The following is a 135,505-nucleotide window of genomic DNA, read 5'->3' on the forward strand; positions in this document are numbered from 1 at the left end:
ACCGCCGTCCCTCCGCGAAATGGATATCGCCCCTATCTCCCTGCAAACCGCGAGCATGTACGCCCGCCGCCGATCCTGCCGACTGTACGCCGTAACCTTGAAACAGATTGATGAGGTCCTAGCCGCCGACCCCCAAAATAGGAACGGGCCGACCCTGCCCGAAACAATCTGGGAATTCGCGGACGTATTTTCCCCGCAAGAAGCCGAGAAGCTGCCCCCACACCGACCGTCCGACCACCATATCCCGCTTATAGAAGGAAAAACGCCGCCGTTCGGCCCCCTGTACGCCATGTCCCGCGAAGAGCTGATAGCCCTTAAGGAATGGCTGACCGCAGAGTTGAAAAAAGGGTTTATCAGACCCAGTTCGTCATCCGTCGCCTCGCCCGTTTTGTTCGTGAAGAAGCAGGGAGGAGGGTTGAGGTTTTGCGTGGATTACCGCGCGCTGAATAACATTACCGTAAAAGACCGTTACCCGCTGCCGCTAGTCCGAGAGACCCTGAACAACCTGGCCGGCATGAAATTCTTCTCGAAAATCGATATCGTTTCCGCTTTTAACAATATTCGGATTAAAAAGGGGGAAGAATACCTGACGGCATTCCGCACGAGATTCGGCTTATACGAGAGCCTAGTCATGCCTTTCGGGCTAACGGGAGCCCCCGCGACGTTCCAGAGATATATAAACGACTCCCTGCGCGAATACTTAGACGTATTTTGTACAGCCTACCTGGACGACATTTTGATTTATAGCCGCACCCGAACAGAACACGAAGAACATTTGAAACTCGTACTGGAAGCCCTGAGGAAAGCCGGGCTATACGCCAACGCCGCGAAGTGCGAATTCTTCGTGACGGAAACCAAGTTCCTGGGCCTGCTGGTCGGCGTCGAAGGCGTAAAAATGGACCCTGAAAAAATCACCGCTGTCCTGGACTGGCAAACACCCAAAAAGCTTACTGACGTACAAGCATTTTTGGGGTTTGGCAACTTTTACCGGCGCTTTATCCGAGATTTCTCAAAGATCGTAGCCCCTTTGACGAGATTGACCAAGAAAGACGTCGCATTCGAATGGAATAGCGCCTGCGAAACCGCCTTCCGACTGCTGAAGAGAAAGTTTACCGAAGCCCCCGTACTGGCGCACTTCGATTGGGAAAAGGATGTGATCCTGGAGACCGACGCTTCCGATTATGTTTCTGCGGGAATATTGTCACAATACGGCGACGACGGAATACTCCGCCCCGTCGCGTTCTTTTCGAAAAAACACACAGCTACCGAATGCAATTACGAGATTTACGACAAAGAATTGCTAGCCATTATCCGCTGTTTTGAAGAATGGCGCCCGGAACTCGAAGGGACGTCGTCCCCGGTCCAAGTAATTACGGACCACCGCAACCTGGAATATTTCACGACGACGAAAATGCTCAACCGCCGACAAGCCCGATGGGCCGAATTCCTGTCAAGATTTAATTTCCGTATCACCTACCGACCCGGGAAACAAGGAGCGAAGCCCGACGCACTAACCAGGAGGTCAGAGGATATGCCTGAGGAGGGGGATGAACGACTTAAGCACCAAACACAAGTCGTACTGAAAGAACACAATTTACCTGCCCGCCCCACCCGGTTACAACCCATAATCCGCCAAAACAAACCCCTATTGCCAAGACACCTGATAGAGCTACTAGACGCCGGATACGAATCCGACCCGATAACGCAATCTGCCCTAGAAGCGTTGAGGACAGGCGCCGACCGCCACCCCAAGCTGCAATTGGCCGAATGCGAAGAACGATCCGGCTATTTGTATTACCGCAATAGACTGTACGTACCCGATTCGAATAATCTGAAAGCCGAGATCCTGCGCCGCTGCCACGACTCCCCCGTCGCCGGTCACCCCGGCAAAGCAAAAACCTACGACCTGCTGTCCCGAGAATATTACTGGCCCGGAATGCTACATTACGTATCATTATGGGTAAAGAAATGCCAGACCTGCCGCCGAATCAACCCGTCCCGCGAAGGCCACCAGGGCCTCCTGCGACCCCTGCCCACTCCTGAACGCTCATGGCAACACCTGTCGATGGATTTTATCACACATTTGCCGCAAAGCAACGGCCACGACGCCATTCTAGTGGTCGTAGACCGCCTGACTAAGATGAGACACTTCGTCCCTTGTAAAGGGACCTGCAATGCCGAGGACACCGCCAACCTGTACCTACACCACGTATGGAAACTACACGGGTTGCCCCTGACGATAGTTTCGGATAGAGGCACCCAATTCGTGTCGAAGTTTTGGAAACACCTGACAACCCGTTTGAAAATCGACAGCCTGCTATCCACTGCTCACCACCCCGAGACTGACGGACAGACCGAGCGTTTTAACGCGTCCCTGGAACAATATTTGAGAGCTTATGTGGCCTACCTGCAAGATGATTGGGAAAGTTGGCTTCCCCTCGCCGAATTCACAGCCAACTCCCACAAGTCCGAGACCACCGGAACCTCCCCGTTTTACGCGACTTACGGATTCCATCCCCGCATGGGATTCGAGCCGGTACCCCTGAACCAGCCTTTGCCCGCCCAGCGGGATGCCGAAAAGCTAGCCGCCCGAATGGAAGCCATTCTGGAACAAGCCCGCGCCGAAATGACCGCCGCCCAAGCCCGTTACGAAGAACAGGCGAACCGACACCGTACCCCGGCCCGCCGGCTTACCGTCGGCCAATATGTATGGTTAGACGCACGGAACATCCAGACCGCCCGCCCGCAGAAGAAACTGGATTGGAAGAACTTGGGACCCTTCCGAATTTCTGAAGTGATTAGCCCGTACGCCTACCGTTTGGACCTGCCGTCGTCTATGAGAGTACACCCTGTTTTCAATATAAACCGACTAAAACCTGCTGACGTTGAGCCCCTGCCGGGCCAACAACCTGCACCGCCACCCCATTTGGAAGTGGAAGGTGAGAGAGAATACGAAGTCGAAGAGATCCTCGACTCCTTTTGGGAAACCCGCGGCCGAGGAGGCCGCCGGCTGAAATATATCGTCCGTTGGGCTGGATATAGCGAACCCACGACTGAACCTGCCGATTACCTGGAAAACGCTGCTCAATTGGTAAAGAATTTCCACCGTCGATACCCCCATAAGCCCGGGCCCCGGCCGTGACGGAGCTCGGCCTGGAAGGGGGGAATACTGTCACAGACCTGAAGGACAGCCACTGGGCTGTCGTTTAGTCATGACCCCTGTCACGTGAAGGCGCGAGGGCCGAGCGCCTCGCGCGCGTATATCTACGCGAAATCTCTGCAGTCTCCGATATGTAGCTCCTCGAGCTACGTCTTCGTCAACAACCACCTGCTACCCTGTACCTGGAAGACTAGATAGCCAATATACTCTGTCCTGTTACCTGATCGCCCGCACCTACCTGTCCGCCCTGCCTGCCCGTGACAGGATTCTAAGATTTGGATCATTTCGGCTGCTAATAAAAAGGGGCGTGTAACTAAAACGTAACAAATAATTATTATTTTTTCGGCTTTATCCTCGAGCAAATTTATTAGGTAACGTATCCGACTTTTTTCAGTCCTAAAAATGGCGACATCCTTTTTAAATTTGTCGGCCATTTTTATTAACCAACTATTAAATTGCGTCTTGTTTCCTGCGAATTTTGGGGGTAAATCGGCTCTGGCTTTTGTTTTATTATTGTAAACAGGGTTTATGCCGCCTGTTCCTTGGAATTCGGTAAAAGCTGGCCAAGCGGCCATCCCTTTTGCTTTGAAACTCGTTCCGCCGAATGCATTTTCCACTAATGGCTTTCGGTGCTTTAATTTTCGGTAGGGCCTGGGACTGGGTATATCGTTTCTCAACGCGTTTTTTAACCTAAGTATTTCCGCTTTTAGCCTAGCGATTTCGCCGGTTGGGTCGTTTGCGTCGCCCATCATTTTGGGGTTATTTTTTTGTACGTTTACGTTAAACTCCGGGGACCGCGAAAAAAGTGCAATTTCGATTTCGTCTTCGATATTGGACTTGGTGCCTGGGCGTAAATTTGTTTTGTTTTCTGATCGGGTCGGGTCGTCGATGGGGCGGTTTATTTGCTCCGTCTGGTTCGTAATCAATTTTTGTAATTTCCTGCTCGCAGGTGGATGGTCCTTCAGCCTGGGTATAGGTCGGATCGGTCGTGGTCGGGGACTGGAATTGACGTTCCTGTCGAACTCCGGTCGGGTCGGGTTTGTCGGGTGCGGATTTATTTTCGTCGTTCGCCAGCGGCGTAAAAATAGGTTGTTGCGCCTTATTTGTTAATCGTTAGGCCAGCGATTCTTTAAAAAGTAGAATTGTATCACGGCCAGGGTAAATATAGTACGGAAACTAGTCTATTGGCATCTATCGACGAAAATTTTATTTTGAGCAAAAAAAAGGAAACAAATAAAATTCTGAATTTGACGCGACGTAAATAAAAGTATCACCCTGGTGGGTCGTTGGTCAGGGGTCAGGGTTAGGGTCTGGTAATCTTATGGTCCAAATGTCACAAGTGTATTAGGCGCTATCGACGAAAATTCTAAACTGAAGAGAAGAGAGAAATTACAATCGACGACGCGCTTAAGAGACGCGTTTAAATCCGGAGGTAGTGGATCCTTGTCCGATCCCTGGCTCGGTGTGGAGCCGAGTCGTGATTCTGAGGGTAGGTCTAGGGGCCTAATCCTTACACTAAGTAAGTATTATTTATAAATTAAGTAAGTACTATTTATAAACCAGGTGAATATTATTTATAAATTAAGTAAGTGCTATTTATAAACTAACTAAGTATTATTTATAAATTAAGTAAGCACTATTTGTAATTGTCGATTAGTTTGTGTTTATTTATGTGTAAATTGAAACTATCCTGTTAGTAAATATTAAATAAACTTTCAAGCTGGTAATACAAATAACTATTTAACGGCTTTGTTCAGCCCACAATTGGCACCGAGTCTTTTTATTAAACTGTTAAATTATTAAAACCATTCGACAATTTATTTATTTTTGAAACACTTTACCTTGTTCCACGCTTTTACCTTCCATTTATTTTTTATATACGATTATATATTTTAAAACTTTTTTTGTTTTCGCCACCACTGCTGCCAATTTCCCCAACGCCCTCGCTGCCCTTAATTGCGCCTTACATATATGGGAACGGCAGCCTGAAGGGCACGAAAAATGCGTATATCGCGTTGATTATTACGGATTTGGGGCCCAAAATTATTATTCTTTTGCAGGTCACCAGGCAGCTTTTGGCAACCGTGCCAATGAATGGGAAAGTTGCACAGTTTACCCATCTCGAGATTGTACAACACTTGTTTGGACCGGCGATAACCCAGGGAGACCTTGCCCACCATTAGGTTATTCGGTTGAAGGGATAGTAGGAGACCCTAGATTCCCACAATGATAATTCAGCGTTAGGGTTCTAATTCGCGTTTTTTGTTTATTCTCGGCTATTTTGCTAGTTTTGTCGTTTAAGGGGAATAAAATAGAAATATAATCGGGAAAATCGTAAAAAAAAGAAAAGAAACAGAAAAAAAAATGTTTTTAATGGGGATTGTTAGTAAAAATGGGAATAAATAAAAACAAAAATCAAAACAAAAGTAATAATTACTAAACTTTGTCAGAGAATCGCTTGCACATCGGATTCTATGGCCTTATTGTTAAGATTGAAAGCAAAGCCGGCGCATAGACTCGCCATCTTCCATCTGAACAAGCGAGTGAGTCGCTCGCATTTAGGCCCACCATTCTTGGTCCGGATTCTATGTCGTTTTACTGGCGCTTTCAAACAGCCTGCTCAAGCTAGTCCAATCACATTATAGAGATAGAGCCACTCCCGGCCACGTGACGGTACAGTCGGCGAAGGTATGTCCTGCATAATCCTAATAAAAAGCTTTGCCATGGCTTTTGTATCTGCAGTTCCGTCGAACGACAGCGCCATCGGTACCCAAACAAGCATCCTCCACCATTCATGGGTCAGACCCACCTTTGTTAGCGATTCACACCCAAACACACCAATAAGTTTAACAGCTGAAGAATTTTCGCCCTCCGGGCGCCGGTCGTTATAGCCTCACCAGAGGTTTCAAACCGCTGCGCGCGCCCGCAAAGCACGCCGCAGGTTTTGCCGCAGGGCCAGGCCGAGTCGGGATACGTATTTCTCGACACGCGCACCGCTAACGCGCCTTAGCCGGCTGGCCGCGGAAGGTATTCCAGCCTCCCGGCCCTGGCTATTAAAATATTGCAACAGGAATTGGAAAACGTGGAAACAATCGGCAATTGGTTCGAAAAGGTTTTTGCAACCAAGTTCGAAAATTTACAGGCCCCGGAAAACGCCGCGTTTAGGAAAATTATTTTTAAATTTAACGACGTAATTAACGGCTGGTTCCTTAATCGCACCCTCCGTGAAAAAAAGCGTTCGCGCTCCCCGTCGCGTTCGCCGACCAGTTCCAGCGAAAGGCGCAGCATTTTAATTACGAGGACGGGCACGGCGTCGTCGGCCTCTAAAGGCAGAGGCACGCCCATTAACAAATCGGTCATATGGGCCGAACGAGCCGCCACGCCACCAGCGGCGGCCCCAACGCAAATTTTAACCCCGGCCACGCGTTCGTACCCGATACGTACGACGTCCGGCAATGTACCTAACAGCTCCGCAACTCCCTCCCAATCGGGCCGGGACCGCTCCCAAACCCCGAAACGTTTGACAAAACAGCCGTCCAACCGCATCCTAATCCGCGTAAATAATAAATTGCGGATGGTAACGAGGAAATTATACGCGGTAACGACCAAATTGGCCGAATTGGTTTCGGTATTACATAGTGAAATCCTAAACGCCAAACGTACCCCCACGGGCTGGGGTGTTACGGTGGCCTTTGAGGAAATACGGTAAAAATTCCTTAACCCCAGCGCGGTTAAGGCCATTATGGACGCATTGGACGCGCGGGAAGTTACTGTCCCGACAACCTGGTATATATACGCCGTCTCTGGAGTGCCCCGAACGTTTAATTGCCTGGACGGAAGAAAGGACGTATATAAGGTAATCCAGGAGGAAATTACCGTGGCAGCAGGCCAATAGCCAGTTAACTGGTATATTTCCAAATATGGTTACAACTTATATACGGCTAAGGGCACGTGGATAATATCTTTCTTTTAACCCGTAAAACCCTTTTAGTTTTTTGGAATATCGAAACGTGCGCGGAAAATTGAAAAATTACGCAAAATTATATATTATTACGACGGTTGCCAGGGATATTGCGAAATACGTCGCTGCGTACGGTAAACGCGTTGCGGTATATATGGTGAAACAAAATATACGACAAAGGAAAAGCCGTGCAAGGCAGCCCCCAAATACGTTAATTACCACGGCTATTTCCCATCCGGATATAAGAATTGCCCTGCCCGACTTTTAATGGTAAATAGGAAGTTTGAACGATTTTTACAACGTAAATTAAAAGGGATCCGCAAAATCGGACGTACTAACCGTACCGCGATTATTAACGACCGGGCTAAAGCGGCCCGCCGAGAGCCAGCATCTGCAATCCCGGTCCTAAACACCTTATCGCAGCATTCGCAAACCTCGAATTCCCGATCGAGCATTTTAAATAAAAAAACGCGACTATGCGAGGCGGCAGGGGCGGACATCCGCAATTTCCTGCAGGCTAAATAGGAACGTATGCACGACGAAATCGTTTGGGCAGCCGAAATGGAGGAAGACGCAGCGGTTGCCGAAATCTGCCCCGCTAATATAATAAACTTGGAAACAACCCATCGATTAATATAACGAAATATTCGTTCGGTAATATATAACGGAAATACCTCGACGTAATTTGGGCCAACGTAAGTAAAAGGATGGGTATGCATTTAAACTTATTGGAGTTGTACCATTAGAAAAAAATGGACCTGGTTAACGTTTAAAAGCCATAATGCGGGCTAAATATAATTATATAAACGCACCCGGGCTATAATATTTTTCCGCCAGTGGACAAATGGTACGCGAATATTTACGAAATTATAATTGGGTTCCGGCCCCGGGTGCTCACCTATATTAAAAAGGGGGCAGCCCTAGGGGCCGCATAACGACGGTTACCGCAGGGCCAAAATACGCGGGACGTATTTTGGTTTAAAATTAACGGAATATTATTTATTAACGTATATAGGGCTCCGGGTATTAAAGCCGCGCTGGAAATGGTATGCAATATCGTGCCAAATGGACCCACGGTAATAGGCGGCGATTTTAACGTAACGGTTGCTATATACCAGCCAGGCCGCACAGACGTACGCGGAGGGGATTAACTGACGGCATGGGCGCAAATCCAGGGCATACATTTTACAGGAAATATCGACGTGCCCACCCACCGCGACGGGGATTTACTGGATATGGTTTTTTCCAACCTCCCCAGCACGGTAATTGTAATTGACAGCAATTTTTACACAGGTTCCAACCACGAATCTTTTTATATTACGCTGCGGACGCGCGGCGTCCCCCGTCCGGAAGCGGTCAACGTTTCGGTTAGGGACGACCGATTACCAAAGTTCGCGGAGCTATTTGTTTTTAATATGCAAAATATACCGGACCCGGGATCCGCGGCCGATAACTACGCATTGGACGCGTGGGTAGCTGAATTCACAATTTTATGGGAGCAAGTGACGTGGGTCGTGGGTACGCCGGCGGAAAAAAGGGGCAGCTCGGCTTGTTATTATTTTTGGGTGACCAAGGGTAAAGGTGGCCATAACGTGGGTCCAATGCTATTTCCGAAACTAATTAATCGCGGCCGTATTAGCGGAGCAGTAGCCCTGTCTTGTTATACCGGCTACGCTTACATATAATTTGGCCGTCTCATCGCTACAAACGTCGACTTCGGCTCTAATCAACTATCTTTTGAAGTGCCTCAAAGTAGCTGCTGCCAATGCTCCGCTTTTCTGCTCAAGCGCTACAGTACGAGCAGGTCAGCAACCTGTGTCTTGCTTATTACTGTATCATGTTCCTTCAGACGTAGTCTTGCTTGCAGCTTTGAACGAAACCATTGACGTGACCGTTCCCACGCCAAGTCCTGTACGGATATCTTGGTGCTCTGTGTCCACCACCTCGGCCCCGATGATGAGGAGCATACTATGCACTGTATATACTATAAACTATATATCCTTTTCACACGTCTTCCTCCACATTGTTTATTATACTTCACTTATTTATAAATCATTTAATGCGCTTTTACACTTATTCATGTAATAATAATGCGCAACAATTTTAGTTCATATTTTTATTCTATATTACAAAGCGAAATGGTATTGTTCGCGTTAATATGTTATTAATATAACAATACTAATAATTAACGTTTGGTATTTCAATATATCCTAGTTTATTTGTATATAAACTGATATTATTAATGCGTTGGACCCAGTCTACACTCAAATATTAATTAATATTCTTGTTATTAAATATCAAATAAAATCTTCTATTGCTATAATTAGCACCGGGTACCTTTAAATTAATTAACAAGTACAGCAGGCAAATATAAATATCTAACTTAATCGCCATCCTAATTTTGATTTCTTAACCACCAAATAATTATTTCTCACAACTTTCCCCCCATACTTTTTCTACCGTTGTTTCTCTCATTACAATCCATTTTACTTTATTATTCGAAATTACCGCAACCGTCAATATGCAGTTTAACACAATTGCTGTTTCACTTGGCTTGTTTGCCCTACACGCTAGCGCTACACCTTATTGTAAGGTCGAACTACTGGCCAAACATCAACTTTATTTAAACTCATGGTTTTCACTACAACCGGCGGCCTATGTTCTGCCTGGCCGGCCCGGCCGTTTCAAGACCGCAGCCTATGAGCTTCATTTTGAAACAAGCGCCGACTGCAGGTTTATTGAAAGTCAAACGCTTGCAGGGACAATTGAAAACGAAGAGTGGAAACTTCAGATTTCTAGGGTAAATGCATAAACTTTCATTTGAAAACCCCACGGAGTAACTGGTTGGTTAGGGTGGTTTTTGGGTATTAAATTCAAATACAATATAGCATGCCAAGGCCTTAGAAACTTTTAGACTTTGATTATTTTAATGCAATACTCTTTTTAACGTTAGGCACATCACATAATAACATTCTCCACCATTCTTGGGTAAGACCTACTTTTGCTGGCTGTCACGAAAGCGATCACAAGGAGACAAGGCTGCGATATAGGGGCCATTCTATCCGAGGATCTAAAGCTAAGTGTAAAGGAAGAAGGCACGCAGTGCCAATCGCGTACACGCGCCTTGTGAGGATCAGGCCCCTAGACCTACCCTCAGAATCACGACTCGGCTCCACACCGAGCCAGGGATCGGACAAGGATCCACTACCTCCGGATTTAAGCGCGTCTCTTGAGCGCGTCGTCGATTGTAATTTCTCTCTTCTCTTCAGTTTAGAATTTTCGTCGATAGCGCCTAATACACTGAGGTTCTCCAATGTATGCCTGGCCGTGACAACAAACAGGTTATCGTTTCCCGATTTCGATTTGGGCATTAATTTAAAATTTACGACGATGGTGCTCCATTGTCGATCCGGCACGGGTAATAATTGTAAAAGCCCAGGGGTCTTATCCCTCGGAATTTTGGCTGATCGACAGAAACAGTTGGCGACATAGCGGTCCACTATTCCGTTTATGCCTGGCCACCAAAACTGCTGTGCCACCAAACGGCGGGTTTTATTGCGGCCAGGATGGGCCGTAACAATAGTCCTATAAATTTTACGAATTATTTTGGCGGGCCATTCCCCGTCGCCTGGGATTACCAATCTCCCTCGGTATAATACGTGTCTGTCGTGCAATAACGTCCAATATTTTTTTTCGGGGTTACGGGCTTTAATTCGGTACTGTTTTAGCAATGGTAAATGCTCGTTGGTTTTGAGCATTTTTTCAGCGAATAACAATTGTCCAATTGCGCCAATTGGTTCGATCGCTGCCAACAGCATTCCGAAACCGTCATCGGCAACAGTTTACCAATATAAAAAGGGGTTAACCATATAAAAATCGTCGCCAATATTGTCGACAGAACGGAAAATAACCATATAACGTTCTGTTTCCTAACGTTTTTTTTGATTTTATACATCTTTTGCCTTGCGGGTCAAAATATCTGCCAGCACGTTCTCGTTGCCAGGACGGTAAATAATCTCAAAATTATATTGGGAAAAAAAGTCGGCCCAGGCCGTTTGCCGAAAGTTGAACAACCGTTTCGTAGAAAAATATTCCAAAGCTTTATAATTAGTAATCGCCACAAATTTCTTTTTGGTGCCCATTAGTTTTGGTCTCCAGGTTTTTAACGCCCTAACAATTGCTAGCAATTCCTTATCGTGGATAGGGTAGTTGAATTCCGCCTATTGCATAATTTCGGAAAAGAATGCGATCGGATACCATTTTTGGATATTTGGGTTCTGTTGCAGCATCGCTCCGGCCACCACTCCTCCGGACGCATTATTCTTTACCCTTGTTTCGTAATCCGTTTGGTAATGGGCAAGGACGGGTGCGGAAGTTAACGCCTTCTTCAGGGTATCGAAAGCGACGCGGCAATATTCGTCCCATTAAAAAGGCACCGTTTTTTTCGTCAAATTCGTTAGCGGTTTGGCTACCCGGCTGTACTCTGGGACAAATTTTCTGTAAAAATTGCAAAACCCTAAAAAGGATTGCATTTTTTTTACGGTAATGGGTGGTGCCCACTGTTTCACGGCGGCTACCTTATTTGGGTCGACAGCGACGCCTTTAATACCTATAATAAAGCCCAGGAATCGTGTTTCTGTGACGTGGAACTCGCATTTTTTAATATCAGCCTGGAATCCAGTTTTTTTAAGCTTTTCCAGGATTTGCCGGACGTGAATCTGGTGTTCCTTTTTGTTAATAACAATGGTGCTAACAGGGGATATAGGGGTAAACCCTAGGTGCGGCGTGGTAAATAACCAGTGCTAAAAGCGCTAAATAATAGGTAGAAATGCACTATAATTTTGGTACTGATAAATAATTGGTTGGGGGAGATTTTGCTTTATTTCCCTTACATACTCTCCGACATCGAAATGGGGGTCCGCACGCCAGAAAAGGTTCCGGTGCCGCGAATGAATTTCCGAAAAACTAATTTGTATGGGTTTTTGAAAAAACACCCTCATTTGCATACAAACCATCTCTGGGTTTGCATTTAAACGTTAACTTGGTGAAATTTTCAACCCGGTACAGGGTAGCTGACTCGCAGGTGCAGGGTGGGTATTAAACCCGGTACAGGGTAGCTAACCCCACTCGCTGACCTTTAAATTGCATTCCTGCATTAACAAAGTAACGGAATTCCACCATTCCCCACTCCACTTCGGCACTAAATAAAATTGGCTATATACAAATAAAAGTGGGCTTATTACATGCAAAATAATGCATATAATTAACAAAAGCCACCTCTGTTAGGCGTACAAATAAAGGGGCACTCCCTACACCCCCTAATATCCTCGATTCCATAGAGGGTGATACAGTAACCCTTAAACCTAACCCTCACAATAAAAAACCCGTATTTTTGTTATTAGTGGATCGAAAATCACGTTTTCGGTGGTCGATCTCACTACGGAATAAAGCCGGACCTACGGTTTTAGTGGCTATTAAAGGCTTTTTTAAGGTTTTAAAAGCTACGTACGGGCGCTACCCCACTAAATTTCATTTTGATGGGGGGCACGAGGTAAATACAGAGCTTCAAGATTGGTTTGCAAGTAAAGGTGTTAATTTTAGCACCTCCAACCCCTACAACCATGGCCAAAACGGGCTAACGGAACGGTCCGTTAGGGTTATTTTGGATAGGCTAAGGTCTACCATTTTAGCGGCAGGTCTACCACTATATTTATGGTGTTATTTACTGTCAGCCGTGGTTGATTTAGTTAACCGTACAGCGGTAACTAACAGGGAGTTAACACCCTACGAGGAATTTTATTCCGAATTTCAACCTGGATTACCACACAGGCCTAATTTAGGCCATTATCGGGTTATTGGTACCGTATGCCAGGCTATTATACCGCTGGAAAAACGCCAAAAATCCAACAAATTGGCTCCCCGAACGGAAACAGTAAGGCTTTTAGCCCATTTATCCAATTCTACAGCGTTGGTTTACGCCCCCGCCAGACGGGCCGTATATAAAACCTCTACCGTAAAAATTTTAGAGGGTATACCCGCTGAAAATTTGGCTATTCCAGGGGAAACGCTACAGATTTCAGAGGGGGAAAATCCAGATTTAGAGGGGGATTCTAATTCTGAACCTGAAGACGAAATCTACAGCGCCAAAACTTTGGATCCAGTGGATAATAATCCCCTACCTCCCGCAATTACAGTTCCTCCCTGGCCTGTACAGTCTACTGTTCGCCCCCCAGAGCTTATAACGGTAGCGGTGCCTAATTCAGCACCTAAAATAACGGAAGTTCCGGTGTTTTCGGCACCTAAAATACAGAATATGGAGTTAAATTCGCAGTTCGAAAACCCAGATCCTATGGATATCGATTACGTGCATTATCTTTGTTATCAAACCCAAAAGAAAACAAAGAAAAAGCCCACTAAAGACGGCGAACCAAATAGCTACCAACAGGCCCTAAAAAGCCCTGAAAGTGCTAAATGGTTAGCAGCTTTAGCGTCTGAATTCGACCAGATCGTTACTGCAAAAACCTTCCGTTTTATCCCTAAAATTAAAATGCATACAGGCCGTAGACTAATCTCTACCCGGCCGGTGTTTAAATTAAAAAAGGATGAAAATAATAAGCCTATAAAGTATAAAGCCAGGCTTGTTGTTAGGGGGTTTTTACAGGTCGAAGGCCTAGATTATATCGAGACTTTTGCTAGCACTAGTATACCGCCCACCTGGCGTATATTATTGGCTATAGCTAATGCACAAAATTGGGAAATAGAACAAATCGATTTTATCGGTGCGTTTTTAAATAGTGACCTTACCGACGTAGATATTTATTTGCAAATTCCAGAGGGTTTTAGCGATTGGGCTAGATCTTGCAGCCCTACTACCGCTAAAATTTTAGTGCAAATGGGCTATAATCCAAAGGAAATGCAAGTTGTACTGTTGGAAAAGGCGCTATACGGTCTGAAACAGGGCCCAAGAGAATGGCAAACAAAGCTAAAAAGCCTACTTTTTACAGAAGGTTTTAAGCCGCTAATCTCTGATCCAGCTGTCTTTTATAATGCTAAATCCAAGCATTTCATTGTTACTTTTGTTGACGATTGCCTGCTAATAGGTCCTAAATTGCAATATATTCAGGATTTAAAAGCCCGTTTTAACAAAATATACGCATTGGAAGACAGGGGCCCTGCAGCCTATTTTCTAGGCGTTCAGATTATAAGGGACAGGCCTAACCGCCTGCTTTGGCTCCATCAAAGTCAGTATATAGAGGAAGCATTAGCAACGTTCGGATTAGCTGATTGCAAACCTATTTCTGTTCCCTTACAGCCGGGTGTGCTAAAATATAGTGGGGGCAAACCCGTAAATGCGCTAGAAATCAAATTGTTACAGCGTATTATCGGCACCCTAATGTATTTAATGCTATTAACGCGCCCGGACATCGGTTTTGCGGTTCAATGGTTATCTCGTTTTTTAACGAAAGCCACTACAATCCACTTAACGGCAGCTAAAAACCTACTTCGCTACTTAGCAGGTACTAAATCCCTAGCAATCTGCTACGGAAATAGGGTAATTAAAGCTAATTTACCACCTAACTCTTTGATTGGGGGTTTTAAAGGCCTAAAATTACTTGGTTTTAGTGACAGCGATTTTGCCGGGGCTAGGGAAGATTCAAAATCCACTTACGGATATTTGTATACCCTATCTGGGGGCCCTATAACGTGGAAGTGCAAAAAGGCTAGTACTATAGCTTTAAGCACCCCAGAAGCCGAAACCGACGCCTTAGCGGAAGCCCTGCGTGAAGCACAGTGGCTTAAAAGCCTATTTACAGAGATTGGACTACCTGTAAAAGGCCCTATTGCAATATTTGGAGATAATACAGGCTCTATAGCTAACGCACACAACCCTACGCACCACCAACGTACTAAACATACGTTATTAAAATTTCACTACGTAAGGGAGTTAGTTACAGAAGGATTAGTGACCCTAAAATACCTGGAATCCAAACAAATGCCCGCTGACGGCCTTACAAAGCCCCTAACGCTTCCAATTCACAAGGTTTTTTTAGAGCTTATAGGGTTAAAACCCCTGTAAACTTAGTTTTTACCTATTGAATTGTAGGGCACCTAGTTAGTTCGTTAGCTAACTACCACCATTTTTCTCCTTTGTTTGCAATTATTGGATTTTTGTTAGCCCGACACCAACCGATCTACCCAAACCTACCCTGCTCAGGTTGATTATTAAGCAACTTATACCGACCTTATACCCGAAGTCGAATCCGAATTTAATTAGCTCGCGTTTTGGGCGACCTAGCGATTTTTAATCTACCCTATATATTAAACTTTTCTGGGATCCACAACAACGAACAGCCAGATTAGCTACCTGGCTTAGTAGTAAGTTCCGTTGGTTATAATCTGTAGGTCGTGGGTTCGAATCCGGGGGTTGTTACAATTCTGGGGGTCTTTTTCAATTCGGGGGTTCAGTCAATCGGGGGTTTGGTACAAAGGGCTTATTCATCCAGGGGGTTCGCACCGGGGGTTCGAGTTGGGTTGGGACACAAGGGGGAATTTCTTTTGTTTTTTTGTTTTGGGGGTTTTATTTTACGTACTTTTCTTTTCCGACTTTATTTTTGGATTAAGTAGCAAAAGAGAGGGGGTGTTAATTATATGCATTATTTTGCATGTAATAAGCCCACTTTTATTTGTATATAGCCAATTTTATTTAGTGCCGAAGTGGAGTGGGGAATGGTGGAATTCCGTTACTTTGTTAATGCAGGAATGCAATTTAAAGGTCAGCGAGTGGGGTTAGCTACCCTGTACCGGGTTTAATACCCACCCTGCACCTGCGAGTCAGCTACCCTGTACCGGGTTGAAAATTTCACCAAGTTAACGTTTAAATGCAAACCCAGAGATGGTTTGTATGCAAATGAGGGTGTTTTTTCAAAAACCCATACAAATTAGTTTTTCGGAAATTCATTCGCGGCACCGGAACCTTTTCTGGCGTGCGGACCCCCATTTCGATGTCGGAGAGTATGTAAGGGAAATAAAGCAAAATCTCCCCCAACCAATTATTTATCAGTACCAAAATTATAGTGCATTTCTACCTATTATTCAGCGCTTTTAGCACTGGTTATTTACCACGCCGCACCTAGGGTTTACCCCTATATCCCCTGTTAGCACCATTATTATTAACAGTACCAACCCACCGCGTCTTTTTTCAGTATGTATTTTCCTTTGGCATCCTTTTGTATGCGAGAGGAACCTTCGGCCTTTTTGGTCTCTTTTCTTTGGGTATGATTCAGGTTTGTCATTTTAACCTTTGGCCTCGGCAGTTCGTAAAATTCCCGTTGCATTTCCTGTAAATTCGGATCGGCGTAAATTTCCCGGGGCGTGGGGATTTCCCAGGCCTGTCCCGACCTGGCCAGCAGTTTTGCTTTCCGAGGTATCGACGGAGGGCGTTTTGTTATTTTTTCCAAGGTTTGGATTCGTCGCTGTATTATTCGTTGTCGGGAGGCCGATTGATCTTTTTTTTCCAAGGCAGCATCTCGACGATCCGCGTCCGACTAATGTATAGGGTTTACAGACCCCGGATCTGGTGATTGGGTCATGTCGATATTTCGATAATATACCGCCAATGAGGGTAGGCTTTCCGGGAATTGGAGCCGTCGGTGACGATAGTCAGTAAATATTCCGTGCTCCGCCAGGAAGAGTCGACCCACGATCATTTTTTGTGGTATATCCAATACCAGCATCGGCGTTTCGCGGAACCTCCGGCCCTATATTACAAAAATGGCCAATGCAACAATATCGATTTGTTGCGAGGTTTTTCCGTTATAGCCTCCAACCTTTTGGGGGTGGAAGCCGACAATCTTAGGGGCTTTTAACGTTATATACAGTCGCCGAGCAAGTTGTTTGTTAATAAAAACGTACCCATTTGCTCCGGTGTTAATTAAGGCACGAATGTTATAATTAAGTCTATTTAGGGAAATGCTGGCCGTTATAAGTATGGGGTCGCCGCCTAGATATTTACGTAAAAAATCGTAGGGTATTGGTTTTTCCAGCAGCCTTTGCTTTGCAGCGATTTTTTCTTTCAATTCGCACATTTCGGTGGTTGGCCATATTTTCCCTGGGAGGGAGTCCAATTTCCCCAGGGCAATCAGTTTTCCGACATGACGACGTCTTTTCCAAATATATCGGTACCTTTTCCATGGTAGTTTGCAATAATTTGGTTAATTCGGTCCTCGGAAATGGTGGGGCGACCGGTGTTACCGTTGGGGCAATTCCTGCTAATATGGCCCGGTTTACGGCATTGGAAACATTTGCCTGCCCGGATAAGTCCACGCATCTCCTCCACATTTAGTTTGCCTTTTTGTCCCTCGTTAACAGCGTTTCCGGTGGTCCGGGCTGGTCCTCCAACACGTGGAATAACAAACCCTTTTATGGTTTTTTTAATCGAGGTGGTTTTGGTTTTATTTTTATTTTCGGTCCGCGAGGCGTAAGTTTTGGTGAGGTTATAGGAGATGCCATCGGCCGTACGGACGTAGGCGTTAAACGAGACGTTGGTATCCTGGTGGTATATAACCATTGCGATTCGCAAATTGGTAGGCAGGCGGCGGTGCAATTCCCGCTTCCAGCTTCGCTTCGGAAAGCCGCTCTGACCTGCCAATTTGACGAATTTGTTTTTGAAAATCATAAATTTGTCTTTCGTCGACATAATCAGCTTGTCCAATTTGTCCCGCGCTGTATCCTCGAATTTGGTATCTTTATATTCCTCGCGCAAATGGCCCATTATACCGTCGTACGTGGTAATTTGATCGGGGTGGGTATCGTTGAGGTAAAGGAGCAAGGTGTCGGCGGCGTCACCTCCGAAACGGGACTCGACGTAGGCGCGTTTATCTGCATCGGTGGGATAATGCGTTCCGTCGAGCAACAACTTGTTCTCGATCCGGCGGTGCCAAACCTCGAAAATAACCTCGTTTTTGTCGGGGTTATTTGAGAATGTCGGAGGATCCTTTACGCGGGATTTGTGGTGCGAACCACCGGAACCGGTACCAATAATAATCGCGGTAGTTTTTCGTCGGGAACGGGTTTCGCGGAGCAGGCGCGAAATGGTGGCCTCGTTTTTTTGCTTGGTGTTGTTTAGTAAATCGATTTGGTCCTGCATATGGGCAATGCGATCTTCCAATTCGTTTATTATTATTTGGTGTTCTTCCTCGGAAAAAAAAGCTTCGTTGGTTTTGCGTATCGGCCCATTAATATTTATTAATGGTAAAACTCGCTGGTCCCAATTATTTAACCGAACGGGTTCGTCGGTATTTTCTCGGGAATCGGTGGTTTCGTCCTCCCCCCTAACCGTCACAATATTTCCCACGCGTTCCCGGGTCGACGGGCGACGCTGGGCCCGTGTTCGTACCGTAGGCTGCTGACGCTGGCGTTTTGCGCGGGGGGGGACCTGTTTCGGGGCGACCGTGGTCAAATTCGACCTTTTGCCTTCCCAACTGGGCGGTCGGCTGCCGTTCGGCGTCGTTTTTGGTCATTTCGGTATCGTGCCTTATAGGCGTTCGTGTTTCTTTTTCGGTATCGTGCCTTATAGGCGTTCGTGTTTTTTCCTCGGTATCGTGAATATTATTATACCGTTCCCGGTAGCTGATTGGTTGAGCTTTAGATAATGTCACGAAAGCGATCCCAAAGAGACAAGGCTGCAATATAGGGGCGATTCTATTCGAAGATCTAAAGCTAAATGTAAAGGAAGAAGAAAGGCACGCAGTGCCAATCGCGTACACGCGCCTAAGCGAACAAATAACAAACTCACCCTGGCGCCTTGTCACGTGAGGTGGAGCTAGTCACGGTTGGCAGTCGCCCAGGCACGCCACTCCGTAACATCCGCCCTTCGGAAATCGATTTAAAAATAAAACTATCAACGCACAAAAATACAATCGTTTTCAGGCTTTTCCTGCTTATTAACCTCTTCTTCACCAGCTAAAGCTTCCAAATTTTCTATATTATTTTTCTGCAATCCAATAGTGTTCTGTTTATTAACCAAAAGCTCGTTTGGATCCGGAATCACCATTTTCCTTTTAGCCGGCCGTATTGCCTCCAATTGTGCTTCCAATAAACTGATTTTTGCTGGTAGGTAGCTAAAAAGGTATCTTTGGCTTCGAAGCTTTTTTGAACTTTAGCAAATAAAAGACGTGAAGTAGCGTTGGTTTTGTTGGATCGGGAAAATTTTTGCAGTTGAAGTCGGATATCTCGGGTCGTTTTAGGGGGTTTCCAAATAAGTAAAGACGGATCGTTAATTTTTTGGGTTGGGTTTTCCGGTGTTTTATCCCTTTGTAAACCGTTGTTTTTATTTTTTATAACGTTGGCGTTTGTTACGGAGTGGCGTGCCTAGGCGACTGCCAACCGTGACTCCACCCCACGTGACAAGGTGCTAGGGTTCGTTGTTGTGTATTCGCTTAGGCGCGTGCACGCGATTGGCACTGCGTGCCTTTCTTCTTTCTTTCGACTTAGCTTTAGATCTTCGAATAGAATCGCCCCTATATTGCAGCCTTGTCTCTTTGGGATCGCTTTCGTGACAGATCCATTGCATCTGAAGTCGCGTCCCGTGTCCCTAGCTAGACACAGCTCTGAAAACAGCAGACCCACAAAGAAGTCTCGAACAGATGGACAGTTCAAGATATGTCTTGTAGCTGACGATGCTGATCGAACCATCTTAAAGGAAATAGAAGGGAATGGCGATGAGAGGCATGTCCAACATGTCGCAGCAGCCATACGCATTCTGATGAGCGATCGACATCCGTACGACGAATCTAGCGGGTCAGGTTTGTCGATTGACGACTGTTTCCAGTCCGCCATAAACAACAGTGGCAAGATATTGATGCGTAGGGTTGGTTGACATGATACATATTATCGGCGTATACTGTAGCCGCGTTCTATCTGCGGCGGCGAAATTGGCTTTCCGGGGCGCCCTGGGTTGAGCTGGACGAAGATGAATCTTGACGACTTTCCGAGACATCTTGCACAGCCAAAGGAGCGCAATGGTGATAGAAGCTATGGCTGCATCTGGGCTCAGAGTCATGCAAAAGAGGAACAAACATTTCCGTGAGCTTCGATACTTATTGCGCAGAGGAAGCTGCTGAGATTTGGAGGTCGTTAAACTAATACAAATCTGGATATATCTTCTGTGGCAATGGCTGAACAGAAATTGGAAAAGGAGGCAGCCAAGGCAACCTACGAGGCAGACAAAGAACAGCACTGCAGGCCAAATAAGCAGCCAAAACATTTCCCATCTATAAGAGATCCTTTCATTACGCGCCAGTATCTAGACCAGCCTCACTTTCGTAAGCTTCCATAACTCGATTCACATGTGCAAGCTCGATCTGCGCTCCGCGATCGAGTGTACACGAATGAGGTTGAGATTAAAATCATGTATGTACCTTTCAATATGATGCCTCAACAGCGCTTGCATCCAGAATTACAGGGGCATTTCTTCCATTGCAATGGAGAAGAATACGACCGCCATTCAATTACAATATACTACAATATCACCCCGGGCAATCCGATTGTTACGTACTGACTGCCCATTTGGTGCTCGAGATTGTACGACTGGACAGCTCCCCGGACTTTCATGCGTTGAGCGACAGCTGAGGTCCTGTTTTGCCGACTTCTTCCATTCGAATTGGTACCGAAACCTGAATGTCCGTCTCGGCGTGGCCCATGCGGTCTCTCGGCTTCAGCAGCTGGCTGGGCGAACAACAGAAGAGCCAAGACTAAACCCCCCACTCCGGCGCATGTGGTTCGACTCAATTTGTATCAACCAAGACCGCGTTGAGGAGCGACCTTCCCAGGTCCGACTAATGGGCGAAGTTTACTCAAGATCCGTCAAGACTCTGTTTGGCTCGGGCCACAAATATCGTTATCGGCGTGGGACTCTGCGTGGCGGCTTTTGTACCAGATTTATTCCATTTTTGAAGCTCAGAATCCCCACGCCACCGACCGGACCGAAACTTCTGGGTAGATTTACACATATACGTTTCATGCAAACTCTTGCCTTCCAGCAACTATATAATTTTCTAGAATGTTTTAATCTTTGAAACCATTCTTGTACTTGTAGTCGGCATTTTCAATAACGTTACTTCATAGTCAAATATTGTTGATCGTCAACAGAAAAACCCCTGCCACCTGAAAAAGTGTTAGTCGCCTTCTAATTTCATTCATCCGTCGATCTGCGGCCGAGTCCACCACCTTTGTCAACCGTGCTAGTTATTTCAAATCTAGTGCAGCAACGAATATTCTTTGTTGCTTTCGCCCAAGAAAAACGCGGAGATCCCGAAATTCTTTACACCAATGAGGAGCTAAGTTCTTGATCAAGTACGCCAACCGGAATAGCCGTACACATTTTTGTGTGCCGACCACCAACGTAGGACGGCAAAGGCTTACAGCATGTTCTGAAATACACCCTTTCCTGTACATAAGTAAGGGACAGCTGCCCCGGGTCATCAGAAGAGCTACAGCCACAACTTTCCACATATATCTAACGACCATATACCCGGCACAAAAGTTCAAGATTATCCAGATCCACCTACTTGTCATCTCATAAACTGCTCATAGAAATGAAATTCGCACGCAATCCAGAAACACAGGCTGGTCATCAGGTTACGTTCAGCCGGCAAACGTTTGATGCAAATATGCAGAGTCATTCAGAAAGGCAGTCACCATCGTCACAGGACATAAGACAACACGGCTTCTCGAGCAAGTCGAAAATCGCTTTAGACGATTGTACTCAGGCCGGAGATCTAGGAGAGAGGAGGCGCATTGAGAATAGCGTTTTGCAGCGGAATTATCGTACGCATACATCCGTTTCAACCGAAGAACGGCGTTTTGAGTATTTGGCTGACCATTATAATAGGGCGCAAGATCACATAGAGGAACGACCTGGATTTGCATAATCTTAAGTACGCCAGGAACGATCAGCAAAGCCCTGAGGCGTGTGAGGTAGATTCATCGCGAGCTCCGCACTCGGTGATCCAAAGCAGCACCGCTAGTTTCCCGGCTGGACCCCGCAGGAGCTTCACAACACAGGATAGTCACATCACCCACCCCAAGGCCGCGACGGACGCATTTCAAGTTGCCATAACAGGCTCGCAAATCGAAGCAGAGACATTGCCGTGCCCGCAGTCAACATCCCTAGTGGCGCAACAGGTACCCCGGGTGGACTTTACGCAACCGGCTTGCATGCAGCTCGGATATCAAGCACAAAACGGGGCTGAAAAAGTATGCGACATCGATCCCGACCTTAGTTACTCGCCAGGAAGTGACCGTGATCCAAACCTTATCTCCACCTTTAGGCTGGATAAGACAGCGCCTTTGCAAAAAATAGATAAAAAACACAAGCTATCTTACCGCCGAATCTCTGTTGCTTGTGGTAAGTCGTTGTGTCGGCCAGCCAGCAACGAATTTTTTAGAATGCCGAGGAGACTTGCATATGTTTCAAAACTGACTAAAAGTCCTTATTTCCCCGCCCGAAAAGCAGTGCAGGAAGCGAAAAATCAGGTGCATTGTTTCTCTTGAGGACTCTAAAGATTGCAGCAACTGTATCCGGTTAAATAATGTCTGCACCTTCACAGCAAAAGCCCGACCTGTGCCCGAACATAAGGGGAAGCCAACTTTTCCGAATACTCAAAACATTGCAAGTTGGATAGGAGCAAACGTCAGTCAAACGACCATTGAATTATGCAATCTGGACGCTCCTAATGCATACGCCGACGCTACCACCTGGCTGCCCGGCGACATGATATGCGGACAACCTTCCGTGCCTATTGCAGATGCCCCATCACCTGCTTTTTTCCCGGTTCAAAACATAGACCAAATCCAACCATCGTTACTTATCGAACCACAGAAGCCTTTTATTGCAATACCTTGCAACCTTACAACCTACCCATATATTTTATCTGATCCCCAAAGTCACACGACTTTATGGGCTTTCCAAGGGATGTATTTGCAAGAATATCGGTTCGCATACGGGAAGAAGACTTTAGGATTACATTCAAATTATAAGTGAGCTAGTTCCTTTTTGCGTGATAATCTCTTACAAGGCTACAGGATAACACTACCGCAGTTATAACAACCTCCAACCACAGGGCCAGTTGTATCAGAAACAGGTACCCGAAATTATCAATGCCAACACGATATCAACTGCAGATCCCGAATTGTCGGTAACTCAGCATATATAACAGCAAGACACAGCACCCAACGTCCAAATGGTGAGCCGGCCCAAACTGCAGTGTTGGGAGCATGGATGCAACGGTCGCAGCTTTTCAAAGTTCAGCAACCTTTTAAGGCACCAACGAGAGAAGTCGGGTCAAGCCACGAAGGCAACCTGCCCAGACTGCGGAACTGAGTTCACACGAGCGGCGGCAAGGAACCTTCATCAAAAAAACGGCAAGTGTAAACCGCAGCCCAGCACATAGTCTCCGTGGTTTGAAAAGCTCTGTTGTTCGACAATCCAGCGAGTGAACTTTATACCCAAAACTCTGCACTCCTTTAGTCATCCACCTCTACGCGTAAATATATTTTCCATCTTTCAGTGCTTAAAGTGTGCAATAGGAGAGAAAAACTGTATTATCTTACTAGGTCTTTGATGTTTCCTTTTAAGTTATGTTTCTACGTTTAAATTTGGGATATTACAATACGGCATGCTCTTATGGGCATCGTGCCTTGAACTGTGACTGTCGCCTTACCGGCACAATCTGAGCCCAGTCTCCTAGGGTTCAGGAAAGCTTCAATGCTCGATGGGGAGCTGGAGACACGATTGAGTAAACTCAGCACTTGTTTCAACAAATGCCTAACGTATAAAGGGTAGTAACGAGGAAATTCCGAAGATGTAACTGTTGACCGAGATGCAGAGCGGGTAAAAAGAAAATCCAGCCGACGACGAGGAACACCAGGACGGAAATATTGATGTACATGGCCCAGCGCCAGGTTGTCGAGTGATTCTCAGCAAAGGCGCCACCGATGACGGGGCCAAGCAGTAGACCGATAGCAAAGCCGACGCCGATTAGGGCCTGGCCATGGGGGGCTTCGATGGGTGTGGAGAAAGTGTAGTTGTAGAACATGATGCTAGAGTTCGGGATTGAGGTTAGCAATATTGTTTTTTGCTGTAGATAAAATAGCCTGTAGAGAACAGAAATACCCTTGGTTTAACCCGGCACCCCCCCCCCCCCCCCCCAATTCCAATAATCGCCCTCCCGAGCACGACGAGATCCATACTTGTCGCAGCTCCCGCGACGGCAGCACCCGCCATCCAGATGCAAGCGTAGATGTGAACATGCCACCTCGCATCCATCCGGCGCAAGTTCTTTTTCATACTTTTCACCATCCCTTCGTTAACAAGGGTGGTGTGCAATCATTTCCGATACTGTAGCATTAAGGTAGAAAATGGTCCAGCCCGGTGTGATGTATGATAACGGCCCTTTAACGACAAATCGAACTACTCATCTTAAACCCATAGTCACCCTTCGTCGGTCCATCCCACATCCTTTTCAGATGTGCCATCTCGTGAGACAATCACTCGTCGAGTGCAAAGGACTCGACAATAGGCTCGAGCAAAATATACAGAAATAGCAAAGCCAGCTATATGCCCATTTTCCCACCTTTTTGCACACCAACAACGATTATAAAAAGACGACTACCTACAATGCCTGCTGAAGAAGTTTTGGCAGGGTCGCTCAGCATCTGCTCCCGAGTTATTTCTCTCGCTTGGTTTTTGAAATCGTAGCCTGGGCCCGGAAGGCGTCTACAATAGAGATGTTCTTCGCTAGTAGGTACGATATGTAACCTTGCTACCATTTCTACTTGACCTTAGACTCCCAATTGAGACTCCCCTCTGCCACGAAGTGAGCACAGCAGTTCTGTACTAGACCCTCAAAACCCCCAAAACAAGTCTTGCAGTACGTTAATCCAAGATACAAAGCGAGATCTCATTACGCTAAGATCCGGAATCGTACCCCTTTTTTCTACACATCGCACTTCTCAATTGTATAAATTTCATATGTCTCCCACATGTCGGGACTCTCTGTCCCAAATTCTCGTCCTCAACCTCTGCCCTCCCATTCTATCCTCTACCTTCGCTCAACACCTGCCAAAAGAAACGGTAAGGTTCAACCTGGACCTCCCCTTAAGATTCAAGGACAGAGCCTAACTTTTTTATTAGTCACACCCCAGCATAAACGTGCTATTTTGCCAATATGATCATGCAAACCATCCAACCGAATTTGATGCGCGACGCATACGACACGACCGGTGTGCCCAAACCGCCGCCACCGAAGCCCCGTCAAAACACTGTTCTCGTTCGTGATAAGGTCTTTCATATTTTGTAATGCTATTGGTACGGGATATAAAGGAACGAAAATGGGAAATAAACTACCAAGCCCAATTACATATCATTCAAATAAATTGGGAGGGTATACCCGAAGCATGGACGGAGGGCAGATAAACTCTGTTGGTATTTTAACCTTTGTTTTCATACCGCTGATACGTTTTTGGTCAAATTTAGCTGTGGGCTTTAATTTTTGTATAGGCATTGTTAATATGGAATATGTTCTTTTCTTGCCGCTTTTCGAGAAACCAGATATTACGCCCTCAAGATGCGATCGATCTTCGTGTAACCAAGGCCCCCTAACTTGTTTTGGCGCACATTACCAAGAAAGGAGCCCGAGGAACTGCGTTTGCCAAGACCCCTATTAGGCCATTATTTGGCCATGAGGACCGGCCACGGCGATTTCAAAGCCTACCATAACCGTTTCAATTATCAGGATGCAAACACCTCGTGTGCCTGGTGCTGGAAGCGGACCTCCCCTAAACACCCGGTGCACTGCCGCCATTCGCGGGCGGTGTGGAGAAACTGGCCGTAGCCTGATAACGACCGGCCGGTCGGGCCGCCAGACCGCGCCCAACGCCGCAAATTCTTCCAGACAAGCCTCGGGCAACCGAAAAGTTTTAAGGCGTTTTCGATAGCCACCAATTATTTCAACGCCCGCCCCAGAGCGGCCCGCCAGCGCCCCGCGCGCCACGAACGCATTTTACGCCTAAGGACACCGATTGTAAACGATTCAAATTCGGACGAGGAATAAATTTATTGCCTTTTCGCCTATATTTTACGGCACCAGTTGTCAGACGAACCCTCCGTGCACCTTAGGCACGGGGTCGCGTAAGTGAACTAACCCCCTAAGCAGGACCGGGCACGAACCCGGTCAGGCACGATCCGCCTCTGCCCTCCTTGTTTTCCCCCTGTGTAAATAAAGAAGATAGAACGCGCGCCGAGATACCCCTCGGGAGGCTGCTAACGGCCGGCTAACAAGCCGGGCCGAGCCCGGCGTTAAATAATATTACTACTACTACTACTAGATTGTTGCCAGGAGGTGTCCAGGCCATCCGCCACGTCGCATAATAACAATAGAGCTTTTGGGGGCCGGGCAAATAATAACGCCAGTGAGTGTAGCGATTAGACGTGATAAAATAGGAGCGCAGCAATAATATTGGACATATGGAAACTGAACAAAATAGCTCGGGAAAAAAACTGGAAATGGAAGGAATGGAGAACGGGGACTCCGAGTCGATTGGTTGCGGCTACCAGTTCTCCACAAGTAGTAGAGTTGCGATGGTAGCTTCACAGAACATTGATAGGTTTCCGTCGACTCGAAGCAACTGTGTCGCCGACAGTCGCTGCTTATACGTCGTCTTTTTGTCTGGCGGGTGCGGAAGCAAAATGATCTCCGCCATCTTGGAACCGAAGCTCAAGCGATTACCAAAAAGCTCGAAAGCTACGTGGAGGCGGCACGCACCCACCTCCAAATGGCGCAACAACGAATGTGCGACCAAACCAACAAACACCGCCGGGAACCCGATTTCGGAATAGGAAACGCCGTCTACATTATTAAAAAACATTGGGTGACGGACCGTCCTAGCGATAAATTAGATTACCCGTTGACCAAATGTAATTATATAATTAAGGAAAAGCGGGGGCATTTTTACCGTTTGGAATTGCCAAATTTTTGGAAAAAAAACCGCGTATTTTATACCGACCGTCTTCGGCTAAACCTACGTAATCCATTGGACGGACAAACCGCAAAAAGGCCCGAAGGCGAGGTAATCGACGCGTTAGAAGATACCAACGAAAAAAAGTGGGAAATCGAACGGGTAATTTTTTCGCGGGTATTACAAAGTGTGTTTTAATACCAAGTCCAGTGGAAAGGCTGGGACCCCGACCCGGAATTTTACGACGCGGAAAGATTTAAAAACGCGGTTGTGCAATTGCGATAATATTATAACGTTTACCCCGACAAGGCCGGCCCTCCCATACGCTTAAAGGCCTGGGAAAAGGCAGCCTTCGAAAATCGGTTCGACCCGCCCGACAAATACGACAACGCCCCGGCTACGGGAAACAGCACAATTCGCAGATTGCGACGTCGCCGGTGAAGATAGAATAAAATACGGTAAAAATCCTAACCGTTCGCGGGGCGGACGGGGGGGTAATATTACGGAATGGCGTACCTGGGCGACTGCCAACCGTAACTAATTCCACCTCACGTGATAAAGCGCCAGGGTGAATTTGTTATTTGTTCGCTTAAGCGCGTGTACGCGATTGGTACTGCGTGCCTTTCTTTTTTTTTTATATTTAACTCTAGATTTTCGAATAGAATCGCCCCTATATTGCAGCCTTGTCTCTTTGGGATCGCTTTCGTAACATTACAAATTAAACAAATTAAAAAAAATTATATTAAAAATATTAATTATATAAAATATATTTAGTAACGTGGTTCATCAGGACCCCGGACATATCAGGACCCCGGACACTTTTCCTGCACAATACTACTTCCAATTTCAATTGCAACGCCAGCGTTGTTCAATTTACCTCAATGCAATCGGATATATGTACATCAGACATTTCTGCATCCTCCTGACAGGTGCGTGCATTATGTCCAGGTTTACCGCAGTTGCCGCAACGTCGTTTAGTCGCCGGCTGCGCACTACTCCCCTCCCCATTTTCATCTTTCTTTTCGTATATTAGACCATCGGCACCATTTGATTGAAGCAAATTCTGACCCTCTTGTATGGTAAATGACCCTCCTTCGCGGATACGTGTTTTTTGAGCCCTGCGCCGCTTGCTAAGCGCTTCGTTGGCCTTCCGAAGGCTGTGGTTCTCCGCTTCCAAAAGTGTGGTTCGATGAGCAATCGACTCCAACCCTTTTGCTAGCTGCTTTACAGCATTAAAAATAGGCGTTGGCGAGCTTCCCTGATGACAGTTGATTCGACTTTTAACAAGGGTAGATTGATTAACGGCTTCTGTCGGGTTGTGCGGTGTTTGAGAGACCCAGGTTTCGGTGCTGGAAAAATCAAGCTCTTTAGGTGACGGCGTCCGTAGCCTAACATCCAGCTTAGATATGACCATTTCCGGGCTATGGGGGATAATTCCCGCCCCTCGAAAACCCCCGGCCATATTTTCTTTTGTCATTGACTTTTTGTAAGCCGCTGCAAAAGCCAAAAAGAAGTCGACTTTGCTGATGTTAGTGATGTGGGCCCGGATAAAGTCGTTAATTTTTTGACCGTACGCCCGCTTAAGGACGTTAAACACTCCGACATCAAGTGGCTGGGTTAAATGAGATGAATGAGCAGGCAGGTAAAGTGGAATAATATTGTAATCTTTGCAATAGCCCTCGAATTCAGGGGATCGATGACTGCCGTGCCCATCGAGCACTAACATCCGATATACGCCTTTTGTCCGCGATTTTGTATGGTTGTCGAAATGCTGAACCCAGTCGAGGCCAGTCTCGTTGTCGGTCCATCCATTAACGGTGGGTTTGAGGCGCCACGTGTCCGGAAGACCGCCTTCTGTATACCAATTGGACAAATGGTAAAAGCCTTTGACGATGATATACGGGGGTATATCGTAACCGTCGCCACTGATGCAACAAATTGCAGTCGCCCATTCTCGATTGCCAGGCTGTACTTTTTTCCTTCTTCCGCGTCTTTCGGACCCAGTTACGACCATTCCAGCGCAAATCTGGCCCATCATAAAGCCGGTTTCGTCGAAGTTGTACATGTCGCAGTCTTGGATGCCATATTTGGCCCTCATATTGGCCACCAATTGAAACCACGCGTTTAACGCGTCAGGATCTTCGCAAAGAGCTCTTTGGAAATCGTAAGCGCGAGAAAAACGCGTTTTTAATTCTGTGCGTCGTTGTACGAAGCGATAAGCCCATTGCTTGCCGACCGGTCGCGCGTCCCGCGCAGCGAGAAGATGATCGGCCATTGCGGCCACATCAGCGATCTGGGCTGGAAACCCTCGGGAATCCAGGTCCAGTATATACTGGACAATTACTTCCTCTTCCCTTTCCGTTAGCTTTTGGTTGCCTGGCCGACGATTGGCCAAAGAAGCGATGCCGTTTATTCTGTCGTGTAGTGTCGATTTTGGGACATTATATATTAATGCAACCTTTCGTATGCTTTTCTTTTTGCTTGATCGGAGCTCATTTAGAGCAAGAATGATTCGCGCTTCGCAATTTGATGATTCCATTACTGTTGGGGGAAAGAACACGTGTGGAAAATAAAGGATGAAACTGGGTTGAAAAATGTCCGGGGTCCTGATATGTCCGGGGTCCTGATGAACCACGTTACCAAATATATAAATTCGATTTTAGAATTGTCTAGCAACAATTAAATTTGAATTAATATTAATATTTATTTAAAAACAATTATAATTTTACCCCCAATTATTGAAAACCCCAATTACCCAACTAGACGTTAATTGTTTTAACCCATTGTATTTTATTATAAGAACAGGTTACCCGATACTTTAATCGTAATACCCTACCATTATAATAGTCGCTTACAATTCAATTATAATATATTTGCAACTGGACCCAAATAATTGCGGTTGAAGTCCAAATGAAGATACGGTTTCAAAAGAAGGACGAGGAATATAGGCGCGCTCTTTATATTATTCGGGGTGATGGAAAATCGGGGTGTGTATTAAACAAGTAATTACACCAAAAGTTAACAGCTTCGTGTGCCGCTGTTCAAATTAAACAATATTTGGTTGTTTATTACTTGCGGCCGCAAAATCCATCTCCAAATATCCTATTAATTATGCAGGGGGCGAAGCGCCTGGTCTAGGCGACCAAGCTAGATTTGCGCCGCTCCCGGATTCTTCATACCCCCAACCTTGCAATATTCTTTTTGCTTGGGTATAATCACACGCCTGCCTTTGACAATGCACTGCTCCCCAATATTCGCCCCCGTTTTGGTACCGGGTATATCCAGTTGCTACCCAATTAGCTTGATTCATCGCGTTAATAAAAGAAGTTTTCCATTGGGTTGCTTCTGTTTCGTCTTGCTGAATAAGGATTGGGCGAGCCGAGAACTTCATTTTGAAACTTTGAGGCGCAGCGGTGGCGGTAGCAGCCAGAAGCCCCAAGGCCAAATAGGTCCAAGTAAAAGAAACCATTTTAAAAGGATGAAAAGTAAAGTATAAAGTGAAACTAATTTGTTAGAAAGCGAAGTGTTTTCAACTGAGGCAATGAAAAGATGAACCTTTAGTCTGCAGATAGTATGGTTTATAGTTTTTGGCCTTATAATATTCAGAGGATGAATAAAGTATATATATTAATTCTGGCTTCAGGTTACCAAGAGTCTTTTTTTTCTTATAATCGTGCATTATTTGGAATCTTATAATAAGTAACAAGGGTTTATGGCATGAAATATTACATAATATATAGGATATTGCATAATTTGAAATGCATTTACTATTTATATAATAAGGTTTAAACAGAGTTTTTATAAATTAATTAATCAAAAAACGTACTATGGTAGCGGGCAAAAAAAACCACCCCTTGTAACCGTATATATATATGCGTGGGCCTTTATTAATTTAACTGTTCGCGGGAACCATTAAATACCTAAATAATTTTTTTGTCCAAAACTATTACCAAAGTCGGCAAAACCCACAGAGCCCACACCAGTGGACACTGTACAGGGGGATTAATCTTTACCTTTACCACCATAGTAATTACGGATAAAAGTGGTATTTTTATATATATTATAAAATTATTTACATTCGCGTTTGTAATAAGTTTAGGGCTTGTTTTAATTTATAATTAAAATTAAAGCCCCCATCGCAGAATAACCCAAACGCGTAACATATTTTACTAACCATATAGTTTTTCCATCAGTTATATTACTGAAAAATATTAGGCCTTCTCTTAGTTGAAAGGCACTTTGCTAACTTGGTAGTCTTAGGATTTACACCTAAAGCCCATAGTTCCGCAATCAAACCTAGAATTTAACTGTGTCACGGCCAGGCGTACATTGGAGAACCTCAGTGTATTAGGCGCTATCGACGAAAATTCTAAACTGAGGAGAAGAAAGAAATCACAATTGACGGAGCGCTGGAGAGACGCGCTTAAATCCGGAGTTAGTGGACCCTTTACGCGCCCTGGGCTTAGCGTGGCTGGTGAGTGGAGTGGCGATTCTGAGGTTAGGTCTGGGGGGCCTGATCCTCACAAATCGTGGGGTAATAGGAATTGACAACAGTTTTGCACGCTCCGTTCCCGTTGAACAAGATAAAATAACATGTGGCCGGGAAATTTCAATTTATTGCGTTATAACATTTATATTTTATATCATCTGTCACGGCCAGGCATACATTGGAGAACCTCAGTGTATTAGGCGCTATCGACGAAAATTCTAAACTGAAGAGAAGAGAGAAATTACAATCGTCGACGCGCTCAAGAGACGCGCTTAAATCCGGAGGTAGTGGATCCTTGTCCGATCCCTGGCTCGGTGTGGAGCCGAGTCGTGATTCTGAGGGTAGGTCTAGGGGCCTGATCCTCACAAGGCGCGTGTACGCGATTGGCACTGCGTGCCTTCTTCCTTTACACTTAGCTTTAGATCCTCGGATAGAATGGCCCCTATATCGCAGCCTTGTCTCCTTGTGATCGCTTTCGTGACAGCCAGCAAAAGTAGGTCTTACCCAAGAATGGTGGAGAATGTTATTATGTGATGTGCCTAACGTTAAAAAGAGTATTGCATTAAAATAATCAAAGTCTAAAAGTTTCTAAGGCCTTGGCATGCTATATTGTATTTGAATTTAATACCCAAAAACCACCCTAACCAACCAGTTACTCCGTGGGGTTTTCAAATGAAAGTTTATGCATTTACCCTAGAAATCTGAAGTTTCCACTCTTCGTTTTCAATTGTCCCTGCAAGCGTTTGACTTTCAATAAACCTGCAGTCGGCGCTTGTTTCAAAATGAAGCTCATAGGCTGCGGTCTTGAAACGGCCGGGCCGGCCAGGCAGAACATAGGCCGCCGGTTGTAGTGAAAACCATGAGTTTAAATAAAGTTGATGTTTGGCCAGTAGTTCGACCTTACAATAAGGTGTAGCGCTAGCGTGTAGGGCAAACAAGCCAAGTGAAACAGCAATTGTGTTAAACTGCATATTGACGGTTGCGGTAATTTCGAATAATAAAGTAAAATGGATTGTAATGAGAGAAACAACGGTAGAAAAAGTATGGGGGGAAAGTTGTGAGAAATAATTATTTGGTGGTTAAGAAATCAAAATTAGGATGGCGATTAAGTTAGATATTTATATTTGCCTGCTGTACTTGTTAATTAATTTAAAGGTACCCGGTGCTAATTATAGCAATAGAAGATTTTATTTGATATTTAATAACAAGAATATTAATTAATATTTGAGTGTAGACTGGGTCCAACGCATTAATAATATCAGTTTATATACAAATAAACTAGGATATATTGAAATACCAAACGTTAATTATTAGTATTGTTATATTAATAACATATTAACGCGAACAATACCATTTCGCTTTGTAATATAGAATAAAAATATGAACTAAAATTGTTGCGCATTATTATTACATGAATAAGTGTAAAAGCGCATTAAATGATTTATAAATAAGTGAAGTATAATAAACAATGTGGAGGAAGACGTGTGAAAAGGATATATAGTTTATAGTATATACAGTGCATAGTATGCTCCTCATCATCGGGGCCGAGGTGGTGGACACAGAGCACCAAGATATCCGTACAGGACTTGGCGTGGGAACGGTCACGTCAATGGTTTCGTTCAAAGCTGCAAGCAAGACTACGTCTGAAGGAACATGATACAGTAATAAGCAAGACACAGGTTGCTGACCTGCTCGTACTGTAGCGCTTGAGCAGAAAAGCGGAGCATTGGCAGCAGCTACTTTGAGGCACTTCAAAAGATAGTTGATTAGAGCCGAAGTCGACGTTTGTAGCGATGAGACGGCCAAATTATATGTAAGCGTAGCCGGTATAACAAGACAGGGCTACTGCTCCGCTAATACGGCCGCGATTAATTAGTTTCGGAAATAGCATTGGACCCACGTTATGGCCACCTTTACCCTTGGTCACCCAAAAATAATAACAAGCCGAGCTGCCCCTTTTTTCCGCCGGCGTACCCACGACCCACGTCACTTGCTCCCATAAAATTGTGAATTCAGCTACCCACGCGTCCAATGCGTAGTTATCGGCCGCGGATCCCGGGTCCGGTATATTTTGCATATTAAAAACAAATAGCTCCGCGAACTTTGGTAATCGGTCGTCCCTAACCGAAACGTTGACCGCTTCCGGACGGGGGACGCCGCGCGTCCGCAGCGTAATATAAAAAGATTCGTGGTTGGAACCTGTGTAAAAATTGCTGTCAATTACAATTACCGTGCTGGGGAGGTTGGAAAAAACCATATCCAGTAAATCCCCGTCGCGGTGGGTGGGCACGTCGATATTTCCTGTAAAATGTGTCACGGCCAGGCATACATTGGAGAACCTCAGTGTATTAGGCGCTATCGACGAAAATTCTAAACTGAAGAGAAGAGAGAAATTACAATCGACGACGCGCTCAAGAGACGCGCTTAAATCCGGAGGTAGTGGATCCTTGTCCGATCCCTGGCTCGGTGTGGAGCCGAGTCGTGATTCTGAGGGTAGGTCTAGGGGCCTGATCCTCACATTACCCCCCTCTAAGGCCTGATCGACGTAGGCGGTCAGAGTCTTGAGTTTGTCACGTGTGTCTCCTCGGGGCCTTCCTCCGCTCTCGTGTCTTTTTCGCATCGTGCTCGGCAACATTGTCCTCGGGTCCGTCCTCCGCAAAAACATCCTCTGCTGCGCTCCTGATCCACTGTTGCAAATTTACCGGAGGTCCTGCTGCGTCCGGGTACTCCCTGTGAAAGGTATCCAGCAGTACTGGTGAATTTTTCAAGTCGCGGGCCTCATACCATGTCTCATCAGGGTCGAGTCCGACCCACGATACCTGATATTGCAACGTCTTCTTTCGTCCGAATAGACGTGAGGCCAACACTTGCTCCACCTCCCACTCCGGTTCTCCGTTAATTTCGACCGGTGGTTCCGGCTTTTGATACTGCTGAGGTAATGGATCCGTTGCTGCCTTGCGCAGTCGGCTGGCGTGGAACAGCTTACTACCTTTATACCAGGCAGGGGTGTCGAGAATGAAGCTGTGGCCCTTTTCCTCGAGAATCGTCCATGGTCCTGCATTTTGCGAGTCCAACTTGGTCGTAGGAGCTTCGGTGGAAAAACCCTTTTTGCTAACGTAAACCGCATCTCCCACCGTAAAGTCGACCGGTCGCCGCTTCTTATTAGCCTGCCTCTGTTGCTCTATCTGCGCTCCGAGTCCGTTGTTGCGGGCCAGTTCCTGAGCTTGCCGGGCTTGGCGGACCATTTCCAGCGCCTTTTGTTGCTGACCGGTCTCCAGGTCTTCTTCGGGTAAAGGTAAAGAGAGCGGGTCTCTAGGGCGAGCTCCGGTTTCTGCTTCGATCGGTGCCATGCCAATAGAGGCGTGGACGGACGAGTTGTGGCCGAAGTCGAAAGCGGGGATATGCCGTCGCCAATTCGTTTGGTATTTGTCTACATAAAAGCGCATTTTCTGATCCAATTCAGCGTTGGTAATTTCGACGCTGCCCTGACTTTGAGGGTGGCGGGCGCTTCCATGTTTATGCTTTGTTCCTGTCAACTCGTTTAGAGTATTTAAGAACTCGGATATAAACGGTCCGGCGTTATCGGAAAGCCATAAATCGGGGACGCCTTTCCAACGGTACACGGTCTGATAATACCGCATGGCCAAGGTCTCCGCGGTGTCCGTCTTTTTTCCCGGTAGGGTGGCCAAAAGTTTGGTCAATCGGCAGATGAAGACCCAGACGTAATTATAGCCTTCTTTATCCTTGGGCATATCTTTGCCGTCTACCATTACGTGCTGCCAACACCGTCTAGGGATCTCCAGTGGGTGCAACAGCCCAGGCGTCTTATCATGTCGTACCTTGTTGCGTTGACATTCGCGACAATTCTTAATGTAGCGTTTGACGTCTCGATTTCGGTCGGGCCACCAATAGTCCTTTTTCAGGCGGCTGAGGGTTTTATTCTGGCCTCCATGGCCGAAGATCTTGGGCTCATGAGCTTCGCGGATGAGAGCCGTTCTTAAGAAGATTTTGCCATCCTGGGTAGTCTCGGGTACCGTTAACAAATTGTCGTGGTGACCTAGGTTCTGTTTCAGGTTTTCTTCCAGGATAAGGGCCACCAGGTCAGCTCCCTGCGGTGCGGAGGGTTCCAAGTTGCTAATGGTTGGAAGAGGTTCGCCGGGTCGGGAGTCGATCTTTTCTGGAGGGATTAGTGCAATGGTGCGGTCTAACACAGCTCGGGCCTTAACCGTAGGGTTGTCGATAGTTTTGCGCGAAAGGGCATCGGCTGCCACATTATCCTTGCCGGGACGGTATTTAAAGGTGATGTCGAAGTTGGCCAGGTAGTCAGCCCATCGTATCTGGCGAGCGGACAAAAGTTTCTTGGTCGACCAATAAATTAGGGCCTGGTGATCGGTGAAAACACAGAACTTGGTACCCAACAGGGCTGGTTCGAAGTCCTTTAGCGTATTAATCACAGCTAATAGCTCCTGGTCCTGAATCGGATAGTTTTGTTCAGCAGGGGACATGGTTTTGGACGAATAGCCGATTGGCTTCCAGCTGCCATCGTCCTGTTGCTGCCACACGACACCGGCGGTGGCCCTGCCACTGGCGTCGGTGTCCATCCTGACAGGCATACCGGGTTTGAAGAAACTCATCACGGGGGCGGTGATCACCAGCTGTTTCAGCGCTTCAAAGGCAGATTTCTGCTCGGGGCCTCTTTCGAACGGGACTCCCTTTTTTAATAATCGGGTCAGAGGTTCTGCTTGTTCGCTGGCGTGATGGCAGAACGTCCGAACAAAATTGCATAAGCCTAGGAAGGATCGTACTGCCGAAACGGAGGTGACGTCGTCCCATTGCCAGCTGGTGATGGCTTCGACCTTTTTGGGGTCGATGCGGATACCTTTACCGATCTCTAGAAGTAAACCCAGGTACTCGATTTCGAAAACGCCGAAACTTGACTTTTTGATATCGCCTTGGAGTCCGGCTTTGTGCAGCCTGTAAATAACCTCCTCGGTTTGCTCAAAATGGACTTGCTCCGATTTATCCTCGGTGTAAATTAACACGTCGTCTGCGTAGGCGCTCGCGAAAGCGTCCAGCAGTTCATTAAGCTGAGCGTTGATAAAAGCTTGGAACCAGGCGGGTCCGACCTTCAGTCCAAAGGGTAGGACCTTCCACCGAAATGTGCCTTGTCGCGTTTTGAACGCCGTTAAATACCGTGACTTCGGATCCATTAGCAATCTGTTAAAAGCTCGAATAATGTCGATCTTGGTCATCCTCCGGGCTTTTCCACACTTGCTCAACGTCCCGGCCACGTCGGGGGCAAGTACTTGTCGTCCTTTGATGAATTTGTTTACCCATCGGTAATCCACACAAAAACGTTGCTCCTTCGATTGCGGTTTAGGAACGAACAGAGTCGAAGCTGCGGTCTCCTCCATTGTCCGTTCAATGAAATCGATCCTCAGAAGTTCGTCGATGGTTTCCTTTTCCAACTCCATCATCGCGAAAGGGGTCGAATAGCGGGCTGGCCTCCCCTCCAAAGGTTTCTCGAGTTCCAAAACCACGTCGAAGCCGGGTCGGCTAGGCGGGAGAATCGTCGACGCCTTTTTGGAAAAGAAACCCTCAAGGTGGGCAAGTGCTTTGGGTAACTTGGCTCGTACTTGCGCGATGTGCTCCGGGTCTTCGTCTGCAGGGAATGGAATGGGACGTCCATCGTGAGTCTTGTTCCACTGCAGGGCTGATACCGCATTGAGGCTGGTCGTAGGCGTATCGTTTACTGGTACCAGCGGTATAGGCTCCGTGGGTAACGGGGATCGCTTCCATCGATCTTGACGTGGGTCGTTAAGGAGGGCACAAATACTAGCTGGCAGGCCTTTGTTGGAAACGGTCTTTGGGATAGTCGGGAAGGCGTTAATTTCTGCGATCTGAGCCTGGTTTTCGTGTTGGCGTTTAGGGCTTCGAAGTATCTTGCGGACCTGGATGCGACGGTCTTCTTGTTCCATCTTGCGGTCCCGGCGGACTGCGTCAGCTTGGGCCTCAAGGTCCAGAGGCGGATTCGAACGTTGTACAACGATTGCGGGTGAGTATTGGGCCATGGCGGGCAGGTCGTTGGGCCAAACGAAGCTGCGGGTAGCTGGGAATAAGCCTACTCGATGTTTCGTCCACCATTCTTGTCCGATAAACACATCGTGGGCCGTTTCAAGGAGGATGAATTTCTGCCGTGGGAATTGTCGTCCGTCGATTTGCAAAGTGAGCCGAAGGTATTCGGTGGCTCTTGCGGTGACCTTCCTGTTAAAATCTCCAAAGTCCAAAGGTTTGGGGAGCTTTTTGATAGGTAGCTCTAAACGTTGGGCGACCTTTTTCGCGAGGCTCGGTCGGATGGATAAGTACACATCTGCTCCGGTGTCACAGAGAGCTTGGGCGTTGAGACCACGACCTTTGTCTTGCAATTGAATGGGAGCAAGAAAGGTGTTTAATTTAGGTGATCTATCGATTTTAGCTATCTGAGGCATGCAGACTGCCGAGGAGACTTCCGGCAGCCTTAGCAGTTTTCCGAATCAGACGAAGAAGTCGACGACGAGTTGCGAGTCGAATTGTCAGGCTGCGAATACGAATCCCCATGGTCCAGAGCCTGTAACATATTGGCGATAATTTTGCGATCGGGGCAGTGACGGGATTGGTGGCCGGCCTTCTTACATAGAAAACAAAGACCTGCGTCCAAAAGAGCGCTCCTTTCCTTGTCGGAAAGAGTGACTACTTCCTTAACGGGTGTGGGAGTCGCTGTTTTAACCTCTCTCCTGTGTTCGTAATCGCGGGAACGGCGACGACGAGGCTCGGGCGATTGGCGCCCCTTTTTAGCCTGTTTCCGTTTAAGGTTTTCCTCGTAGGCGCGCTGATTAGCCAGTGCAGCGTTGGCGACTTTGTTCACGAAAGACTCGTACGATATATCCGGATTTTTAGCGTCGTCGAAAAGCTGGGTGTTCAATTTTGCCGGAATATGTTCGTATAGTAGGGTTTTACGCTCTGATTTGAGAATGTTGGCGCGGTCCGCCAAAGTGTTAACTTTGCCAACAAAAACATGGATGTCCATAGTTTTGTCTGCTGGGTCAAACATCATTTCAGCCAGTTCTCGGCGTGCTTTAGTGCCTTGGTTATCGTCGTGGTACACCGCAGCTAAAGTTGCGACCATCTCGGCAACACCGCTAAAAGGGTTTTCTTTCGAGGCGTAACGGCTACGCAATAGGTCGTTAGGCGGTCCTTTTGTTAACGAAAAAAGGGCTGCCATACGGCTACGTTCGGTCTTGTAAGTGCTTTCATCTTCTTCCATCATATCGGCGACTTGGATGATCCACGTGTCGAAGGTGTCGTCCTTACCCTCGAAAGATCCGGGGTCAACGCCGGTCTTGCGGGCTTTTCTATCATACCCGGGGTTAACGCTAATTTGGCCATTTCCGTAGGGCCTAAAGGCATCATGGGCGGCAAATCCAACAGGTTTAAAATCGGTCCCACCGAAGGCGCTGTTAAAGGGTGTAACCCCACGGGCTCCATTACTGGTGGAGTTGTTTTGGGTGGCCAACTGGTCCTTCAGTTGGGCAATAGTAGCCAAGAGGTCTTGCAATTGCGATTGAGTGATGGTGGCCTGGCCGGTTGTGTTTTCGCTTTCGTTTGCCATTTCGCTTCTCATTTGGGCGGCAGGCGAGGGCGCTCTGCTTGGAAATTTCGGAATTTCGTTCCTGCCGTCTGACGTCTTGGCAGAAGGTTGGTGGGGAGGGCTTCGCGCCTCTCCTGGGTGCTCAGAAACTGACTCGTACTCGTACGATCCGTCAACTTCGATGCTGTCGACTGGCTGATCTTGCTCTGTGTCGTATTGGGGCTCAACGGGCTCTTCAGGCTCTGTGTTGGCGCTGGTAGGAGCGGGCTCTACTGGCTCTGGGCTCACTGGGGCAACTGTAATCTCTCCGTTTTGATCCGAACCTTCGGTGTTGGGAGTAGCAGTGCCTGAAGCCAAATTATCTGGCTTTGCTGAGTTTGCGTTTGTCACGCGTTGGGATTGGCGAATCGGTGGGCCGTAATTTTTACGCGGCGACATTAATTTCGCGAATGGTGTCTTCTGTGGCCTAGTTTACCGTCGTGCACAGCCGACGTGGTGAACGATTAAATAAAGGGATTGAACGATATATTTTAATTGCTTCACCAGCAAATTATAGCGAGTTTAGAATTATGTCACGGCCAGGCATACATTGGAGAACCTCAGTGTATTAGGCGCTATCGACGAAAATTCTAAACTGAAGAGAAGAGAGAAATTACAATCGACGACGCGCTCAAGAGACGCGCTTAAATCCGGAGGTAGTGGATCCTTGTCCGATCCCTGGCTCGGTGTGGAGCCGAGTCGTGATTCTGAGGGTAGGTCTAGGGGCCTGATCCTCACGTGATTCTGAGGGTAGGTCTAGGGGCCTGATCCTCACGTGATTCTGAGGGTAGGTCTAGGGGCCTGATCCTCACAGGGTCCACAAATTAAAATTATAATTGGTAACGATTTGCTTTTTTCGATGAAAAATGGTATTGTCGGCTGCCGTTACAAAAATCCTCCACAAATATAGGACCGTTAAATCCCGTTTTACCGATCGTTCGGAATGGTTTTCCGATTTAATCGACAAAGTTTGTCGCTCGGAATTTTGGATATAATTTTCGAGGAATTATTTGCAATAATTTATCGCTTTAAATTTTTTGGGGCCTTTGCCACAAAAATTAAGCCAAATTTGGTTAGGATTAACGTTACGGACAATATTGCTAAAATATTTGTTTGTTCAAATTATCCCAAAATTGCCGAATTAGCAAATAAATTGTTTAGGGGTATATCGCATATAAAAACGCCATACCAGAAATAAAAAAAGAAAAATAATGGTTTTAACCTTTTTTATTATTGCATTGCCCGTTTTTGTGCGAGGCGGTAATTGTCGTTATCCCCACGTGGCCTATCCGGTAACGGGTCGTTTAAAAACGTGACACCTTTCGTTTCCAACAACGCGCGTTTTGCCTCGAATTTTAAATCCCTAAAGGCCTGCATTGGCCGTATCGTTACGGCAAAAATTACCGCGCGTGGAACCTCCATTGCAAAAATTGTCGACGCCGTTAAAAAGGTCCGTATTGTTACGATCAAGGTATCGGGGTAACCTGTTCTTAGGGTAAAGTACAGTGGGTTGAAGCAACTGAGCGTCTGACTGGGTAACTGGGGTTCTCAATGACTGGGGGTGAAGTTATGATCGTTCTCAAGTAAGTATTGAGGTTAACTAGAGTTTGATTGCTGCTAAGCAATCCTAGAATCGAATCTATCTACATGGTAATGAGCGTGCCTTATATAGACTATGTCCCTCGACGTGATATGCTTGATATGTTCCATAGCCGACATATCACTTGTTCTGCTATGATTGATATGCGACATATCAATCATATCCCTCTCTTGGCAATCACGTGATGTCACGTGTCTTTTCCCCTTATGTAATCCTTTCCCGCCGGTCGGTGATTCCTTTTGGCGAATGTCGTCAGGAGGGGTGTGACCCCACCTGGCCTCCTTGGTGCTGGCCCAACTTGTTTGGTCGTAACACGTATTAAGTTACAGGTAAAAAAGAAGGCAGAAAGGTGGCGGGCCCTTTTTTTAAAAAGAGAGCGGCGGACCGCAGGCACCCTTCCTCTGGGGGTATCGAAAATTTTATAGCCATGGCCGTCGATATGGCCTGCATTCCAAAAACGGGAAACGGTTTTTGGCGACGGCGCAAAACCGGTGGCGGCGAGGTGAAAGATACAAATTGAGGGCGGGGCGGCGCAAAACCGAAGGCAGCCATTGGCCGGCGCATATGGGTCACCATGGCACCAAATGCTCCCCGTACTACTTTTGCCCTCACTGGTTTGATTAGGGGAGAGCGGACGGGATCCCGTATATTCCAGTGGGTATGGTCGTATGTGATGGAAGGGTGTTGTCGGGTAAGGTATAAATGAAACATGAAATATTTGTCGGGAGGATAATTGAGCGTTTGCTTTTTTACAATCCGCTACGACGATGGGCATGTATAAGTTCGGTAGCCCGCTTTTCTCGTCTGATATATGATCTCTTGGATCACAACCTGCTTGCGAGGTCAAGGATCAACTATCCACGTGTACCTGGACTTTAGGAGAGCGCCCGTGGTGGACCGATACTTTTTGGGGCGCTCAGCTTCCCGCCAGGGAAACCATGGCCCGCCCTTGCCGTATTTCAACTGACGGGAAATATGGTCCGTGGTTCAAGTTTTAAAGTGGCTGGACAAGGGTGTAGATGGCTGCCATTCTGTAGATTCGGTCGTTTCCGCTCCTGGATATCAGGTTTTGATACACATTGCGTTGACGCAGAGAGTTCGGGACCGAGACTTGTGGAGGAGAAACTTCAAAACTCTGGCTAGATTAAGCTGAATGACAAGTTGTTTGCCTTTTTGATACCGCGTCGGTACCAGTGGATTCGACGAATACCCGTCCTTTGCTGTCTGCAGAGTACCATGTATAGGACAGAGGGTTCATTGAAATCCGGTATCTCGGGACGTACAGGAGTGTATGCCAACTTTTCGACATCTCGATTGCCTAGCTGTCGGGTAGGAAGCGTTCAATAAGTCGTGTCAGTCTTGATGTGATGAAATGAAATGCGGCCAGAGCACGTTTCTTAGCCATCCCTTAAAGTCATCAATTCTGGCCCTGAACTGGATCTGCTGGAATTGATAAAGGGGTCATCAGGCTTGAGCCAGACATTCAAACACGAGTTTTTTTTTAGTTTGTCTCATCTAGAGCGGCTTGAGTAGCTTGGTGTTGCTGCTGGACTGAGCGAGAAGAAAGTATCTGTTTTCAGTGATACCTTTGAAGGAAAGAGAGAATCTCGGATATGTATATAATCTCTCGATGGGTATGATGCCAACTAATCATGGAGTTATCAGGCGCTTTACGGCTTGGTGGAAGTCGAACAAGGTTTTCAACAACTAAAATATTATTAATCATTTCGGATTATTCGAACTGTATACCCAGAACGGGATAGAAGATTTGATGGTGCTCACCTCGTTCGGTTGAGGTATTGCGTGCCGGCGCATTCCATGCGGCCATGCCTTGTTAAAATCGGCTGATTTCTTCCGCGACTCAAGTGCTTAATACTCACTCTACCGTCCTATCGTGCAAGCAACAAGCCTAACGGGATATGGAACGGTCAGTTTGTGGAAGCTATTGATGTGTGGTTGGTGGGGCGCCCCACGAGTTTGTGCACATCTGCGGCCGAGGTGGCATCGCCAAAAGCTGACGGCATGCTACTGTACTATCTGGCCAGTGCATATCCAATCCTGTAGAAGCGGCCATGGTACCTCGGGCCCTTTTATGGCCTCAATAGCTGCAGTTGTATGCGCCGGCAACAGCTCTCCCGCGGTTGAATGAGTTTAATACTCGGATATTTGCGTCGTCTCGGCAGGTGAGTCAATGGGATTAAGATCAAGGAGCTTTAATTAATCGATTGAGGAGCTTGTTCCGGAGAGTGAGCGGGTGTTTCCGTCTTCATCCTGTGGCCTGTCATGCGAAATGAATACCGCACAGAGGCATGCTCTTATGCGATTTACACTTGACTGTCGGCAGCAGCTCTGCCGCCCTCACCCCGGAAGACGATCAATTTAGTCTCGATATAATTACTAGGTTGGGCAGAAGGCGGTATTGACATGTTAAATTCATGCAAAACCCAATCAACCCAATTGGTGGTCGATTGGGCCCTTGAACTAGATCTACAGTAATTGGCGCTGTCTTTTTCCTCGCACGCTAATGACGTCGCGTTTTTAGCGCAGTTGCGGGGTAAAAAGAAAATAAAGAATAAAGCTGCATTTCTTGCTGTACTCAGTGTGCTGTAATACCGTATCACCAAAAAGCCCCCCGCACCCGGCTCGCCTGCACGATTTTCAAGCAAGCTGGATCCTGGTCGCTTTCGCTACTGATCCAGCAGCTTCGGCACCATCTCCAACAGGTGCTCGACGATGGCGTCGGGTCCCCTTTCCACCTGCAGGCCGTGCGGGATGGCGTGGAACTTGACGTCGGGCACTATCGACCTCCCAATCTGTTCAATCTGTGCCGCCTCGTCGGCCGACCACATGGATGCAGCAAACTGACGCGCGCGCGCGGGGGGTTGTGGCTGTGGTCAACATTTTTGGCTGGGGTGCGAAATTGACAAATCTGGAAAGGAGATAAACTCACCAACACATCTGGCTTGGCCGCCTTGACTTTTTCCTCAACCTCGGCGATGGCTGTTTTTTTGGTTTGAACGGGTGGTCAGCTTCGGTTTGGCATGATGGCCATGTCGGGAATGGATTTCGTTCTCCTACTCTCGCAATTGGCCACATAGTCAATCGTGTACTGGTCCTTGAGGGCCTCGACCATGCGCCCGATTAGCTTCTTGGCGCGCTCGGGGGCTGTGTTGACCGTCACGAGGCGAAAGGGGCCTTTGGGTGCCATTGCTGATTGTTGGTTTGATGGTTACTGGTAGACAGATTGCTCGGTTTGGCGGGAAAAATTGGTTTAGGATTGGCGGGTTGAACTGTTGAGAGATGCCGTGATAATCCACCCATAGGTGAAATGATATTTGATAGGTTTTAAATACCTTACCCCATCATTGCCACTTTTGATGCTCCCCCGGGACGTCCGAACAAACTGCACGGCATTCCGCGCCGGGATCCACTACATGGTTTCAATCCGATGTCGGTAATCGGTTCGTCCTGTAAGCCATATTTACGTGTATAATGTATACAACTCATCAAGCCGTACGTATATCACAGATGGGTCCCTCCATTTAACTTTAATAGAACGTTGACACACCGACTTTGTATGTAAGTAAGCCTTCAGTCCAATTTTTCTCACCCGCCTGATTCAGTACCAACTGCGTATGTTTGTCGGCACAGCCTTCAATTGGCTCCATCTTGGCACATGGTTGTTTTGGTCGCTGACAATAAGATTAGAAATTGACATTGATAACCAGACATTTTTACCTCGCTATCATGTCTGCTATCCTCTATAATCCACCCGAGGGATTTGCACGCACTGGCTGATGTTAAATTTTTGCAATGCTCGGATTATGGTAAGTTGGTAACATTGTATCAACAAGACCTGACCGACCATCATGCGATAGTTAGTTCAAGAAATGATGCGTATAATACGTATATTTGATAACCGTCGATTGTTCTGTACCGACGTACATCAGAGGTGGTGTGTTCACGCGCACGCATCAACTGGTGGCTGAGCCGTGAGACTACGCCTGACTCTGCCTGCCAACATGCGCTACTTAGCGAGACATTACGTACTTTTGTGTACCATCAATCGTAATTTTTCCACATGGAAGTGATGTATGTGCTTTCTCCCTCTTCCGCCCCCTTATCAAGGCCCCCTAACCGATTCCACGATGTGAATTTCCGCTTCCAGACATTGCCCATAATCTCCCACCTCGAAGCAAATTACGCTTTCCAACATCATCTCCAAGTAAATTCCCACAAAATGGGTTGCAAACCTGTACGAACTCATACTACATTCTGCCCAGTCTCCTCATGTTCAAGACACCGACAAAAAAGAAAAGCTAACCCACCAGCCCTCCCCGAAAGAGCAAAGTTCACTATGAATCGCCCGAGGTTGGTCTGAATGAGAATAAGCGAAAGGTCAAACGAAAGACATCGGAAAGAAATGACCGATACGAAGGCGCCATATCTGCAAGGCACCGCTCGGTCGGAGAGGTGCAGGCGGGTTCCAAGCCGCCACCCCCGAGGGGGCCGATGCCGCCGAAGCAATCAAGAGTAAATTTGTTCATTGGAGGCTCACTGGGTGGAGCTAATACTGGTGGGTGTTGATACACCTGCTTGTATCTCACTTGGCGTATTTATCATGGAACTTTGTTACTAGGATGGTCCAGATGGTGGTCGTACCAGCTGAGCTACCGCTTTTGTAAACATTTGGAAAGCTGCCAAGCAAATACAGAGGGATGTGTCAGGTCAAATCTTGGCCATCGCTAAGCTTGAACACCTATTCAGAGCATTGTCATCGCGTTGCAGGTGATGTGACAGTCTGTCTGTAGGCGCCCCCAAAACAAAATATTATGCGATGCTTCATCCCCCTTGTCAGCCGCCTGCGTGAAACACCTCGTGCCCGCAACTCGGGCCATTCGGCCACGACCCTGCAAACGGCTGCACAACTTCTCCCGCGGATCCGGAGACTAGAGTTGCGCGCACCTCGCAATGCCCCGGATTCTCGCACTGACCCCACCGGAGGAGTCCCGAAAGAGGAAGCGGCCCGCCGCTTTATCGAATGGCTGGACATGGTATCACCTGACGATATCGTGGTATATACGGATGGTTCGGAAAAACACGAAAACAACTGCGTCCAAATAGGGTACGGATGGGCCGCTTTTAGGGCGGGCCTGGAATTTGCCGCAGGCTCCGCATCTATTACGCCGGAAAGCCACGTTTTCGACGCCGAGGCGATTGGCGCCCTAAAAGGGCTACAGGCGGCAGCCAAGGCCCAGCCAGGCGCCCGGATCTGGATTTGTGTGGACAGCACCTCGGTTATTTGGGGTCTTAGAGGCGACGCGCCGCGTTCGTCCCAATGGGCCTTTCTGGAGTTCCATAACCTTGTCGATCTACTCCGAAAACAAGGTACCGAGGTTCGGGTCCGTTGGTGCCCTGGGCACCAGGGAATCCCGGGAAACGACCGGGCTGACGAGCTGGCCAAGGCCGGCTCCGCCGGACCGCCGGACCCAGACCCGAGGGCTCAGCAAACCACGTATAGCGGTGCCGGCACGGTCCTCAGAGCCATTCTTTCGAGTATAGAGAAGGACTGGTGGCGTAAAGAACTCTGTGAACGGTCCCCCGCATATAGGGAATGGAAATTCCAATACACACCGAGAAAGGAGCCCGAGGAACTGCGTTTGCCAAGACCCCTACTGGGCCATTATTTGGCCATGAGGACCGGCCACGGCGATTTCAAAGCCTACCATGACCGTTTCAACCACCAGGATGCAAACACCTCGTGTGCCTGGTGCTGGAAGCGGACCTCCCCTGAACACCCGGTGCACTGCCGCTTTTCGCGGGCGGTGTGGAGAAACTGGCCGTGGCCTGACAACGACCGGCCGGTCGGGCCGCCAGACCGCGCCCAACGCCGCAAATTCTTCCAGACAAGCCTCGGGCAACCGACAAGCTTTCAGGCGTTTTCGATAGCCACCAACTACTTCAGCGCCCGCCCCAGAGCGGCCCGCCAGCGCCCCGCGCGCCACGAACGCACTTTACGCCTAGGGACACCGATCGTAAACGACTCGAACTCTGACGAGGAATAGACTTACTGCCTTTTCACCCACACTTCACGGCACAAGCCGTCAGACGAACCCTCCGTGCACCTTAGGCACGGGGTCGCGTCAGTGAACTAACCCCCTAAGCAGGACCGGGCCCGAACCCGGTCAGGCACGATCCGCCTCTGCCCTCCTTGTTTTCCCCCTGTGTAAATAAAGAAGATAGAACGCGCGCCGAGATACCCCTCGGGAGGTTGCTAACGGCCGGCTAACAAGCCGGGCCGAGCCCGGCGTTAACTAATACTACTACTACTACTTCATGCCCACAAACTGCCAAGGTATTCATGGGGTTTTGGATGCATGCTCATTCGAGCTCATCGACACCATAATCATCTAAAAAGGACAGGCTTGAGTGGTATCTGTTCCCAAGAAACTCCAGCAGCGTGGTGGTCATTTGCGCAACGGGTGTGACAGGTGTGCCCGGAGTCACAGTGCCACTGGCAATGGTAGTTGCAGAGCAATCATTACCGCTGCTGGTGGAGGCAGTATCGGAGTCTTGACTGGAGACCAAGTCACCAAGCCGGAGATCTTGGCAGAGCAGCACTCGTGGGGCAACTCGACGTCGAGGTCCCGGGCGCGTCTCTGCTCGGTATATCTACAGCCGCAGGGCTGTTGGCAGTTTTGAACGCAGGCAAACATGGCGTGAATGTGCGAGCGCAGGATGATGCGGTTTCTCCTGTCTTCGTTTGCCGCTTCGCCGAGACGGAGGTTGGGCACCTCTTGCTCGCGCTGCTGGTGGTTGTGGGCGAGTTCCATGGTGCCCTCGCGGAGCAGCGGGCGGCCGGCTTGGAGCTCGCGCTCATCTCGCCTGCATGAGGTGTAGCCGGGAGTGTTACTTGAGCTCTTCGTTGTAATAATACTAGATCCCGTAAGATGTATTTGACCTACTCTTCGGTCCCATACAGGATGGTGTACCCGACGAACAAGACAAAGACAATGATGTCAATCACCGATTGCATGAAGCTGATTTGCTCAATTGAGTACGCCATTTTGACTGTAGACAGTCTTGAATGTATATGTATATATATATATATATATATATATATATATATATATATATATGGCTGCATATGGCGTCAGGACGAGTAGCAACTGCTGCTTTGCTGTTTTATGATTTTTGTCAGAGCAATTATCTGCGCAGTTGAACCAGCAAAGTTGACTTTCTCCTGTAATATAATGCGTTAGAGAGGGAGCGAGAGTCAAATCTCCCAGAAATTAGGACTTGCTGTCTTTGAATACCCGCTAGAAAATAGTGTTTAGTTTGACCATAGTATGGTTTTTGTGCCGTAGCTCGAGGAGGCGATGGTCCATTTCCATGGTGATGGACTCATTTATCACATGAATATTGCCACTGGATTCAGAGCTGGCCGCAGCATACGCTGAGAAAAGGGGGCTCAACTCAAGTCACAGACTATCGGAGAATAACGAGACCAGTGATGCAAATAACATGTTTAAATGCTATGCACATATCAAGGCTAATGTTAGTTGATCGGCCAACAAACGCTCTCATCGGGCTTGTGTTTTATCTTATACACGGAAGCATACAAAATGCGAATCTATGATATAAATGTGCCTTCCCTTGTCACTGAACTGAAAGCTTGGAGGTTTGCTCCCGTGGGCGCCGAAGCAATGGTAATTGGCTTTTTTCTTTCTTTTCTTTTTGTTTGCAATTCATACCCGGTGCCCTTTCTCTTCAGTACTTGTGGCCATTAAAGGCTGCTCACCCAGCTACTCTATTTTAATGTAAACACAACCAACATTGCATCCGTTCGGATCCCTTGGTTTTTCTTGCAAGCCGGCACTTAATAATAATTGCTTCTTGGTTTGATTAGAACCACCATCACACGACAAATATTGTGATTCATCTTTTCTTTTTTTTTTTTTTTTTTTTTTTTTTTTTTTTTTACAAAAGTCCAGCACTATGAATCTCAATACAATCATTGGGTTCTTCTACCACCCCTTTGCCAGGGCCGGCCTGCGCCGCTGCTGTCATTGCCGTCATCCGGGCAATGATTGGGACTTTCGAGGGTACTTCAAATCTAATAAAACGCACGTCAAACATCCGAGTACCATTGAGGCTGACCTGATGCTCCTTCTCCTCTGACCATACCGAGCTCTGTGAGCTACGAAAGGATACAAACTACACGGTCAACCTCTTGAATATCCTTGCGGAACTTTTAATGCTGACAGCCACTGCTTGTCTGCCTCTGGTCGTAGTTCTACTCGTCGCCTTCACACCCGTTGTTGTTTGCTACATGATTAAGTCGTCCTGGGACGAAGATGGCAACACTCGCCAAAACCTGAAGACGATGTCCCACCGTTAGAGGAGGATATCAAACCCCATCCCACCAAGAACGCACCTCCTGCAAAAGTTCAGTCAGAAAAGACCGATCGGTGGCACGTCGATCCTATTCCCAAATATGTCAAAGGGCCAGGGCAGCAGAGCCAGGTCTAGCCGGCTCAGACACCTGCGTCTAGGACTATCCGGTTCGCAACGCAAGTGTCTTTCAGTTCGGGATTGGATATGGATTGAAAGCTAAGGGAGCTTGGGGGAGGCTGGGCTGATGCTATTGCACAGTAACAAACACATACCCGGCCATGGTGTAACCATCCGCTGAGACTAAAACTGCCTTTTTCATGCCGTCAATCGCTTCCGGCGGTGCTTCAGAAGCCTTGGTTGAACAGCGCACATCAGCTAGCCTGCCCCTCCCCAACCATGAGAATGATGCGGAGAACCCGAGTGCCGCGGGAGTTAAGATCGCTGGCAAGGGTGAGGGTCAACTCTGCAAACAAGGTGGCCTGGTGAGAAGTTAGGTAGTAACCTAGGCCAGTAGGGTTGACACAACATGTTTCATTAATTCATTAGCCACTATTGAAAATCTTGTCGCCCGCTTCGACAATGACCAGGACTCCTGCCGCCGACCGTCCAGTCCTCCTTTTTAGCAAAAATTGTTAAACTCTTGAGATTTTTCAGCCTCCCAATGACATCAACAAGGGAACAACTGCAACAAACAGCAAGCAAAGGCATCGAGTATAACTCTCAACGTACAGAGTAAAACACCCTTTGAAGGGCCTTTGTTATTTCCCATGTGAAGCTCTAAAATTTTCTTTCCAAATGACCTCCAACCAGATACGCCGCACCTCAACACCGTTGGTTTTTTTATTCCATGAAAGAATGCCATTAGTCCCCATGGAAAACAAAAACACCATGAAGTAGAGAGAAGAGTGTGAGACGGAATAATGCCGGATAAATGCGAAACCCAGTCACAAAAAAAAATATAATACAGGGTAGAAAAGAAGGAAAAAAAAACATAACAAGCAAAACCCAATTTCGGTATTCCTTAGTCTCGTGCCGTCTAAATATGTATTCAGACCCTGTTATGTCCCTGAAAAATCCTATGATGATACAGTTAGAACAACAGAATCAACGCTTTCTCGTGTCTTTCCCCTTCTTCTTGCTCTTCTTTTTGTCCTTGGGAAGATCCAAAGGCGTGCCCTCCAGTTGCTTGGCCATCCAAGCGAGCATGTAGTCGTCCACAGTCTTGATCTTGTCGCCCCAAGCGTTGTGTTCGACCTCGACTGGCTCCGTAGGTTCAATCTGCCCCTCAGCTGCTGCTTGATCGGCGTTCATATCTCCAAAAAGGGCGTCTGCGGGCGTACCCTGCCTAGTGCTCGACGTTGTCGCGTTCTGTGGCTTTTCACTAAAGTCGGCGTCGTCCTGCTGGATTTCCCTCTCGGCAGCGTGAGCCGCCGTGACGTCCTCCTTATCCTCTGCCTGCTCCAAGGCCCTGCCAGCCGTTCGTGTGTCTGTGCTCTCCACTCCTCCGAGAACGCGATCCATGGCCGCATTGGCCGCCGCATCGCCCTCGCCAAGTAACGAGTTCGCTCCAGCTCCGCTCTCCGATTCAGGCAGGACATCTCGGACAGAAATCTTGTTGAAGTAGTCGGTGGTGAACTCGCCCTCCTGGATGACAACATCATCAAGCATCTGCTTCTGCGATGCCTTTCGTAAGATGTTGGCCTCGATCGTGTGCTCGCTGACGAGGCGGTAAATGTGGACGTCTCGTGTCTGGCCGATACGATGGCATCGATCCTGACATTGCTTGTCCATGGCAGGATTCCAGTCTTGATCATAGAAGATGACGGTATCGGCGCCGGTCAGATTGATACCGAGACCTCCTGATCGGGTGGACAAGATGAAGCACAGTATTCTCGGGTCATGGTTGAAACGGTCGGTCAGGATCTGGCGTTGCTCCACCTTGGTGGCTCCATCCAAACGCAGATACTTGTGGCCATGGATATTGAGGAACTGCTCAAGGATATCCAGAACCTTGGTCATCTGCGTAAAGATGAGCGCGCGGTGGCCGCCGGCCTGAAGCTTCCTGAGCAGGCGGTCTAGAGCTTGGAGCTTGCCACAATCGTACTGAAGAAGGCGCTTGTCAGGAAACTGTATGGATAGTCGCATGCGGGCCTCGTGCCATGGATCATGCGGACGCTCGCTGGGGATGAAAGGTAGCCTCTTGACTGGCGCCGACAGCTTGAGGTCGGCTTCTTCAAACGCACTGACTCCTTTCTCGCCAAGCATAAACGGAGTGAGATCTCTGGTGACAACCGCTGGAGTGACACATGCAAACTTGGTAATAAGCATCTCCATCGACTCTGCTCGGCGGTCCAATGTTTGCACAGCATTGTGTAGGAGATGAGAGTCACTCTCAAACCACTCAATGATTTTTTTCGGAATCTTGGGCTTGGGCTTGAAAGGTCGCTCCTGGACACCGATGGTGAGTAGCTCTACGAGCCGGGTGCCGTAGATGGGTTGTTGTTGGCGACGCAATGCGTTCAGGTATATACAGTGCTGCAACTCTTCAAAGCGTCCCCAGCGAGATGCACTCTCCAGGTAGATGATGTTGGACTCCACAGTGCTGGGGTCCAGTGGCAAGAAAGCGTTGTGCGCTCTGACCTTCTGGGCTTCCCTGAGCTCGTTCAGCGCGCGGTGAGCGTTGTACTGTGCAACGCTCGAGGCAAAGGTGTCGGAGAACCTCTCGTGCGCTGCCGGTACCAGATTCATGAACTCCAAGTTGACCGAGTCAAATGGTCGTTGGGCGAACAACTTGCCCCGAATGAGCTTTTCTGTCGATGCGAAATGGGAGGGAACTGAGCTTTGCATCCGGAATGAGGTCATGATTGGTCGATCGATAAAAAGATCAGGATGATTGCAGACCTTTCGGAGCTGCATCAGACAGTTGATGATGGACAGGTAGTTGCCGCCAGAAAGCGTTTCCCTTGTGTCAGACCTGCTAAGGAAGCCATCGTATAGTTCACGCTGACGCTTGGAAAGGCGGCACAGCTCGACATGTTCGTACTTGGCTGGCATTTGCTTCTCCACGTCTGCCTTGAGACGCCGGAGGAGATAAGGTCGTAGCACCTTGTGCAGCTTGGAAATGATTGCTCGGGCCTCGTCATCCATCTGTTCTCTGCCACTCTCCAAAATTTGAGATTCTGGCTTGCTGAACCAGTCGTGGAACTCTTTTAGATCCGCGAATCCGCCCACGCCATTTTCAGAGGGCATAAGAAAGAAAAGTAAAGACCACAACTCGGTCAAGTTGTTTTGCAGTGGAGTACCGGTGATCAGGAGTCGTGCTTGCGTGTTGAAGCCCAAGAGCGTCTGCCAGCGTTGGGACTTGAAGTTCTTGATGTTGTGCGCCTCATCAAGGATCATGTAGTGCCAGCGCCGCCGCCTGAAAACTTGTTGGTCCTGCAAAACCATTTGGTAAGATGTGATGCAGACGTTCCACACATCATCGTTACTCCAACCTTGTCTCTTCCTCTTTCGCTCTTCCTGGTTTCCGTAGTACGTCAGGATTTTGAACCCAGGACACCACTTCTTGAACTCCATCTCCCAGTTAAGCATTACACTGGTGGGGACGACCACCAGATGAGGTCCCCAAACCTCGTGATGACAAGCGAGGTGTGCCAATAGCGAAATGGTCTGGATTGTTTTTCCCAAACCCATTTCGTCGGCTAGAATGCCGTTCGTGTTGTTGGCATACAGACCAGCGAGCCAATCCAACCCAAAGTGCTGATACTCACGCAACGTTCCTCGTAAAAGGAATGGTATTTCTGTCTTGGCTGCACCAGGTAGAGGCGAGACAGAGCGACTAATCTCCTGATTACCGGACGCCTCAACCGATGTGGCGGTGTCAATCTCGGATGGCTTCGTGTCCGAAGTGTGGGGCGTTCGACTGGATTCACGACTGGGAAGATTCGTAGGCAAATCAGTCTCTGGGCTTCCAGCTTTGGTGGCTGTTGCTTCGGCCTCTGTAGGTAGTCCATCAGCAGTCAAGGGTAATGATGCCATATCATCTTGTTTGGTGGTTGCATCATCGATTTCCATCTCGACGACATGTGAAGCTTCAGGTGCGACAGAATCAAGTATCGGTAGCTGTTCCGCTGGATCTGCCAAGGTCTGTTCTGTAGTCGGGGGTTGATGACTGGTGAGAGACGGCGTTACTGGTGAAACATCTTCTGGCGCAAACAAATCGACCATAGACACATCTTGGTCGGCGACTGTCGCGACAGGAGGATCAACAGAATCATATGCAATCGATGCTTCTGGCGAGAAGTCATCGAGATCGTCTTGATAAGCTGTAAGAGGAGAGATGTCTGGAGGCACGAGCTGGTCTTTGGCGCCTTCCTTCTGCAAGGTGGAAACAGCAGAGTGGGTGAGAGGCTGTGAACCAGGTGTCAGCGTATCGGTATTGGCAATGTCAATCGAATCCACTGCAGTTGGTGCAGCCTCTGTGTTCTCTGGCCCATCCGACCGTAGTCGGCTCTGGGCCGACGGTTGCTGTTGAGGGTGCTTCAAGTTGGTGGCGTCATTGTTATTTTGCTCTGAGGTGTCAAGATGTTCGGTAGTATCATCAGTTTTACTATGAAGAATGGCTGTTGTGGTTGGATCCACATAGCCGTTGGCCTTGGGTGGCGACTTGATCTCTGCTGATGGAACTTCCTCGGCCATCTCAACGTCCGCATCACCACTGACACCGTTGTCCTGCTCAGCTTCAGTTGTGAGCTGCTTCAGCTCGGATTTGCCAAAGAAGAGTCCAAGAAGACCACCAGGCGCATCATCTTCATCTTCTTCATCGTCGCCCTCAGATTCCTCAGCGTCATCGTCATCGTCACTATCCATGTCCGATGAGCCCATATCATCATCCATGTCGACAGACTCGTCGCTCGTTTCATCCACGTTTGCGTTATCGTCTGGCTTGGACTCCAATCCTGGAGTAAGAGGGGTATCTCCATCGTTGTTTGGTGTATGTAATCCCGATATGTGCGCGTACTTCTTTCGCAACTGCTCCTGGGTGAGACCTTCGTCGGAAGCTGTCGATTTGGCGTCCTCCTCGTCTTCAGAAGATGACATGTTACTTTCGTCAGCAGCATCAGCCTCGATGCCCTCAAACACTTCTTGATCAATGCCGGAGCCCGTCATCATGTCGTCGTCGTCGAGCACGTCCGAGTCATCCTGCTCCTCGTCCGAGGTCCGATCGATGCCGCTGTCGTCGTCGGTAATTCCATCTTCGTCAGGGTGTAGTTGTCTAGCTTGGAGTTTCTGCTCCGATATTTGGACAGCTTCTTGGAGTGCAGCTTTGACGCGACGCTGTTCTTCAGCCTGCCATTCTTCGATCCTTCTCCGATTAATCTCTGCCTTGACGTTCTCCCAGGTTCCAAACATCGCCCGGACGACGGAACCGTACTTTGCCCTCCACATGTCATATTGTTCTCGCTCCAGCTCTTCTGCTGTCTTGGGTTGCCTCCTCAGCCATTCGTCGCGACAAGCCTCGGCGAGCTTCCTAGCTGTCGACCGATGTCTTTGTTGCTCCTGCAGCATCAACCTCCTGAAGTTGGACACGGCCTTGACTAGGTGGTCCATGTGAGCCCATTGGCGTGGAGGTTCATCAGCTACTTCCGGTGCATAAACTGAGCACTTCCCAACAGACAAAAGACCTCCAGGTTCCGTCTCTTGATCTATCCTGTTCAAAACTCTCGCCTCTTCAAGTGCCATCTCGTCGGTCATCGGGGGCGTGTCGTCGGTCGCATACTGTCCACCCTCTTCGACTGGAATGTTTCTAGCATGATCGAAATACTCTTCGAAGGATGGACCCAGCTTGGGACGAGTCTTTGCTTGCGCTGGATGTACAAAAGGTATCGTTGTTTGCTTCGTTACTCGTAGCTTTATCCGGGGCGCCGCGCGCGCGGTCTCGTCAGCAGCATGGTCAACGCTTTCCTTCGCTAGTGACCGCCGACTCCTAGCTGAAGTGCGAGATGGAAGTTTAGGTGGAGGAGATGGCGATCGTCGGCGACTGCGTTGGGAGGTTCTGGTTTCGTGTGCGCCGGACGTACGACCGGTCGTTTTGGAGGCGGAAGGTTTTGAGGGAGGAGTTGGCTTTGCTGCGGCGCTGGGGCGGCGGTTCGCATTTGCAGAAGCCTGCGGCTTCTGTTTGTTCGAAACATTTCCGTTGGTCGATGCATGCTTGTTCTTGGCGGGCGTGTTTGCTTGGGTGCCGTTGACGGTGCGCTTTGGGGGTTGTTGGTCTGCGCTCTGGAGCTGTGCGGGAGCGAGGTTGATTCGACCTGACCTCCGCTTGCCTTCGTCCGTGAAAGAAGTCGGGCCTTCGGCTTCGAATTTTTTCCATGGCGGCGATTCTAGCTTGACGTCGCGTGTCTTGCTTGGTGGCGGCGGAGGCGTATTGTCCCGTACCCTCCGCCGTTTGGTGGGGCGCTCCTCCAACGCGCCATCTTCCTCATGCAAGGCACCTCCGGCCTGGCTACACTCATTATCTTCTTTTTCTTCGGTGCATTCTGGTGTGTTTTTCGTCGCTTCGGGGGCCGTCCCAGGACGTCCGGACAAGATGGAGAGCTCTATCTCTTCTTCGTCCGAGGGAGGTTCTGATAACGGATCCGAGAGCGAACTATCACTAGGAGACGACGGGACAGCTTCTAAAATCGGGACAGACACAGAATCGATGTCTTCGAGGGGTTTGGAAATAAAGGGAGATGGTAGCAGTTCATCGATGTGGTCTTTGTTGTGGTTGGTCTTCACCCGTTCACGATCAACTGCATCCGACTGTTGGCGAGGTGGGACGGGAGACGCGGTCTCCGTCATAGTTTTTTCGGGTGGTCGGCGGGGAGAGGGACCGAAAGCTCGATGCAACTCCCATTTGAGAGGCCGAAACTGTTATCTATCGAAAGCTAAAGACTCAAGTAACCCTCTCGCAAAGTTTGGGCATTGCCAGAGCTATGGGGGGCTGGCTGCAGCGCGATTTTGTCCAACAAAATGCCGTTGCCTGCAAAACTTGTGATTGTCGAAAAAATTCCACGCGAGTCGGGCATGCGCCTACCGATAAAGCGATCTGACCAGACTGAGCTAAGGTAGCAGTGGAGGCGCGATCGAAGCACCGCAACTCCACCCCACCTAAGGCACTAAGGCATCAATTCTGCTTATGTCATTTTTGGCTGGCTAGCCGCATCTCCAATCGAGCAACCGTCGACGAGCTGCGCATCAAAGCTCCAATCAATTGAAGCTGCAAATAGCCAACAGGTCGACAGCATCGCCTTTTTTGCGCCAAAACGTCAAGGTAGGTGTTTTGTTCCAATGATTCTAGCTCAATTGATCACTGCAGTTAGCTGACCGGCCTTTTACCAGATGCTGTCGCGACAGATTGTACGGGCGGTGCCCAGAACTGCTACCCGACTACCACTCATTTCACGCCGAACCTACCTCCCTCCGTCGATCAACAGCCGCGATGTTCTTGACCAGAAGTACCCGGATGCCCCTAGGCTTACAGAGGAGGAGGACCCCGGAATGGTCAGTGACGAGTCGGAAGCGCTAGGCTATACGGAGTGAGGCCTGGATATCATGGAAGCAGCCATACTAATTGTGTCTGCCATCATCCCAGAACGGCGGATATGTCAACCCTCTCCCGGTCAAGCGTCAATTCCGCGACCCCCACGGAGACTGGTGGGACAAGCAGGAGAGGAGGAACTTTGGCGAGCCTGTCCACGAGGACTTCGACCTCCACGGCATGTTCACGCCCCACGAGTACACATGGACGACTCCTGGCAAGGGTGCCGTCATGTTCGGCACATTCGTTGTTACCTTTTTGGGTGTATTGGTCGGCATCAAGATGGCATACCCTGATATTCAGTCGTATCCTCGCGAGTTTGAGGGTGGTCTCGAACGCGAGCTCGGAGGTGCCGGTGCGATGAGGGTATGTTGCGACTTTGCTCTGCTGCTGTTGCTTTTGGCCAAGAATTGATGCTAACATTTGCTTTCTACGCACAGGCAAGGATGGCTGGAGACCCAGAGCCATTTTCCAAGGAATAAAAGGCACGGAATGCCCTGTTGTACATACACTTTGTCTAGAAGAAGTCGCGGATTGGGAGAAATCGGTCGGCGCCAACTAAATCGGGTGTTTTCTATGTCTTTGAACCTGATTAGTCCCATGACAACCTAGTCATCAGGTGTAGGGGAGCTTGGTTGCCTTTTATTTGGCTAACATCCCCTAGGTGCGAACCACCCTATGTTGTGCTGAGCCATCTTGACGGATCACTACTGAAAGTCGGCATACGATTCAGGCTCAGCAAAAAAAAACGCTGTATCCTCAAGGCTGGTTCGCTTGAGGTAGGTTTTCAAGTTTGCCCAAATTCCAAAGTAACCTCACAGGCGGGTAGGTGGTATCAATGCGGCCCTCGCTAGCTTGGTCGGTATCGGCTAATAATTTCTGAAGGTACCTAGGTAGGTAGGTACTTACTTGACTTGCTTCGGTTTTATTGTTCACATATTTTGGGCTTTTCACTTCACCGAGGGAAGAGCTCAATCTCTTCAAGACCGCCACACAGTGGTGTGGTAGTAGCAAGAGTTTCCCAAGAATCGCAGTACCGGCGCCAATTAGATGGCAGGAGGTGAATGCTAACGAATCAAGAAGTAAACTGAATTTTCTCGGCCGTTTCCTTACTTCACTGCCTTCCTTCAACCAATAAAAATGCACTGCTCAGGAAGTTGTGAAGATGTAGGTAATGTAGGGGTGCGGACAGCCTGGGAAGGTACCTTCCTCGCAGCCCAAGTACTCAAACGAGGTAGCAGCGACATCGGCTTAGCACGACCAGACAACCGACTGTGAAATCTTCTCCGATGGAGATCCTATGCTTTATCAGATACGACTCTCGGCATAGGTATACATCGCTTGTTGCGCTCTTCGGCACCGGTCGCTCTCTTTGGAAGGTTATAGGTCAGCAAAATACCTAATCTTTGCCCTCAGGCGTGGACTGAAAAATGCGGTACGAGGACTGGGACATCCTCATCTTTCCCTCGGATCGAACTATCGCGCCCGGATCGAACCAGACTGTCAAAGTGCCCCTGAAGGAATTTAAGGTCGCTTGCCATGTCGTTGCCGACTCCGAAATCCCTCATGGACATGGTTCGCCTGGCCTCCCTGTCATGACCTGCTTTGTTCCAAGTCTCTCTACTGGGACACCCTTCCACGTCTCGATTCACAGCTGGCGTACACCTGAGATCAGTCAGTATACCAAGAACTACAGCAAACACACAGAACTGGTACAGTTCGATGCTCGGATTTACATCGACGGCCGCTTAGTCTCGTAAGAAGATTTGATGTGTACCAGAAAACGCCATCACCGTGTCTTCTGCGGGATGCTGATCTCCGAACTCTGATAGATCGACGGCGTTTGCTCGCAATGGGGACTGGCCCTGTCTAATTACGAACACTTTTGGTAGGCTTTTCCTAGAATCCAACAATGGCACATCTCTGGGAAACAAGATCTGACTTGTGGTTGTCTTCAGAATTTACCAAGTCAGGCGAGTTGGAGCCTTTCCGGTTTCCGTCTTTCCGTCGAGAGCTTCTATACCATGATCACTGGCATCCAAGTGACGATATTGGTCGGATCAAGATCGTCATCAGCGAAGGGTTTCCTCGAGATTCTTTAAGCAACCCTATCGAGCGGGTGAAGAACGTAGTTGCGTTCTCTTTCCAGCATGCCCCTCTTGGTAAGATATCCTACTCATGTTAGTCGCGGCGGAATATCTGGGCTTACAAGAAGCCACCAATCTAGATATCCTGGAAGCCAATAGGATTGCTTGGCCAAATCCCTCAATGTGGAAAGGGACGTCCATCGCGGAAAACCGGCCGGTTCCCACTTATCGACCTGGAGATGGTGCCGAGTCCCACGGACATTCTCCTCGCCGCCAGTCTATGGCTACAACCAACATGGGAGGACCAAGTTTTTCTACTCCGATCCACCAGCTCACGACGCCCTCTGGCCCACCTGGATTGATCAACAACCCTGCTTTCAACCAATCCTTGCCATTGTTCTCACAGTTTACCACCCCCGTGATCGGTGGAACGCCGATGCCTGTCTCGTATAGCGATGCGGCCATCAAGTGGTATGCTGGCCTTAACAAGAGCGCTTACAACATGAGGGCTGCAAGAAAGTCAAGCACTGATACAAGCATGCCCGACTTTGGCACTGTGCCTGATTACTCTTCTTCTGGGAGCGGCTATAACACTGTTATGCTTGACCCCAGTAACGTCCCTACTGCAGTCATGACCGAGGAAGATTTCGCTCCGGCTCATGTGAAAGCACCGACAAACACGCCGATTGTTGGGCCCATGGATGGCAGCTACCGTAAGTACCTGACTTTGTTTTGTCACCAAGCCAAGCCACTAACTCCTTCAAAGCTCCTGGTTTTTCGTTCAACCTGCCGAACTCGGCAATTCCGGGCGATCTTGCGGCGTCCCTGACGCATTCCTTGCTCAACCAGCCTCACCCGCTGCCCGTTCAGCCACACATGGTTCCTCTGCCAGCTTCCGAGATCAAGTCACGAAAGGAAACGCGCAAATTCAGCAATTTTGCTGCGCAGTGCTCACCAGCTATCCATTCGCCTTGCGCCGAGATTTTGGATAAGCGAAACTTCTCATCTTCTGCATTCACTGTTGCAGAAGTCGCTGCTGCTGTTGGCTCCAATATTAGCACACCTTCTCACCAAAGCTTTCAGATGCTGCCGCCATATGCAGTGCCAAGAGGCCCTCCAGAGGCAACCAACGACAGGGCTTTCTATTCATCTTCGGCTGGCTCTCGGGCCTGTTCATCGGGCGATCTTCTGACTTCTTTCTCTAATCTCTCGGAGGGAATCAATGCGCCTATGTTATCGGCAACGACGTCTGGTACAAACAACAACGTTACGCCTTTGGTAGAAGCTGCTCCTGACAGATGCAACAAGCGTCTACGCAACTTTACCCCTGCCAGCATCAAGGCTATCGATGAGGAAGACGAGCCTAGGCGTGTCAGCCCTAGATTGAGGGCTACTCCATTCGCGGGGCAGGACCGCTGCGAGAGCATCTGAACTTGGTGTATGGCATTCATGCCGAGCCTGGCAATAATTTGTTACAAGGTTTCTCTCGCATTGAATAGCGGTCTACTCTTGTCTTAGTGCTGGCCTGCTTTGGGCTCGAATCACCAATGAGTGTATGTTTTGAGTTAGGCCATTGATCAGATCCAATGATTTAATATTTTTAGTTCTCAGGCCATAATTATACTTGAAAGGGACAGGCTCAAGTCATTCTTCATCTCATTATTAGTGGGGTCTAATTCTCCACTAGGATTGTTAGTATGATGGTGTCTAATAGTTTGGAGGTCAGTCTTTGTGATACTCAAATTTATTCTTGGCACGATACAAGTTCTCGTTCTTTCGCGGCCCCTGCCTACTTTTGCTCTTTGCTTATAGCTATATGCAATCGTCAGGAATGATTAGGCGTCGTCATTCTTGGTCTTTAGCGTCATGATTTTCTCGGCCTTGTCTGCGGCTTCGGCTGCGGACGAGACGGGTTTCGCAGCGACACGGGCTTCCTAGACAGGAACGTTGGCCAGAGGTCCGGGGCAAATAAACGCGTGCCGAGTTTCTGGAGCGACACGACGGCATCTTAACTCACTCTCAGGGTCTCGTGCTCCTACGTGATATGAGGGAAATCATTGGCAAGGACTCCACACTTACACTCATTAGCGACAAGTTGGCACTCGATAATAGCTTTGGGGGAGGGCAGGGGAATGCTATTTCCCAGCCACTGCCTGCGAAGGAAAGGTGCTGCGCGGTCGTGGAATGCCCACCCACCTCGCTTACTTGGGGAGCGTCAATTTGAAGTCCAGCACTGAGACGTAGGGGAGCACCAATGTGCGATAAAAGAGTTAGCTGGCCATAAGCTGGTAGATTGCATTTATTTTCCGGAGCAGAGATGGTCAAACAGAATTCGATTGTGATGCTCCCTGAGGAACTGCAGATCAAATTTCGACGGGACAATCCACCAAACCCAATATGAACACCCCCATTCGTATTTCCCAATCACAAACGTACCAAGGGGATGTCTTCGGATAAATCAACAATGCTAGCCTACTACTTGGTCGATTCATCCATTTTTCGAGCTCCAGCCATCCGAACACCCAGTCGAAAAATACGGCGGCTGTCTTGCGGTAACCCAGAATGTGGTTTCCCAAAGTCAAAATTTCTTGGCGGGTTGAGCCAAGTTTCACGTCGGTTAAGCTTAGCTTGGCTGGGATCGAGCTTTTTGGGCAGGCTCCCTGGCGTATCCCCTGGGTGTGACACGGCGGCGCACCTTGGCAGGTTCGCCGGGGGGGGGGGGGGGGGGGGGGGGGGGGGCTGGTACGGAAGACTGGGATTTGGAGCGCTGCAGTTCAGGCAGTAAGGTGAACTAAATTGCATCGATGCTAAAAAAAAAAAAGAGAAAAAAAGAAAGAAAATCTCCAGCCACAGCACATTCAGCCCTCCATCCTCAGAACGCTCACATCACCGCATCTGAACAAGACCTGCGTTGTGACGTCGTTAAAATCAGGGTACGCCCAAGGGTGGCGGCGGTCATGCTGGCGATAATTCAGGGCAGCTTGTCGGGTGGGGAAAACAAAAGGTCCAAATGCCGCCCCGATTTCAATCTTGTACAAGCGTCATTTCTCCGCACGAGCTTGAGGTTGTCTGCCGCAAAGATACCCCTAAAAAAAAGACTACATGAGTTCCCAAGGTAAATGGGTAGGCCTTCTAGGTACCTCAGCACAAAGAGGTAAAAAGGGCGAGTGGGGACAAGGCCATCACGTGTGACGATTTGACAGCTTCGGGTGAGGTAGATCGAATGATAAGGTCGGATCGCCATAGGACCAACGGGAGGTACAGGAAGCTAAGGTACGGAGGAACTTTGGGGCAAGGCAGATAGACGTCTTATCTCTGTATAAGTAACGCTGTCTCTGCTTTATTTAAACTACTCCAAGAGCGGTCCGCCCTTTGCTGTCTGGTAATCCAATCCATTCATCATCAAAAATCAATATATTTACAATGGCGCAAAGCATTAGCGGTAACAACATCTTGAACCCCTTTGCCAAGGGTCCTGGGCCCACCAAGCCCGAGCACATGCAATATGGAGACCACTCGAGCAGCTACTGGCCAGAGGGCTGGAACTACCAGAGGTACAGCGACGCGACGGCAGAGGACATATTGTCGCTGCCCGACGGCGAGCTGGACAAGATGCAGGCGGGGCTGAGAGAGGTTCTGGGCGAGCACGGCGCGGCGGCCATGTCCAAGCACAACTTCGAGAGGAGGCTCTCGGGCGGCGCGACGATGCTGGATGCCTACACAAGCAACGCGCGGGACCGCAGGGCGAGCGTGAGCAGCAACAGCGCCGCCGACGCCGTGACGCCGAGCTGGCTCAAGCAGTGGAGGAAGCGACACGAGGGCCAGCCGTGGGGGTTCGTCGGCGTGCGGACGGGATGCTACGGCGGGGGTGGCGCCGACCAGAGGTGGCAGCAGTTCCGGGCGCAGTTTCAACGCATCCTCGAGGTGCCCTTCGATTGGGCCGTCGAGAATGGCAGAAGCGGCGGCGGCGGAAGCACCAGTGGCGGCAGTGGGGAAGCCGCGTCCAAAGCGCGGGAGATGTTTGAGGTGCGCTGGATTGAAGACCCCGCGCTCGATGGTGCGGATGTGCAGATCCTCAGGGGGTGAGTTTTTTTTTTTTTTTTTTTTTTTCTCCTATTCTTTCGAATGTTTCGGGTTGCTCCCCGTCCGTTCAAGTGTGGCTTGAACTTTTTTTTGTAGAGGGTAACAGAGTGTGTCCTTTTTCCGCCTGCACCCTTTCCGCCTGTTACTCCTTTCGGCATTTGGCGGGCAGAATCAACCAGAGCCTCAGGCAGTCATCAAAATGACGTAACTGACAGCTTGTGGGGGACATACGGAGCTAACCCCAATTCGATCAAACCCAAAAGTAAATTCCAAGAGCTTCAATCCACGCTTTCGCCAGGCTTCAGCCAACCGATCTTCCTCTCGGCAACGGATCAGGTCGTCGATTCAGTGCTCGCATTGGCACCCGAGGACCTCCCAACGACGGCCTCGCGGCGCGGCAGAAATCCCGCGCCCTGGATACACGTAGTCGCCGCCTCAGCGGACCGCGGCGTGCCGGACGAGCATGTCGAGGCGGCCTGGTTTCGCGACGTGTTCAAGGTCGCCATCGAGGTCCTTGCGGATGAATTGTGGTGGATCGTCGACTCGGGCACCATGCCGCTTCGACGCATCACCCGCGGCGTCAAGGGCGAGGGTGTGGCGGCGGACGCAGGGAACGACGATCTAGAGGACATTTGGTGGTCCACGGCGCCTTCGGCTGAACGGTTGAAGAAGGTTACTGAAGGCGACGACTAGTTCTAGTCTGCCGGTAGCTTGTTGTATTTTCATTTATCCCCCTCTTTTTTGTTGGTTTCTCAGTTGCACGTAATACCACCTGTGTATGTCAGCTTCTTCTACTCCGTCTAGCGTTCAAAAGTACGACTGCATCTAAAGTATCGCATCTACTTATTCTGCTCGCTGCCAAAGTTCCTAACCGTTATCCGCAGCTCGATTCTCGGTCGGTTTGCCTTACCGGCAAGCTAGCTTTAAATTCTTGCTTCAGTCCCCTATTGTGTCTCACACTATTCGTTCGCCACAATTTACGTGCCAGTTCGTGGGGCAGCCTCCGCGCTAAATCTCCCCATGGGACAATAGACATATTTCCCTATGCTCTTTACAAGAACGATGATATGAAGAGGCATTTTAGCACGCCAATTGCGGGGTGCTTTTGTTCGAACTCCGACGGATTCCTCATGGTAGCTTTTCCGGAGAGATCATTGATCAGCAGCCCTGGTTAAACCTATTTCATGTTAGGCGCCTTGGAAAGCAAGCCGTGTCATACGATTATCGCCTATTTTAGAGCACAACAATCTATACCACGTGTTTTTCCCAGCTTTCCTCAGCCTTTGGCCTATTTTAGTGACACGAAGCCAGACCGAACCACCGGTAGGTTTGGCCAGTGTCTCCTGAGACTTTGGGCCCTAGTGATCGGCTATGCAACTTTTGGTTAGTACTATCAACAGACAAATAACCTCTCACTGCAACCCATGCGCCCCGGATTACTTAGGCCGTTGATGGTGCGTTAACCCTTGATCCGACCCTGCACTAGCAGCTATCCTCATCGAAGAGCCAGCCAATAGTGCTACTAAACTAAGGGCTGCCAGATTCGACAGAGGCGAGCTGACACATGCGTCGTTCTCCTATCCCTGCGCACTTGTCGTTGCGCAGTTACTACCTAATAATTACCTATATACCCATTCGGTCGCAAAATCCTCAGCGGCAAATCTTCACGGAAGATCTTTTTTCTTGCGATCGACCGTTCATTTGAGCTCCGTCTACACCTGTAAAACGGTGCCCCGAGAGTACCTCAATCCTGAACGAGCAGCAAGGTTAACTAATCCAAAAACCATGTTGATCCCCCGCCACGCAACACGGGATTCGCTCCCACTGACCCACCCGGATACATCGCGACCGTGGTATTACTTGTGTTGCATCCTCCCGGCGTTGGCAATACCAGTTTTGCTTCTTCGATTATGGACGGTCAGCTTCATCTTTCGTCGATGGAGGGCAAGCGACAGTAAGTGTTGACGAGGGAACCTTTCGGATTTGGACTCTCGCGCGAGCACCGGCTGACGAGAACATGTTCAATGGCTTGAAGCACTTATTGTCCTTGCTGCAGTAAGCATATGCTCAAAATCCATATCCTGCAATGTGCAACAGCTAACATGGGCGACAATAAGCTTTTCGGGGTAATATTCGCAGTCACGGAGGCATATTGTTCGTATATCTTGCCTCCCAGGATCTGGGCCATGGTCCAAGCTAACCTTTTGTTCTCAGTTATCTTTGGTGTAACTGAAGTGATGAGTGGAGCGACATCTCTTGTGAATTGTTTATATTTGTCCAAGGTAAGGTTTTCCGCCTCTCTCAATCCGATTTGTTCGCCTGTTGCATATGTTCCCCTACTAACAACGCCGAACAACTCTCAGCTCAACGGCCTCGTCTCCATGCCGGCTTACTGCATCGCCACCGGCCTCGCCAAAGCCTCTGTGATACTCTACCTCCTCAACTTCACCACGACCGCCAGCCCCCGCGCAATCCGAATCATTGCCTACGCCACATTGGTCCTGTCGATCATCCAGTGTCTAATTCTTGCCGGCGGCACAATGGCCTGCGCGGCAAGTCTCCGGGGTCTCCTAGACCTGTTCGGAACGGGCATCTCCGACCTGCCCACGTGCACCAGGCTTGGTGAGATTTGGGTCTCAACCGCCATGATCAATTCGTTCACGGACCTGGTGATATTGCTGCTTCCTGTGTGGATACTCCGGCCCCTGCAAGTGGGCAGGGCAAAAAAGATTGGGGTGCTTGCTATCCTGATGGCGGGTGGTTTGTGAGTTTTTGCCTGCGCTGCTCCCCCCCACATCGTTCGTAAGCTTTGCATGTTCAAAAGGCGAAGAAGTGCTTGCTAATCAGTCAATGATTTGCGCCAATCTCAGCGTCTTTGGCGTCAGCGTATACCGCGCATACAAGTCTTTTGAAGCTTTCACGATGCTTTCGAAAGATGTCTCCCTTTGGTCCTTTTCCGACACAGCTATGTGGTGGTGAGTAGTGCGGCTGCGAGATGACCCGTCAAGAATATGACCCGACCACTTCAAGATTCGGCAAGACTAACCTTTTTTGTCACTACAGCGTCGTAGAGCTCTGGGCAGGGATCGTCTGCGCGTGCCTCCCGGCCCTCCGCCCGTTCTGCAGGCACATGTGCGGTCTGGTACACGAGAGAACGACACGGACTGGAGGAACCACTTCTGATGCTTCAGGACGGCGGAGCGGCCTGCACTTTCACAAGTACACGCGACAGACGGAGATGGAGCTTTCGGCAACCACCAACAACGCGCCGCATAGACCTCCCAGTCGGGAATCGTCAAGGCCGATACAGGGGGTTGTTCGACCTCCATCGCCCAGCTTGTCTGGCGGCTCGAGGATAAGATCTCAAGACATGGAACAGAGGTCGATCGATGAGCATGTATAAAAAATAATAATCGTACATTTTTAATAATACTATTCCTGTTGTGATTGTAACCATACCTTCCAGAGGTGTTGTGCATAATTATTTGCTTGTTTTCCACTGAAAACAAAGATCAACGCTTGCAATTTTGACTACAGATTTGCCTCACTCGTGGCTAAGGTTAACAGTAGGCAGGGACAGGGGGAAGAAACATGCCACCGCCGCGGATAAATCATTGTTATTCCCGGTGCCAGAATGAATGCCATTGTGATTGACTTGGTTAAGTATTCTTTTTCCCATCGGGAGCTGCGGCCGCAGCGGGACTAGGTGTGTCGATCAAACAAGAGTGGGTTTTTTTGCGCTTCTTCCTAGCACACTACCGTATCAACGTATCAATCGCCCCAGTCAGCGGCCTCCCATGTTGAACCCTTCGAGTTCAAGTCGAAACGAGGTAGGTAATGAGGCACGCGACCACATTCCTCATGAGGATGGGGATTTTCGAGAAAGAAAGAAAAAAAAAAGAAAATAAGCACCCCACCGCGCAAGTGGAGTACAAATCCCATAAAAGTGGAGGCAAGGCTCAGCGCATCTGTAGCCAACCACAGCAACCACACACGATTAAAGTAGGTACAGAGTTGCTCGATTGGTGAAATGGCGCGTGTGGTAGGTAGGGAGGGCGCTCCAGCCACTGTCTGATGCTTGGTACGCCAAGAAACAAAGTAACTCTATTGTCGCGAATAACTTCCACCCGGTGGACTTGGCAATGGAGGAAAAACTTGGCAGACGTCGCAACCGCATCTGCCATTCTCATTTGCCCCCTGCCTCGTTGGGAACTGGACCAGTCAAGATGTAGTCAGTGAATGCCATGGGTAATTTTGGGGATGGGATTTTGTTTCGACGTCTCCCACGCACCGTTCGTCGTTTTCGTTTCCTTTTTTGTTCTCACTGTTACTCCTGTTTCTGTTTGTTCGGAAGCAGCTGGCTGCAGGTTTTTGTCAATCTTTTTTGTTGTTTTGTTATATTGCTTGTTATTTTGTGATTTTACTCTCAGTGCTGTGCGCAGAATCTCTTTTGTTGGCTTACATTCTTACTGCTGTCGTTTTTGACTCGATTCAATTCTATACATTTTTTTTTCCGCCTGGTCTCGATACTTTTTGTTAGTCGTCCATCCTTTTGTGGTTCCGTTGAAATTCCAAGAGCCATCACAAGGAAGCCAAGTCCCGAGCCAAGATGTATATCCCCGTGGGGGCTAGACCCAACAGCATGGCGGAGCTCGTGGCCGATCTCGAGCGCCGCCAATCCCAAAATCCGGCCCGAGGTGGTGCCTCGAGCAGAGCATCCACACAATCCGCAAACACGGCAAACACGGCAAACACCGGCACGACGGCCCCGACAACCCCCGCGCGTGGCCCTGCAGCGCCCAAGCAGGCCCCCGCAGAGGCGATTCCCATCGGGAGACAACCCAGAAGCTTGTCGGAATTGGTAGAGGACCTCGAGCGCCGCCAAGCGAACAGGCCTGCCGTCGACAACGACGCCTCCAGCGTGGCGTCGGGACAGTCGGCCCCTTCGGTTGCCAGCGCAAACTCCCGGGGGACTTCCAACGCGGGCAGAGGGAGGAGGCCGGCCCCGGTGGCTCCGGCGCCAGCTGTACCTGCAGCCCCTGCCCCTGCTCTCGGTGTTGCTCCAGCCACCAAGGCTATCAACGGACGCTCCGAGGACCTTGTTGACTTTTTGGTTGGGCTTGATCGCCGCCAGGCTCGCGGCCAAGCTCGAGGTGGGCGCACCGGTTCAAGCTCGCGTCGGCACAGTCTTCCAAGTCTGCGCCCAGCGTGAGCTCCGTTGACTCTTCCAACGTGGGAAGGGGACAACAGCCCCCTCCTCCCGCTGCCCCGGCGCCCCCTCCTGCGCTGCCTCCCCCCGCGGCCGCTCCTCCTGCGGTGGCTCCTCCCGCAACGGCTCCTCCCGCAGCAGCCCCTCCCGCCGCTACTCCTCCCATAGCCGCCTTGGCTCTGGGCGCTCGGTCCGACGACTTGGTCGACTTTTTGGTCGACATCAACCGCCGCCAGGCCAGGCCCGCCGTCGGTAGCCAGGTCTCCAGTGCGCCGTCCAGGCAGTCTGCCAACTCTCGCGGGACCAACAACTCGGTGGGCACTTCGCGCGCGGGCAAGGGCAGACAACGCGGCCCTGGAGCTACGCCTCCTGCTGTGCCTGCTGCCCCGGGACCGGCCCCGGCACTGGGCGTTCCTGCGACGCCAGCTGCCCGGGCCATCAGTGGCCGCTCTGAGGATCTCACCGACTTCTTGGTGGGCCTGGATCGTCGCCAGTCCAACGCCAGGCGTCCGGGCCGTGGTGGTGCCGCAAGTGTTTCGTCAGGAAACTCGGTCGACTCTGCCAACACCAACAACTCCGCAGCAACTTCCAACGGCAGGCAGCGCGCCCCCGCAGCCCCGGCTCCTGCGCGCCCTGCACCGCCGGCCGGCATCGCTGCAAGGTCCAAGTCCATCGCCATTGGCGAGCAGCCCAGCAGCATGGCCGAGTTGATGGCGGATCTCGATCGCCGTCAGGCCAACAGGGCCCCTAACGGCAGGGATGATGCCACGAGCGTGGCTTCCGGGCAGTCGGCCAACTCTGCGCCCTCGGTCAACTCGGCGGGTACGTCTAACGCAGGCACAGGGAGGAGGCCTGCTGCCCCTGGCAGGGCGGCGCCTGCACCCGCTGCTCCTGCGACTCGGGCCGCCGTCGGAGTCAGGTCCATCCCCATCGGTGGACAGCCCAACAGCCTTGCGGAGCTGCTGGCCGATCTCGAGAAGCGTCAGGAGAAAAAGGACGGCAAGGCCTCGAGCGTGTCGTCCAAATCCTCCAAGTCGGCCAAGTCAGTCAAGTCCAAGGCCGCCCAGGCCACGACCAGCTCGGAGCCAGCCCAGGCCACGCAGCCATCCTCGACCCTCCCTGCACAGTCCACGCAGCCGCCCGCTGTCCTGCCTGGACAGGCCGAAACCACTCCCTCGCCTTCGACGGCGCCTCCCGCGCAGACCACTCCCGCCGCTCCCGAAGGAGCCAACGGTCCAGCGCAGAGCCCCGCCCCGGCGCCGACCTCTGCTGGCGCAGGGGACAAGGTCAACGGCGCTCTCCCTTTGCCTACAACCCTCCAAACTCTGCCGTCGGAGCCCCCGAGGAGCACCGTGCTCCCGACTCCGCAGAACAATGTGGCTCAGCCGGTGGGAAGCTCGTCCGCTGGTATTGACCCTCAGCCTCAGATGAACGGAGGAATGGTGGCCGGAGCTATAGTTGGAAGCATTGGTGAGTATCCTCCCGACCCCCTAGCCGCTTTCCACTCGCTAACAACCATATTCTCTCCCCCGTCAGCCGGTGTCGCCGTCCTCGCCGCCATCATCTTCTTCCTCTTCCGCCGCCAGCGCAGACGAGACTCGGTCTCCGGCACCGAGCGCCGCGGTCCCAACTGGGAGAGCCGGCTGTACGGCTCCGAGCGCAGCACCGTGAGCGGGGGGACCAGGAACACGATCCGCAGCTTCTTTGCGCGCCGATCCGCGGCCGCCGCGCCCCAAACCACGTCCGAGACTCAGCCGAACCGGCTGCCGTCGCACTTCCCGACCCTGCCCAAGTCCGCGTTCGACTCGCGCCGCTCCGAGCGGTCCACGGGCCTGTCGGCGCTCGACGAGAAGCAGTACAAGACGTACCAGAACCTGGTCGGCCGGCTGAACGAGAAGCAGCCCGTGCCGTTCGACCACCCTTATTATCAGAACGATGACTGGAGATGAGAGGGGGATGAGGAATGCTTACCTGGTGATACGAGGAATGCATGAGCCATAATCTGGTTTTTTTCTTTCTTTCTTTTATAATCGGGAGCCCTGTCCCGAATACCCTACAGTCTTTACCTCTTTTTCTGCATATATTTTCAACCATATATAGATATTCATTTCTCAGCATTGGATCTGGCATTTTGTCCACGCAACGGTCAACCTTGACTAACGAATGACCTTGGTCTCATCACGCCGCTCAAACACAGCTAGAAATAGAATCACAACCAAGACGCTGGAAGCATATTGTCACGGTCAAAGTATTGTTGCACAACACAACAGGCACTGAGATGAGCACTATAACCCAGTGCAACTGTGAAAGTCCCTCTGCTCTCGCTTGATGCTATTCCAAAAACAAAAATCCTTGTCGTTTCTTTTTCCTGTTTCTTCTTGACTAGAAGCCAACAATGTCACCAAGCTCTGTCTTGGGCATCCTGATCGGCGGTACCTTGTCCCTGAAGTTTGTCCGCTGCTCGTAGCCATAGGCAAGCGCGATGAGCTTCTCCTCAGTAAACCTAGCGCCCAGGAAACTCAAACCAAACCTGTTGACAAAAAACGACACAAATTAGTATACCTTTCTTTTTCTTTGCCAACAAAAGACGACATATGACAACAACTCACGGTATATTGGGACCTTGATCCACGAGACCGACCCTTCCAGGCACTTTCTTCACAGGGTGAGACGCGGGATAGTAGCCCATGGGGACGGTCACGACGGGCGCGCCCAGAATCGCCGCAAAGTTTCTCGATATCGGCGTCGGCATGAGCACGGCGTCGAGCCCGTGCCGCTCAATGGCACCCAGCAACCCGCCCTGGCCGCCGAGCATTCTGTCCTCGGCCAGCGCGGCCAGCGCGCGCGGGTCGTCGTTGCCAAAGCCCTGCTCGTCGAGGCAAACGTCCCACGTCTCGACGTCGCGCGCCGGGTAGTCCTCCCTGGCGCCGGCTTTGATGGTCAGCCGCCTGACGTCGGCCAGGTTCCTGATCCCCGACGGGTTGACGGTCAGCTCGGCGAGGAACCTGGGCAGCGCCGTGACCATGTCGGAAAACAGCACAATGTTTTCCGCCTTGGACTGGTTCCACTGCTCCGCCATGGTGAAGTTGGCCTCGACGACCACCGCGCCCGCCCGCTTCACCTCGTCCACCGCGGCGCGGAACGCCTGCATCACCGGGTCCTCGTCGGGCAGCCTGTGGCGGAAGAGCGCGATGGTGTTGGTCGGCACGCCCAGCCGCGCCCCCCGGAGCGCGTCCTGGCTCTGCGTCGCGCGCTCGTAGTCGGGCGTGGCGACCTGCTCGAACGGGATGGCATCCGTGTAGTTGTCGCGGTCGTCGCGGCCCACGATGGGCTGCAGCAGGCGCGCGGCGTCCTTGACGGTCCGCGCGATGGTCCCGACCGTGTCCTGGTGCTCGCTGACGGGCAGCACCAGGAAGCGCGACGTCAGGCCCACGGACGGCTTGATGCCGACCAGGCTGGCGGTCTGCGCGGGCAGGATCACGGAGCCGTCCGTCTCGGTGCCCAGCGCCGCCGCCGCCAGGCCCAGGGTCGTGGCCACGGCGGAGCCGCTGGACGAGCCGCTCGGGTCCATGTCGTCGTGGTAGGCGCCGAGGCACTGGCCGCCGTGGGCGCTCCAGCCGTTGCTCGAGCTGTTGTCGCTGCTGCGGAACGTGGCCCACTGGCTCATGTTGGCCTTGCCCAGGATGACGCCGCCGGCCTCGCGCACCTTGCGGACCACGGTGGCGTCGCGGGCGAACTTGGCGCCCAGGAGAAGCGTCGAGCCGCCCGTCGTGTTCATGGCGTCGGCGCTGGCCATGCTCATCTTCAAAAGGACGGGGATGCCGTGCAAGGGGCCGCGGGTCTTGCCTCGGGCGCGCTCCTCGTCCATCTCGGCTGCGATCTTGAGGGCGTCTGGGTTCATCTCGGTGACGGCGTGGAAGTAGTCGTTTACCTCGTTGATCCGTGCCATGTAGGCCTTTGTCAGGTCCACACTCGTAAAGAGCTTGGTGTCGAGACCCTTGGCGATGTCCACCATGGTGGCGTCGATCAGCGACGGGAATGGTTTGCCCTTGACCGTTGTCGGTCCCTTGAGGCCGGCCCAGACGAGCTGCAGCCACAAAGCGACCGACAGCAGAAGCGCGATTGTTTTACGTGTAGTCATCTTTGGTACCAGCCAAGCTGCAACCCATGAAGAGTCGTGGCTGTAGAGGGCAAAGAGATTGACGAAGCTGACCGATGAAGCTGGCTAAAATACCAGCATTTCTACTCAATTACCACCGAGGACTTCATACTGCCGCATATGATACACCTGATTCAACAAGGTTTTTTGTTGCGTCTGTGTTTATCCCCAGGAACCAGTTGTGCTGACATTTTGTTACCGGGGGAGTTTGGACGGTTGAGGAGAAGAAAGAGTTTAACCAATATCCCTGAGAAGGTTTGCTCCACCCTTAACAAGATATCTCAGCACTCTTCATCATTAGGCGTTGACAGCGATTTGCGATCGGGTTTTGTACTATTGTGGTAGGGGTAAAAGTCCATGCTTCGGTACAATGTCCGCTGTTGTGGACTTTGTGGGCTTCGCCGATCTTGGTATCATTTTTGAAAAAAGAAATAGTTTAGTTATTTGTGCGTTCCCGCGAACAGTCAAATTAATCAAGGCCCATGCTCACTTGTACGGTAACAGGCGGTTTTTTTTTTTTTTTTTTTTTTTTTTTTTTTTTTTTTTTTTGCCTGCATCCGTGGTAGCTCCAAACCATATGCATATTCAGGGAAGGGTCCTTGCTGTAATTTCGGTGAATTTGTCACTTTATAGCTTGGGTTCAAACTTAATCACCTTATTATGGTATCGGGCGAAAAATTCCCTCCCCTATCACCGTACGTTTATACGTGGGCGTTACCAATTTAATTGTTCGCAGGGACCTTCAAGTACCCGAATTTAGTTTTCCGCAAAAACTAGTATCAAAGCCGGAAACGCCCACATGGCCTATACCACTGAGCAACTGTGCTATGGGAGGGACTTTTACCCCTACCACCATATTCAGCGTATAGCTTTTGATCTGGTCTCATTTCTTAATACCTTCGGTTGTTGTCCCATTCTCGCGTCTGAATATCACGGCCTTCTGCCAGGGACCTTTTGTTTGAAGTCTTGCTCGTCAATCCTTGTTTGATGATCCGAGGCAGAACTAATATATTGACCAAAAAGTCTCATCTTCATCCCTACCCCAAGCATCACCTAACCAGTCAAATATTCAGAAGGCTTCAAAACAGAGAGTAGAGAATATATTGGGCGCAGAACTTTGCAATCAAGGAAAAAGCGACTAACCAAGATGGATTCCATCCCGAGTTTCCCGCCGAAAATTTCTGGCACCTCTGTCCGAGCAAACAATGCATCCGGCACTCTATCAAAGTCGTCAATATGGAAGTCCCAGCCCCCTGCTTAACCAGAAGCCCACTCGACATAGGATTCTATAGTAGTCCACCTGCAATCTTGGCTGAGCATTTTGTATCCCAACCAGTTTTCATCGAGACAAACCCTGTGTGCTTGGACTCGTTCTTTGTGAGTAGGTTCATATAAAAGTTTGCCACGAATCTGCTGACCTAATGTTTGTTCTAAAGATAGTTGGTGATTAAGATCTGAGACCAAGGCCCAGCCTGGACCGAAGTGCATTATTAGACCGTTGCAGTCTTTGCCGGATGGCTGATCTTTCCCGCCTGACAAATCAACATGCACGTAAATAGTCAGCAGCCGGAGCAGTTCCTGCCAAACAAAAGCCACAGCGGACCCCTGTCGATTAAGATAAACCTTTTTGCAAACACAAGAAAGTTTTAAGACTCGTTTGCGCTTGATGCATCCGGCATTCTAGCCGCTGGCGCTACTCGCATACATAGACCAAAAAAGGCAAAGATTTGACGATTTCGCTTTCTTCAACGAGGCCGTCTCCCCAATACCCAGTATTTGGCAGGAAGGCTCCTCCCCAGGGCCGATAAATGCCACCCTGGCTGAAAGTTGTTGGTGTGCGCCGGTCATTGTGCTCCCACCGTGGTAGTCGCTGGTGAGATGACGGTGGGTTCGAAGCGCTTGGACCTGCAGAGTTGCTAACACAACTTCCTGGCAGCCAAGGCCCGAACCGTGAATGAGCAAATATGGTTTAGGGGTTCATTGGCCCAGGGGTGTGAAAGTCTTGTGGCTGCAGAGGCTGTAAGGCGGGGAAGGGCCGTGGACCAGGGCGACGTGTCATGTAGGAACCAGTTGGCTATCAAGATCAAACCAGGCGGAAGTATGAACCTTCACAACAAGATTGACTAGGTATGTTAGCAGAAACGGAGACCAGCAAACTAGCAGCACTCCTGACCAGCGGTAAAACCCACCAAGGCAGGAGTCCCCCGGGGAATAAGAAAAGATAAAAAGAAAAGATTATTATCAGCTCAGTAGAAGACAGTTCTTGGCCGCCTGGTACAGAATGAAAAGTTACATTCACAGTAGTGGGATTGCATCCCCAAAGCAACTTCTTTGAAGGCGATCATGTGTACGATGTTGGGTTTAGGCTTGGCGTACAGAAGAAAAAGGTGACATTGACGTCATGAAACTTCACCTCCGCGCTACAGTCACAAGGGGCCTGAGTCGTGCTCAGGCAGCTTTCGGACCGAGAGGATGCTGCTGCAACCTCGAGTTTACGAGGCGTCCAGAAGAACGACCAGGTGCAGTGGGCGAGAGCAAAATAACAAAAAAAGGAAGCAGCTAATCAAATTGGTTTTTTTTTTCTTTTGCCTTCTCAAGACCGCGTGCACCTGACAAGCTCCATCTCGAGAATGTACATGCCCTCCTTGTAGCGCTGCGACTCCTCCCACGCCTTGTCGTAGACCCAGCCGACGCCGGCGTCGCAGCCCACGCAGAACACGTCCCGCACAATGTGCTTGCCCGTCGACATGTCGCGCGTCTCGGGCTCGGCCGCCCGGACGTTGACGAGCCGCCGAAAGAGGTGGGCTCGGCCGTGGGTGCCGCGGAAACTCTGGAGTAGTAGTAGTAGTAGTATTAGTTAACGCCGGGCTCGGCCCGGCTTGTTAGCCGGCCGTTAGCAACCTCCCGAGGGGTATCTCGGCGCGCGTTCTATCTTCTTTATTTACACAGGGGGAAAACAAGGAGGGCAGAGGCGGATCGTGCCTGACCGGGTTCGGGCCCGGTCCTGCTTAGGGGGTTAGTTCACTGACGCGACCCCGTGCCTAAGGTGCACGGAGGGTTCGTCTGACGGCTTGTGCCGTGAAGTGTGGGTGAAAAGGCAGTAAGTCTATTCCTCGTCAGAGTTCGAGTCGTTTACGATCGGTGTCCCTAGGCGTAAAGTGCGTTCGTGGCGCGCGGGGCGCTGGCGGGCCGCTCTGGGGCGGGCGCTGAAGTAGTTGGTGGCTATCGAAAACGCCTCAAAGCTTTTCGGTTGCCCGAAGCTTGTCTGGAAGAATTTCCAGCGTTGGGCGCGATTTGGCGGCCCGGCCGGCCGGTCGTTATTAGGCCACGGCCAGTTTCTCCACACCGCCCGCGAATAGCGGCAGTGCACCGGGTGCTCAGGGGAGGTCCGCTTCCAGCACCAGGCACACGAGGTGTTTGCATCCTGGTGGTTGAAACGGTCATGGTAGGCCTTGAAATCGCCGTGGCCGGTCCTCATGGCCAAATAATGGCCCAGTAGGGGTCTTGGCAAACGCAGTTCCTCGGGCTCCTTTCTCGGTGTGTATTGGAATTTCCATTCCCTATATGCGGGGGACCGTTCACAGAGTTCTTTACGCCACCAGTCCTTCTCTATATTCGAAAGAATGGCTCTGAGGACCGTGCCGGCACCGCTATACGTGGTTTGCTGAGCCCTCGGGTCTGGGTCCGGCGGTCCGGCGGAGCCGGCCTTGGCCAGCTCGTCAGCCCGGTCGTTTCCCGGGATTCCCTGGTGCCCAGGGCACCAACGGACCCGAACCTCGGTACCTTGTTTTCGGAGTAGATCGACAAGGTCATGGAACTCCAGAAAGGCCCATTGGGACGAACGCGGCGCGTCGCCTCTAAGACCCCAAATAACCGAGGTGCTGTCCACACAAATCCAGATCCGGGCGCCTGGCTGGGCCTTGGCTGCCGCCTGTAGCCCTTTTAGGGCGCCAATCGCCTCGGCGTCGAAAACGTGGCTTTCCGGCGTAATAGATGCGGAGCCTGCGGCAAATTCCAGGCCCGCCCTAAAAGCGGCCCATCCGTACCCTATTTGGACGCAGTTGTTTTCGTGTTTTTCCGAACCATCCGTATATACCACGATATCGTCAGGTGATACCATGTCCAGCCATTCGATAAAGCGGCGGGCCGCTTCCTCTTTCGGGACTCCTCCGGTGGGGTCAGTGCGAGAATCCGGGGCATTGCGAGGTGCGCGCAACTCTAGTCTCCGGATCCGCGGGAGAAGTTGTGCAGCCGTTTGCAGGGTCGTGGCCGAATGGCCCGAGTTGCGGGCACGAGGTGTTTCACGCAGGCGGCTGACAAGGGGGTGCCCCTTGTCCGCGAGCCTTAGTCGGGCGCCGTATTTCAGGCGGGTGTAGGCCAGCGCGACGCGGGCCGAGGGTAGTCCTGCGTCCCTGAGAACAGTGGACGAGGGGGTGGTTTTATACGCCGGGAGGATTGCCCGTGCCGCTAAAACCAGCGGTTTGTTCAATGCTTTGAGGAGTCCTCTTTGCTTGTGCGCTGGGTTGTACCATGCCTCGGCTGCGTAGGTGGCCGAGGAACCCACGCATGCCACCGCTGCCTTGCGAAGTGCAGCCGCAGGCGGTCCGTATCTTACTGCCCCAAAGCTCTTGAGGTGGGCAGCGACCGCCATTGCTTTGGCAGCCCTTTCGGCCACGTGGCGGCGCCCGTCTAGCCGTCGGCTGAACCAAAAACCAAGCCAACGCATGCCCGGGTAGCGCTCGGCCCCGGAGGCGCTTTGTCCGCGTCGACCGCCCGGTAGTTGGACCGGGGTAACCGTTCTACCATTAATCCGGATTTCCGGGTTGCGACCGTGCCTTTTCTTAGTGATATGGATCACCTCTGTCTTTTCCGCTGCAAAATGGATCTTCTCTTCCGCCGCAATTTCGTGCATATCCCGGAGTTTATCTTCCAGCCAACGTACGTTTTCCTCCAACGAGGGTGACGATTTCCATGTAAGCACGTCGTCTGCGTATGCCAACCGCCACTTCGTACCGTTTTTGACGAGATACGCCAAATATAGCATATATAGGATCGGGGAAAGGGGAGACCCTTGCGGGGTGCCGCACCCAAGCCGCCTAAAGCCCGTGGTCGTACCCTCCAGCCGGACTCGGGCCTGGCGGCCGCTTAAAAAGTTAATCACGAACCTGAGGAGCATTTTACTAAACCCGAGGCTCCGCATTTTCCGTATTAATCGCCTATGGAGGAGGGCGTCGAAGGCGCCTTGGACGTCGCATGCGACAAGGGTGACTTCCTCCCCGCGAGCTAGAGCCTGCTCGATATCGTGGGCGAGGGCACAAACCAGATCCGTCGCCGATCGTTTGGGTAGGGCACCGCCGTGGGTGCAGCTAAGGAGCCCGTTGTCGTGTATGGCCCAAGCTATCCGGCGTGCAACGAGCCTCTCGAGGCCTTTTCCGATGCAGGAGAGGAGGGCTATAGGCCGCCAGGATCGAACGCTGCTCCGGTCTTTCTTCCCCGTTTTCGGTAGCATCGCGACTTCGGCCTTCTTCCAAGGCGCTGGGAAATGTCCGAGTTCCAGGCAACGTTGGTAGAGCCTGCGCACCGGCTCGGCCAACGAAGCCCATCCGGCTTTTAGTAGCCGGACGGTTATTCCGTCGATGCCCGGGGACGTGCTCGTAACCCCAATGCAGGAGCGCTCCGCCTCTTCCGCACTAACCTGGGTGTCCCAAGGGATTTTAGCCTCGTCCGCCGACCAGGCCTCCAAGGGGTCTCCCTGCAGGTCATCCTCCGCCGAAAATCGGCCAAGCACCTCCCGTTGCAGTGCTTCCGCTTTTGCTAAAGGCTCGCTCACTTGCTCGCCGTTAATAACCAGCGGCGGGGACCGGAGGCGTGGTCCGGCTCCCAGCCAGCCCACCATGTTCCACAAATCCTTATCGTCGCGCAGTTGGTCGATCCGGTGCCTCCAGTACTCCCGCTTCGCGGCCCGCACCCCTTTCGTATAGGCTTTTTCCTCGGCAGAGGCGTCTGCCCTATTTACAGCGCTCCGTTTAACCCGCTGGAATTCGGACCAGAGCCGCTGGCAGTTTTCGGTCCACCAGGGAGCCGAGCTGTCCCTTTTTCCCGCCGGCGTACCCACGACCCACGTCACTTGCTCCCATAAAGTTGTAAATTCAGCTACCCACGCGTCCAATGCGTAGCCATCGGCCGCGGATCCCGGGTCCGGCATGTCTTGCATGCCAAAAGCAAGTAGCTCCGCGAACTTTGGTAACCGGTCGTCCCTAACCGAAACGTTGATCGCCTCCGGGCGGGGGGCGCCGCGCGTCCGCAGCGTGGTATAAAGGGATTCGTGGTCGGAGCCTGTGTAAAGACTGCTGTCAACCACAGTTATTGTGCTGGGGAGGTTGGAAAAGACCATATCCAGTAAACCCCCGTCGCGGTGGGTGGGCACGCCGATATTTCCTGTAAAACTCATCCCCTGGGTTTGCGCCCATGCCGTCAGTTGGTCCCCTCCGCGTGCGTTTGCGCGGCCCGGCTGGTATGCAGCAGCCGCTACGTTAAAATCGCCGCCTAGCACCGTGGGTCCATTTGGCACGGTATTGCATACCATTTCCAGCGCGGCTTCAGTGCCCGGAGCCCTATATACGTTAACAAACAGTATTCCGTTAATTTCGAGCCAGAGTATGTCCCGCGTATTTTGGCCCTGCGGTAGCCGTCGTTGTGCGGCCCTTAGGGCTGCCCCCTTTTTGACGTAGGTGAGCACCCGGGGCCGGAGCCCAGTCATGGCTTCGTAAGTGTTGGCGTGCCATTCGTCCACTGGCGCAAAAACATCATAGCCCGGGTGCGTTTGTGTAGTCGTATTTAGCCCGCACCATGGCTCTTGAACGTTAACCAGGTCCACCTTTCTCTGGTGGCACAACTCCAATAGGCTCAGATGCACACCCATCCTTTTACCTACGTTGGCCCAAACTACGTCGAGGCATTCCCGCTGCATATTGCCGAGCGAGTATTTCGTCATATTAATCGACGGGTTGCTTCCAAGTCTATCCCATCAGCGGGGCAAGGTTCGGCAGCCGCTGCGTCCTCCTCCATTTCGGCTGCCCAAACGATTTCGTCGTGCACGCGTTCCTGTTCAACCTGCAGGAAGTTACGGATGTCCGCCCCTGCCGCCTCGCATGGCCGCGCTCTTTTGTTTGAAATGCTCGATCGGGAGCTCGAGGTTTGCGAATGCTGCGATGAGGTGCTTAGGACCGGGATTGCAGGTGCTGGCTCTCGGCGGGCCGTTTCGGCCCGGTCGTTGATAATCGCGGCACGGTTGGCACGTCCGATTCTGCGAATCCCCTTAAGTTTACGCTGTGAAGGTCGTTCAAACTTCCCATTTACCACCAAAGGTCGGGCAGGGCAATTCTCATGTCCGGATGGGAAATGGCCGTGGCAATTAACGCATTTGGGGGCTGCCTTGCACGGCTCTTCCTCTGTCGCATGTTTTGCTTCACCACATATGCCGCAACGCGCTTGCCGTACGCAGCGACGTATTTCGCAATATCCCTGGCAACCGTCGTGGTGGTGTGTAATTTTGCGTGATTTTTCAACCTTCCGCGCACGTCTCGACACTCCAAAAAGCTGAAAGGGCTTTACGGGTTGAAGGAAGGACACTATCCACGTGCCCTCAGCCGTATGTGGGTCGTAACCATGTTTGGAAATATGCCAGTTGACTGGCTGCTGGCCTGCTGCCACGGTAATCTCCTCCTGGATTACCTCATGTACGTCCTTTCTTCCGTCCAGGCAATTGAGCGTTCGGGGCACTCCAGAGACGGCGTATGTGTGCCAGGTTGTCGGGACAGTGACTTCCCGCGCGTCCAATGCGTCCATAATGGCCTTGACCGCGCTGGGGTTGAGGAGTTTTTGCCGTGTTTCCTCAGAGGCCACCGTAACACCCCAGCCCGTGGGGGTACGCTTGGCGTTTGGGATTTCACTGTGTGGCACCGAGACCAATTCGGCCAGTTTGGTCGTTACCGCGTATGGCTCCCTCGTCACCATCCGCAATTTGTCATTTACGCGGATCAGGATGCGGTTGGACGGCTGTTCTGTCAAACGTTTCGGGGCTTGGGAGCGGTCCCGGCCCGATTGGGAGGGAGTTGCGGAGCTGTCAGGTGCATTGCCGGGCGTCGTACGTATCGGGTACGAGCGCGTGGCCGGGGTTAAAATTCGCGTTGGGGCCGCCGCTGGTGGCGTGGCGGCTCGCTCGGCCCATGTGACCGATTTGTTAGTGGGCGTGCCTCTGCCTTTAGAGGCCGACGACGCCGTGCCCGTCCTCGTAATTAAAATGCTGCGCCTTTCGCTGGAACTGGTCGGCGAACGCGACGGGGAGCGTGAACGCTCTTTTTCAGGGAGGGTGCGACTGAGGAACCAGCCGCTGATCACGTCGTCAAGTTCAAGAACAATTCTCCTAAGCGCGGCGTCCTCCGGGGCCTGTAAACTTTCGAGCTTGGCTGCAAAGACCTCTTCGAGCCAGCTGCCGACTGTTTCCACGTTTTCCAACTCCTGCTGCAGTGTTTTGATGGCCAGGGCCGGGAGGCTGGAGTACCTTCCGCGGCCAGCCGGCTGAGGCGCGTTAGCGGTGCGCGTGTCGAGAGATACGTGTCCCGACTCGGCCTGGCCCTGCGGCAAAGCCTGCGGCGTGCTCTGCGGGCGCGCGCGGCGGTTTGAGACCTCTGGTGAGGCCATGACGACCAGCGCCCGGAGGGCGAAAATTCTTCAGCTGTTAAGCTTATTGGTGTGTTTGGGTGTGAATCGCTAACAAAGGTGGGTCTGACCCATGAATGGTGGAGGATGCTTGCGGAAACTCTGGAGAGGATCAAGAGGTTGGCGGAGAAAACCCCGGCTTGTTAGTATATTTTTTTGAAGGATTCCAACAATTCCCCCGTTCTTTTTTCCCCATCTGGTCTGAAAAAATAAAACGGGTACGTGTTGCAAGAAGTATTGTGTCATTCTTCATACCCTGCTGACCAAATCGTTTTGGTTCGCCGTGTGTGCCCTGCACCCCTTGCACACGAGAATGCTGTCTCCGGTCAGGTATTCGTTGTAGCGTAGGCCCATCGCAGTTGAGTGGCAGCAGGGTTTTTGCGACGGACGTCTTGGATGGTTCGTTGGATTGAAAGCGGCGAGCAAGTATTTGCACCTGGATGGCTTTTTTGCTGGTTGTTGGCGCCTGGGTGAATGCCGCCAATGCACCCTTTTTCTTTGCGGGGGTGGCGCAAGGGAAAATAAGAGTTTGGGATGCCCCAGGTCAGGGTTATGCCTGTGTCAGATCGGATGGCTTTTCGGACCGGGAGCTGAGGGTGACCCGAGTTATACGTAGTACGATGGAAATGTACGACTTGAATCCTTCGAAAATGAACTCTTAAAGGTATCGCAGGATTGTGATTGAGGGAAACTATTTAGCCGCTTATTACGCCTTCTGCGGTGTCATCATTGAACCTGACAATCGTGATGCAATTCGTACTACAGGTTGGGCGTCGTTCCTGTGTGACTGCTAGCCATCATCGAGTCGAACGCTTTCTATCAGGGGATTTGGCATTGGCCGTGCCAGATTTGACGGGAATTCAGCCCTACATGTGTTGGCCGGCTGTACGCTAGGCTTGTTCGCGGCATCTTTCCTTCAGAGTGCTCGCTATGTCATATGCGAGGGTTGCCCTGTGATCCTAGTGTGAATTTTATTTTCAACATTGATGCTATCGTGAGCATGATAGGATTAGCCAGAGACTGAAGTCGGCTCTTATGCAGCCTGCCAAGTACTGAGTTTGTCTATTCGGATATACAAAGAGAGCTCATGTCGGGAAGCCAAATCTATCCCCTACGCGGAACGAGTAACATGTCCTATCTGCTGTGGCGCCATGTGCGACGCGGAAGACTACATCTCAGGTAAACTCCGAGTCACATGAGACCTTTCGAGCGCTTTATGCTTAAGGCAACACGAATATATTATACTTGGGAGCCAAGTTCACGATATGTAGTCATCCGTCAACCTAGCACACAACAAATACTGAATTACCCAGTTGTAATACCACAGAAACTTTCTATAGTTCCGATAGAGTTTATATTTTGCCACCGGCTCGCCTTGTGAGTCAAATCGTTTTCACAACAATAACCATGTTATCCACATGCATGGTCTTGTCCTCAGTCACGCGGCGGATGGCCTGACAGCGCCGTTTCGACCACATGGCTGAGTAAATGTGCACTCGATCTAGACTTTTGCCAAGGCTCGTGAAGCTGTGCAATGTGCGTCGCTTTGTGCATCTCGGCCAAAAGGGTGACCAAGATTTTCGTGGCCACTGGCTTGTAGTCGACGGGGGAAAAAGATTCAGCTTATTTGTACTCAATTTTTCTCTTCTTTTGCTTCCATTCGTCATGATCATTCTATATTTGCAAGGCCGGCTTCTAGAGACGACTACCACGTTAAGAAAAAGAACAAAATACACTTCTGCAGCTGCATCCACTCCAGACCCAAGTGGTGATCCCAAACCAGCTTCATCTCAAAGGAGAAAACTGTAGTTGAGCATTTTTCGGCACTCGTCCTCAATATCCGGATCGGCGCCCGCCTCCCGAAGAACAAGATCATAGACGACAAGCACCTTCCACACGCCCTTCAGGTACTCCTTCAACGCATCCAAGTCGGCCAGCACGTCCTTTGACGTGTCGCGCTTCCAGTCGTCCTCTGTGCGTTCGTAAAAGAAGTCCCAGTGGACCAGGTTCTGCGCGTCGCCGTCGTAGCTCCCCGCCACCGAGTCGAGCATCCTCTTGTAGCTCGTGGTGTCCATGTACCTCCTCCGGCTCTTGTTCTCGACGCCGTTCTCGTCCACGACGTGGTCGCAAATGTCGGAGCCGTTCTCCTGCATGGCCAGTATCAGGTTCAGGTAGACGTAGCCGCGGACGCCCTCCTCGGCCACCCTGCTGAGCCCAAAGTGGTGGCCGTGGTGCATGTTGACGAGCGACGGCAGGTCCGCGTCCGGGTGGTTGGCCAGGAGGAGCAGCGAGTCCATCATGTCCTTTTGGAGCTTCTCGGCCGCGCCCGCATCGATCCGCGACGACAACGCCGGCTTCATCCCGACCGCCTCGATCATCATGAGCTTGAGCGTGTCGGCACGGGCGATGCGGGAGCCGTACTGCGCGTTCACCCACTTCTCCACCTGCTGCAGGCTGGGGTTGCCCCACAACTGCTCGTGGAACCAAAAGTCGGCGTCCTCGGGCGCCTGGCAGTCGAGGTCCTGCTTGTCGGGGTAGACCTTTTTGGCGTTGGGCCCCGACTTCCACGCCCTGGCGCGCTTCTGGTACTCCTCCTTGGGCGCGAACTTGGCCCTCTCCGTCTCGGAGAACTCGCGGATGCGCTTGGCGAGGGCTCGGCAAAAGTACTCGACCTCCTTGGTGCTGTTGGGCTTACCCACGGAGAATATGTCCTTGCGCTGCGGCTCGGTGTGATAGGAAACCGTGTGCTTGACTTGGGATGCCAGCGTGTTCCAGGGTAGTGCGTGTGCTTGATGCGCCATTTTTGGCAGGGGATGAATTGACTCGTGCTAGGATTAACGAGTAACGATGTACCAATGGCGGTGTTTTAAATCGCTTCGACTGCTGCCAATGGTGAATTTGCTGCGTTGACAATCGCCCTTGTTCGGGAAAACAACAAATCGCTTTGTATTTGTAGACAGCTGTCCAATCAACCCATCGGCGGTGACTCCTGTCAATGGATGGGTCGTCGTCTGAAACTGCCGTGCCGCACCGGGGAAACGCGCCCCGGGGGTGCCATGACGCGGGATGAATCACTTCAGTGGGTCGAAATGGCCGGGGGCTTTTGGCTTCAGAGGCGAATCTTTGCCACTGAAATTCTTTTGGACTACACATGGTGGAGCAAAATGCTGAATCCGATACCTGTGTTTTTGCTCTGCTCTTTGCTAGTGAAAATGACAGATAGGATGTTGCAGCTCTCCATTGTTCAACATCACAGCGCAATCACTAGCATAATGCATTGGGCTGCAGTCAGGGTCCTAATCCCAAGTGGGGCTTCTGCTGGTCAAGGGGTTGTTAGCTCAGCTGAGGTTCCTGCAACTTTTGGTTGAGAGCGAGTAATGAACATTGCCAGGCGGGCTCTGTCTAGGTCGAATATCGGTGGGTAATTTTGAGCAAGTCACCTAGCAGGCTAGCAGTGACCACGACCACATCTCTAGGAGTTCCATTCTCGCGTCCTTGACAAAGCCTCAATCTCACCCACAAGTAGCGCAGGTGTTCACAGCACGCGATCGAAGACGTATTGTATGGTTGTAATTCTCTACCAATGTCCATTTGCACTTGCCACCAGCTAGGCCCTGGTCAACCCTTCCTCTCAAGTGGTATACCATGGAAGTGTTGTACTAAGGGAATTCTGAGAGATTTTATCAAGCGATTTAAAGAATAAATTATTCCAATGCCCGGAAGAAAGCATAAACGAGCCAGCAACCCAGGAATGGATTTTGAAAGCCAAATAGTTGAGAGAAGTACAACAACTTGGCCTCCAAAGCGTCCCAAGTTCGCTGTCCTCTATGTTAATAAGATATAGATTAAGTATATCAAGATTTATGGACTTTTAGGCCATTTGTTTGCGCGCTTGTCAATGCGGTCTTATTTATCCACTGAGAGGGAATTTGTATAAAAAAGACTATATCAAGTCATTTCAATTCTTACAAGTTGGTCCAAAGCTAGCAGGCTTGGATAAGACGAAATCAGTATCGCCGTGACTTCTGGGAAGATGTGAGCGACTGGTGCTTTCGTTGAGGCAATAAAAAAGATATGGGCGATACAACGGCCGAATACAACACAGCCTACACAGGTTTCAAGAAATGCCACGATCGTTATGGGCCTCCTGACGAACCACAGCAACCACATGCTGGAAATGGATATGAAATACATGGAGGATACGGGGGACTATAGCATCATGCGTATGGTAGTTGTGGATAAAGCACTAGCTTGCGATATACCTATAGGAAATACATCGAGTGAGAAGTAACCAGAGTCTCGGAATAATTGTTCATGGGCAGCCCTCTGTGCAAAGACAAGCATCTTGTTCCAGTCCGGGAACAATCCCAACCCGAGACAGAGCAGATTAGGTATTGTGGTTTGCCCAGGAATTTGCCAGTTTACTGGGGTTTGGGCGTTATTATAAATGCTGTTGATCGACTTTGCGCTGCCAGACATATATTGCGCGCCTCTCAAGCGAAAGGCCAAGCGAATTTTGGCGTGACTGTTTGCAAGTTCGACGTCCTTACCTGTGTAGGGAGGAACTTTGACCAAGAAAAGCACCTGGCCTTGATATCCATTCAATGAGTGCTCCCTTCCAAATGCACGCTGCCCCACATCCCCAATCCTGTGGGTGCTCTCCGATCGCCGCCCAAATTCGGGGTGGAGGGTCGGCAGTGCTGCACAAGTACAAGTACGTAGTGGGCTGGCCAGAGAGGACTAGAGCAGGAACGGAGGGTCCGGTACCGTTGCGGGGAGGACAGTACTTTATCGAGCTGGCTACCAAGCGACATGCTAGGTGAAGAGAAAATTCATCTGGTCATGGAGCTTACAAATTGCAAGTAAGAAACATTACTTTCGACGCACACAAAGTATTTCAGAGCGATGTTCGACCTTGTATGAGCATAAGCAAGCAACAGGCAAATTTATCAAATGGGCAACCCCTGTTACCATATCCATTTCCCCCCACTGTAGCTCGTTACCGTTGTCACGAACGAGGTTTGAACGAGCTTTGAACCAACATTAAACGAGCTTAAACGAGGAGGACCCACAGAACATCAAGATACAAATCTCACTCCGGTTGCCGGTGTCCCTTGGGGCGGAGTATTTCAGTCCAGAAGCGTTAGCGTGGAGCTTGGGAATGCCAATGAAAACGCGAGGTGAGGTTTTCACTGGGCCCTGCGGGAGTGGAGTTGTCCTTTTCCATCAGCACAAGAATAGTAGGTAGTTCTTCCGTTTGTTTCGTGTTTCTACTTGGAAAGAGGCCAAGGGTAGATCCATCTGCCGGTGACCACCCTCTCCGCGATCCCCCGCACATACTCCGCGTTTTCTCCAGATGTTTTGCTACATCAAGATTTCGAGTGCATGGACGCTCCACAAATAAGCCCGGCCAAGCTTCTTTTTTGCGGTTGACCCTGATGAGAACGTCATGGGTTTCGGTACAATATACAGCGAGCAGACGGGGCCAACTCGGTCCATGATGAACAGAAATTCAAGGTCCTGGCGGTATCCAGGCAACGCTGTAGGCCGCAGAATGTGGCAAGGATATTCTGCAACGAGCTGGTAGATAAAAAGGCACATCTTCTCATCACCTCCTTGCTCTTTGCTCATTGCTCCCTACTGATCCACGCCCGTCCACCGGCGAACAATCAAAATGTCCATTGCCATCTCTCAGCTCTCGCTTGAACACCACCGCGATGCGCTGGGGATAGGAGAGGCATCCCCTCGCATCTCATGGCGCTTCGACGGGAACGTGTCGGACTGGGAGCAGAGCGCGTTTGACGTTGAAGTGGCCCGAAGCGTCCAGGGAAACCGCCAGTCCCGCGTCTACTCTTTCAACTCATCACAGTCGCTTTTCGTCAACTGGCCCGCCGAGCCCTTGAGTTCCGCCGAACAAGCATTAATCAGGACTCGAGCCCACGGTGGAGAGGGCCAGCCGTCGACGCCGTGGTCCGACTGGGTGGCAGTCGAAACAGGTCTGCTGTCTCGTCAAGACTGGCGAGGTGCCTTGCCGATTGTCGCAGACCGTCCCCTCGACACGGGCCGCGTCAAGCAGCCCGTCTACTTCCGCAAAGACTTTTCCGTCGACGACAAGATCAAATCCGCGAGGCTCTACATCACCGGGTTGGGCATCTACGAGGCCGAGATCAACGGGAAGCGGGTGGGGGACCACGTTCTCGCCCCCGGCTGGCAGTCCTATGGCTTTCGTCACGTCTACGACACCTATGACGTGACGGACATGATACAGGACGGTGACAACGCCATCGGAGCCGTCGTCGGTGAGGGCTGGTTCTCTGGTCCCCTGGGCGGCATGGGTGCCGATTTCAGTTGGGTTATAACCAACAACAACTGGGGCGACTCGATTGGATTGTATGCGCTGCTTGTCGTCACCAAAGAGGACAACTCCACCCTGGTTGTTCCCACAGACGGGACCTGGACGGCCAACACCGGGCCAATCTTGAGCTCTGGAATCTATGCGGGAGAGGCGTACGACTCGAGGCTGGAAGAGGCCATCCAAGGCTGGTCGAGCCCTTCTTTCAACCAAAGCACCTGGCTCGCGACCAAGCAGGTCGATGCAATCAGCGACCAGTTGGCATCACCAGACGGCCCACCCATGCGCAAGCTCGAAGAGCGAAAGCCGCAGTCTGTGTTCAGGTCGCCGTCGGGCAAGACGCTCGTCGACTTTGGCCAGAACCTCGTCGGCTGGTTGCGCGTCGACAACGTCGAGGGGCCAAGCGGGACAAAGATTACCTTCAAACACGCAGAGGTTCTTGACAAAGAGGAGCTCGGCACGCGGCCGCTCCGTCTCGCAAATGCCACCGACACCCTGATACTCCACGGCAAGGGTCCACAGTCGTGGGAGCCCCGGTTCACGTACCACGGGTTCCGGTACGTGCAGGTTGACGGCTGGCCCGAGGGGGCGCCTCCACTTGCGGAATCACTAACGGCCGTCGTGGTCCATAGCGACATGGAGAGGACGGGATGGTTCGAGTGTTCGCACGCGCTGCTCAGCAAGTTCCACGAGAACGTGCTCTGGTCCATGAAGGGCAACTTCCTCTCCCTGCCGACGGACTGCCCTCAACGAGACGAGCGGCTCGGCTGGTCGGGTGACGCTCACGCGTTCGGTCCCACGGCCAACTACCTGTACAACACGGCCGGCTTCTTCCGCGGCTGGCACAGGGACATTGATTCCGAGATGCAGGTGGGCGGCTCCATGGTGGTGCCCGCTTACATCCCAAATGTTCCGGCGCGCCAACCGCCGGCCCTTCCTGCACTGGCGGTCTGGGGTGACGTGTCCGTCGGCAACCCCTGGAATCTGTACCGCTTCTTTGGCGACGGCGGCATGCTGGCGGAGCAGTTTACCCAAGCGAGCAACTGGGTCGGCAAGGGTATCTACCGCAACGACGTCGGGCTGTGGGATCGCAGATCGTTCCAGTTCGCCGACTGGCTGGATCCCAAATCGCCACCCGAAAACCCCGGAGCCGCGACGACGGCCCCACTGCTCGTCGCGGATGCCTACCTCGTCCGCATGACGGAGCTGCTGGCCAACATGTCGACCCTGCTGGGCAAGCCCGCACAGGCCGACGAGTACCGCAGGCAGCACACGACCCTGGTCGGCGAGTTCCAAAAGGCCTGGATGACGACTGGCGACGGCAGGAGGATGGCCAACGAGACGCAGACCGCCTACGCGCTCGCCCTCGAGTTTGGGCTGTACGCGGACGAAGCGGAGCGTGCCTCGGCCGGCGCGACGCTCCGGTCCATCGTCGCCGACAACGACTACCTCGTCGGCACGGGGTTCGCGGGGACGCCGGCGCTGGGCCCAGCACTGCGGGCCATCGGGGCCACCGAGGACTTTTACCGCATGCTGCTGCAGACGCGGACGCCGTCGTGGCTGTACCAGGTGGCCATGAACGGCACCACGACCTGGGAGCGGTGGGACAGCATGATGGCCGACGGCACGATAAACCCGGGGGAGATGACGAGCTTCAACCACTACGCCTTCGGGTCCGTGGCCGACTGGATCCACCAGACCGTCGGAGGGCTGCAGCCTGCCGAGCCCGGGTGGAAAAAGGTCAAGGTGGCGCCCGTACCGGGAGGGGGCATCACGAGCGCCGACGCAAAATACGTGAGCGGGTACGGCCAAGTGCGGTGCAAATGGTCGATACGAGGCGGGCAGTTCATGTTGGAGGTGTGGGTTCCTCCCAACTCTAGAGCCGAGATAACCCTACCAAGAAGCGGACGGTCGACTGAAGTTGGCTCAGGATACCATGTGCTGTCTGAAGATGGGCATTAGGGAACAGGCATTACGGGGTAGTATCAAACCTTGATTTCGCGCGGCATTAAGCGTACGAAAAGTTTGATTTCTGATCATGCTTCCCGGCTAAACAAACAATCACAGAGACAGTGTCCACGTAGGGCTCTAGTCTTGTATTTCCCGATTTAATACCAGATAGTACAATAGTAGCACTTTAGATTCTGACTCGGCGGTGCCTTGGTACATACTATGGTGGTAAGGGTAAAAATGTCCCCTGTCGCACAGTAGTTCACTGGTGTGGACCTTCTGGGTACTGCCGACTTTGGTAATAATTTTGAACAAAAAGATTTTTAGGTATTTGTTTGGTTTCGGCAAACAGTTAAGTTAGTAAAGGCCCACGTTTACATATACGGCGACAAGGGGGGGTTTTTTCGCCCGTCACCGTAGTTGTATGTGTGCGCATTTCCGGAGTGGGGGTATAGTTACGTACTATAGTGGTAGGGGTAAAAATCCATCTCCCGGTACAGTGTTCGCTGGTGCCGGTTTATGGGCTTTGTCGACTTTGCTAATTGTTTTGAACAAAAAAATAATTTATATACTTGGTGATTGCCGCGAACAGTTAAGTTAACAAAGGCCCACGCCCACATATACGGTGACAAGGGGTGGTTTTGTTTGCCTGCATCCGTGGTAGTACTTACCTTGATCGAACCATCTCATGGCTCCCCTAAACAAAAAGCCCCGAAATGTGTGTTAGCCTGATTCTGTCTCGTCGGATCATTTGCAACAAGGGGTCCATGCCAGTCTGTCTGGGCTGCATAAAGAACCCGATTACGTGATGGATTGTACGCGCTGGCCGAGCTACTCGCAGCAGTAGAGATGGCCAAACTGTTTACCACTACAGAGGCTACCATGCCCAGTTTAAATGACGGAGATTCACGAATAATGCAGTTTCGACATTTGAATTTGAATCTTGAAGTGTCTTCGGTGACAAAAGAAGTTATCGGCATCGCTATCAAATAATTCCCAGTTGTTATCCCGATTGTAGAATTTGTATTGGGGATTCTTTAGACTAGAACTAGTACAAATACTGCATAACAGGTACTATTCTGTTTCTAGGCACTGGGGAGTAGTAAACAATTCAACCACGGCTCGCTTATCACAGTCATTTGCATAATAAAGCATTTTCTCTTACTTGATACCTTTTGTGAAGATCTCCCACAGAGGAGCTATTAACGCGATCAGGTTTAGCGCTCTCGGTGCCACGGCAGACCCATCACTTTAAAGTTTCCTCTAATTCTAATCTAGTTTTATACTCCACAGGGACGGCATTCCACACCCGAAATCTACCATGTAACATCTCGTGGCATATCACAAAGCTATTTTGTGCTACGTAAAATAAATCCGGGTTGGGGTGGTGTTTGTGTGTCATTATTTATGCGTATGTCATGACTTTTGTTTTCCAAAAAAAAAAAAAAAACGCTTTTAGTTCCACAACCCAATCAGTGCGGTATGGAAACCCTCAAAATCGACTCGCCAAAGGTCAGATCGCCAATAAAGTCAAAAGTGATGCAATTGTATCGCCCAGTAATTTCCAGCGCTTGCGTTCCGTTATAGGAGTTGGAGTGGAGCTTTTCCGACAAAAGATCAATATAGTTCTGGATCAACGGCTACTGTTTATACAATCGCTGGGAGGAAACCTGGGCTCAGATTGCGACGTGTTTGTCCGTACCTTGTTCGCTCCGTCGTAATGAGGCTGCCCATTTGTCCGTGGTACGCTATGTGATCTTTGCCATTTTCCGGCTGGCACTGTTGCAGATAGCCCATGATACTTTTCCAGGCACCTGGCTGGGTCCGCTGGTTAAGGTGGCGCAGGCGTGTGGGACCCTGGTCGCCGCCCGACACTGGCTCAGGGGATGGAAATGACGGTTGTAAATGGGGCGAACAACGAAAACGTTAGCAAAACAGCGGCGACGATGTAAGCGAAATGTTACAGCCTCAAAACCTGCAATCCTGAGGTTGTCCCCATCTCGCTGGAACCTTGCTCGGTGTAGGGGTTTCGTGGAATGCAAATAGAACTCGGAGCAAACCGAGAAAACGAAAGCACAACGACAGCATCACAAACAGATCAAGAGGAACAAGCCGAGTGAAAAGGCACATATAGGAAAAAAGAATATAGGTGATCCACTTTTTAGTTCGTAAGGTGCTCATAATACTACGCTATACTACCGCGTCGGGAATTTTAACTTTTGATCTCGCAATTTGTTATGTGTAATGGTCGGCATTTATTGATGTGGAATGTCCACATTGTATACCCACTATAGTACTTACAGTGGGGGGACATCAATGAAGATGTTACGACCAGGATTGGTACCGACACGATTGGGCAAGAATGAGAGAGGTGTCGGGAACCCAAACCAGAACTAACCAAGAAGCACGAACCAAGGACAGAGAAGGGGAGCACGAGGTCACGTGGTGATAAGATAAGAAACCCTAACCCGATCACCAGAACAAGAGTGACCACGATCATTACCAAGGAAGTGATCAGCACAGCCGTGATCACCCCAGAGTGATCATGATCACTTACACAAGAGTGATCACATTTGGAACATAACGTTGCGTACCCCCTGTTCGGCACCCCCCCCTGTTCGGCACCCTGAAAATCTAACAACGAAATGCCTACTTTTATAAACTGATTTAAATATAAAATTATCAACGGACAAAAATACAATCGTTTTCACGCTTCTCCGGTTCATTAACCTCTTCTTCATCAGCTAAAGGTTCCAAATTTTCTATATCATTTTCCTGCAATCCAATAATGTTCTGTTTGTTAACCAAAAGCTCGTTTGGATCCGGAACCACCCTCCTCCTTTTAACCGGCCGTATTGCCTGCAGTTGTGCTTCCAATAAGCTGATTTTTTGCTGGGCGCTAGCCAAAAGGGTATCTTTGGCTTCGAAGCTTTTTTGGACTTTTGCAAATAAAAGACGTGAAGTAGCGTTGGTTTTGTTGGATTGGGAAAGTTTTTGCAGTTGAAGTCGGATATCTCGGGTCGTTTTAGGGGTTTTCCAAATAAGTAAAGACGGGTCGTTAATTTTTTGGGCTGGGCTTTCCGGTGTTTTATCCCTTTGCAAACCGTTGTTTTTATCTTTTATAACGTTGGCGTTGCTATTTTCTAACAAAAAAGGGCTTAAAAGTGGTTTAACCAAGTTTACCGGCCATAACCCCGTTGTACGCCAACCAGATTGAATGGTTTTTGCTATAAATGCTTTTAATCTGGCTTGTCGATAACAAAGTAGGAAATTTCGTTTTCCAATAACTGTTGAACAGCAAAATTGGCTAACAAATCCAAGTTGACGTCGATAAGCTTCTTTTAACGGCCCAAAAACCGATAGATCCAATGGTTGAAGAACGTGTGACGAATGAGGGGGTAAATATAGGAGTTGAATATTATTTTGCAAGCAAAGAAGCATAAATTCGTCCGTTATATGTGATCCATGGCCATCCAAAACTAATAACCGCTTTTCAGGGGTTAAAGGTTGGGTATACGGAATAAACACCTTTTTTAACCATTCGATAGCCGTTTGGTTATTTGTCCACCCGTTTTCGGTTGCATGAAATTGCCAATTATCGAAAGGGCTTAAATCCGTGGGAAACCATTGTTGTTGTACGTTTTTTCCCTTAAATATAACGAGGGGAGGGAGGGCAACGCCCGTAGCCGATATACATTCGATTATAGTCGTCCAACCACGCGTTCCGGGCTCTTTTCGTTGCAACGGCCGGATCCCGTTAAGCCCTAATACTAGGCCATTAGATCCTTTGCCTTCCATTATACCGGTTTCGTCCATATTCCAACGGTTTTCCGGTTTAATAGCGTTAATAACCGGGTTCGTAATATAAAGCCACCAAGATTTAATTACCTCCGTAGTAGCGCCATTAACCCGGGCGTTATCTATTCGACGGGGCCTTTGGGTTTTAAGGATTGGATAACGAGCCAAAAAACGAGTTATCCAACGTTTTCCAAGGCCTTTTGTCTCTCCGGCGGCTTGAAGAATTCGTTCGGCAAAAAAGCGTAATTCTTGATGCGTTGGCGGAAGCCCTAAAGCTGTTTGGGTAAGTACCCAATCAGCCAAATGCTTTTCCTGTTCCGTGGAAAGCCTTTGAAAAGGGCTTTGTGCTTTTTTATAAGGTTTAGAACCTTTAAGTCGACTTTGAAGTGTAGACCTAGGTATTCCCCATTTTCGGGAGGTTTTTGCAATTGGATTGCCATTATTGACGTCGTTAATTGCAGATATAAGCTGTTTTTCAGTATATTGCTTCATTGGAAAATGGAGAATTAAAATCAGAAAAAAGTAAATCCAAAAGTGACAGATTCATCGAGATATTTATAATAGAAGTTGGAGGATAAAAATAAAAGTGTTGTTATTTTTGGGTGCCGAACAGGGGGGGTGCCGAACAGGGGGTACGCAACGTTATACATCTCTTGAGATTGTGATATTCCTTTCTTTTGAGAGCAAAGGCAAAGGTGGTCTTCGGAGGTGCCACGAGCCATTGGTAATAAATTATAGGAATGCAAATGTTCATTGCAATTTAAAGATTAAAGTGAATACCGCTGGAAAGTCCTATCTCGAGGAACGAGTTGTTCAACTCCGGAGATCACAGGGTTGGCGTCCCGTAACTGCCACCTTACATAGCATGGATTCCCTTGCAAAATTGACTTTGTTAACCCCCGGCCAAGCCCTGGAATACCTGATCAAAATTATATATCACGAGGTAGGCAAGGACTCTGCATAAATTTTCTAAATCTTCTTTCGGCGGGAAGTCACTCGCCGAAAAACCACAAATACTATAAAATCCCACACAAATTTGGGGAAAAGAAATTGGAGAGTGTCTGTGAGAGGAGGGAATTAAGGAACAACTCAAACATCCTCCAATAAAACTGTACAATTATATAGTTCAAGTATTGAACCATGTATTTCCAAGCGGGTCTCGTCACCCTTATCGCCAGCGCTGCCGTACCGGCCCTCTTTCCCTTCGGCGTTTTGGGGACTAGAACACCTCCACCCGGCGCCTCTAAGACCTGCTTCGTTCAAATCCACGACGGCGAGGGAAACAGTGAAGGATTTCTAGCCTTTCCAAACACTTGGCGCTCAATACCATACTACAACACCCATTATCGACAGACGCTGACGTATGCACTTTGGTTCAATGGGATCTGTGAAGTTACAAAGAATGATGGCATCATACCAGAAGATCATTCGTTTAAGAGCTGCTGGAGTTGGGAACGGGATGAGCATACCGGCCTTTGTCCGGAGCCTAGGCCAGAGTCACCAAAGCCTAGGCCAGAGTCACCAAAGCCTAAGCCAGAGTCACCAAAGCCTAAGCCAGAGTCACCAGAGCCTAAGCCAGAGGCACCAGAGCCGAGCCGAGGGTGCCTGTCCATCTGGACGAATATGATTTGGGGATCCCGGGGAAATGCTCCAGAGTGTCAACAACATCCTCAGAGTCCTCCAACTCTCTCCCGTACACAAAATTTTCAGTATGGGCGCACGGACCATGCTGTTAACGTTTGCGCGGGACTTCCGCCTGTAGCCCTAACAGGCGCGCACACACGAAAAACTCTTCAACCTGTCGCCCTAAGCACCGTCACTACACGGAACGCCTTTCCTCGCAACACCCATGTATAATCGACAGATCTCCCCTTTGACGAGTTTTCCACTGATCGCGGTGAAGGAAGAGTCCGATCGGCGGTTCGGCGCGCCACCCGCATAGAGGCGCACAAGACAAGGCCCAATCTCGCGATGCGAGCCAGCGTGGCACAAAAAAAAAAAACTTTGCCAGCCGGAAAGGCAGGCGTCCTTCCCCGGAAGGCTAGACAATACGGTTTAAAAGAAAGGGAAATTAGGCTGAGAACCACCCGACGGTTCTTCGAATCGACAGGGCACCCTCTCACCCCCTCACACCTTCTGGGATTGCCTGCAGCGAGGAGGTAGTGCCGTTACGGGGGTTGGTTAGTTGTACGTGGACCGGAAGCACTGTGCCGGCGCGGCAGTCTCCAAAGGGTCCCGACAGCAAGACGTGGTCGGCCCATTGCTGGAGACGGCTTTGGGTAACGGGAAGCAAGAAACGTGGGCACGGCCTTGGTTCGCACCCTTGGTACACCCCGTGGACGGTGGGCCGTGGTGGAATAGTGTGACTGAGGCGCCCCATGCTTCTCACTCGCACTGGGAATCTGCGCCGGGTCTGGAGGACGGGAAGAACTCGATTGCATTCATGTCCACATTGTGGCGCTGGGCTAGCCCAGGAACCAACGGGGGACTAAGCTGTGGATGGACATGTACGGGGTGTCGCCGGCTTTTCGAAGCTTTCTACTCGCACTAGGGACGTACACCGGGGCAGATGATGTCGTCGGCATGTTAGGCGGAAGAGACGCTATTTTAGCCGGAGAGGACGGATGCGCGCGTCGGTCTACCAAGAGGCCTTTTTGTGGATGCGGTAGGCTTAAGGTGCAAACCTTGTATTTACGTGGCAGGCTGGGTATCCAGCGACTAGGAGGGCTCTAGCTGGCCTGTCCGTTAGAGGGTCTGGTCCAACCCTGTGACTATAGTTTACTGTAGGAAATGCAAGGTTACAGGAAATATCGGCGTGCCCACCCACCGCGACGGGGGTTTACTGGATATGGTCTTTTCCAACCTCCCCAGCACAATAACTGTGGTTGACAGCAGTCTTTACACAGGCTCCGACCACGAATCCCTTTATACCACGCTGCGGACGCGCGGCGCCCCCCGCCCGGAGGCGATTAACGTTTCGGTTAGGGACGACCGGTTACCAAAGTTCGCGGAGCTACTTGCTTTTGGCATGCAAGATATGCCGGACCCGGGATCCGCGGCCGATGGCTACGCATTGGACGCGTGGGTAGCTGAATTTACAACTTTATGGGAGCAAGTGACGTGGGTCGTGGGTACGCCGGCGGGAAAAAGGGACAGCTCGGCTCCCTGGTGGACCGAAAACTGCCAGCGGCTCTGGTCCGAATTCCAGCGGGTTAAACGGAGCGCTGTAAATAGGGCAGACGCCTCTGCCGAGGAAAAAGCCTATACGAAAGGGGTGCGGGCCGCGAAGCGGGAGTACTGGAGGCACCGGATCGACCAACTGCGCGACGATAAGGATTTGTGGAACATGGTGGGCTGGCTGGGAGCCGGACCACGCCTCCGGTCCCCGCCGCTGGTTATTAACGGCGAGCAAGTGAGCGAGCCTTTAGCAAAAGCGGAAGCACTGCAACGGGAGGTGCTTGGCCGATTTTCGGCGGAGGATGACCTGCAGGGAGACCCCTTGGAGGCCTGGTCGCCGGACGAGGCTAAAATCCCTTGGGACACCCAGGTTAGTGCGGAAGAGGCGGAGCGCTCCTGCATTGGGGTTACGAGCACGTCCCCGGGCATCGACGGAATGACCGTCCGGCTACTAAAAGCCGGATGGGCTTCGTTGGCCGAGCCGGTGCGCAGGCTCTACCAACGTTGCCTGGAACTCGGACATTTCCCAGCGCCTTGGAAGAAGGCCGAAGTCGCGATGCTACCGAAAACGGGGAAGAAAGACCGGAGCAGCGTTCGATCCTGGCGGCCTATAGCCCTCCTCTCCTGCATCGGAAAAGGCCTCGAGAGGCTCGTTGCACGCCGGATAGCTTGGGCCATACACGACAACGGGCTCCTTAGCTGCACCCACGGCGGTGCCCTACCCAAACGATCGGCGACGGATCTGGTTTGTGCCCTCGCCCACGATATCGAGCAGGCTCTAGCTCGCGGGGAGGAAGTCACCCTTGTCGCATGCGACGTCCAAGGCGCCTTCGACGCCCTCCTCCATAGGCGATTAATACGGAAAATGCGGAGCCTCGGGTTTAGTAAAATGCTCCTCAGGTTCGTGATTAACTTTTTAAGCGGCCGCCAGGCCCGAGTCCGGCTGGAGGGTACGACCACGGGCTTTAGGCGGCTTGGGTGCGGCACCCCGCAAGGGTCTCCCCTTTCCCCGATCCTATATATGTTATATTTGGCGTATCTCGTCAAAAACGGTACGAAGTGGCGGTTGGCATACGCAGACGACGTGCTTACATGGAAATCGTCACCCTCGTTGGAGGAAAACGTACGTTGGCTGGAAAATAAACTCCGGGATATGCACGAAATTGCGGCGGAAGAGAAGATCCATTTTGCAGCGGAAAAGACAGAGGTGATCCATATCACTAAGAAAAGGCACGGTCGCAACCCGGAAATCCGGATTAATGGTAGAACGGTTACCCCGGTCCAACTACCGGGCGGTCGACGCGGACAAAGCGCCTCCGGGGCCGAGCGCTACCCGGGCATGCGTTGGCTTGGTTTTTGGTTTAGCCGACGGCTAGACGGGCGCCGCCACGTGGCCGAAAGGGCTGCCAAAGCAATGGCGGTCGCTGCCCACCTCAAGAGCTTTGGGGCAGTAAGATACGGACCGCCTGCGGCTGCACTTCGCAAGGCAGCGGTGGCATGCGTGGGTTCCTCGGCCACCTACGCAGCCGAGGCATGGTACAACCCAGCGCACAAGCAAAGAGGACTCCTCAAAGCATTGAACAAACCGCTGGTTTTAGCGGCACGGGCAATCCTCCCGGCGTATAAAACCACCCCCTCGTCCACTGTTCTCAGGGACGCAGGACTACCCTCGGCCCGCGTCGCGCTGGCCTACACCCGCCTGAAATACGGCGCCCGACTAAGGCTCGCGGACAAGGGGCACCCCCTTGTCAGCCGCCTGCGTGAAACACCTCGTGCCCGCAACTCGGGCCATTCGGCCACGACCCTGCAAACGGCTGCACAACTTCTCCCGCGGATCCGGAGACTAGAGTTGCGCGCACCTCGCAATGCCCCGGATTCTCGCACTGACCCCACCGGAGGAGTCCCGAAAGAGGAAGCGGCCCGCCGCTTTATCGAATGGCTGGACATGGTATCACCTGACGATATCGTGGTATATACGGATGGTTCGGAAAAACACGAAAACAACTGCGTCCAAATAGGGTACGGATGGGCCGCTTTTAGGGCGGGCCTGGAATTTGCCGCAGGCTCCGCATCTATTACGCCGGAAAGCCACGTTTTCGACGCCGAGGCGATTGGCGCCCTAAAAGGGCTACAGGCGGCAGCCAAGGCCCAGCCAGGCGCCCGGATCTGGATTTGTGTGGACAGCACCTCGGTTATTTGGGGTCTTAGAGGCGACGCGCCGCGTTCGTCCCAATGGGCCTTTCTGGAGTTCCATGACCTTGTCGATCTACTCCGAAAACAAGGTACCGAGGTTCGGGTCCGTTGGTGCCCTGGGCACCAGGGAATCCCGGGAAACGACCGGGCTGACGAGCTGGCCAAGGCCGGCTCCGCCGGACCGCCGGACCCAGACCCGAGGGCTCAGCAAACCACGTATAGCGGTGCCGGCACGGTCCTCAGAGCCATTCTTTCGAATATAGAGAAGGACTGGTGGCGTAAAGAACTCTGTGAACGGTCCCCCGCATATAGGGAATGGAAATTCCAATACACACCGAGAAAGGAGCCCGAGGAACTGCGTTTGCCAAGACCCCTACTGGGCCATTATTTGGCCATGAGGACCGGCCACGGCGATTTCAAGGCCTACCATGACCGTTTCAACCACCAGGATGCAAACACCTCGTGTGCCTGGTGCTGGAAGCGGACCTCCCCTGAGCACCCGGTGCACTGCCGCTATTCGCGGGCGGTGTGGAGAAACTGGCCGTGGCCTAATAACGACCGGCCGGCCGGGCCGCCAAATCGCGCCCAACGCTGGAAATTCTTCCAGACAAGCTTCGGGCAACCGAAAAGCTTTGAGGCGTTTTCGATAGCCACCAACTACTTCAGCGCCCGCCCCAGAGCGGCCCGCCAGCGCCCCGCGCGCCACGAACGCACTTTACGCCTAGGGACACCGATCGTAAACGACTCGAACTCTGACGAGGAATAGACTTACTGCCTTTTCACCCACACTTCACGGCACAAGCCGTCAGACGAACCCTCCGTGCACCTTAGGCACGGGGTCGCGTCAGTGAACTAACCCCCTAAGCAGGACCGGGCCCGAACCCGGTCAGGCACGATCCGCCTCTGCCCTCCTTGTTTTCCCCCTGTGTAAATAAAGAAGATAGAACGCGCGCCGAGATACCCCTCGGGAGGTTGCTAACGGCCGGCTAACAAGCCGGGCCGAGCCCGGCGTTAACTAATACTACTACTACTACTACTACTACTCCTCAGAGTCCTCGAGGTTGATACATTCAGTACAAACCTACGGTCTGTTTCCCTAGGACCCAAGGAATCTGATTCCGCGATTAGTTCAACCAGAGGGTTTAGCTCAATAGTAAGCGCAATCTCACGTTTGAGGGCGCCATTTGATACCTACTGAACAACTGTGTGTGATGTTATTTTTGTACAACCTGATATTTGAAGATCCTTGCAAGTAACATATTTTTTCCGTCAATGCGCCATTACGTACCGTAGAGTTACTGTGGATCGGTATACAATCCATCCTCGCCCCGGTCAAGCCGGATACGGAATCCCAGTTCGCTTGAAATTAACCAATGCGTAGATTCTATAAACAGATATCTATTTCTTGCAATAACCGCGTTTGAATGGTCAATTCCAGACACTGTAACCCTTTTTGTCCCCCCAACCTTGATCGTATGCTTCCTTCAACGCATTACTTGTTTTTCATGTTAATACTTCTTTTTTTCCTAAATTCCTTCTTCCCTATAGTTCCGTCAAAAAGCCTTATGCCTTAATTTACTCCTTTGCCTATTAATAATAGCCATTTTAATCTATTCTCCATCTTTTCAGGCTCAATATACATGTGCATCAATATGTACCTCCCCATTTGTCTTACTATTGTTTACTCTGCCGCCGTTGTACATGCCATGGTGACTGGCGATGCTTCCAGCTATGTCCGTGAACAAGCCAGGTATCACGGCCAATGCGTCGTGGAGATTTATAATAGCCAGAACCAACGAGCCGACATTCTTCATTCGCAAATATGGATGCGGGAGACACTACCAGACTATACGTTGCACCCCCTTTCTCGATACGCCGTTCTTGTCGACGGGGATTGTAACGCCAGAGCGGAGTATGGCATAGCGCCCCCGGGAAATACGTTCAGGGGCTGTACGGCTTACGAGTACCGTACGAATGGAGATTCATGTCCGTGGCCCAGGCATGTCCATCGGGCCCAGCCCGAGCCTGAGCCTGAGGAGTCAACATCCGGGTGGTTCTTTAGCTGGGGAGAGAAGAATAAAAAGCCTGCTTTAACAGGTGGTCGTCAAACCGAAGCTTACATCGACCGCAAGACGGGGCGGGTTTATCGTTATGTAGTTTAGGAACTGCCTACTACCGGTGAACCCTGAAATGGCTTGCATCGTATCAAGCGTGCAGTTCGAACTTTGAAGGCCACGGCCGCTGCTTGCCTGGAAGTTATTCCGGAATTATTTGGATATGACCTTCCCTTCAATCCTTTTCCTGATGCCTCTTCGCCTTTTGCTCTTAAGCTCCCGATTGCAGGTACATGACGGCCACTTTGGCTAGCTCAACCAAACGTCGAGCACAATTCATTCACTGTTTTCCCAGGACACCTTTTGGCCTTTACGACAACAGCTTTTCAAGCAGAATCTACAACCAATGCCTGCAGACGCAGTGTGGCAGCCTTGGCGACAGATTTAGATTGCATTCGCATGTATGTCGCTTTGGACCTAGGCCTCAAGAATAGCTTGATGGCTCGTCTGTCGCTTTGACGGAGGGCGTCAAATCGCCATCGAGCCTGGGACCGGCTGCTTTGAAAAGCGACAGGAAAGCAAGGGCTTTTGTTGGACCCTTGCCCGCGGCGCGCCACGAGATAAAAGCATTTCAAAGCGGTCAGCTTCGGTGATTTTTGTGTATATTCTCTTGTCATGTCTTGTGTTGGTGCCCCTATCCTTGGAGCCTAGAACCTTTTGTACGACAACTCCACATTGCTCAATGCGGGCCCCAGGTATTTATAGCAGGGTCGCGGTCAGCAGCGGGTTTCATCGGCCCTATGTGATTGCGACATCGGGCCTAATCTCAAGCCAAGACTGCTAAGCTGCTGAAATCGGAGGTTTTCAGTGTCTAGAAAACAAGACATGCAAGGCGCATTTCTTGCCCGAGTCATTCAGCCTGGCACTCACCAAGCTGGCCCCAACCAAATACCTTGCCAATTGCAGACCTCTCCTCAAATCGCGGCAGCCATGTCCACCCAAAACCTATACGACCAGCGCATCTTTGCCGCATCAAACAACTCCTCCAACGGCCAGGTCGGCGACGGCACGCGCTTCCACTACCGGCAGGACGGCCGCGTGGTCTGGGCCGAGTACTCGGGCGGCTCCATCGCAAAGGGCTTCCTGATCGCCACCGTCGCCGACGACGACTCGCTCGACATGCGATACCAGCACGTTGACACCTCGGGCGAGATCAGGACCGGCAAGTGTCTCTCGCGTCCGGAGATGCTCGCCGACGGGAGGTTGCGATTGCACGAGGAGTGGCAGTGGACGAGTGGGGATCTTTCAGAGGGCGTCTCGACGTTGGAGGAGATTGTGGAGAAGTGAGGAAGGAGGAGAGGAGAGACCATGGGGAAAGGAACAGGTTTAATTGTTCGGCGTTCGCGCGATAGCCATTGCCCAAACTTTTGGCCAAGCTGGTAAACTTGGGCAACTAGAACTAGCACCTACAGCAACAGACTTGAGCGCCCCTCACACCACTCGGCCAAACCCATGCAACCCGGCCGGAATCTCTCAAGAAAAGAGTATCTGTCACCCTTGTCAAGATCAGATATTTCAACAATCTCAATGCCTCCCAATAACAAGCTATTAGCTCTCCAGGGCTGACACTATTGCCTTTGCTGGCATGTGGTTTTGGGCATTTATTATATTTTAAAGTTTCGTCAAGGAATGGGCTGGGATTGACCCAGGCGCAACGATACGAAATTTATCACGGCTAGGGTTAGGAACACCAAGATATCGTCTGAAAGACAAGAGTGCCAGTTATTCAATCCAAGGCGGACTTTACCTAACAAAAGCGACTACCAACGCACCAAGGGCAGCCCTCCAGCAGGTACTATACAGTTCAACGTAGCTCTAGCTAGCCATATAAATATATCAAGCAATCGTAGGAAGCTGCTTGTTCACCAGCGATCAGGTGCAGACGGCGCCGACGGGGGATAGGATCCTGCTGGATATGACATATGTTCCGTCCCAGTGTCAGGTACTGCAGCCTGAGCCAACTCTTCGGCGGTGATTCTAGAAGGTTTGACTTTGCGTGCGCGAACAAACAGGTGTTGATCGTCTCCAAACCCACAGTTAGGCGAGAGGCAGTCTTGGCCAGCAAGGCACCAATATCCACCGATATGTTTGAGTACGCCGGGAGCGCCGAGTTTAGAAGCCAAGATTTTCCCATTAAATTGAACTTCGATTCGACAAACGACTGCTAATGCATCCGGGAGAAGACTAAGAAGAGCCGCGGTGATAGGTAAGACCAACTTCATTGTCGTACTTTTTTCACAGTCAGTTGCTTTGGTGTATTTATAGTTATGGTTAGGTCAAGTACGTATTTGGACAAATGTTCGAATAATAGGAGGCAACGTACTTGTGGAAAGAAGTGTTTTGGATAGTCTGTAAAATTATGAACTTATGAAGTAGGTGTGAATAGCCAGGTGATTTGTTCGTTGTTTGTCTGAATATGGTTGCTCTAAGAAACCACCATTCGAGGAAACTGGAGGAGACCTCGCCATATGTAATAATTTCCCGCAACTCCAGTACCTCCTCTTCGATGGATGCCCGATCCCTATCTCGCGTGCCCGTTGGAGGTGGATGACACTCCGGAACCGCCGACATGACTCTAAATTCGCTTGGTATAATATGACTAGGTAGAGGTGGCGCAGCGAAAACTCCGAACCTTGCACAAACCGACTCAACATCATTCGGTACTCGACTGCCTATGGCCGACGGCTCCACCTGATGCACGAGATTCAATGCGTTGATCCGCCAAGTGGAGGACAAGAAATTAATTAACGCGCACTGCTAAATCCTCCAAATAGCATTACATTAACCCGAAAGCTCACTAATTTTGCATCCACATATCTCAACACCAACATAAACCAAAAAATATGGAAACAATTTTAATTTTCAAGGTCGACAGCTTTAAACGACTGTTGTGCTTCTTGGATTAATTGGATTTGTTTTGCAAAAGATAGTATTTTTCTGGCGGTAAAAGTTTGGTAGTGATTTTGCGGTGCGCGTGAATTCGTTACCCATTTGCCGCCTGTCTTGGTCACCCGAAGAGGAAGGGAAATCATGTAGCAGTTAGGCGCTAGCTCTAGCAGGCGAGTGTGGGGTATGAGGAAGTGATTGTAAGCTGGAGTTTAGGTTGACTGTTGATTGTCCGATATCAAGCTAGCTGTTTAACTAGCTCCAGAAAGGCACTCAAGTTTCAAACGACATAGGTAACCGTGATCAACACTTGCAAAAGCTTTGTCCATAAATCACATATTGAGCAGATTTTGTAACTAAAGGCAAACTCAAAGATCCTTGACAGCCCAGCCTATCCTTGGGTCTGCATCCGGCCGACGGTCCTCAAAGATAACATAAGCGGCCTTCATGGCCACAGTACCAAACAAAGAGATCGATGCCCCTTGGAAGTTGATGGCCTCTTGCAGACCGCCAAAACACTCCCTCTTGGCCTGGTCGTTGACAGTCCAATTGAGATAGATGCCTGGGACTGTGATAACCGTGGCGCTTTCCATCGGGCCAACTCCAAACGAGAAATCGGGCATGGGCCCACCATCGCAGGGGAAAACCCAACCAGCCGAGGTCGAATCGTATCGGGACCCTGGCACTTGGCTGTAATACTCTTGCACAACAGGCTTGTCCAGGTACATGAGCGTGGTGCCGGTATCTGCAACGCCCGTCATGTTCCTGGTTTTGAGGGGAGCCGTTTGGACGTTGCCGATCGAATACGCCGACACCGTCATATTCCACCGCGTAAAGTCCATATCCTTGACGCGGAAGCGGTTTATGGCCGTCCAACCGACATCGCCGCGGTAACGGTTGGGGGGTATGACACCAAAGTCGAAAAAGCTCTCCTTGTCCTGTTTCAAATCCACACCGAACAGCGGCGCCGGAAGCGACGGCTTGATCGCCTCGAAGAAATTGGGGGGCCCCTTGAATTCAATCGGGAGGGTTGCGGTGTAATCTGCCAGGTCGAGGCCCAGGATGCCGTCGTAGGACGAGTTTACGTACGACGCCGAAGCGGCAGTTGCCGGGAGGATGGTCTGGGACTGGGAGACGAGATCGCCTACGCGCACGGTGTCGTTGTACACCGCATCACCCGACGCGCTGTCCCCTCCGACGTACCCTTTGCTCCACGTGATGCCGGGGATGAGGGCCGCGGTGGAGCTGTTGGAGGGGCTGTAGACGCCGCGGCCGGCTTGCTTGGCGGTCGGGTGCGTGTCGGCAAAGACCCAGAATTCGGCCGAGCCCGTATCGAGTTGGACGGTTAAATTCTGCGGCGGGGTGCCAACCTGGACCTGATTCAACCACTCCGTGTCGTTCCGGTATGGGCGGGCCGGGGCACTTCCCTGCTGTTGCTGCTGCCGTTTGTCTAATTTCTCAACGTCGAAGCCGGCGCGGCTGACGGCGGCAGACAGCTCCGGTGTGATGGGGATCCCATACTTGGCTCGGGTGTTGTATATCGACAGGGGTCCGCTCCTGGTGGGTGGATCGTGCTTGAAGACGCTGACGGTACCGGCGGAAACGGCGGCGGCACCCAACGTGGTGAGTAGAGTGAAGCTCTGCGTAAAGGGGCGCATTGTGATTAACGGTTCAGAATGGCCTTAAAGCTAAGGAGCCAATAGCCAGTCTGGAGGCAAGTAAACGAATGACGCGGGTAAGTAGCCCTGAGATCTGAGGGACATGTGGGAAAAAAAATAAAGTGTCAAGAATGTCCTTTTTATTTGGTTCTCACAGTGGACAAAATTCACCACAGTACGCCGGGGAAGCAAGGTTTGTCCATTCAAACCGTTACACGTCAATCGGGTGAAAGTCAAACACATTATGACTCGGTCTTTTGACACGCAAAAAAAGTTAGCTCTAGTGATACCCACATTGGCCCTAAACTGGAGCTCTTCTATTCTTAATTTAGGTTTGATCACCAAGGCCGTCGGGATATCCCGCCCTATGGATATTGAATTCTATCGGTTGCGATTCGTATTGGTCAAAGGCGAATAAATCGACAACCTTTCCGCGTCATTCTCAAAGCCTATACGGCCTGCCTCCCTGCCAAAAACCAACACTTTATTTAAAAATACGGTTGGGTTTACAGGAGAAGGTTGCCACGTACTATGGTGGTAGGGGTAAAAATCCCTCCCATGGGCCACGGCACAGTTGCTCAATGGTGTGGGCCTTGTAGGTATTTCTGGCTTTTGGTAATAATTTTTTTGCGAAAAATTAAATTCAGGTATTTGAAACCCCCCGCGAACAGTTAAGTTGGCGAAGGCCCACGCATGGACGTACGGTGACAGGGAAGGGGATTTTTTTCTCACGATACCATAGTACTCCAACTGACTCAATATTGACAGACAGTCGATGGTTTCCCGTGCTATTCCCTCTCGGTTCGATTCGAGCCCAGCTGATCGACGCCGCACAACGAGCAAGAAGCTTGCTGCCACGAGACCATCCCTGGGTCGAAAGGTTTGCGTAAGCAACAACCACTCTATTTCCAATATGATCTATGACAGCCTCATAATTATAGACATCATCCCTGAAATCCAGCTTTATATGGCTCTCTATTCGTAAACCCACGGTCGCTCAACACAATCCAGAAACGCTTATCAAAGCGGTGATGTCAAACCACGTACCATGTCGGAATTCTAGACTTATTTCCCGTGAGTCAGCTAGTCACATTTTTCTGGTTCGACTGGCCAACGCCATTATAATTCTCCGGCTTTCTTAAACCACGCACGTCTCTCACCATCGGTAGCATTGGCGGCCCTTCCTGGGCTGGCTTGGACATTAAACAGTAAAACATGAAATTAAAGATTAAAACTAAGCTAAGCTGCCACCGCCGAAGGGGCCCCATTTGGCAATTCCGGGAATGCCTCACGGCAGTCCCTGCGAATCACATGTTCCAGTACCTGTTTGTAATGTGCACGGAGGTGCCGTGGAACTAGTTTCGTTGACGAAGACATCAAAACCCTCACATTCCTGACACAGCTTTCAAAGTCCTTAGGCTTATGGATCACGGCTGGCATGAGAGCCTTGACGTCGGGGTACCGCATGGATGATGTCGGAGGGGCAGTGTCCGGGAATTCCTCGCGACACTCCTCTTGGGCAGCCTTGAGCAGTTCTGCCTTCATACGGCTCTTGAGCCACTCATCCCCAGTCATGTCTATCGACGAGTGTCCCAAAACAAGTATAGTGTTGACACAGCTTTGGAAATCCTGAGGCGTGCGAACGACGTCTGTCTGGGCGAGCAACCCGCCCCTCGGGACATATGGGGTGTTGGAGACCGGTGCAGGGTTGGACACCGTTTGAGGGTTCGAGACCGGTGGGGGCAGGGCGAGAGCGCCGCAAAATGTATAAAAGAAAAGAAAATTTCCGAATCGCATCTTGACGAATTAGTTGGACGAGTGGGAGAGGCTAAGGGTTGTAGAATTGGGTTGGATGCTTTCCACACATGAAGGGAATGGAATACAAAGGTCGTGGATCTATGCTTTTTAAACACTAATGAGCAGATGTGATTGACTGAAGGCTTAAAGCTATGTCTAGTAACTTGTCCAATTTTGGCCTTGGGTTGTGCTAATAAAGAATGTATGATATTTTTGGGCCACAAAGAATTATAAGCGTATAATTGGCATACACTCGGTCACTCCGTTATCAACAATCGAGGATTACTAACAAGTACGATTTGATATAGCAGCCCTCTGCCCTGCACAGCATACATCCGAATGAAAAGGGGTCAAAATAAACGTTTTCCCTACTCGTATGTCACTGTTGACAAAGACCCTTGGTTCGTATTAGGCACGGGCAGAATACATAGTAGGACAAGAATGGAATATCACAATATAAATAGCTCTTATTATGAGAATTCGATAAAAGATGCATTAATCAAAAAATAAAGATACGATCCGATTGAAGTCTGGCAAAGTGGCCACCCCAGCAGGATATTAAAATAGATCACAGAGCACCCTAACCAATTGAAATTCACAGGCGACTGACCAGCTCTCCGTCGGAGGAGCCGACTGCCTTGGTAAAGGACGACACGACGTCATGCTCGTGAATCCAAGCCAGGTCCTGCCTGGTCCGCATCCGCCGCCTCAGCTCCTGATCCGACTCGACCACCCCGGCCCTCAGCCGCTGTAAAGTCGCCCTGTTCTTGTCGGCGACCGTCTTTTGCACGCGGTCCGTGTGCTGCTTACGAGTCCTTTCGTACAGCCGCAGTGCAGCCGCGACCCTGTCGCTCTTGTCCTTTGGCTGCCGGAACGCCGCCGTCGCTTTTGCTCCATCGCCGACCTCGCCGGCAAACACGTGCAGTAGGGACTGCGCAAACGCCCAGGCGTCGTCGATGGCCAGGCTGCCTCCCGCCGCAAAGGCTCCGCCGTGCGCGTGCGCCGCGTCCCCCGCCAGGGTCACCTTGCCCGCGCCCAGAACCCAGGAGTCCAGCCCGTCGGCGGCTGCGTTGTGGTACACGCGCGTGTGGGGGTTCGCTTGGATGATTGCACGCAGCGTCGGGTGCCAGTCCTGGTACAGCTCGCGTACCTCCTCGAGGCTGCCTTTTCTGTTCCACACCGGCTCGCCCCTTGCGGCCTCGTCGCCGGGAGCTTCGGGATCGCGCTGGGTCGAGGCCACAATGGCAAACAGATCCTCGCCGCCGCCGCCGGCCAGGGGAGAGAGGAAAAGGGTCCGGTCTACGCCCCAGTAGTGCACGGCCTCGTCGGGCAGGTCTGGGATGTGAGCGACGACGGAGCGGGGGAACACGGACCGAAAGATGACCCATCCGGTCCAGTGGGCGCGGGTCTCTGGGATGAAAGCCCGGCGGACCGCTGAGTGGATGCCGTCGGCGCCAAGGACGACGTCTGCCTGCGCGGCGGTCCCGTCGGTGAAACTTAGTACGATCCTGGAACCATCCTGGGTCTGTTTAATCGAGGAGAACGCCTTGCCAAGATGCAGGCGACTGGGGTCGACGTGTTGGAGAAGGGCGCGCTGTAGGTGTGGTCTGAAGAAGCGGGCGGTGTGGTGGCGTGGCTCAATGTGGCCGACGTGATTGTCAACTGACACGGTTTCGTTAGTTTGGGCATGACTTTTTTGGTTGTCAGCACAGAACGACTCTTGTTGGATTGAGTATTTTGTGGCAAACAGAAATTGCTCGGCTCTCTTGAACCAGCTTGTTATCAGTCCGTCACCTACTTACCGGAATATCATAGGATGCCCCGATTTGTTCCGGAAAGCAATCGAATCGTCCAGCGCATTGTTGATTCCCAACCTCTCCAACGTCCTCAACCCATTCGGTCCCAGGGCGATGGTTGCGCCCACCTCGCGCAGCTCCTTTGTGCGCTCATAGATGTGCACGTCGATGCCCGGTTTTCCTTGGAGCGCAATGGCAGCAGTCAAGCCGGCTATCCCGGCACCGACAATGGCGACGCTGAGCACAGGCTGACTGTCCATATTGCCATGTGCAATTCTTTGGACGACGACAACAAGGATGATTTAGGGATGCGAGAATTTCAGCCCTACCGGCCGTACCTCTTATTGTATAACCGTAAGTACTTATCAAAAAAAGAAGGACGGGAAATTCCGTTGATTTCGGAATGCACCCCGAGTCAAAAGCCGAGTTTCGGATGAACGCCGTGGGTTCGGATCACGCCACACAAGCCCCCCCTTTCGTGATGGCCACATTGGGAAATTCCCGTTATCAGAGCTGAAAAACAAAAAACCCCGCCGACTATCTCTCCGCCGCTTATCATTCGAGGTGACGGCCAAGAGCAGACAAACCAGGAAATATCCACAATGGTGCAATCTTTGGCCCTCTTTTTTTCTGCTGTATTGTAATTTGTGATTTATGTAGGCAGGCACGCAGTGTCTACCATTACCAATCTTTGGGATGTTCGGACGCTGCGTCCTTGGCAGATAGGTAGGCAGGCACGTATATTTACAGGGTTTCCGATCTATTTTTCCCGCCCCGTCGCTGGCCGTTTGGCGCACTCCGATCCTGTCATATGCCTTTGCGGACCCGCCGACAGATCTAACGACATTTGATGTTCTTGAGCGTCGCAGCCTCTGGCACCCCCCTTTGCGACTTTTGCTAGACCTCCGGTAAGGTCGAACAACTTGCTGCTATAGTGCAAGCCCGCCGCAATGGTCGAATCGACAGTTCCCCGCCAAAAGTGGTGGAAGATACAATGGTATTCAGACGACGACACGCCCGAGGAGCGTCGCTTCATCATCAAGCTCGACATGGTCGTCGTGCCCTACGCCGTCCTGGCCTACTGGGTAAAATACATTGACCAAGCGAATCTCAACAACGCCTATGTCGCCGGCATGAAGGAGGAGCTCAACTTCCAGGGCAACGAGCTTGTTCAATTGCAGACCATGTATACGATTGGAGCGGTCGTGGGGATGGTTCCGTTCATGTTTCTGTTCACCTACATTCCTATGTACTGGTCCATCCCGTTCATGGATATCATGTGGGGTCTTTTTACCCTGCTTCAATACCGCGCCCATAGCTTTGGCGAGATGGCTGCGTACCGTTTCCTGGTTGGATTTTTCGAAGTAAGACAGACGGAGACATGTGCAGGACAGCGCCCGGACTTGATCTGACTGTGCATCACCTTTGTTAGGCCGCCTTCTTCCCGGCGATGCATTACGTTTTTGGTCAGTATCCCGTTGGTATTATTCCACATCCTCGATCCTGTGTGTTCCATTCTTGACGTCTAACCATCCTCTCCTGCAGGTTCCTGGTACCGGGGGCACGAGATTGCGCGCCGCGGTGGGCTGTTCTATACCGGCCTGAACTTGGGTACCCTGACTGCAGGACTCGTGGCTGCAGGTGCCTCGCATCGCCTGGAAGGTGTCAATGGGCTCTCTGGCTGGCGATGGATGTACATCATCTGCGCACTCATCACATTCCCCGTCGGTATACTCGGCTACTTCCTCCTACCCGGCACCATAGAACAACCCAATCGCTGGATCCTCAACGACAAGGACATACAGATTGGCAAGGATCGCCTCGAGCGCAACGGCCACGTCACGGCAGGCAAGTTCAAGGTCGGGAACCTGAAAAAGATTCTTTTCAGCCCACGGTTCTGGACCGTCGTTCTCGTCGACATCCTCTTTTGGAACGCTGGCATCCACAAAACAACGGGTAGCTTTCTTCTCTGGATCAAGAGCCTGGGGCGCTACAGCCCTGCGCAGATCAACGAGCTGGGAACCATCGCCCCGGCCCTCGGCATCCTGTATAACCTGGTGGCCTGCTTCGCCTCGGATCTTATACTCGGTCCGGCCTGGGCCATTACGGCGTCCTCACTGCTGAACGCTTCCGGTCTCGTGATTCTCGTCATCTGGAACGTGCCCGAGGCCGCAATGTGGTATGGGTTTTCCACCATGTACTGGGCGAATGCACTGTCGAGCGTCCTGCACGGTTGGGTCAATACGCTGTTGCGCGATTCGCCAGAGGAGCGGTCTTTTACCCTCGTCGTCATTACCATTATCGCCCAGTCCTCCACCGCCTGGACTCCTTTGCTCACTTTCCCCACCGTCGAGAGCCCGCGATTCCCCAAGGGGTTCAGCTTCTGCCTGGCTTGCGCCTTGGCGTTGGTGGTGGCGACTCATGTGCTTGATGTTTATCTCAAACGACAAGAGTAAGGCCCCTCCCCCCTTTTTGTTGCTTTCGACACTGACTGACTTGACGTTTGTGGCTTAGAGCGTACAAATCGCAAGTTACCGCCAGCGGGGAGGATGCGCAGAGTGACGGAGCATCGAGCGAAGGAACTCCTGGCGCGAAAGTAATTGTGGGAAAGGATGTAAAGTAACTGGCAACAGTTACAAGGCCGAGTAACCCCGAATCATAATGGAGGATATTATATGCTACGAATTTAGAGGCATCAAATCCCATAAAACCGTACACCACAGAAAAATTTACTTTTTTTATCTCAGATGTTGGTTCATAAGCAGACATGTTGGTGGGGCAGGTATTGTGGATCTGGCATGTTATCCCTGAGGTGAGGCTTGGGAATATCACAAGTGGAGGCCAGCTTACTACGAAAATGAACCTTAAAACTTGCCCACTGCGGCTGTACCGCCACCCGTCTAGTAATGTGGATAACATAGATGGATACCACTCCATATTAGTTCTAAATGTAAACTAGAATTATATCTTGGTTCGAAAGTCCAGGTGAGGCTATTATCCCTTGGAGCAATCGCTGTTCAACAAGTTCGACATGGATTTTACTACCAGGCCTAGTAATTATTATAGTAAGTTTACTTCGAAAAAACAAATAACGTTGAGCTCCACATCTCCGACCCCCCTAAAGTCCGGCCCCTAAAAATATCTACTCAGCCACGTCAACCCTTTGTTTTATTTTATAAATATCTAGACGAATTTTTCACTTTAGAACTTGATTTTTGAAGATTCTTGCTCCAAACCTTCCAATGAAACAGTACACTGAAAATCAGCTTCTTGCTGCCATTTCTGACATAAGAAATGGCAAATCAGTTCACAAAACCTCGCAAAAATGGGGTATTCCTCGGAGTACCCTTCACGATCGTTTAAAGGGGGCCCAGTCAATTCAACAAGCGAAAAGATTTTGTCAAAGGCTTTCACAGGAGCAGGAAACCTATTTGGCAGATTGGGTACTTGCGCAGGCCGCGTTAGGCCTTCCGCCAACGCATCAAGAACTACGCTATTTTGCGGAACGAATTCTTCAGGCCGCCGGAGAAAGAAAAAGCCTTGGGAAACATTGGGTTAGCCGTTTTATAGCCCGATATCCAATTTTGAAAACCCAAAGACCCCGGCGAATAGAAAATGCCCGGGTTAATGGGGCTACAACCGAGGTAATTAAATCTTGGTGGTCCTATTTGAAAAATCCCGTTGTCGATACTATAAAACCGGCCAACCGTTGGAATATGGACGAAACAGGTATAATGGAAGGCAAAGGATCTAATGGCCTGGTGTTAGGGCGTAATAAAATCCGGCCATTACAGCGAAAAGAGCCTGGAACGCGGGGTTGGACGAGCATAATCGAATGTGTATCAGCTACGGGGGCTGTTATACCTCCCCTCGTTATATTTAAGGGGAAAAACGTACAGCAACAATGGTTTCCAGCTGATTTAAGTCCTTTCGATACCTGGCAATTTCATGCAACCGAAAACGGGTGGACAAATAATGAAACAGGTATCGAATGGTTAAAAAAGGTGTTTATTCCGTATACCCAACCTTTAACCCCTGAAAAGCGGTTATTAGTTCTGGATGGCCATGGATCACATATAACGGACGAATTTATGCTTCTTTGCTTGCAAAACAATATTCAACTCCTATATTTACCCCCTCATTCGTCACACGTTCTTCAACCGTTGGATTTATCGGTTTTTGGGCCGTTAAAGGAAGCTTATCGACGTCACCTGGGATTTGTAAACCAGTTTTGCTGTTCAACGGTTGTTGGGAAACGAAACTTTCTACTTTGCTATCGAAAAGCCAGATCAAAAGCATTTATAGCAAAAACCATTCAATCTGGTTGGCGTACGACGGGGTTATGGCCGGTGAACTTGGCAAAACCACTTTTAAACCCTTTTTTATTAGAAAATAGCAACGCCAACGTCGAAAAAGGTAAAAATAACGGCTTCCAAAGGGATAAAACACCGGAAAATCCAACCCAAAAAATTAACGACCAGTCTTTACTTATTTGGAAAACCCCTAAAACGACCCGAGATATTCGACTTCAACTACAGGAAATTTCCCGGTCCGAAAAAAGTAACGCCACTTCACGGCTTTTGTTTGCAAAAGTCCAAAAAAGCTTCGAAACCAAGGATATCTTATTGGCTGAAGCTCAGCAAAAAATCAGTTTGTTAAAAGCAAAATTGGAGGCGGTACGGCCGGTCAAAAGGAAAAGGGTGATTCCGGATCCCAACGAGCTTTTGGTCAGCAAAAAAAACGTTTATGAAGCACAGGAAAATAATAGGGACTGTTTAGAAGCTTTGAACGATGGAGAAGAGGTTAGCGAACCGGGAGAGCCTGACAATGATTGTATTATTGTGCGTTGATAGGTTTACATTTAAATCGGTTTATAAAAGGGGTATTTCGTCGTTACATTTTTCAAGGGGGCCGGACTTTAGGGGGGTCGGAGATGTGGAGCCCAACGTTACCCCATATTCGGTGATTGTCAAGTCAAACTAGGGGGGTAGGCTAGCTAGGCAATTACTGGACCTTTGCAAGAATGTTCAAGACATGGTAAAGTCGCTGTTGAGACAGATAGAGTTGTACAAATACCAGCTGTATTGGCCCATTACTTGCAACAGAAATTTTCAATACAATAGGTTTCACCATCCGATTAACGTCGTTTTCATTCCTTCACACGAACAAGGTTACCAAGATCATACCAAACATCCACAGCTATCCACTTGAAAGATGAACATTTCCAAAATGACACGCCTTAGCTCTCTCCTCGTTCTGCTCCTTGGTACATGCCAAAACACCATAGGCGCGCCTTTGCCATTCAATAGCATCGCTCCGACTGACGGCAGCGAATTTTTGTCCAACCCCCAACCGTGGCAAGGAGCCAGGCCCACAAGCGACCCAAATGCTCAGCTTTTGCCCCGTAGGTCAGAGCGTGGGAAGCACACCGTTGACACATTGGGCGGGCCATCCGCCTCTGAACAGCACCACATCTGGACATCTGTGTCGATTCCAAGTGCGAGCCGTCTGACGCGCCGCGACGGGAGTTCCTCCAGCGAATCAAGCTCCGAGAGTGAGAGCGAAAGCGACTCCGACAGCGAGGAAGATGGCTACTACAGCGACGCCAGCCAAACACAAACAGGGCCCAGCAAGACTCCCAAGCATGTCCAGTTTGCCGATGGCACCAAAACAGTCGACAGTAAGAGCAAGAATTCAAAAAAGCCTCGGGTGGGGAAGCCTAGCAGTTTCATGCAATGGGCTGCAGGAACGGCAGGTCCGTCGCGTCCCAAAAAGTCGTCATCAGGAAGCAGCGAGCGCAAAAAGACGAGACACTCGAGGAAGGAGTCCGACCACGTTAATGCCCTAGAGTATGCGCAGAAAAAAGCAGCAGCGAATGCCGAAGAGGTGGCCAAACAAAATGCCAACGCAGCGGAACAGGCCGTGACAAGTTCCAGGGCGCAGGCTAAGGCACCTACGGCACCTTCAGGAGCAGCGGGGCGGCCCAAGTCGGAAAAGAAGAAAAGCAGCAAAGACACGGACAAGTCTCTGAAAACTCTCACATGGCTAGCCGGAGGAAGGCCCAAGGGGAATTGAACAAGCCAGGTTTGTAAATCTTGACAGCAGTTGATAATTATGTCAAGGTAGTGAGGGAGCCAGCAAAGGGATTGCGGATTGCAGTTTTTTGTTGTACCCTAACAGTCCATATTTCCAATTTCGTCCTAAATTCCAGAGATTGAATCGTCCAAATTTGTCGCGGATAATAAAAAGGCATGGGTTTGTATCCTTCGAAATAATGTACTACCTCCTCAATGCGCAAATTCCTAAACATTATGACCGTTGACGTGTCCCTCCGGCGCACCTTTCTCGCCACACTGCTCCCACTCCTCTGGTCTAGGCGCGCCCCTGAACAAAACCTTGATGATCTTGCCTTCGTTGAAGCGGCGATACAGCTGAGGCGCCTGGTCCAGATCGAACGGACCCTCGTCGATGACGAACGAGGGCTTGGCGCGCCCGTTCTCCACCAAACTCACCATCTGCCGGGCAGTTCGCGTCGGGTCCATGGTGCCCGCCTTGACGGAGAGCTGTTTTGCAAAAAGCTCCGCCACCGGGACGCTGAGCTCCGCCGGAACCTCATCGGCGTTTGGCACGCCCTCCGACTTGGCGAACTTGACGTAGGCGCCCACCAGCCCGATGCCACCGCCCGTCGTGGTCACGCGGATGCATTCGCGTAGGACGTAGTCCCATTCGATCTTCAGCTTTTGGTTAACCCCCTCCTGGCCTACGCAGTCGATGGCGCGGTTGACGCCGCCGGGGCTTGTCTTGAGTATTTGGTCGCTGGCCTTTTCGGTCAGGAAGTTGATCGGAATCACGGCGGATCCAATTTCGAGCGCCTTGTCCAGCCGCTGCTGGTTGTGGTCGACAATGTAGATCCTGGACGCGCCGCGGAGGGAAGCGCTGTATGCGGCCATGAGACCAACCGGGCCGGCTCCAAAAACAGCCACGGAATCTCCGGGTTGGAACCCAGCCCAGTCCAGCCCTTGCCATGCCGTGGCAAAGGCGTCGCTGACCATGATCCACTCCTTGTCGGAAATTCGATTGGGAATGGGAATTAAGGAGCTGTCCGCAAACGGTATGCGCATGTATTCGGCTAAGAGAGGTAAGCCAGGTGTGTGACCCCAAGAGGAAATAAAAGGAAAAAAAAGAAGTGTACGCTGGATGCTCACCTTGTGTGCCAAATTCTCCTCCTAAAAGTAGGTCAAGCCCTGGCGAAGTAAATGCATTCTTTGTCGTGATGGGGCGATCGTCTGGTATGGCGGTGATGACACGATCACCAACCTTGAAGCTGTCGACCGCAGGGCCGACTTTATAAACGACCCCGACTGCTTCGTGACCGATGGGATAGGGAAACTTTGGCGGGCCAAAATAGCCACGGTAGTTGTGAAGATCACTGCCGCAGACCGCCGAGGTCGTGATGCGGAGGATGACGTCCTCTGGCTCCTCGATCTCCGGGAAGGGCACGTCGCGCGTCTCGACCTCGCCGAGGCCCACAAATATCACTGCCCTCATAGTCTTTGGGGACTTTGGGTGGTGAGCAAGGTCTGAATGGAGTTTGCTGGACATGGTTGCTTGTTTTGCTGAATTGCCCTGCTGGTGTTGAACTGTTGATTACCGTCGTAGCGAATGATAAATGCTGATGTTTGGTCTCTCAGAGTCGATGTAATTTGGTATTGAGAGGCTCACGAGGAGCCATTACCAGTCACCCTTTACGGGTCGCATGTATTTATGGATTTTTGAAGCTTCCAGAAAACACAGTGACAACAATTCAGAAGGCTCGGAGCTATGCTCTTAGCCGAGGCTTTTCTTCTTGTCAGCTTACAAAAGGTTGTTGTAAGCTGACTTCCAATATCTGACATCTGCTTAGCATCCCGCTGCTGGAGGGCGTCCCTGATGTTTTCTTAATCTTTCTCCCCTGACCATGAAGGTGGGAAACCAAGATCTTACTCCCAGTCTGACTTTATGATCTGCCAAGCGATAACAAGACCATTTTTGTTGGGTACATCATAATGGCCCCTAAGTCGTGCTGAGCTCAGACTTTGCATTTGATGAGTAGTTTAAAACTCTGATCAACAATAAATTGCGTGAGCATTTGGATGCTGGCCACCTTGGCAACCATCCCCGTTTGCCTTCTGCCAAGTATCTCTTACCTCATTTTCACAGCCTAGTACCTAGACCTCGGCAAAATCTCTCCCAGCTTGACTTTGCTCGCCCCCATATTTGACATGGTGACTGGCTGTACTTCATGCTGTCGCGAGGGACTACAACATGTGGTGTCCTTCATCTCCATCTTGTTGTTGGCAAACAACCAGCTAACTCCATGAATCTGGTGATGCTTGCCACCCTGACGCCCTACCATCCCTCCATTACAATGTCTAGAATGGGATATGGGGCGTGTGGGCGGATTATCCTGAGTTCTTTGGGAGCCGCTGCGTGCTCATAGCGGAGTGAGCTCATACTATGGCCGTAGCGAAGACGCCGGCGGGAAATTCATTGCTGTCAGCCAAGATGGCCGTCAAGGGCGATGATAAACGCACAGGAAATAGCCCGCAAGGCAACAAGCAATCATGTGAAGGAGGCTGCAAGGTCGCGTTAAGATTGCAGTTATTTCCGACATAACCATGACTGCGTCTAGCGGTTCAACCACGTCAACGAACAGACGCACTGGGAACTTATCTTGCTCCGCATTTTCAATGGAAGCGTTGACATGAAAGACCACCCAGGCTCATGAAAGCCAAGATATAATTGATTGTCTCAGGGTGCCGCCATGTCAGGGTCTGAAAAGTTTCAGAACACGTCGCTGGCGTCAGTCTCCTCGCCCCGAATCAATGCAGCAAGATTGGAACAGGACGGGGACTTTTTGGCTGCCAGAGTCTCAGACAACCAACCCTTGTCCACAATGTGGCTAACCCAAAAAAACGTCGCGCTGCTGGTACACTAGAGCTATGATTAGCCTAGGGAATATGTAACACATGGTTACAAAACATGGAACCGTCTCTATGAAACATCCCCCTTTCCCGTTCATGGAGAAAGCGCTTCGTGCCGCCGAGGCAATTACTAACTTCTAGTTGGTTTTGAACACGGTTCTGGGAGGAAAATAGAATAGAAAAAAAACAAAACGGAAATCTTCGTGCAGCTGCCTTGAGAGATTAGCACTGGATTTTGAGTCAGGGCAGGTTTTTTTGGCGGCTTGTTACAGACAGTTACAAACCAAGGTGAAAGAGATGCTCCTACAGTTAAAGTGCAAGTTCCACGGCAAATGGCCACCATTTTTGGCTGGCGCTGGTCGCCGGTTCAGGGGGCACTTTTCCCCGGGCGCCAAACTTGGACACACGATGGTTAACACGCGCACACCCCGGACTATCTTTATTGTCAATCATTGACGAACATCCCCGCGGAAGAAGTTAGTCCTTCCAATATTAAAAGATGACCGTCAATCTTGGTTGAGGCCAAAAGTTGTAGCATATTCCAATGTGTATATTGCCCAACAGCCAGTTGCCTTTGAGCCTCTTCGCTATCGCCGCTCGGACGCTTGATCTCGATGCTCGGCGCGCGATAGGGGATCCTGACCAGTGACAACGTGCATCGTATTTCCAATTGTTTCCGACCAGGTCTTTACGCGAACCGATTGACCCCGCGAATCTTCAACCAGTTTGATCGTGTTTCGTTCGCGCAGGGAGCCCACACGGCCAATCAGCTCGTGCGCATCCATCAACCCGTGGCGAGTTGGTTGTGACACAACAGCACAGCGGTGAGGGTGAGATGGGGGCGAGCACTACCCTGCCCTGGCGGTTGGTTGCATGCCGGTTTACGGCGCTGCTCACTCCATGTTTAGTCATCCATCACCAGTGTACCTAAAAACCCGGCCCACGCCCGCCGTCAAGGCGGTTGTTTTCTCTTCTCCCTTGCCTCACAATTTCACTGCTTAGGTATTCATTGTGCCGCCATTCGGAATATAATACAGTGCGTGACGCATTTGAAATTAAGCAGATCAACTCTCTTGAATTTTGGTTTCAAGGCAGATCCATCACTAAACCCTCTGCGATCGGACAGTATTAACTAAAGGACCTCGAACCAACAAAGACCGCACTATCTCACAAAATCAGCACTGCTTCTCTCGATTACGACCATGGCTCAAGCGCATTCACCGATGCGGATCTGCGTTGCAGTACACAAAAAAAGTCCATCTTGGTCAAAGGCGTGGGACTCTCCGAACGAAATTATCTCAATGGCCACCGAGTACCTTAGTCAACGAAACAACTTACCAACCGGCTTGACCCCTTTATTCCTGGCCAAGGAGAGGTGGGAAACGCGTACAATGATTTGTTTTGACCTATTCCACAATGACTACGAACCGGAAAGCGCACACCTCGCAGAAAAGAATCAACTCCCGGTTACTATGATCGCCCTAGCCACCGATCTGGAGATCATTACCACGACCAAGTATATCCAGGTCCAAGTCAACCAGTCTATCCGAGAGTTCCATGATTACTATGGCCTTGGGAGCCGACCGCCTTTTGCCGTTGATCATGCGAATGGCAACATCCCGACATATCGAAACCCGCGGACGTGTCGGCGCCTCGGTTCGTAGGATAATTGAAGATTTCCTGCAAGAATGAAACAAAGTCAGTGATCAGTATGCCTGGCGCAAGTCCATGATATTTTCTGTCACAACCTTTGAAGATGAGGTCTAATCAAGGGGGGCTGGGATATGCGCAAATCATGCACTTCCCACCGCTAACAACGGTCACTGTCGACCCATCCTCGTAAATTTCGTGGTCTTAACCACACGGCTCGGTGCAAAGGTCGCTAATTACTCCATTGCATTCGTTACAGGTTTTATCGCGTCCACGAATACATTCTGGCTTGTCGTTACGAAAATTGGTTGGTGTATAGTCGCGCATTCGGTCAAATTGATAGTATACCTATGCGGCCGAACTTGCTGGCGTGGCTGGTTTCTATTTTGAACTGCTAGGTTGGCGAAGAACTCGATTTGGTGTCAATGGATGGTTGTGATGGTAAGAAGGGCATGTCAAATGTTTAAGAAAGCAAGGTCTGACCATTAAATATTAGCCTAGGTATGTATGTTGTCAACAAAATCACTTGGAAGAGTACCCCTAGGGATGTTCTTTCGCAGCAACAGTCGAGTAGGCCACGGGTTAGTGGCCAATCTATTCAGCCGGGACAAATGAGCACTGAACCAGCACCCACCAAACTTTGGTGGGGGCACATGTTTCCGAACATTGGTTGAGAGGCTTGTTCCCATTGGCGAAAAATGTGACAGCATACAACGACTTCCGTTCCGACTGGCACCATTCATCAATAAAATGGGCAAAAGGGATCCTCGCCGAAGCCGCCGAGTAGCATTATCTTGCTGTTTGTTCAGTTTCTTCCTTGTGATTTATTATGCGCTAGACCACAAAGATTTGGGTCATCGGATTTACAAAGCATGACCAGTTCCGCCAACCTCTTCTGTGATTCGATCTAGCGCGCGTTAATAAGTAAAGTACCTAGGTACTCGATGACATCTAGGCCTGCTTTTGTTTGCCCACCCATGCAACCGCCGACCGCACATATGGGGGTGGGGGGCAACCGTATGGCAGCGGCGTGAAAAATGCGGCAAAGTAAGCTTTGTGATCTCACGGTGAGGAATGCATGATCTCGTGTTCAGCTAACTCCCAAGGTGGCGGCCAAACGCGCCTGAAATGCCTGCGTAGCCGTGCAGCCTATCACGTGTGACAAGCTTCTGACTGTTTTTCCCTTCCACAAATAAAACCCATCAACATTACGAAATCCATGTTAGTTTGCAAAGTGACGTGTATATCTGCAGCAAGCCGCACAGTACATCGTTGCAATCTGATTCAGCAGCAACTGTAATTCGCTGACCGTTTTGGTCCAGCGCATCAGATATTGGCGACGACCCTGATTGGCGATACCGCTTCCCAAATTCACCAGTGTGCCCCAAAGCTATGAGCCACCCCGCGGTCCTCGCCTAATGGAGGGTGGCACGGCAGTTTGCAGCCCCGTCACCCATGACCAATACCAGAGCTGGAGCATAAAGTGATGGATCTTAGTAGACTGGCCAGGCTGGCGCATCAAGTAAAATCAAGATGAAGCGAAATTTGGTTAGCTCTATGGATAGACAACCCAGAGGCAAGCCTATACGAGGTACATGAGAGAAGCCCACATAGCGTTTCGATTTCGCAAGATGGGAACATGACCTACCACGCAACCCAGCATGCATAGATACATGCCAACTTGATGTGGACCTGTGTGGATTTCGTGCTGGTTGCACGTACGTTTGGGTGGTTGTGATAGCAGGGATCACGTGACTTGTATTATCTACTGATATATACCTACCTAGGTATATGGGGAAAAAGGGGTGCCAAGATCTTCTTCCTTTTACCTCATTTTTTCCCTTTAGCGATAGTAATGAACTCGTTTCGGGTGCTCACCTGTTCCAAGGTCGTTGACCTACCCTGTAACAGGACACATAGTCAAACTCGCCTGTGACTTGAATGGGAAGGCAACGAACGTGTGCGCTTCATTGGTGGCATATCCCGACCAACTTGAAGATTAGTACTAGGGTCAAAGGGAGTTAAATACACACCCATATCCTATGCGAGATGTCCAGTCGAGTTAGGGCGTAAAGGCATTAAAAATAGCGAGCTGCGTTATATATAAGCTGCCGATTTACGTTATTAGGCGAATATCAGCCCAAATATTAAAGCCATAACCGAATAAATGGTGCTAAAAGTGTAATTTCCTCGCTCTTGTTTAATTACTTTCCCAATGAGGCGGTATTTTATCATTATAATAAAAATAAAAATATTTTTGGAAATATTTTTTACGCAAAAGTAAAACTTAAAAAATCGATTTGTAAATTGCGTTTATTTATTTTGCTGCATTTTGTTAACCGCCTATTTTTTTTAAAAAAATTTTAACGACGAAAAACGCAACTTAATTTTGCGTTTTATATAAGTTAACAATTCGCCCAAAAAAGTATTTAAACGAAAATTTGGCATTTTTTTAATCCATTTTTAAAAAAAAAAATGTTTTAACCCATTTTTGCCAGGCGTACCCGGCTAATATAATTTTGGCATTTCTTGGCTACCAAAAACGGTTAAAGCCATCGATTTTTACCTTTTTGGGACGGTTAAATAATCAAGCAACAGCGAGGAAATCACACCCTAAACGAAGTTTAACAGCAGAACTAAGCTTCTTTATCAATTACGGCTGGGAAAAGGCAACCTCATGCATATTTGTTTCCATCGTTGCTGCCAAAGACAAAAGTGTTGCTCTGCTTTTGCAAAGATGCCAACCAGTGCTATTTTAACCTCTTTATGGCAAAATTTTCAGCATCAGCAGGCAACAGGGTGAACCATAGCATCAAAGGCGGAACCTGGTTTTTATACCTCCGCGATATGACCGCAGTCGGCCCGGCATCCCCCATTGAGACAACCATGTCATAGATGAGGAATTGCAGTATAAGAGAAGCGATGGCCTTTGCCTAGGTATCTAATTACCAATTTTTGAATACAACCCTAGACTTGACTGGCATACCTATCATACTTGTTCACATCCTATTATTTCCTTTTCCAACTCATATTCACGACTCTGAACAAACTTTTGATCGCATTTTAAATATGCAATTCCGATCTATCTTTGCCATCGTTATCGCGGCAACCCATACCGCCCCAGTGTTGGCTGGTAAGAAGGGCGATTGTTTCATGGGTCTGTACGAGGCTGGCGGTCGGAACCCAAACCATATTATTGGCCAAGAGACGCCGGATGATTCTGGCATATTTGAGCTTCGGCGCGAGAACGGCAGCGTAATTCAAGTCAAGGTTAAGAAGTGCCAATTGGTGGCTTACTGGGGCTGGGTTCCGTTGGGCCAGGAGCTTCGAGTTTTTCCAAGCGTTGGTTACGACGCTAAGCGAAAGACCGCCCCCCTCCCAAGCCTGTCGCCAAACCGGCATAGTGGTCAAGGACTCAAGGTGCGGGGCGCTAATACCTGGATAGCATTCTGAGGGACCTCGTCCTCCGAAAGAGAACAAGGAAAACCAGCAAGTAGCAAAACGTAATGGTGTTCCCCTTTGGCTAACCGGACAAGAAATGTTTCCGGAATTTGAGTTCTTGGTCAATCTTTCTTTGTAAACGTCCCAAATTAAATAAAACCCTATTCCCTAGCGAACAAGACACTCAATCACTCGATGCTTTGCGTTTAATCGTCACTTCTGAAGAGTCAGTTCCCGCATTTTCCCTGTCCGACTTCTATTCTTTCAAGCAGTGATCTCCTAGATATCAGGCACCGATACACGCTTCGCCGGAATCACGGAAGATGATCAAGTCGGTCATCACTGTCCCCAGATCATGCCAAGCCTCTGAAAGAAACTAAATAACGAGTTTTTGGGAACAAATCCAGCATAGGTGAACTGCCACCAGGCCGCGAATGAATCTGACACTGCGTCAGCCGTCGCACATTTGAACAAAAGATGCCCAGACGTATCATTGCCACGACAAAAAAATGCATCCTTACCAGCAACGGGCCCCATTTCGGCAAGGCCAAGAGCCTCCACCGCCCACGGCGCCACGAGCACCAGCACGCCAACCGCGACAATGGTGGCAAAGCCAGCCGTGAGGTACGGGTGTTGGTGCGGAAAGGCAAAGACAGCCTTGGCGGCATCCTCGGCCTTGTCGATAAAATCTCCCAGAACGGGGCCGATCTTGTCCCGGCCTTGCTTGATGAGCGCCTCCAGGCCTGCAACGATGGCCCGCGCGATACTCTCCGTCCAGCCTTGTTCGCCGACCGCGTCGTTGACTTGGCGTCGCAAGGTGGGGCCATTTTTCTCGGCCACGCGCAGGAGTTGAATGACGTCCTTTGAGATGTCCTTGGCCGAGCGGACGGGTTTGGGGTCGCGGCGTGGTTTCTCGTGGTCATCGGGGGCGTGATTGTCGCGTGCTGTGCTGCCAAAGCAGTTGGTGATTGAATTGAGAAAGTCCATGTCGCCGAGGTGATGCGTTGATTTTTTTTTTTTTTTTTCTTGCGGCGTTTGTGAGCGGGCTCAATTATTCCGTTGCTTTGTAGAACTTGGGCTGAGGGGACGGCCAGGTGAGCTGAGGAGCCTTGAGTAGAAGAAGGATGGCGAAAGTGGGGGGACGTACCCAAATACGAAATGGACGTCTGGCACATGTGACGGGCGATGGTCCGCACAGCTCGTAGATGAAGATGCAGCATGTGCATGCATGTAAAATAAGGCGACAAACTAAAAATTGGAGGCTTAGCAGTCAACGCCATGCATTTTCGGAGTGTTTGTGTCACACAGTCTGCAGCAACGGCTGCAACGCGGAAAACCTGCGCAGGCTGACATCCCCACCTTCGGTACCAAGTAGATTTTTGCCGAGCTTTGTTAGACCACCTAATGGAAGTGATGATCTCAACCAGCCGGACAAACATTGCTCAGCCAGCTTCTTCGCAGTTCCGTAGGTACCTACCTAAGCATGGCACTCAAGGGCGGACCGGTTCAATATTGTTCGTGCCTTGCCTCTGTACTGCCTAATGCAATACGGAGACGCCTAAACGCATCAATCATAGCTTTCAGCAGGATCCCTAAGGACAGGTAGTATGCTCAAATCGCTGGTGACTCAAGTGATAATGTGAGCGGCCTGTGAGTTTCTGCTATACTTCACCTCAAAAGGGGACTGTAACAGCGACTTTAGTCTAATACAAGTGTTGGCTGGCGAGAAAATCTTCAGAACCAAATTCTTTGCTCAGAGATACCCAACAAGAAACGCCGAGCGTTATACAACGATACGAACAGCGTCATCCACCGCTAAGAGCAAGATTCACATCTGTTCCTGGTTGGCCTTGATATCTTTATGCAATGCTGGTAATTTGATTTGCAAAAGGATGGAAATGTGTATCGTTCTTAAACGATTCTTCCATTGCCATCCTCCATCATTAACACCTGACTTTGTGTTTTATTTCCTCCAACTCGTCTGGGCAGGGAGCCTCGCTAATGCAACACTGGAAAGCATCGTCATAAACGCAATAATGGCATCCGTCTTCACTGGACAATGGAGCCTCGAAAACTGGGATTAAGGCCGGTGATGTTATCGCGGGTGGAGTTGCCTCAATCCCCTTGACGACGGCGAAAATGGTGTCAGTGTCGGCGTTCCAAAAGCGAAAGACAAGTTTGCTCCACCCTTACGACAAGCATTGATAATATATGTTTCTATCTTTGGACGTCGAGCATGTGGAGCTTGACGCTTATTTTAAAGACCTTAAAAATACTCTTTGGCTTAGTCATGCGTTTGTTGCAGCGTTGATAGTGATTCTCCCTACCGGGAGGTCGTTGCAATCAAGAGCCACCATGTCGGCGTTGCCGACATGGTGGAGAAGGGCTTGCATCGCTTTACCCTTCTGTCAAGCAGCTGCTCTTTGACCAACAGATAGTTATGCAAATATTCAATAAATTGGACAAAATCCTGACTATATTGGACGAATAAATAATCATCTTCGACAACCACAGAGTTTCCAAACATATTATAGAGAAAGCCCTGGCCTTTAGACTACACAACTACCCCTAGTAAATTTACCGGCGAGGATTGGCATTGTTTTTCTTTTGAAGCCAATTCGAATTGCGTAGTCCGGGGACAAAACTATGTAGAATACCTAATAAAATGCTAACACCAGGAACGAGGATGACGTAGGTATTTGATGGGGCTCTGGAAGTTACGCGTAAGTGCAGGGTTAATTTGAATAGGTTTCCATTCTACGTCCACGAATATATCTATTCAAGCGTAATTATGTACATCGGCCGGGATACTGAAGTTTGCTACGAGCTAGGACAGCGATTTAGTCAATGTATGGATTGGCCTCTTGGGCAAGTCATGGTCTTTGTCATTTATAACTTTTGTTTTCCGCCATCAATGCAATTAATAATGAACAGGGATTCGGAGCCTTGTTGCAAAACCACCCAAGCTGGCATAGCCGTAAATTAACATCAGCCAAATAACCTTTTATATCAAAGTTCTCAACTAGGTATTTTTATCACCACCATCGATTTCTCATAGTCCTTTAGGTTTTGGTCTCTTTACCTATACAAGTGGAACTCCATTTCGACTCTTTGGAAGCCCGTACATTTCAGCAGTACCCAACCGCAAACATGCTTCGCTCTTGGCTGGTTCACAGTTCAATTCTGCTGTCGTTTCTAGGCCAAACCTCAGCCACCTTTGAGGAGTGTAAAAAAGGACTAGTTTACCGCGGCGACTGGCGCAGTCCTCAACAAGTCTTCAAATCAGGGTTTTCTGATGGAAAGAATCCATACACGCCATCGAATGACCAGATCGACTTGACGTACGTGTCGGTGGCAAAATCCGTACCACATGCTAAAGAATACGCCAAGAGTCATAAACCTAGCCTTCAACTATGTTCCTATGTTTACCGCATCAATGTCGAGGGGCTCGACTGCGTTCCATTCGGCATAGTCAAGTCCATGTACAAAAGGAGACGCATTCCGAACAATTTCCCGGACGAGCAGGGACACGCAATAATAGACAGTCTCCCTTGGAGTAACGTGGAGGGATGGATCCAGGTTTGCCCGTTCGCCAAGTATCACGAGCGGAGGTGGGTTGCAAACCCGGACAAGGAAAAAGGGTCAAAATTCGATGCCTTGAGACTACCTGCCGCGCAATCGACAGCTGCGCAACCGGCATGATAGCAGAGACGGGGGTTCGATCCTGGGTATCCCTAGCTGCTTGGTAGCCGCGTTTTCCCATCGTTGTTCAATGGCTTTGTAAGAGCAGGGCATTGGGTTGAACAGCAGTGACTAGCGCATTCCGGTTGGATCCCTAATGTTGTTGGATAAATGCACGTGCAATGCACTGCCCTTACTTCTAAGGCGCGATGGATTGCCTTTGTATGAGTAATAAAGAGATATTATAATAATTTGTATTAATTGTTCATTTCAAGCCGAATCTTTATGCGCAGACCAGTTTGTGAACCGTTCGTTGCTCGTTGGTGTCATTGTGTTTGTGTGAGCGCGGCATGTCTTCAACTCTGTGTGGATTGGTGCTGGTGCACGCATCCCTGAATAATTACCGTAGCATGTGACTTTTATTTTGCCTATAAAAGAGTAGGGCTAACAGTTGTAAGGTGGTTGGCTTACCCTATAACAAGGATAGGCGTGTGGAGTATGATGGGCTCTGAGGTGTGTGTACACTCGTGGCTTGATTCATCCATTACAATCAATGCACAGAATACATATCAGGCGTAACTACTGCCATCAAATGCTTTGTTGGCTTACCATAGGTCTCAAAGCTTTGGACTGGCTCCAAGCCCATTCTAACAAAGTAATTTCATAGCCGAAGGTCACAATGAAGCTTGGCCAAATACCAACTTGACTGTGTACTTAGGTTAGCACAGTATGGCTAAATTGAATTTGGAGAGCAAGAGAGAAGTAGTTCGAAAGCATCTATTCAACGTTTTAGCAGGGGTGACTGCTTTTGTTCTAAATAGATTATTTACAAAGAAATCAACCAGGCCTTTCTGCTTTGGCTGCCCCCCAAACGGCCACAGCCGTGTACGGGAGCCATATACTGTGGCATCAAAGACACCATACTAACAAGTTAAACCACTGACACCTTTGCTTCTTACTTGGTCCCATTGGATCCGTTGGCTCCATCCAGCGTCTTTTGCTTAACTTGGTCCTTCAGCCACTGAGTCTGGCTCACACCCGCACCGCCAGGCTGGGCCTCCTCGGGCGTAGGCTTGAGGTTCGCGGCAAAGATCTCGTCCGCGATGCCCAGGCCGAGCGGCACACCGCCGATGGGGAACAAGCCCTCCCTGTCGAACCTGGTGGCGCGCGCCTCGTACTTCACCTCGGCCGCGGGCTTGTACTTGTCCGACCCGTCCGGGTTGAGCTGGTACGGCCCCTCGCTGGGCTCCTGGTTCGGGTTGGGCACCAGGACGTCCTGGGCGGCAAAGGCGTCGAAGCGCCAGTGCACGCCCAAAAAGACGCGCGAGAGCGCATTGTCGTGGATGCACGACCACAGCGACTCGAACCTGACGGGCACGCGCGTGCGCACCGTCCCGACCTGCTCCGTGATGGGGCGCGACGCGTCGTAGTCCTCCCGCAGGTCCCGGTTGATGCCGTTGAGCTCGTCCGACACGAACTCGATGGAGATGTCGTCGGCGCCGTCGTCGGGGAAGTCGAGGTTGTCGCGCTGCTTGTAGTACAGACGGGCCATCTGGAAGGTGGCGCCGCCAAAGGTGGCGTGGCCGGACGGGTAGGCGGGGAAGGGGGGCTTGAAGTTGATGCCGTTGTTGTTGGTCTCGGGGCTGCCGACGGTCTGGAAGAAGGGGTCGCCCAGACCGGAGGGGTGCTCGCGGATGCCGCTCAGGGGCCGCCAGAACTCAAAGGTGTACTTTTCGCGCCAGGCAAAGACGCCGGCGTCGCTCATGGCGGCATTGCAGAGGGCGAACAGCCGGGCAAAGTCGGCCGTGTTGGCGTCGCTGCTGATGTCGGACTGGTCCGGGCGGCGATCAAAGGCGAGCTTGCGCAGCATCTGGTTGTACAGACGCGGCGGGGTGCCGATCAGGTTGGTGCCGTCGTAGGCCCAAAAGTATCCCGTGACCGACTGCGCCGGGCTGCGGCGGTTGCGGTTGTCGTCCGGGAGGGCGCCCGAGCGGATCGCGTAGAGCAGCGAGTCGATGTCCTCGACGGGGTCCTCTCGTTCGGCACCAGCCGGGGGGTCGGCGAGGAGGTGGTTGTCAGTCTGGACGGCGAACCGTCTGGCGTTGCCATAAAAGGGGGCATATGACTCGGCCACGGCCTGCTTGGGACCATTGGGGTTGTTGGGGTCAATGGGGATCAGCCTGACTGGGTGGTTGGGCTCGGGGCGGAACTTGTAGGGACCGTCCTTGGGGCGGTAAGCACCCTGGCCGACGCCGGGGTCGCTGGGAGGAATGAGAAGCGCGATGATGGCCCTGGCAATGCTGGCGCCGAATTGGTACTCGGGAAGTCTGGCATCCAGGTTGGAGAAGCGATCAATGGACTGGCTGATCATCTGCCTCAGGGCAAAGGTCGTTTTCCTGGCGATGCTTGGCGAGGGTGTCGTGTACAGAGCCTCAAGGACGGTGATGGCGGCAGCTGCTACGGCGGTGCGTGCTTCAGTCAAGCCATCGTGGGGTGGCAGCTCAGGGAGGTATGGAGTGAAGGCCTCGTCAGCCGGAGGGTGGATGGCGAAAAAGGCGTCATGGATGGCAAGGTGCAAGACACCAAGCACCCGGGACGAGGCAGCGGGGCCAACTTGGGGGTTTGCTGCCAGGGAGTGAGACAGTCGGTTCAAGTCCAGGGCGAGGTTGTTCCAGTAAAGAATGTAGTTGTTGTTGTACTCGGCAGGCTCACCGGTGGGAGGAAGAATGGGGATCCCAGACATTGTGACACAAGCTTGAAGTTCAATGAAGCTTCAGTTATACAGAGCGAGCGGTGTAATTGAGTTTGCGGAGTATGAGGTGAAGACGATAAGGCCAATGCCAATGCCAATACTTGGCAACTCTGTCTCGTTTTCTCTCTGGGCTTGACCCCTCTCTTTTATAGTGTTGAAAAGGAAATATTTGAATGATTCTATTTGAGCCGCTTGGATTCCATCACCTCTCTGGTCATCACTCTGCCTCGAGGTTCAGAGTGCCATAATAAGTCCAAATGGGGACATTATATGCACCTTCTGACCCTTCAGCCACATCCGGAATATGCTCTGCCCCTTTTGTCTACGCGGATCACTCTGCGTTGGAATAGACTCATCAAAGGCTGTTTGTCAGCTGGTAGAATATCGGGTTTGCCTCTATAATTTGTCGGTCCTTCCGCATGAAAATGACGTGAATGGACATCACCAACCTGGTCATCACGTATGAGCTTATCCACAAACTCGCCTAGGCTGCAGGAAATTCGGAAAGGCAACCCGGTGCCAACGGACCAGAACCAATACCGCTTATGTGCAACCCCAAATCGACCTGTTTAGGGCTGTAAGAGTCACGTTTGTGGTCATTGGTGCGCTGACGTGGGCTCATCCTAAAAGGCGTAAAGGAGCCTTGCTTCACTAGAGTCTAGTTTTATGCCCAGAAGTGGCGGGAGCTGACCGTCAGCTATAAGCCGCTGACCACCAACTCTTGCCGTTTTGGCCCAAGACGGTCACCGCCACACAATTGTGAGGCACAATGCAATATGCGGGCCGCGACCCGCCCGTATCTAAATGTTCTCTCGGTGTGCATCGTGATGGATGACACGGGATGGCTCGAAGTTCCTTTGCGCACCGTCCCGACCATTTCCGTGATTGGCCGGCCTGCGCCGTATTCCTCGTGTAGGCTCCAGCAAAAGTTCCCTCCGCTTGCCAAGAAAGGTAATTTTGAACGATTCCCTAAATCTTCGCTGACGCTAGGTAGATAGGTATCGTGTTCAGCTACACATTTGTTTCCTTTCCAGCTACAGACCTGCGGTGATGATCAGCCTACTGGAATAAAAATAAAAATAATTGACAAGAAAGGGCGAGTTCAACTGCTAGTGTCACCAGACATCTAATGAACTCCTCTTAGACTATACTTATACAGGAAATAACATCGTCTGACACAAAGAATCCCTCCTCTTCAAGGTACAGCAAGGTGCGCTTCAAACACCTCAATACGTCCTCCTGAGAACACAGGGGCATCTTGCTTTGGACTGCTATAAACTCCATGGTCCCTTGACAAACCCAAATGAAGCCATCGACTGCAAAAGACCAGGTGCCTTGTCCTCGCCTACCCAGGGCCGCCGGCAAAGATTGCATTCACTAGCCACGATATATAGACCGAGACCGAAGCCTTACTCTGGGCTCAAGGAAAGGCGCTTCCTAATTTTGTTTACGAGTGTGCCGTCCACAAAACTAGTAACAGACAACAATGAGGCGGCGCAGTCAACGCAGGGGGCTATGCAAGCGTCGACGACGACCCTGACAACCTCATCGCTCAACCAGGCGTCCGGTCCCGCAGCAACGCAGACAGGCACCGAGGACGAAGTGCTAGAAGGCCTCGTTCCCTGGACAGGACTGAAGCTTTCTACGTCAGGGACAGCTGCCTGAAGATATCGGCGACAGATAAGGTGCACCGACAAAGTCACCTCGCAGCGCAGAGAAATTGTATTAAAGACTGATCGCGGCCTGGCGAAGTCTCAATACATTTTCCCAGACCGCAAGTAGCGACTTATCTGCTTCTCCTCGGGAGTTTGGTACCTTTGCACATTATTAGACCATGCCCCCAAAGCAGTGTTGTACATCCGCTTGCTGCACTGGGGGCGCTTGCATCCCCCCTGAGAAGGACAGTATGAACTGCCCTTCCTCGCAGAGGGGCTGTTCAGAGGGGATATTCATAATCGATCTCGTATTGCCTCCAGTCTCGCGGGTCCTGGCCCGTGATGTCACCGTGCTTGGTTGCACTCAAATGAGTACTGAGGCGCGACTGAGTCCAGTACTCATTGTCGCAGCCTGTGCATTTCAACTTTGGAGCACCGCCTTTTCAGATCGGCTTGGGCGTGTCTGCTGCGGAATGACGGAGTTGCTCTGAGATTCTAAGGCTGAACGATTTATCAGAGTTGGAGCGGCCAAAGCGTCGATGCTGAGCAGGGTACCGAGGTGGGCAACGTGGCTGAGGCGCATTTCTGCGGCTCCATGCAACAAAAAAGATTGAACCTAAATCATTTGGAAAAAAAAGGACTATAAATAGGGGCCGGACTAACGAGCGTTTCCATCCCACTAGCGGGCATTTACTAATATCCACTGGCAGGTCCACATAGCGATAATCTGCATTGGGTATTTTTGGGTAGAATTTTCGGCTAAATCAAACACGAGGTGTCGTGACAACCAAAGGCGCCATACAAAAAAATAGTAAAGTAACGGTTACGGAATTGAATTTAACGAGACGTGATGCGTTGTGCGTGATGCGTTGTGCGTTATAGGGATAAAAGCTGGAAATAACTTGATGTAACCCGTTTTTTTTTCTCCTTTTTTTGTGCCAAACTCGGCTTACAAATTTAACACAGAGTAGGACAAATTTGCGTGGCGTTTGGCTGGGGATAAGTCCCAAAACGTGTCTTTGTAATGTTATAGCACCTGTGCAAAAATATTGCAACCCAACAGGGCCACTCCCCCCACCTTGGAGGTTGCAATAAAATTGCACACCTACTGTATTACTGGGCGGGGTACGGAATGGATACCAATAAGTGCCCGTTAGTCGGATGTACGTGCTCGTTAGTTTAGCCCATAAATAGATTAGCCTTATAGGCAAAGGAAGAAAATACATAATCTGAACAAAACCATATTGACCTCCCTTCCGTCATATCTTCGAGGAGGGACTCTGATTAAGAACTAATGCTTATTTACTATGATTACTGCAACATCATCAGGCGGGCTAGCGTCTCCTGGCCCCTAGCTGGTGTTCATGCAAAGCCATGTGGGCAAAGCATTTACGCAGCCGAGATGATCTGCTGAGGCTGCAAGAAACAAAAAGACAATGGAAGACGTGCTCGTCCATATTTGCACTTTATTGAATTGTTTTCTACGCTTCCCTAGTCGCAGGAGTATGTTTACCGCTGGAAGGATGATCCACGAGCCAGATCGGGGGCGGTCTGTTCGAGTCATAGCATTGACCGGAGACTCCAGTTCTAATTTCCCTGCTCGATTGGAGATGGGTAGGACCCTGTGACTGAAGCTTTGCGAAAGATGAACTTTTCGAACCCCGATTTATGCTCCCTGAATTGTCCTAAAGAGGAACCGGGGTTTTCTTTTTATACTCTTAAAGGAGTTAAATAGGGCTTTATTCCAGCAACCATGGAAACCATAAAATTGTACACATGACCCCCTAAACGAAGAGACCTGCGAAGGTTGGCCTTGCCTTAAACGAATTGAGATTCCGAAGGCCGGGGGATAAAAATATACGAACCTGATAAAATGCCATTACCAGGAAAAGGACGAGATAGTTATTTGAGGAGTTTTTGAATTAGCGTCTAGGCGCAGGATAAACTTGAGCATTTTTCCATTCTAGGCCCAGGAATACATTTACTCAGGGGTCATATGTAAGCGCGTGGATAATCAAGGATCAGACCTTTGGCTTTGGAAATGTATTTCGTAGGGAGAAGGTTGAAGATGTTTCGAAACCAAATTATCCCGCCTACCTCACCTAGGTAGGCAAATGCCGCGCTTAATAACAACCATTTGTTGTACTAGACTAGAATATACACCTGGTAATTGGATAGGCAATCATGTAGTCGTTCATTCAAGCGCGACTATCTGATAAATAACATCATGATTTATGTGTACCTCTGATATACGGAGAAACCCTGCCTCAAGTGCGAGCCCGGAAATAGGCGTTCGATCTGCCACTTGTCTGAGAACATAATTCACACGAGGCCAGCGCTCAAAAGTAATGTTTATTTACTTGGATGCCACGAGTTGAGATTAAGGAGTATCGACGCACTAAGCTACGTAGCAGGCACCCTCCACGTCCACTTGTTCCATCTCCAACCCATAGTCTAACGTTGGGCTCCACATCTCCGACCCCCCTAAAGTCCGGCCCCCTTGAAAAATGTAACGACGAAATACCCCTTTTATAAACCGATTTAAATGTAAACCTATCAACGCACAATAATACAATCATTGTCAGGCTCTCCCGGTTCGCTAACCTCTTCTCCATCGTTCAAAGCTTCTAAACAGTCCCTATTATTTTCCTGTGCTTCATAAACGTTTTTTTTGCTGACCAAAAGCTCGTTGGGATCCGGAATCACCCTTTTCCTTTTGACCGGCCGTACCGCCTCCAATTTTGCTTTTAACAAACTGATTTTTTGCTGAGCTTCAGCCAATAAGATATCCTTGGTTTCGAAGCTTTTTTGGACTTTTGCAAACAAAAGCCGTGAAGTGGCGTTACTTTTTTCGGACCGGGAAATTTCCTGTAGTTGAAGTCGAATATCTCGGGTCGTTTTAGGGGTTTTCCAAATAAGTAAAGACTGGTCGTTAATTTTTTGGGTTGGGCTTTCCGGTGTTTTATCCCTTTGGAAGCCGTTATTTTTACCTTTTTCGACGTTGGCGTTGCTATTTTCTAACAAAAAAGGGTTTAAAAGTGGTTTTGCCAAGTTCACCGGCCATAACCCCGTCGTACGCCAACCAGATTGAATGGTTTTTGCTATAAATGCTTTTGATCTGGCTTTTCGATAGCAAAGTAGAAAGTTTCGTTTCCCAACAACCGTTGAACAGCAAAACTGGTTTACAAATCCCAGGTGACGTCGATAAGCTTCCTTTAACGGCCCAAAAACCGATAAATCCAACGGTTGAAGAACGTGTGACGAATGAGGGGGTAAATATAGGAGTTGAATATTGTTTTGCAAGCAAAGAAGCATAAATTCGTCCGTTATATGTGATCCATGGCCATCCAGAACTAATAACCGCTTTTCAGGGGTTAAAGGTTGGGTATACGGAATAAACACCTTTTTTAACCATTCGATACCTGTTTCATTATTTGTCCACCCGTTTTCGGTTGCATGAAATTGCCAGGTATCGAAAGGACTTAAATCAGCTGGAAACCATTGTTGCTGTACGTTTTTCCCCTTAAATATAACGAGGGGAGGTATAACAGCCCCCGTAGCTGATACACATTCGATTATGCTCGTCCAACCCCGCGTTCCAGGCTCTTTTCGCTGTAATGGCCGGATTTTATTACGCCCTAACACCAGGCCATTAGATCCTTTGCCTTCCATTATACCTGTTTCGTCCATATTCCAACGGTTGGCCGGTTTTATAGTATCGACAACGGGATTTTTCAAATAGGACCACCAAGATTTAATTACCTCGGTTGTAGCCCCATTAACCCGGGCATTTTCTATTCGCCGGGGTCTTTGGGTTTTCAAAATTGGATATCGGGCTATAAAACGGCTAACCCAATGTTTCCCAAGGCTTTTTCTTTCTCCGGCGGCCTGAAGAATTCGTTCCGCAAAATAGCGTAGTTCTTGATGCGTTGGCGGAAGGCCTAACGCGGCCTGCGCAAGTACCCAATCTGCCAAATAGGTTTCCTGCTCCTGTGAAAGCCTTTGACAAAATCTTTTCGCTTGTTGAATTGACTGGGCCCCCTTTAAACGATCGTGAAGGGTACTCCGAGGAATACCCCATTTTTGCGAGGTTTTGTGAACTGATTTGCCATTTCTTATGTCAGAAATGGCAGCAAGAAGCTGATTTTCAGTGTACTGTTTCATTGGAAGGTTTGGAGCAAGAATCTTCAAAAATCAAGTTCTAAAGTGAAAAATTCGTCTAGATATTTATAAAATAAAACAAAGGGTTGACGTGGCTGAGTAGATATTTTTAGGGGCCGGACTTTAGGGGGGTCGGAGATGTGGAGCTCAACGTTATAGATACCCATTCATTCTCCTCCTCTACGAGGAGGCAGCGATAGCCGCGGCGTAGGAAGCGTCCAGCTGGGCCATAAACGACCTGGCGGTACCCTTAACGATGCCGGGCACCTTGGAGATGACCTTGCCACCGAGCATGTCGACGGCGGACCTTTGGCCGACCAGCGAGGTCCTAACGGCGCCGGTGAGGCCCAG

At 50.4% G+C, this 135,505-nt stretch overlaps 33 protein-coding genes across 33 annotated transcripts in view; 17 read left to right on the top strand and 16 right to left on the bottom strand.

Moving 5' to 3' along the window:
- Positions 1-5,524: 5,524 nt before the first annotated feature.
- On the top strand, positions 5,525-6,869 carry MGG_16049 (uncharacterized protein; the record flags this gene model as incomplete). Its single annotated transcript, XM_003708896.1, has 4 exons — positions 5,525-5,542; positions 5,611-5,703; positions 5,786-5,848; positions 6,231-6,869. The coding sequence occupies 4 exons, from the start codon at positions 5,525-5,527 to the stop codon at positions 6,867-6,869; spliced, it is 813 nt and encodes a 270-aa protein (XP_003708944.1).
- Positions 6,870-15,792: 8,923 nt separating this feature from the next.
- Positions 15,793-16,255, top strand: MGG_16050 (uncharacterized protein; the record flags this gene model as incomplete). Its single annotated transcript, XM_003708897.1, has 3 exons — positions 15,793-15,907; positions 16,065-16,133; positions 16,197-16,255. Coding segments are annotated over 3 exons (243 nt in total), but the record flags the coding sequence as incomplete, so codon positions are not given.
- Positions 16,256-22,863: 6,608 nt separating this feature from the next.
- Positions 22,864-23,163, top strand: MGG_16051 (uncharacterized protein; the record flags this gene model as incomplete). The annotated part of the gene is made up of 1 exon (XM_003708898.1): positions 22,864-23,163. A coding segment is annotated over one exon (300 nt), but the record flags the coding sequence as incomplete, so codon positions are not given.
- A 3,566-nt stretch (positions 23,164-26,729) lies between these two features.
- On the bottom strand, positions 26,730-27,047 carry MGG_16052 (uncharacterized protein; the record flags this gene model as incomplete). Its single annotated transcript, XM_003708899.1, has 1 exon — positions 26,730-27,047. One exon carries the CDS (start codon positions 27,045-27,047, stop codon positions 26,730-26,732), a length of 318 nt encoding a protein of 105 aa, XP_003708947.1.
- A 16,259-nt stretch (positions 27,048-43,306) lies between these two features.
- On the bottom strand, positions 43,307-44,226 carry MGG_02180 (uncharacterized protein). Its single transcript, XM_003708900.1, has 3 exons — positions 43,971-44,226; positions 43,843-43,892; positions 43,307-43,753 (listed from the first exon to the last, which is right to left on the bottom strand). The coding sequence occupies exons 1-3, from the start codon at positions 44,098-44,100 to the stop codon at positions 43,580-43,582; spliced, it is 354 nt and encodes a 117-aa protein (XP_003708948.1). The 5' UTR covers positions 44,101-44,226; the 3' UTR covers positions 43,307-43,579.
- A 3,169-nt stretch (positions 44,227-47,395) lies between these two features.
- MGG_02182 (uncharacterized protein) lies at positions 47,396-47,958 on the bottom strand (the record flags this gene model as incomplete). Its single annotated transcript, XM_003708901.1, has 2 exons — positions 47,396-47,777; positions 47,858-47,958. The coding sequence occupies 2 exons, from the start codon at positions 47,956-47,958 to the stop codon at positions 47,396-47,398; spliced, it is 483 nt and encodes a 160-aa protein (XP_003708949.1).
- A 1,845-nt stretch (positions 47,959-49,803) lies between these two features.
- On the bottom strand, positions 49,804-56,358 carry MGG_02183 (helicase swr-1). Its single transcript, XM_003708902.1, has one exon. The coding sequence runs from the start codon at positions 56,130-56,132 to the stop codon at positions 50,394-50,396; it is 5,739 nt and encodes a 1,912-aa protein (XP_003708950.1). The 5' UTR covers positions 56,133-56,358; the 3' UTR covers positions 49,804-50,393.
- Positions 56,359-56,496: 138 nt separating this feature from the next.
- Positions 56,497-57,534, top strand: MGG_16053 (uncharacterized protein). The gene is made up of 4 exons (XM_003708903.1): positions 56,497-56,604; positions 56,673-56,834; positions 56,926-57,237; positions 57,312-57,534. Exons 2-4 carry the CDS (start codon positions 56,673-56,675, stop codon positions 57,351-57,353), a joined length of 516 nt encoding a protein of 171 aa, XP_003708951.1. The 5' UTR covers positions 56,497-56,604; the 3' UTR covers positions 57,354-57,534.
- MGG_16054 (uncharacterized protein) lies at positions 57,465-60,483 on the top strand. The gene is made up of 5 exons (XM_003708904.1): positions 57,465-58,627; positions 58,704-58,759; positions 58,830-59,033; positions 59,099-59,671; positions 59,725-60,483. Exons 1-5 carry the CDS (start codon positions 58,302-58,304, stop codon positions 60,387-60,389), a joined length of 1,824 nt encoding a protein of 607 aa, XP_003708952.1. The 5' UTR covers positions 57,465-58,301; the 3' UTR covers positions 60,390-60,483.
- Positions 60,484-62,219: 1,736 nt separating this feature from the next.
- On the top strand, positions 62,220-64,084 carry MGG_02186 (uncharacterized protein). The gene is made up of 2 exons (XM_003708905.1): positions 62,220-63,040; positions 63,305-64,084. The coding sequence occupies exons 1-2, from the start codon at positions 62,382-62,384 to the stop codon at positions 63,732-63,734; spliced, it is 1,089 nt and encodes a 362-aa protein (XP_003708953.1). The 5' UTR covers positions 62,220-62,381; the 3' UTR covers positions 63,735-64,084.
- A 1,194-nt stretch (positions 64,085-65,278) lies between these two features.
- On the top strand, positions 65,279-66,474 carry MGG_13736 (uncharacterized protein; the record flags this gene model as incomplete). The annotated part of the gene is made up of 3 exons (XM_003708906.1): positions 65,279-65,323; positions 65,405-65,805; positions 66,105-66,474. 3 exons carry the CDS (start codon positions 65,279-65,281, stop codon positions 66,442-66,444), a joined length of 786 nt encoding a protein of 261 aa, XP_003708954.1. The 3' UTR covers positions 66,445-66,474.
- Positions 66,475-67,650: 1,176 nt separating this feature from the next.
- MGG_02187 (uncharacterized protein) lies at positions 67,651-70,510 on the top strand (the record flags this gene model as incomplete). Its single annotated transcript, XM_003708907.1, has 3 exons — positions 67,651-68,154; positions 68,229-69,720; positions 69,787-70,510. The coding sequence occupies 3 exons, from the start codon at positions 67,651-67,653 to the stop codon at positions 70,197-70,199; spliced, it is 2,409 nt and encodes an 802-aa protein (XP_003708955.1). The 3' UTR covers positions 70,200-70,510.
- A 122-nt stretch (positions 70,511-70,632) lies between these two features.
- MGG_02188 (glutamyl-tRNA(Gln) amidotransferase subunit A) lies at positions 70,633-72,391 on the bottom strand (the record flags this gene model as incomplete). The annotated part of the gene is made up of 2 exons (XM_003708908.1): positions 70,633-70,780; positions 70,860-72,391. 2 exons carry the CDS (start codon positions 72,389-72,391, stop codon positions 70,633-70,635), a joined length of 1,680 nt encoding a protein of 559 aa, XP_003708956.1.
- A 1,597-nt stretch (positions 72,392-73,988) lies between these two features.
- Positions 73,989-74,736, bottom strand: MGG_16055 (uncharacterized protein; the record flags this gene model as incomplete). The annotated part of the gene is made up of 2 exons (XM_003708909.1): positions 73,989-74,515; positions 74,599-74,736. Coding segments are annotated over 2 exons (328 nt in total), but the record flags the coding sequence as incomplete, so codon positions are not given.
- Positions 74,737-82,751: 8,015 nt separating this feature from the next.
- MGG_02191 (uncharacterized protein) lies at positions 82,752-84,091 on the bottom strand. Its single transcript, XM_003708910.1, has one exon. The coding sequence runs from the start codon at positions 83,929-83,931 to the stop codon at positions 82,921-82,923; it is 1,011 nt and encodes a 336-aa protein (XP_003708958.1). The 5' UTR covers positions 83,932-84,091; the 3' UTR covers positions 82,752-82,920.
- A 2,713-nt stretch (positions 84,092-86,804) lies between these two features.
- MGG_02192 (alpha-L-rhamnosidase A) lies at positions 86,805-89,444 on the top strand (the record flags this gene model as incomplete). Its single annotated transcript, XM_003708911.1, has 1 exon — positions 86,805-89,444. One exon carries the CDS (start codon positions 86,805-86,807, stop codon positions 89,442-89,444), a length of 2,640 nt encoding a protein of 879 aa, XP_003708959.1.
- A 5,579-nt stretch (positions 89,445-95,023) lies between these two features.
- Positions 95,024-95,815, bottom strand: MGG_16056 (uncharacterized protein; the record flags this gene model as incomplete). Its single annotated transcript, XM_003708912.1, has 3 exons — positions 95,024-95,271; positions 95,364-95,643; positions 95,720-95,815. The coding sequence occupies 3 exons, from the start codon at positions 95,813-95,815 to the stop codon at positions 95,024-95,026; spliced, it is 624 nt and encodes a 207-aa protein (XP_003708960.1).
- A 4,437-nt stretch (positions 95,816-100,252) lies between these two features.
- On the top strand, positions 100,253-100,951 carry MGG_16057 (uncharacterized protein; the record flags this gene model as incomplete). The annotated part of the gene is made up of 2 exons (XM_003708913.1): positions 100,253-100,741; positions 100,811-100,951. 2 exons carry the CDS (start codon positions 100,253-100,255, stop codon positions 100,949-100,951), a joined length of 630 nt encoding a protein of 209 aa, XP_003708961.1.
- Positions 100,952-101,545: 594 nt separating this feature from the next.
- MGG_02199 (uncharacterized protein) lies at positions 101,546-102,618 on the top strand. The gene has a single exon (XM_003708914.1). It carries the CDS (start codon positions 101,645-101,647, stop codon positions 101,999-102,001), a length of 357 nt encoding a protein of 118 aa, XP_003708962.1. The 5' UTR covers positions 101,546-101,644; the 3' UTR covers positions 102,002-102,618.
- On the bottom strand, positions 102,396-103,119 carry MGG_16058 (uncharacterized protein; the record flags this gene model as incomplete). The annotated part of the gene is made up of 4 exons (XM_003708915.1): positions 103,038-103,119; positions 102,750-102,962; positions 102,487-102,509; positions 102,396-102,416 (listed from the first exon to the last, which is right to left on the bottom strand). Exons 2-4 carry the CDS (start codon positions 102,934-102,936, stop codon positions 102,396-102,398), a joined length of 231 nt encoding a protein of 76 aa, XP_003708963.1. The 5' UTR covers positions 102,937-102,962; positions 103,038-103,119.
- An 849-nt stretch (positions 103,120-103,968) lies between these two features.
- MGG_02201 (endothiapepsin) lies at positions 103,969-105,258 on the bottom strand (the record flags this gene model as incomplete). The annotated part of the gene is made up of 1 exon (XM_003708916.1): positions 103,969-105,258. The coding sequence occupies one exon, from the start codon at positions 105,256-105,258 to the stop codon at positions 103,969-103,971; it is 1,290 nt and encodes a 429-aa protein (XP_003708964.1).
- A 788-nt stretch (positions 105,259-106,046) lies between these two features.
- Positions 106,047-107,055, bottom strand: MGG_02202 (uncharacterized protein; the record flags this gene model as incomplete). The annotated part of the gene is made up of 4 exons (XM_003708917.1): positions 106,047-106,126; positions 106,306-106,317; positions 106,410-106,451; positions 106,551-107,055. The coding sequence occupies 4 exons, from the start codon at positions 107,053-107,055 to the stop codon at positions 106,047-106,049; spliced, it is 639 nt and encodes a 212-aa protein (XP_003708965.1).
- A 447-nt stretch (positions 107,056-107,502) lies between these two features.
- MGG_02203 (uncharacterized protein) lies at positions 107,503-109,291 on the bottom strand. Its single transcript, XM_003708918.1, has 2 exons — positions 108,858-109,291; positions 107,503-108,746 (listed from the first exon to the last, which is right to left on the bottom strand). The coding sequence occupies exons 1-2, from the start codon at positions 109,109-109,111 to the stop codon at positions 107,651-107,653; spliced, it is 1,350 nt and encodes a 449-aa protein (XP_003708966.1). The 5' UTR covers positions 109,112-109,291; the 3' UTR covers positions 107,503-107,650.
- A 154-nt stretch (positions 109,292-109,445) lies between these two features.
- MGG_02204 (vitamin H transporter) lies at positions 109,446-111,727 on the top strand. Its single transcript, XM_003708919.1, has 4 exons — positions 109,446-110,215; positions 110,284-110,317; positions 110,397-111,303; positions 111,366-111,727. Exons 1-4 carry the CDS (start codon positions 109,802-109,804, stop codon positions 111,472-111,474), a joined length of 1,464 nt encoding a protein of 487 aa, XP_003708967.1. The 5' UTR covers positions 109,446-109,801; the 3' UTR covers positions 111,475-111,727.
- A 2,353-nt stretch (positions 111,728-114,080) lies between these two features.
- MGG_13742 (uncharacterized protein) lies at positions 114,081-114,926 on the top strand (the record flags this gene model as incomplete). Its single annotated transcript, XM_003708920.1, has 1 exon — positions 114,081-114,926. One exon carries the CDS (start codon positions 114,081-114,083, stop codon positions 114,924-114,926), a length of 846 nt encoding a protein of 281 aa, XP_003708968.1.
- Positions 114,927-115,153: 227 nt separating this feature from the next.
- MGG_02205 (alcohol dehydrogenase) lies at positions 115,154-116,453 on the bottom strand (the record flags this gene model as incomplete). Its single annotated transcript, XM_003708921.1, has 2 exons — positions 115,154-115,980; positions 116,057-116,453. 2 exons carry the CDS (start codon positions 116,451-116,453, stop codon positions 115,154-115,156), a joined length of 1,224 nt encoding a protein of 407 aa, XP_003708969.1.
- Positions 116,454-118,810: 2,357 nt separating this feature from the next.
- MGG_02206 (uncharacterized protein) lies at positions 118,811-119,837 on the top strand. Its single transcript, XM_003708922.1, has 2 exons — positions 118,811-119,512; positions 119,724-119,837. The coding sequence occupies exon 1, from the start codon at positions 119,017-119,019 to the stop codon at positions 119,476-119,478; it is 462 nt and encodes a 153-aa protein (XP_003708970.1). The 5' UTR covers positions 118,811-119,016; the 3' UTR covers positions 119,479-119,512; positions 119,724-119,837.
- Positions 119,838-122,533: 2,696 nt separating this feature from the next.
- MGG_02207 (uncharacterized protein) lies at positions 122,534-122,917 on the top strand (the record flags this gene model as incomplete). The annotated part of the gene is made up of 1 exon (XM_003708923.1): positions 122,534-122,917. One exon carries the CDS (start codon positions 122,534-122,536, stop codon positions 122,915-122,917), a length of 384 nt encoding a protein of 127 aa, XP_003708971.1.
- A 327-nt stretch (positions 122,918-123,244) lies between these two features.
- Positions 123,245-123,892, bottom strand: MGG_02208 (uncharacterized protein; the record flags this gene model as incomplete). The annotated part of the gene is made up of 2 exons (XM_003708924.1): positions 123,245-123,345; positions 123,427-123,892. 2 exons carry the CDS (start codon positions 123,890-123,892, stop codon positions 123,245-123,247), a joined length of 567 nt encoding a protein of 188 aa, XP_003708972.1.
- A 2,163-nt stretch (positions 123,893-126,055) lies between these two features.
- On the top strand, positions 126,056-126,607 carry MGG_16059 (uncharacterized protein; the record flags this gene model as incomplete). Its single annotated transcript, XM_003708925.1, has 1 exon — positions 126,056-126,607. One exon carries the CDS (start codon positions 126,056-126,058, stop codon positions 126,605-126,607), a length of 552 nt encoding a protein of 183 aa, XP_003708973.1.
- A 934-nt stretch (positions 126,608-127,541) lies between these two features.
- Positions 127,542-129,329, bottom strand: MGG_02210 (vanadium chloroperoxidase; the record flags this gene model as incomplete). The annotated part of the gene is made up of 1 exon (XM_003708926.1): positions 127,542-129,329. The coding sequence occupies one exon, from the start codon at positions 129,327-129,329 to the stop codon at positions 127,542-127,544; it is 1,788 nt and encodes a 595-aa protein (XP_003708974.1).
- Positions 129,330-130,165: 836 nt separating this feature from the next.
- Positions 130,166-131,822, top strand: MGG_16060 (uncharacterized protein; the record flags this gene model as incomplete). The annotated part of the gene is made up of 2 exons (XM_003708927.1): positions 130,166-130,289; positions 130,813-131,822. The coding sequence occupies 2 exons, from the start codon at positions 130,166-130,168 to the stop codon at positions 131,001-131,003; spliced, it is 315 nt and encodes a 104-aa protein (XP_003708975.1). The 3' UTR covers positions 131,004-131,822.
- A 3,512-nt stretch (positions 131,823-135,334) lies between these two features.
- The window catches only part of MGG_02212 (uncharacterized protein), a gene marked incomplete at both ends in the record, with an annotated part of 498 nt that continues 327 nt past the window's right edge, over positions 135,335-135,505 (bottom strand). Inside the window, one exon of the mRNA XM_003708928.1 lies at positions 135,335-135,505. This exon is cut by the window's right edge and continues 327 nt beyond it. Within this exon, the coding sequence (XP_003708976.1) occupies positions 135,335-135,505 (171 nt within the window).

The sequence above is a fragment of the Pyricularia oryzae genome, chromosome 1 (genome assembly GCF_000002495.2).
Source record: "Pyricularia oryzae 70-15 chromosome 1, whole genome shotgun sequence".
Taxonomy (NCBI): Eukaryota; Fungi; Ascomycota; class Sordariomycetes; order Magnaporthales; family Pyriculariaceae; genus Pyricularia; species Pyricularia oryzae.

Bases quoted from the DNA above. Each gene is read 5' to 3' on its own strand.
- MGG_02180 (XM_003708900.1), bottom strand. From the start codon at position 44,100: ATGGCACCCAAAGGCCCCTTTCGCCTCGTGACGGTCAACACAGCCCCC. The intron at 43,893-43,970 runs GTAGGAGAACGA...CCAAAAAAACAG, and splicing joins CTATGTGGCCAATTGCGAGA to CCATCGCCGAGGTTGAGGAA. The intron at 43,754-43,842 runs GTGAGTTTATCT...CGCGCGCGTCAG, and splicing joins CGGCCAAGCCAGATGTGTTG to TTTGCTGCATCCATGTGGTC.
- MGG_02183 (XM_003708902.1), bottom strand. From the start codon at position 56,132: ATGACGGAGACCGCGTCTCCCGTCCCACCTCGCCAACAGTCGGATGCA.
- MGG_16053 (XM_003708903.1), top strand. From the start codon at position 56,673: ATGCTGTCGCGACAGATTGTACGGGCGGTGCCCAGAACTGCTACCCGA. The intron at 56,835-56,925 runs GTCAGTGACGAG...CCATCATCCCAG, and splicing joins AGGAGGAGGACCCCGGAATG to AACGGCGGATATGTCAACCC. The intron at 57,238-57,311 runs GTATGTTGCGAC...TTCTACGCACAG, and splicing joins GAGGTGCCGGTGCGATGAGG to GCAAGGATGGCTGGAGACCC.
- MGG_16054 (XM_003708904.1), top strand. From the start codon at position 58,302: ATGCGGTACGAGGACTGGGACATCCTCATCTTTCCCTCGGATCGAACT. The intron at 58,628-58,703 runs GTAAGAAGATTT...GAACTCTGATAG, and splicing joins ATCGACGGCCGCTTAGTCTC to ATCGACGGCGTTTGCTCGCA. The intron at 59,034-59,098 runs GTAAGATATCCT...CCACCAATCTAG, and splicing joins TTTCCAGCATGCCCCTCTTG to ATATCCTGGAAGCCAATAGG.
- MGG_02186 (XM_003708905.1), top strand. From the start codon at position 62,382: ATGGCGCAAAGCATTAGCGGTAACAACATCTTGAACCCCTTTGCCAAG. The intron at 63,041-63,304 runs GTGAGTTTTTTT...CAAACCCAAAAG, and splicing joins GATGTGCAGATCCTCAGGGG to TAAATTCCAAGAGCTTCAAT.
- MGG_02191 (XM_003708910.1), bottom strand. From the start codon at position 83,931: ATGGCGCATCAAGCACACGCACTACCCTGGAACACGCTGGCATCCCAA.
- MGG_02199 (XM_003708914.1), top strand. From the start codon at position 101,645: ATGTCCACCCAAAACCTATACGACCAGCGCATCTTTGCCGCATCAAAC.
- MGG_02203 (XM_003708918.1), bottom strand. From the start codon at position 109,111: ATGGACAGTCAGCCTGTGCTCAGCGTCGCCATTGTCGGTGCCGGGATA. The intron at 108,747-108,857 runs GTAAGTAGGTGA...CAACCAAAAAAG, and splicing joins GGGCATCCTATGATATTCCG to TCATGCCCAAACTAACGAAA.
- MGG_02204 (XM_003708919.1), top strand. From the start codon at position 109,802: ATGGTCGAATCGACAGTTCCCCGCCAAAAGTGGTGGAAGATACAATGG. The intron at 110,216-110,283 runs GTAAGACAGACG...CACCTTTGTTAG, and splicing joins TCCTGGTTGGATTTTTCGAA to GCCGCCTTCTTCCCGGCGAT. The intron at 111,304-111,365 runs GTAAGGCCCCTC...TTTGTGGCTTAG, and splicing joins GTTTATCTCAAACGACAAGA to AGCGTACAAATCGCAAGTTA.
- MGG_02206 (XM_003708922.1), top strand. From the start codon at position 119,017: ATGGCTCAAGCGCATTCACCGATGCGGATCTGCGTTGCAGTACACAAA.